The following is a 137,264-nucleotide window of genomic DNA, read 5'->3' on the forward strand; positions in this document are numbered from 1 at the left end:
GATTAAATGTTAGTGGGCACAGTCGAGGGACCACAAGTTTGTATTTAAGTATTCCATGAAAAAACATTTATCACCTATCCACTGGATCTGTAAGAATCCAAACACAGACACTCGACCAAGGGCAGTGGAAAATCTGAATTGGGCGATTTCTATAACTCCTATAGAGTTTGCAAGGAGAAATGCTTGGCCACCAATCTATTCAAACTCCAACTCCATCTGGTGGGAAGATTGGGCTCCTCTGTTGTGGAAGCAGTTGGACTCCCACCATTCTAAAACGTGTCACCTATGATAAATGTGTGACTGCAATATGACTTCAAATATATATTTAAATCTTTCCAAAGGCTCAATATTGAATTATATGATTCTTGAATGGAAACATTTATTGCAGTTTTTAAACATGACTGACAATGTGCATGGCTCAATTCTGCCTGAAAACATAGTAAACATTGTTCATTCAACTAGGATTCCCCCCCCCCCCCCCCCCAATGACTGTACTGTTACAATATATACCCATCATTATATAACAAAACAATCGCATCTAAGCCATTACAGATATGCATATTATTAACCTTATCTTCATTATTTAATTATCTATTTTTAACTGTAGATTTATAGATTTTTTTAAAATTATTTTTAAGCTGCCACTTTTTTTATTAATTTATTTTTTTTGCAAAAGCTGCAAAAATATCACATTGTGTCTGCTGCCTGGACAAGACAAAAAAAAGTTTCCTTTTTTTAAATCAAGAAAAAAAGTTGAAAAAAGGGGTTGCTCAGAATTAAAGAAAAGAGCTACAAAAAATAGGAAGTTTAAAACTTTGTAACATACTTTTTTTTTTTAAATACAGTTCTAAAGTGGAGATTGAGGACAACACTGTGTGTCATTTACTAATGCACATGCATACAGAGAGTATAGGGATACAGTTATATCCATAAAGTGCATTTTCTTCAAACTCAACTCTGGAGCCAAATTAAAAATAGAGTATAATAAAACATATGCATCCTCTGTTTTGTAGCTAGACGGCCTTGATAGAGTAACTAACAGTATTATGAATGGAATATTCTTCACTGAAGGGACTGTCCAGCCCTAGATCATCAGGGGAAATAGCAGGGTCAGGCTAAACAGCAGTCTTGCTTTCCGTCTCACTGTGTGGCTTCATTACCCTGCTATTCGCCAGCTCTGGGCATGACACTAGGGCATTGTAACAGTTGTCTTAGACTTGCATAGAAGACTTTACTTCCATTTCACACACACATCCATGCTTCAAATAGCTGGTTACAATGCAGCATGTTGGGGCCAGTGTCTGGTAAAAAGCAGGGGAACAGTTTAGCCTCACCTTGCCATTGTTCTAGAAAATAAATTAAAGTTTTAGGACTGAAAGTTTCCCCCCACAAATATTAGCCTATTCTAATAGCTGTTAGAGCAGCGGTCTTCAAACTCTCGCCCTCCAGATGTTGCAAAACTACAACTCCCAGCATGCCCGGACAGCCGTTGGCTGTCTGGGCATTGTAGTTTTGCAACATCTGGAGGACCAGAGTTTGAAGACCACTGTGTTAGAGCTTCCAATTGAAAAATTGTTACATACCTTAACACTGTTTCACACTTCTTATGGTGCTCCTGTGCTTAAAATGTCCATCTCATGTATCCACTGATGATGTGACCAATTTCCCTTCTTTATTGCTTGTGTATAAGATTATCTAGATTAGAGATGAGCGAAGTTACAGTGATTCGATTTGTCCCGAACCTCGCGGCTCGGCAGTTGCTGACTTTAGCCTGCATAAATGAGTTCAGCTTTCAGGTGCTCCGGTGGTCTGGAAAAGGTGGATACAGTCCTAGGAGAGAGTCACCAGCCCACCGGAGCACCTGAAAGCTGAACTCATTTATGCAGGCTAAAGTCAGCAACTGCCGAGCCGCGAGGTTCGTGGCAAATTGAATCACTGTAAATTCGCTCATCTCTAATCTAGATGGTAGTGAGCTACTAGGCACGAGTGGCCAACAGCACTGGGCAGAGTAGGTTGATGTTCCGAGAGGGAGCCAAGAGGCAACTGCAGGAAACTTAACAAGAATGTAGCAATATGTAAACAAATATTTTAAAAATTTCTATTGAATAATTGTAAATTTTTAGGAAATCTAATTTTTTTTAAATATTTTTGAGACAGCCCTTTACTGGACTGCAAGCTGTTAAACAGAGGGGCAAGCCTTTGTATAAGTTCAAGTAGAATGCTTTGTGACAATAGTTAAACAGAAAACAGATTTGGCGAAGAGTCATGGTGACAAGCAAATTAAGAAAGAGGATCATAAATGTAGGTTGGTAATCTTTTGTATAAATAACTTTTTTGTAAGACCATTTTCATCGGCCCCAATACCCTCATGCTAATAACTTGCACAATTAAGTAAACCCTTAACTTGAACCCTTTCAAACATGAGCAGTTGAACCCACTAACAACTAGTTTACTGCACCACATTTGACAACGGAACAAGCCCTAACACATAACTAGAGTATGGATTAATGGACTAAGAAATTGTATCAATACATGTGCCGAATTTTGGGGGTGGGGTGGTTGGCAGGACATCTACAACAGAGGGAGGCGTGGCTAATGTAAATTGCCATTGATTGGTTTAAAGTATTAACATTTCTCTCTCATAAGTAGATTTAAAGAGAAAATATGTAATAAAACAAACTCTAAAAGTAGGTCCTTTGTCAGTAAACTGTAAAATTAAAACAATAAAACATCTTGCGGATGCTAGCTACACATTGAAACTTTTCCTCTACAAGATATCTGCCACATGAAAGGTAAAACATAAAACGTGCACCCTCATTGAGAGATATATATAGTGTTAAAACCACAGGGAACAATGATAGCATATTTAAAAAAAAATAAAATAAAAATAAAAAACACAACAATGAAAACCTTTGCAAACATGTCTGGCAGTAGTTTACGTTTCATGGATGAAACTAAACAATGCCTAAAAAAAATAAAAGTATAAAAAAATAGCAACTCTGGCAGTAAATCAGCATACACCGGAAATATTGGTTACATTAGGTAACAGCCTGTGGATGTGGTACGAGGATCACCCTGTAGAATGACAAATATAACATAATTAATAAGAAACCACTTATCAGGTATTAATAACTATACTTGGTAATATCTATCCCAAAACATGTATGTTCACACGTGCATATTTTCTGCTGCATATCTGTTGAAGCGGATTTTGACCCATTGGTCAGTGGTCAGCAAAAACTGCCCATTGACCCATTGGTCAACAAAAATACGCAAATGTGGATGTACCCTTAGGGGGTAACTTACCAAAACCTGTAGAGGAATCAGACATGTCAGAAAACAACTTTTCAGTCCAGTCAGAAAACCAGATATGGGGCAAAAATGAGCCGACCGAAGTCACTGACTCCAGTCGGATCATTAAAATGAATGAGATGCGGGCCATGTTCGGCTGGGATACGGATGCGCCCGGTTTACACATTTCCCAGCCGGATCCGGTCTGTAGGGGAGATTTATCAAAACCTGTCCAGAGGAAAAGTTGCTGAGTTGCCCTTAACAACCAATCAGATTGCTTCTTTCATTTTTCAGAGGTCTTGTTAAAAATGAAAGAAGCGATTTGATTGGTTGCTATGGGCAACTCAGCAACTTTTCTTCTGGACAGGTTTTAATAAATCTCCCCCATTGTAACTACAAAACGTTATGAGACTACAGCCTAACAATGTCCCTCAAAACCTGGCCTCTAGCATAAGTCAACATTCCCTAGGTAACTCTTGCTCATGCCTCCACAGTGCTTACATGCAGAAAATTGAGGTGGTATGAAAACCCTATAATTGAAAAGTTTCTATTAACCCAAATAAGTTCTAAGGATACTGCTGGTAGAGCTTAATTTAAAGAAAAGTAAAAAATGGCTAACAAAAATACCCAGCTCTATGTACATTATTATTACATAGTACTGCACTTTGTATCCCATAAAACACATGTCCTTCCGAAGTCCGGCTTCAAAGGATGTTATACCTTCTATAGCTGAAGCAAGAGCAGTGTGCAGAGCTGGACACCGCAATATATCAGGGTTCAACTTCGGCCTTTCCTTGTTCTGCTCATTACAACGGACAAAACTATCTTTATACATGGTATGAAAGTATGTTGTATATAAAAAAACAAAAAAAAAAAACTATCAACCTTGTTTACCTGCTGGTGAAAGAGATCTTCCTCCCCAAAATCAGCTTCTTCATCCTCTCCGTCCTCTTCTACAGTGGACACGACAGTCTTTGTTACAGTTCTAACAGCTACTTCCTGATAAATTAGTATGAAAAGATGATTATAAGGAACACCACTAAAATAAAGGATATTCCAGCCCTAAGAAAAAGTGTGTCTGATCGCAGAGCTCCAACCTCTGGAAGCCCCTACTCTCCCCACGGAATGTAGCAGTGGGTCGGCACAAGCTCCATTCACTGTCTATAGAAGCGGCAGAAATGCACTCTGGTACTGCCGACACTTTCATGGACAACAAATGTAGCTCGGTTCAGTGATTTCAGGGCTTCAACCTAGAGATCATTCAGGGCCCAACCTCCGGGACACTTATCCTGTGGATAAGCTTTTTTTATTTTAGGGCTTGAAATAAAATTTTTTGCCAAAAATACTACCAGTTTTAGAATCACATTGAGCCACTTAATTGTGGCAGTAATGATTGCACAATATGCAAAAGGAGGCTGCAGTGCAGTAGGCAAGAGGGAAATGGCAGTAAAGTAACTCATTAAGGGTGCGTTCCCACCTGGCGTATACACAGCGTATTTCACACTGCTCAAAATTTGCAGCAGCAGCGGGAAATACACTGCGTATTCCTCGCTCACTATACACACTGGGCTTTCCTGCGGCAGCCCTATGTGTGCAAAGAGTTTTAGAGGTGGAGCCGCATGTCACAGTAACGCCGGCACACGGCTCCGCCTCCAAAACTCATTACACGCATAGAGCTGCTGCCGGAAAGCCCTGTGTGTATAGTGAGCGAGGAACATGCAGCGTATTTCCGTGCTGCTGCCGCAAATTTTGCGCAGCATGAAATATGCTGTGTATACGCCAGGTGGGAACGCACCCTAAAGCATGCATAACCAAGTGAATGAGATTGAGAGTGATCAAAGGCAGTTTATGCAACACTGAAAAATGTAGCGTTTATTGGCGTTAAGCATAGGAGTTTACATTTTACTAAAGTATTCCAAGTTAAATAAGCTTATTTCCAGGATAGGGGATAAGTGACAGATTGCAGGGGAGGTCCAGCAGCTGCTACCCACCATGATCTCCAGAATGGGGCCTTGACTGCTTTGTTTTGAACTTACACACGGGTGCCGCAGCTCCATTCACTGCCTATGGAGCTGCAGAAGAAAGCAGAGCGCTGTACTCTTTGGCTGCTCGATAGACAAATGGGGGTGGTGGTGTGCATATGCTAGGCATCACTCTGTTGTACACAGCAATTGGGATCCCATTTTGGAAATCACAGAGGTTAGACACCCCTAATCCCCCTGGAAATTTGGAACCTTTGGGACCTATTGTTCTACCAGTATTTTGGTGCTATAGGCGATACATAAATGTTTTTATGCAGTTTAAACGGCTGCTTAATAATTAAACAATTTTCATTATGAACTGACCTCCTCTTCACTGTTCACCAGGGAGATTTTGATACTGCTGTCTGTTCCCCAAGCACTCTGATTTTTCCAGATCAAAACAGAAGGCGGGCTATGGGCGACCCCAGCATCAGCACTGTATATCTGAGACAAAATTAGTTATTTTAGTTTCTTTTTTACAGCATTCAAAGTATAAAACTCCATTTCATCTAAATAAATAATTTTTTCTACTGATAACTGTTGTCTGTGGGCTAAGTCTTCTCTCTCTTTTTTGGTGTCAAAATGTAGTTTCACTCATCTTTAGGCAGTAACGGGAAAGGAAAAGGGCTCTCTAAATCTTACACATGGAACCTTTTTTCCCCTTTACAAAAAGGGGGTCAGGGATGGCAAATTTTATCACCCTTGTCAATCATACTGTTTTATAGATAGGCACTGCCATATAAAAAGGTTTTGTATCTATGTTTTACATCTTGACAAAACATTAACCTTTCTAATCTACCCTATTTATCGGGGTATAACGCGCACCCTTATTTTCCCAAGGAAATTTGGGTTCCATGTCCCTTCCGATCCCTGGCTTTCATATTTACCTGTCGGCGCACTCCTGCAGGTAAATATGAAAGCCAGGGATGGGAAGGAACATGAGAACCGAGCAGCGGGAGTCTGGCCCCGTAGAAGCCGCTGCAGTTACATGATTTATAAATCATTGAACCACAGTGGCTTCTGCGGGGCCAGAAAGTTTATCGGCGTATAACAAGCAGATAGACTTTTAGCTTAAAAAAATGCATATTCTATGCTGAAGTAAATACGGTACTTCATAAGAAAATGTTATTTCCTTTTTATAGAAATCATGACTTTTGCACTCCGCTGCCCTCTCTCCTGTCTGACAGGACTCCGCTGCCCTCTCTCCTGTCTGACAGGACTCCTCCGCCCTCCCGTCTGACAGGACTCCTCCGCCCTCCCTCCTGTCCGACAGGACTCCTCCGCCCTCCCTCCTGTCCGACAGGACTCCTCCGCCCTCCCTCCTGTCCGACAGGACTCCTCCGCCCTCCCTCCTGTCTGACAGGACTCCTCCGCCCTCCCTCCTGTCTGACAGGACTCCTCCGCCCTCCCTCCTGTCTGACAGGACTCCTCCGCCCTCCCTCTTGTCTGACAGGACTCCTCCACGCTCCCTCCTGTCCGACAGGACAGGAGAGAGAACAGTGCTATCAGACACAGGAGTGCTAGCCCACTCTCACTAACAGGACTTTGTCCATTCCTGTGCTTCAGCAAAGCCATGATTTTTATAAACCATGATTTTTATAAAAATGGAAATACAATTCATAAGAAAATGTTATTAGAAAAGGTTAACGTTTTGACAAGATGTACAACATATTAAGTTTTCGTATCTGACAGTGTCCATTTTACATCTATTTAAGGCCTCTTTGACCATAAACTTCTTTGCAATACTTAGCGATTAATATGTACATGTTGACAGACTCATGAATTTTGACAACTTGGATTTTTTAATTATAAGGACATTTTGTGCCTCTCCGCTGAATTTTAGGCACAAAAAAATATTTATACACCACAAAAAAGCGGCGATCATAATAAAGTCCTGGTTGGGGTTTATTTTATATTAATAAAATAATGAATTGTCAAATAAACTCACAGCTGTTTCCATGCAGTGATACAAAGACTGCTCACCTTAACAGACTGGCCTGCTTTTAGCACATATTTTGGTGTGAATTTATATACCATTTCATCTTCGTCTCCAACACTCAACTTAAGTCTCCAGCTGCCTAGAGATCGATCCTGAAAAAAAATAAATAAAAAAAAATAAAAGTTGAAATATTTATTCATGTTAATACAGCCTTTGTTCACATACTAACTAGCTTAATTCTTAAAAAAGTTTTTCCTCATGGCCTTTTAATAGCCACAATTCTTGAGCGTTTATTTTTGTGGGAGCAACTGTATCAAGCATTGACACCTTTCATTTTTCTATATAATATGGAGCGGGAAAAAAAATTTGGTTTCTTTACATTTTACTTTTTTAGTTTTTTCTTCAACTGACTACTTAAATGGGCACTGCCTGATTAAAAAACTTAAAAGGATTAGTGCAGTGAAATATAACTCCTAAGGATAGGGGATAAGTTAGTTATAGATCGCAGAGGGTCTGACCGCTGGGGCCCTCGGGATCTCCTGAATGGGGCCTCGGTAGTCTGCCGGAAGCGGCCGTTTTCGACCCCCGACGAAAGCAGTGGCAGACACGCCCCCTCCACGTATCTCTATGGGATACATGGAGGGGTCGTGTCGGCCTCCGATCCGTGCGGGGGTCGACACGCCCCCTTCTAGCAGACTGCCGGAGCCTTGTTCAGGCAATCTATAACTTATCCTTTGGAAAGGTGATAACATATTTTACTAGACAACTCCTTTAATATGTTATATATCTTGGCAAAACATTAACTATTCTAATATACTTAATTATTATATATTTTTTTCCTTTTTATAGAAATAATGGCTTATAGAAACCACTAGGGGTCCACAAACCATCCACACTATAATCCTGTCCGCCTACATCATCACCTTTGTGAAGGTGGGACGAGCACTCCTCTGTGCTTACTCCTGTCCTATCAGACAGCAGCATGAAAACAAAGGAGGGAGCATTCATAGCAGCCTGCAGTGATTGGATGAAGGGACTCGGCCCTACACAGCAGACTGAAGGAGGAGGACCAGTCTTGCAGAGTGAGGGCACACCTCCTCCAAAGAACAGAATGACAAACCAACTGAGCAACAGAAAAAAAAAGGTATTTGAGAGGAATATAGCTGCTAAAAATTATAAACACACACATTCAAGATTAGGTACTGAGTAACAACCCTGTTCTGACGGCTTTTTTTTTTTCTTTACTACCTATGGAGCTGGGTTAGGCTTTTTTTTCCAAACCAATTTGGTATAGATCAGACTTTGAACAATGTTTATTAATTTTTTTCTGGTATGTGATCAAAAAACAGCAATTCACTGAACGGAAGGTTATATTTTAATAATTAGGCCAGTTCCACATGCAAATGATACCGTTTATTTTTTGTTTTCCCCATAAAAAAAAAAAATGGGGATGAGGTTTTTATTATGGGTGTGGTTTAAAGATTTCTAATAATTCTATTTCTCCATTTGATCAGTGCAGTGCTATTGCCACAAAGCCTGAACCACCCATGATGACCAAATGCTGTTTTAATGTTGCTGTCAGCTTTGAGATTGATCTGTGCTGGCTATTAACAGTGGCTCAGCTAGTAAGTCCTCTCCATGCACCCTTAACAGAGCCATGATAGAGTCAATGAGGCAATCAGGCCATATGGCCTGCCTCTATGGAACAGAGAATGAATTACACAACCTTTCAACCATTTCAATGTGTAGCATGTAATACTATAAAACAACCTGCAGGCAACATTGTCTTTAGATATTTACAGAAGGAAGAACAATATAAGGGACATGAATACAGCTTAAATCCGAACTTTAAATAATCACCTCATCAGAATTATTTTTTAGATGAATAAACTTTCCATCCTGGTCAATCTCCTCTACAGTGATGCTGCCGGTTGCAGTAGACTGCTGTGACATATGAAACTTGCTACTACTGCTTCGTTCAACAGCACTGCTTGAACCATGTGGCAGTTTAACCCAGCTAGCAGAAGACTGAATATTGCTGGCTTCCTCATTTTCTCCAGCTTCTATGCGCTTTCTTTTGTTGCGAGACTGGCGGGTGGTAGCGGAGCTGCTACTTGAAGTGGCTCGAGATACTGTTACACGAGATTGTGGGCTTGGTGATAATTTTAACCTTTAAAGAGTTAAGTATTTAAGAAAAGTTATTCTCTGATGAATTAGAAATTTTCTTCACATCACAAATGCACAGAAAAAATAGAACCGTAATAAAGCATCATTTTCGTGACCCTATAATCTTGAGCTATTCACAGACATGTCAATTTGCAGGATTATTTCCATCTTATAAGGGATGGCATATTTCTAGGTAATGCCATCACTTACTATGAATAAATCACACTTCCTACTAAATCAGGGCAGTGTACCTTGCACATGCTTGTGATATGCAGTCAAATTATCAGATGGGACTACACCTTTACCTGGCTGAAAGATGGACAATTTTCAATATTCTTGTGGGGATATGAGAGAAATACAAATACATTTGTATTAACCCCTTAACCTCCTGAGCGGTAATCCCGAGCGTGACTCGGGGTTAATTTTCCCAGCCAGGATCGGTAACCCCGAGTCACGCTCGGGGTAGAATTACAGAGTTCCCGGCCGGGCTGCACGATATATCGCAAAAGCAATGCGATATAGCGATGCGGCCCCCGGGAAAACATGCGATTATCTGCTCTGGTCTGCTCCCGTTGCGGGGGCCGGCCAGAGCAGGTAAAGAAAAATACTAAAAAAAAGTCAGTGTTTCCCTACCAGGGGGCCTCCAGCTGTTGCAAAACTACAACTCTCAGCATGCCCAAAAACACTGAGCTAAGTGTAAAAGAAAGAAGTAGTAAAATAAAAAAAACTTTTGCTCACCTAGTCCCGGTCCCTGCAGATGCTGTTCCCCTCCGTGCAGCCCGGGGTGTCCTCTCTTCACTATTCATCTTCTAGGACCTTTCACTTTTCAGCCAATCACAGGCCGCAGTGGTGTAAAGCCTGTGATTGGCTGAAGGGGAAGGGGCTTGTTCTGCAGCAAATACACTAGGTTTGAAATCTGCCCGGCAAACCTAGTGTATTTGCTGCAGGACAAGGTGACAAGGGGGGGGGGGGGATGAATGTGACAGGGGGGGGGGGGGGGAATGTGACAGGGGGGGGGGGGGAATGTAACATGAAGGGGGAGAATGTGACAGGGGGGAGGGGAATGTAACATGAAGGGGGAGAATGTGACAAGGGGGGGGGAAATGTGACATGAAGGGGGGAAATGTGACAGGGGGGGAAATGTGACAGGGAGGGGAGGGGAATGTGACAAGGAGGGGGGAATGTGACAGGGAGGGGAGGGGAATGTAACATGAAGGGGGGAATGTGACAAGGGGGAAGAATGTGACAAGGAGGGGAATGTGACAAGGAGGGGAATGTGACAAGGAGGGGAATGTGACAAGGAGGGGAATGACAAGGAGGGGGGAGAATGTGACAAGGAGGGGAATGACAAGGAGGGGGGAGAATGTGACAAGGAGGGGGGAGAATGTGACAAGGAGGGGGGGAGAATGTGACAAGGAGGGGGGGAGAATGTGACAAGGAGGGGGGGAGAATGTGACAAGGAGGGGGGGAGAATGTGACAAGGAGGGGGGGAGAATGTGACAAGGAGGGGGGGAGAATGTGACAAGGAGGGGGGGGAGAATGTGACAAGGAGGGGGGGAGAATGTGACAAGGAGGGGGGGAGAATGTGACAAGGAGGGGGGAGAATGTGACAAGGAGGGGGGAGAATGTTTCGGGGGATGTGACAAGGGAGAGGGGGAATGTGACAAGGGAGGGGGAATGTGACGGGGGAGATGTGAAATGGACGAAGGGAGATGTGAAATTCAGTTATAAAAATTGTACTGCTTTTGGTACAAATTTCCAGACAGAATCATACCGCCAGGGAGGTTAAGGACGCACGGTTTTTCCGTTTTTGCATTTTCATTTTTTCCTCATCACCTTCTAAAAATCATAACTCTTTCAATTTTGCACATAAAATTCCATATGATGGCTTAGTCATTTTACCAAAAAAATCCACGGCAAAACAGAAAAAAAATAATCATTTTGCGACAAAATTGAAGAAAAAATTTCATTTTGTAACTTTTGGGGGCTTCAGTTTCGATGCAGTGCATTTTCAGTAAAAATGACACCTTATCTTTATTCTGTAGGTCCATACGGTTAAAATTATACCCTACTTATATAGATTGGATATTGTTGTACTTTCGGAGAAAAATCATAACTACATGCAGGAAAATTTATATGTTAAAAATTCTCATCTTCTAACCCCTATAACTTATTTTTGCGCGTACGGGCCAGTATGAGGACTCGTTTTTTGCGCCGTGTTGTGAAGTTTTCATCTGTACCATTTTTGTATTAATCAGACTTTTTGATCGCTTTTTATTCATTTTTTCATTATATAAAGAGTGACCAAAAATACGCTATTTTTGAATTTCTTTGCGCGTACGCCATTGAACGTGTGGTTTAATTAACCATATATTTTTATAGTTCAGACATTTCCGCATGCGGCGATACCACGTTTATTTTTATAGGTTTTTTTTCGAATCAGGACTCCTACTGTAGGGGTGTCCCTAACGGCACCCGCTCCGCCCCCCTATTGTGGAGGATGAGAGCTTGTGCTGGGAGTACCTGAGTGGGGGCCCCTGGAGCGGAGACAGCGGCAGAAGGCAGGATCCGACAGAGCAGCAGCAGGGGGTAAGGCTGGCCTCCTGATGTTTCTTAGCAACAACTCCCAGCATGCACAAAAGGGCATGCTGGGAGTGGTTATTAAACAGCAGTAGGCACTACTACAACTCCCAACATGCCGTTTGATAGTTTGTGCATACTGGGGGTTGTAGTTATGCAATTGCTGGACGCACACTTTTTCCATAGAAAAAAATGTGCCTCCAGCTGTTGCATAACTACAACCCCCAGCATGCACAAACTACCAAATGGCATTCTGGGAGTTGCATAACTACAAGTCCCAGCATGCCCTTTGGCTGTAAATGCATGCTGAGTGTTGCAGTTTCGCAACAGTTGAAGGCACACTGGTTGCAAAATATTGAGCTTGTTACCCAACTCAGTGTTTTGCAACCAGTGTGCCTCCAGCTGTTGCAAACTACAACTCCCAATATGCACTGATAGACCGTAGATACTGGGAGTTGTACTGAGTTAAACTGTGTTTTGCAACCAATGTGCCTCCAGCTGTTGCATAACTACAACTCCCAGCATGTATGGTCAGTGCATGCTGGGAGTTGTAGTTTTGCAACAGCTGGAGGTTGCAGCTACAGGGTACATTCACACGGGTAGGGGTTTACAGCAAGTTTTCTGCTGCAAGTATGAAATGCAGCAAATTTTCCACCACAGCTCTAACTCCCAGCGAGAAACTCACTGTAAACCCCGGCCCATGTGAATGTACCCTAAGAAAACAATAACAACGCGTTCGCGGTGATAGGACTCAGGACCCCCGGACAGGCAGGGGGAGAGAAGCGGGCGGCGGCGGGCTATGGCACCGCAAAAGCCGCTGCAGTTCATTGATTTAAAGCGCCCGCTTTAAATCAATGATCTGCAGCGGTGTCGCGGGGGGATAAATAGCCAATAACTTATACCGGAATATCGGTATTAGTTATCGGCCCTAACCTGCACCGATTATCGGTATCAGCCCTAAAAAACAGATATCAGTCGATCCCTAGTATGCACCTGGTAAAACTTTGTAAACGTGTACAAGGACAACCAGGTGGCCGCCTTACAGATTTGCAAGACCGAAGCCCTGTTGCGGCAAGCCCAGGAAGCCCAGACAGAACAAGTGAAATAAGCCGAGACCCGGAAAGGAGGAGACTTCCCTTTGCAGCGGTAAGCTTCCAAGATGGCAGAACCGACCCACCGCAAAATGGACGCCTTTGAAGCAAGAAGTCCCTTACGACGACCCTCCGTAACCACAAAGAAAGTCACACTGGCAAAAAGAAGAAGTGACCGAAAAGGTAAATCCCAACAGCCCATATGATATCAAGACCATGAAGTAAATGTTCCCTGGGATGGGACGGAGCTGGACAAAAGGATGGAAAGGATGATATCATCATTCAGGTGAAAGGAGGAGACCATCTTAGGCAAGAAGAACGGGACCGGACGGAAAACAACTTTGTCCTGGTGTAAAACCAAGAAGAGGGAATGACAGGAGACAGCCGCCAGCTCAGAAACTCCTCTAATGGAAGTGACCGCAATGAGGCCCCCTTCCAAGAAAAGATACAACGGCAGGAGAGAGCTGCCAATTCAGACACCCTCCGGATGGAGGTGATAGCAACAAGAAATGCCCCTTTCCAAGAAAGGAGGCGTAGAGACACCTCTCTAAGGGGCTCAAAAGGTGCACCCTGGAGGGCACTCAGAACCAAATTCAAGTCCCAAGGGGGAGAGGGTGACCGATAAGGAGGAACAGCATGCATCACTCCTTGACGGAAAGTCCGGACATGAGAATTAGAAACCAGGGGCCGCTGGAAAAGAACAGTAAGGGCCGAAACCTGACCTTTAAAGAGAACTGAGAGACAACCCTAGTTCAAACCCCGACTGCAAAAAGGAAAGAAGATGGGGAACCGAGAAGGTTACCGGGGAGAAGTCTTGAGCTTCACACCAACGAAAATAAGACCGCCAAGTACTGTCTTGCAGAGGAGGGCTTACGAGCCTTGAGCATGGTGTGAATGACTTGGGAAGAGAACACGCAGGCCCTCAAAACCACGGTCTCAACCGCCACGCCGTCAAATGCAGCGACTGTAAATTGGGGTGGCAAAGAGGACCCTGAGGGAGCAGGTCCGGACGGAGCGGAAGGCACAGTGGAGTGTCGTCCAGGAGCCTGACTACGTCGGCGTACCAAGACCTTCAGGGCCAATCTGGAGCTACCAGAATGGCGGGGATGTCCTCTGCCTTGAGCTTCTTCAGCACCCTGGGAAGGAGCAGAAGAGAAGGGAACAGATAGGGTTGGGCAAACCCTGCCCAAGGAATCACTAGGGCGTCCACGACCAGAGCCTGAGGGTCCCGGGACTTGGACACAAAAGTAAGGATCTTCCGATTGTGCCGGGACGCGAAGAGGTCCATGTCCGGAATGCCCCAGAGGTCGCAGAGTTGTGTGAAGACCTCTGGATGTAGAGACCACTCACCGGGGTCGGGTGAGGACCGACAGAGGAAGTCCGCTTCCCAGTTGAGCACACCCGGAATGTGAATTGCCGAAATGGCCGGAACCTTGCTCTCCACCCAGGTGAGAATCTTGGTCACCTCGGCCATGGCTGCCGAGCTGCGAGTGCCGCCCTGTCGGCCGTGGCGTTGTCCGACTGAACGCGGACAGGACGGGACTGAAGACTGGACTTCCAATAAAGAAGACAAAGAAGAATCGCCCGTAATTCTAATATGTTTATTGGAAGAAGGGTCTCCTGGGGAGACCAGAGTCCCTGAACCGTCCAGTCCCTGAACACACTGCCCCAGCCCGACAGGCTGGCATCCGTTGTAACAACCTGCCAGTGAAGGGGAAGAAATGACTGCCCTTGGAGAAGAAGGGGGGAGCGGAGCCACCAGAGCTGAGACTGACTGACCCTGCGAGGGTGAACAATCTGACAATCGAGGGACAGAGACCTGTTCCATCGGGAAAGAATCGCCAGTTGAAGGGGGCGGTAATGAAACTGGGCAAAGGGTACGGCCTCCATAGTTGCCACCATCCAACCCAGGACTTCCATACAAGTGCGGATGGAGACTGATACCCAGGATCGAAGGGAGCGGACCCCCGACCGGAGCGCCAGACGTTTGTCCGGTGGAAGACAAATCCAGGCAGAGGCTGTGTCCCAGGAATTGAAGTCCCAGGAAGGTTAGAGACTTGGTAGGGCGGAGGACTGACTTGTCCTGGTTGACCAGCCACCCGAAGCGAGTCAGAGTGTGGAGAGTGACGTCCAGATTCTCTAGAGTCTGGGCTCTGGTTGGTGCCTTGATGAGAAGGTCGCCCAGATAGGTTATCACCGAGATTCCCCTCGACCGTAACAGGCCCATCACTGGCGCAAGGAACTTTGTAAAGAACCGAGGAGCCGTGGCTAGACCGAAGGGGAGAGCTACGAATTGAAAGAGCCCCTCCGGAACCGCAAAGCGGAGGTACCGATGATGGCCTGGGAATATTGGCACATGGAGGTAGGCATCCTTGATGTCCACTGATGAAAGGAATTCCCCTTGTTCCAGGGACGCCACCACCGAATGGAGAGATTCCATTCGGAAGTATCGGATGAGAAGGTGATTGTTGAGATGCTTGAGGTCCAAAATTGGACGCACAGAACTGTCCTTCTTGGGAACCACAAAAAGATTTGAATAGAAACCCCGAAACCCCCCGAAATTGCTTCGCCAGAGGAGGAGACCGGGGGGCCCGGGAGCGAAAAAAGCGATCCCTCGGAAGGGAGGCAAATTCGATCCGGTAACCGTTGGACCCCACATCCCTGACCCAAGAGTCCTGAATGCGAGAGGTCCAAATGTCTCGAAAAAACAAGAGACGACCTCCCACCCGAGAAGAAACCGCGGGTGGGGGCCTCACTTCATGCAGAAGTGGGCTTGCGGTTACCTGATTTGGGCGCAAAGCGGCCGGACGGGTTGGAGTCCGACTTCCAAGACAGGCGTATGCCGGAACGAGGGAGCCTTCCTGTCCCACGAGGGCACCTGCCCGGACTCTTTGCTCGAGCCAGAGGTTCGTAAGGACCGAAAGGAAAAGGGCTTCCTTTGGGAAGTAGAGCGAGCCTTATTTTGAGGTAACAAGGAACTCTTACCTCCCGTTGCCTCAGAGATAATTTCATCAAGGCGTTTGCCAAAAAGACGGCCGCCCGTAAAGGGAAGCTCAGTGAGAGACCTTTTGGAAGCGGCATCCGCATTCCAAGCTTTAAGCCACATAGAGCGGCGGAGAGCCGCTAGGTGACCCACAGCAAAAGCAGAACAGGCTGCCTGCATGAAAGCTGTGCACAGGAAGTCCCCAGCTTTAGAGCATTGGAGAGCCAGAGCAGATAGCTCCTCCGCAGGGGATCCCGATAAAGATATCCTGATGGAGCTTTTGGCACCACTCCGCCAGGCCCTTGGACACCCATGTCGAGGTGAAGATGTGAAGAGAAAAGCCAGCTGCTTCAGTGGCAAACTTCGCTAAGGATTGTACCTTCTTATCCGTGGGATCCTTGAAGGCAGCGGCATATGCCAGAGGCAGTGTAGTCGCCTTAGAGATCCGGGAAATTGGTGGATCCACTGAGGGGAAACCACCTTAGTGACAAGGTCCTTGTCAAATGGATAACGTGCTTGAATTGTCTTCATTCCCGGAAACCTCTTGTCTGGATGTTTCGATGCGGTTTCCAGAATGTCGTCAAAGTCAGCGTGAGAGCTGAACCTTTGAAGTGCTGGCTTAGCACAATGAAAGGATACTCCTGGATTGACATCCGAAGATCCTGGGTCCTCTAAGTGAAAGGTGTCTCTTAGGGCTGTCACCAAAGAGTTCACCATTGCAATTGAGTCCGGGCGGTCCTCTGAGTCAGATGCTGGCTCGGAAGCCTCGTCCACCAGGGGAATGAGCATGATTAGAGCCAGCCCTGGAGGGGGGCGACCCTGACCGAGTACACGGCTCTGGCGTGGCAGAGCGGCGACTCCTAGAACTTCCTCTAGAGGAACAACGTTTGTGCCCAGATGACCAAGGGGGGGGGGGGGGGGGGGACCAACGAGGGGAACGCTCAAGTCTATCTGAAGACTCAATAGAAGAGTCAGACGAGGCACCCCTAGGACGCTTGTGAGAGCGTGAAGTATGTGGAGACGAGGAACGGGCCCTTCCAGAGGTCCTGCGCAGAGAAGACCCCCTTCAAGGCGGACACCACTTCCTGGGAGGCCTCAGCCACCGAACGGGAGACTTGGGTCAAGTCAGCCATATACTGGGACAGGGAAGAAACCCAGGCTGGTGGAGCGGCTGAACCCACTGGGACCGAAGGGACATCAGGGGGTACCAGTGGGTCTGGGGGAGCAGGCAGGGCAAGTGGGCTCAGTAGAGCCAGACATCTTGGTATTACAGAGATAGTAAGTCACGGAAGTGCCACGTTTTTGTTTAGAGGAAGGAACAGCTCTGGATACGGACATAATATGGAAAGAAAAAAGGAGATAGGAACTTTCTCACCCTAGTCTGTGTCCCCTGTCAGCTGCAGTGAGGAGAACTCGCTCTGAGCAGCTAGAAAGAGTGAACAGGCCAGCCAATAGGAAGAGAGGGGCGTGCCTGAAGCAAGGCACTCACTGAGTGACCCCTTCTAACTGAAAATCGCGCCCATGGCGCTGATTGGAGGCTGCTTCGCGCCTCTGAGAGCTCCTAGCCCTGTGAGAGGAGCTATAGACGGCCTTAGAGAACTGTCATGACGCCTGCTCCTTGTCCCGAGCGCACCTGACGGCCGTTTATGCGGCCGGGGGTAGAGAGTGGGCGGACAAAGTGCCGGCAGAGACTGCCGGTGAAAGAGAAAGTAAGCCGGCGCTGGAGCGCCCGGCATTGCCGCGGCTATCAGCCGCATATAAGGCACTGCCGACAAAAAATTAAACCGGCGCTGAGAGCATCCGGCCCGATAAAGCACACAAGCACACACCCCCACACAAGTGTAGTGCCCCATAAAAAATGCCCCCTCAGAATAAAGTACAGCCCTTGCATAGGCTAGCCCATAAAGTGTAGGTGGGCCAAAAAACAGGGGGTCTCCAGAGGTTGCGAGTTCGTACCTATGGAGAAAAAAAAAGGGGGGAAAGTACTTACCTCAGTCAGAAGAACTTACCTAATGGAGTCTTCAGTGAAGTCTTCAGTCAGCTTTAGTTACCTGCATCACGCCTGGCTGCTATGCGCGAGTGAGGCGAGAAGGTAAATAGGGGGACCCGGACCCATGAGGTACCACCCAAGCGCTGACCGTTGGCGAGGGGGGGGGGGGGGTTAACAGCGCATATACGCAATGTCTGTGCCCCCTCATTCACAATGGGGAAACGGGGAACTGCAGTCCCTGAGTCCCCGCCTGAAAACAGAAAAGAAAAGGAATAAAAAAAAAACTAACACGTCCCTAACTAGGAAAAAAAAAACTGAAGACCTGGTCTGGAGCAGTCCAGATCATGTCCACCTCCTTCTGACACTAAGCTTAAACTGATTGGCTCAGAGCCTGAAGGTGGGTATATCCTGCTGGGAGGAGCCAACTGTTTTTGTTGCCATAGTGTCACATCTCCTAGAGACAGCAGCATACACCCACGGTCTGTGTCCCCCAATGGAGCCGATAGAGAAAAATCGCCCCTATTGAGGGACTGGCGAGTCATGGGAGGAAGAATAATCCTGCGATCGAGGGATAGCAGAGATTTTATAACAAGACAAAACGCTCCTATTATGCTTTTTAAACCTCTTTTACTTACTCAGCAGCAAAAGAAATACATATATAAGATGATATGTATGATAAAAAACTTTAAACGTAAGGTATAGCGTAGCCAAACATGCTACCTTTCACATTAGCCAATAGTAACACAGGATACATAATAAAGGTGACAGTTTGTATAATATCTTCCTCTTCTTTTGCTGCTCAGCAGAGTGAATAGATGAGTGTCCCTTATATATATATATATATTGATTTAATTGATATATATAATTAATTATTGTTTCTATTTTAATTTATACTGTGTATTCACCCCTATACATATTCGTTTATCATATTCCTTGTTGACACTATTATTTTAATTTTCTTTGCCCCCCTTTTTGTTATGCTTATGTGTCTTATACTTATATTAGATGTATAATTCTGTGTATATATATATATTGACTATCCCCTTTGATATTATTAGACTTATTTAATTTAATAATATTCACTTTATTGCAGGCATATCTTCTTTTTCACATTCCATTGTGTTTTACACTGATTTCTCCCTACTATCGCATGATTTCTTATTCTTTATCCCTTAATTCGTCTCCGATTATGTTCTGACTACTTACCTTGTCCTCCGACCTCAGCTTTTGTCCATCGTTACTTCATAATCTTCACGGAACTCCGACATCTTCTTTCTTCTTTCTTGCTGCGTCACCGCCGCCATCTTGTGCACTGGATCTCGGCTCTCGCGAGATCTCGGCAGAGTGGTCATCACCTGCCGTGGGCGGGAACCTGTCTCTCAGACGGTTCCTGTCAGTCACTCAGAGAACATCCTCCCGTTCAGCCTCCTCCATTTTAGCTACTATTATACTATTTGTTACTTTACATCTAATATTTTAACAAATAATTCGTTACCTCAGCCTCTGCTACCACCTTGTGGCCAGCTTTAGGTACTCTTGTAAAGAATTTATTCAGATTTTCTCCTCATAGAAAATCTGTTTATATATTTCTATCCCTTATTATTTATCTGCAATAATTTAATATGGAAATGTCAGACAAATCCAGGGCTGTCCCAAGAGAAAATCGCCCTCAACCTACAATTACTGACAATTCCAACCTGGATAATATTCAGGCATTAGTGGATTCCTCAGTGGCACGCTCTGTCCACTCAGCCTTGCAATCCGCTGTTACGGTGTTACAAGATAGTGTATCTAGATCAATTTCTATGGCTTTAGCTCATCCCACTACATCTAATCCAAAGACTCCCTCAGACCTATACTGGTCCCCTGAGACCTCTGTTTCTAAATTGGCTAAGGGATTTAATATCCATAAAAAAGCTAAGGCCAAGAGACATCATATCTCTAGCGACGGCATCCCTTCTAAAAAACATCTAAAAAAGGGTCGCCTAGAGGATGTCCTTATTGATGCTCCTACTACTAGCCACATGACCTGTGTCCCTGAGACACATATTATACCCTCAGCCCGTGAGGAAGAACATAAATTAAGGGCTCAAAAATCCGCAAAGCGGCAAAAACCAGACTCTTTCATTGAAATTGAGTCAGATGGTTCTTCTGATCCTCAGGATGATCTCTCTGAGGAAAGTGAATATCTTTCACAAGAGAGTGGAGAAATTATTGAAGACCCTGTCTTACAGGAAGATTTTGCTCCATCCGAACAGGATGCAGCTTATTTTGATCCATCCCTGATCCGTCATCCCCGGTCAGGTGAATGGTTACCTAACTCACTAATAGCACAATTCATGACAGCCAGAATCAATAAAGCACTTGATAAGTCTACTAGAAATAAAATGAAAGCTGAGTGCCCTCGCCCCACTCTTCCCCATTGTTCTTCTGTAACACCTGAAATTGACCCAATTCTAAACAAGTTTTTAATGAAAACGGGCAAAAACCCGAAAAAAGGAATTGACAGGAGTTTTAAATCCTGCCAAGACAAACTCCTTGATCTTTTAGGCCCATTGTCAAAAATTTTGGACTTAGTTGAGGAGTCTGCTTCTACTTCTAAGCCTATTAACATTGAAGTCCTCCGGGGCTGGGCTCAACGAGCTGTATGTTTCCTTGGAAACGCTAATACGGCGCTCACTACAGAACGCAAAAGAGCGATTCTTATGAAGATTGACCCCCAACTCTCAAATTTAGCCTCTAATGAACCCTCTAATCCCACTGAAGGGATGTTATTTGGGGATGATTTCATTCAACAGATGGGGAAGTATGTTGGCATGTTCTCCTCAATTACCAAAGCTCAATCTTCCCTAAAAAAGGTATTCTCGAATAGAGTTTTTACCAGGGCCGGAAAAGGCAGGAGCCGATTTTCCGGCCGTTACATCCCGGCTAGACAGCAGAGAGGCTCCTTTCAACAATACCAACCCCCCCAACCCTTCTACCCCACTCAACCCCCGAACCCCACTCCATTTTTTCCCTATAGAGCCAGAACCTGGCGCCCCAGAAGTCAACGTGGAATCCCAAGAGCAAGACCTTCTTCAGGTAAGCCTTCCGTTTTCTTTCCACAACATTCCATTGGGCGGAAGGATCATGCATTTTTTGAACAATTGGAATACGATTACATCAGACTCCTGGATCCTGAATACAGTTTCAGGCTTCCACATAGACTTTGTATCCCCTCCTATTCAATACAACCCACCTCATCCAATCCAATTTTCAAAATCAGATCAACTTCTGATAGATACAGAGGTAAAAGACCTTATTACCAAGGCAGCTGTTATACCCGTCCAACAAACTCATTCGAGTTTTCTCAGCAACCTATTTCTAGTGAACAAAAAGGACGGAGGTCACAGACCTGTAATCAATTTACGACTACTCAACAATTTCGTTGTGTACAGACATTTCAAAATGGAAGGTATACACCTCCTAAGAGACTTATTACTAAAAAACGATTGGTTAATAAAAATCGATCTGAAAGATGCTTATCTGACTATCCCAATTCATCCTTCATCCCAACCATTTCTTCAATTTCCATGGAACAATCAAATATGGCAATTCACTTGCCTTCCATTCGGCCTATCCTCGGCCCCATGGTGCTTCACAAAACTTCTGAAACCGGTTGTAGCACTTTTAAGAAGTCGAGGGGTACGCCTCATAATTTACCTCGACGACATACTTATCATGGCACAATCTCTATCCCTTCTTCTCACACACAGAGACTGGACTTTATCTCTCCTGTCCAATTTGGGTTTTCTGATAAATTTCAAAAAATCTATATTAACTCCGTCCCAAGAATTGGAGTTTCTGGGCTTCTTAATAAACACTCAGTCAACTACTCTGAGTCTACCACCCAAGAAACTAAAAACTATCCGGAAAGAAATTCGCCAAATTCTCCGGAAAGATCTTATCTCTCTGAGATCCATTGCTCGAATAGTGGGTCTTCTATCAGCTTCAATTCAGGCTATCTTTCCAGCCCCTCTTCACTATCGAGCTCTTCAACGATTGAAGATCCAACATTTGAGGGATGGCCTGGGATACTCGGACGAGATTCGTTTATCCCAGGACGCCAAGGAAGAACTTCTTTGGTGGCTCTCCCATATCCAAACTTGGAATGGAAAAACCATTTTTCATCCAAACCCGGATATTATAATAGAATCGGACGCAAGTCTCTCAGGTTGGGGAGCTCGCTGCGGCTCCCTCTCTACTGGAGGGAAATGGTCTCCTTCCGAATCCCAATTACACATCAACTGCTTAGAACTTTTAGCTGGGTCCTTCGCTGTAAAGAGTTTTGTCAAGAATTTATCCCACTGCTGTGTCTTACTTCGCATGGACAATATATCTGCAGTCCAATATATAAATCATTTGGGCGGAACGAATTCCAAGTCCCTTGCCGATATTGCCAAAGATTTTTGGCATTTTTGTCTAGACAGGCATATCACTTTGAAAGCAGAATACCTTCCAGGAATTTCCAACTCCATTGCGGATTGGAACTCTCGCTTTCTCACGGATTTCAGCGACTGGAAACTTCATCTTTCCGTATTCCAGACAATAGATCAATTATGGGGCCCCCTCCAACTAGACATGTTCGCTTCTCGACTGAATCGTCAAATTCCTCAATTTTTCAGTTGGAGACCAGACCCGGATGCTCTAGGATCAGACGCATTCCTACAATTTTGGCCTCCAGAAACTCTCTATGCATTTCCTCCCTTCAACCTAATTCCAAGACTTCTTCTTCAAGTCTCAATTCGGAAATCTACTATGGTCACAATTCTTCCCTGGTGGCCAACTCAATCATGGTTCCCTCAACTTCTTCCACTATTAATAGATTACCCACGAATCCTTCCATCCCTTCCGGACCTACTGTTGGACCCTCTTGGCAACTCTCATCCTCTAATTCTCTCGGACCAATTAACCCTAATTGCTTGTCTGATTTCAGGCAGTCTAGATCACTCTCGCCATTTTCTCTCACAACTAGAGAACTCTTATCAGACGCTTGGGCTCCAGGCACCAAATCTGCTTACAGATCAGCCTGGAAAATTTGGCTTCATTGGTGCTCTCAATGGGACTTGGATCCCTTACAAACATCTATTTCCAACATCTTAAATTTCCTTTCCGCTTCCTTTGATTCCGGCAAAGCCTACAGGACCATAAATGTATACAGATCCGCCATCTCTGCTAAACATTCTCTCATTGACTCTATCCCTGTTGGTAAACATCCTCTTGTTTGCAGACTTTTAAAGGGTATCCGTTTTCGTCGCCCTCCTTTACCAAGATATAACTCTACTTGGGATGTTAATCTTGTATTAAATCTGTTTACTTCTTGGGAAGACAATGACCTTCTCTCTCTTAAGTTACTTTCCTTTAAACTTACAGTTCTTTTGTGCCTCATTTCTATCAAACGCATCTCTGATGTTAGAGCCCTTGATGTCTCTAGAAGACAATATTCTCCAGATGGGGTCATATTTACCGTTTATCGTCGTACCAAGACCAACTTACAGTCGGTATTTTATCCGTTTTTTCCTCATCACCCTAAACTCTGTGTGGTTCGTTGTTTACGTTCTTATGAATCTAAGACGGAATCTTTACGTTCTGCCTATTCCTCTCAGTTACTGATATCCTATTGTAAACCTCACAATGCTGTTTCTTCCACGACCTTAGCTCGTTGGGTTAAACTTACCATGACCATGGCAGGTATTGACACTTCAACATTCACGGCCCATTCTACTAGAGGTGCATCTTCCACAAAAATGTTTCAATCTGGTGCTTCCCTCTCTGATATAATCAAAGCTGCCAATTGGTCTTCGGACTCTACATTCAAAACGTTCTACTTTAAACCTGATTCTCATGTTTCTATGGTTTTATTGTAAATTTTATACTTATGTCCTTAGATGTATGTATTTATTTCTCTAGCTTTAAACAAGCATAATAGGAGCGTTTTGTCTTGTTATAAAATTGAAGATTTTCCTATCCCTGGTGAAGGAAAATATAGATTTTATTAAAGACAAAACGCGAGTATTATCCCTCCCTTATATCCCATCCCTATAACATTTCTAATTTATTTCACAGCTGTCTAAAGATGACATCTTTCCAGACGACACTTCTATTGTTGGACGAAGTTTCTTCATTATGCATGGATTCCTGCTTCGAGACCTACATTCAAGAATTCATACTATGTTAATTACTAGTCCAGTTTGACAAGCTGCCCATGTTCAAGAAAATTCTTTCCAGAAAATCCCTGTTATATTATCGGACTTGTTTTTTCTTATTATACTTCTACTACCTTCGCAGAAAAAGAAGAGGAAGATATTATACAAACTGTCACCTTTATTATGTATCCTGTGTTACTATTGGCTAATGTGAAAGGTAGCATGTTTGGCTACGCTATACCTTACGTTTAAAGTTTTTTATCATACATATCATCTTATATATGTATTTCTTTTGCTGCTGAGTAAGTAAAAGAGGTTTAAAAAGCATAATACTCGCGTTTTGTCTTTAATAAAATCTATATTTTCCTTCACCAAGGATAGGAAAATCTTCAACTTGTCCCACCGGGACAGAAGGGCCAGTTGAAGAGGACGACAATTAAACTGGGCGAAGGGGACAGCTTCCATGGCCGCCATCATCCGACCCAGGACTTCCATGCAGAACCAAATGGAAACTAAAACAGGGCGACTGAGGAGGCGAACTCCTGATGACAGAGCATGCCACTTGTCTGGCGGAAGCTGAATCCGGGCAGATGCCGTGTCAAACTGGGGTCCCAGGAAAATCAGACTGGGTGGGAACCAGGTTGGAATTGTCCCAATTGATCACCCAGCCGAAATAGGACAAGGTCTGAAGAGTGAGACAGAGACTCTCCTGATTCTGGGCCCTGGTTGGAGCCTTGACCAGGAGGTCGTCTAAGTAGGGAATCACAGACCCACCCCAGGCTCGCAGGATGGCAATCACCGCTGCCAGGACCTTGCTGAAAGCCCTTGGGGCAGTGGTAAGGCCAAAGGGAAGGGCTACAAACTGAAAATGGCCCTCTGGAACGGTGTAGTGGATATAGTGCTGATGTGCCGGCAAAATGGGGATGTGAAGGCAAGAGTCTCTGATATCCACTGAGTAAAGAAACTCCCCTTGATCCATGGATGCTACCACAGAACGGAGAGACTCCATACGGAAATTACATAGGAGTAGGTGACTGTTTAGGATCTTCAGATCCGAGAGCGGAAGGACGGAACCCACTTTCTTGGGGATGATTAACAGGTTTGAATAGAACCTGGAAACATGCTCCTTGGGAGGAACTGGGACAATCACTCTGAGCAAGGGTCTGAAGCACGACCCAAAAAGCCACTGCCAAGGAAGTATAACGAGGGGGCGGGATCGAAACAAGCAATCCCTTGGAAGGGAAGCAAACTCAGATAGCTGTCTGAAACGTCCTCTCGGACCCAAGAGTCCTGCACATGGGCAGACCAAGTGTCCCTTCAGGCAGAGGGAGGCTTACGGGTGCCCGACTTGGCTGGAACGGTTATCAGAGTTCCAGGAGGGACGAGTTGGATGTGAAAATACCCCATATGTGGATGTGCTCTGTGGGCGAACTACAATTCTCAGAAGAGAGGGAGAGCCATTGGGCTTTTGGAGAGAGAATGTGTCCAAACAGTACCAGAACAGTGGACCCCCCCATGTAACCTCATTTTGGAAACTACACGCATTATGTAGTGTAATAAGGGGTACAGTGAGCATTAACACCCCAAAGGTGTCTGACAGATTTTTTTGAACAGTGTTCCGTGAAAATTGAAAATTAAATTTTTCATTTGTACAGCCCACTGTTCTAAAGATTACAAGAACATGTTAAAAAATAAAAAAAATGGAGATTTATAATTTTCTCCTTCACTTTGCTGCTATTCCTGTGAAACACCTAAGGGTTAACAAACTTTCTGAATTGTATGTCATTTTGTATGCTTTGAGGGGTGCCGTTTTTATAATGGGGTTATTTATGTGGTATTTCAAAGGCCCCTCAAATCCACTTCAAAACTGAACTGGTCCCTGAAAAATTCAGATTTTGAAAATTTTTGGAAAAATTGGAAAATTGCTGAACTTTGAAGCCCTCTTACGTATTCCAAAAGTAAAAACATGTGAACTTTATGATTCACACATACAATATGTCTACTTTATGTTTGCATCAATTAGGGATCGACAGATATTGATTTTTTGGGGCAGGTACTGATAATCTGTGACCTTTCAGGCCAAAAGCTGATAACTTATACCGGAATATCGGTATAAGTTATCGGCTAAGCAGTCTCCTCCACATTTCCCCCCCCCCCCCCCCCCCCTGGTCAGGGGGGTTGGCATTATCGGCAAGGTAATTGCCGATACCGATAATGTCCAAAATCGTGAACATCGGCCAATAATATTGGCCAAACCGATAATCGGTCGATCCCTGGAATCAATATATAAATTTATTTGGGATGTCTATTTTCCTTACAAGCAGAGTGCTTCAAAGTTAGAAAAATAAAAAAAAATTCAAATTTCTCATGAAATTTTTAAATTTATCACCAAGAAACGATGCAAGTATCGACAAAAATTTACCACTAAGATAAAGTAGAACATGTCACGAAAAAAACCTATCTAGGAATCATATTCATAAGTGAAAGCATCTCAGACTTCCAGAGGGGTCAGATGTGCAAAAAACGCTCTGGTCCTTAAGGTGAAAATGGGCTTGGTCCTTAACCCCTTAAGGAGCAGGCCAATTTTATTTTTGCATTTTCATTTTTTTCCTCCTCGTTTTCTAAAAATCTTAACTTTAACCATATTTTCATCAACAGACCAGTATGAGGGCTTGCTTATAGCGCAACCAGTAGTCCTGCGTAATGACATCACTCATTTTACCAAAAATATTTGCATATTTGTGTGGGGAAATTAAAAAGAAAACTGCAATTTAGCAAATTTTGGAAGGATTCGTTTTCACGATGTACAATTTATGGTATAAATGACGTGTTCTTCTAATCGTATTGACCCACAAAATAAAGGATACCCATGATTAGATACTTTATTATTGTTGCGCTAAAAAAAAAGAAAAAAAAAGTTTTTTTTTTTTTTTTTACCAAGTTAGTATGTTTAACCTGTTGGGGACGAAGGGCGTATGCATACGCCCTTGCGTCCTGGTACTTCAGGACGAAGGGCGTATCCATACGCCCGTGGGAATTTCGGCCCCCGCTGCGCGCCGGGCGGGGACCGGGCCGGGGTGACTGCTGATATCTATCAGCAGGCACCCCGTGCAAATGCCCAGGGGGGTCATTAGACCCCCCCCCCCCCAACCTCCCCCCCCCCCCCCCCCGTCGGCGATCGGCGCAATTCACACTTGCGATTTGAATTCACACTTGCGATTTGCGCCGATTCCGGGTCATTACGGGTCTATGGTGACCCGGAATAGAAGGGGGATCGCGGGTGTCTAAGACACCCACGATCCCCCTAAAGCGATAGGAGTGAGGTGGCAGAGTTGCCACCCCTCCTATCTCTGCTATTGGTGGTCTAGACGTGACCACCAATAGCAGATCTGGGGCGGAGGGGTTTACTTTCGTTTTCCCCGTCCTGCTCTCCCACAATAGGCGGGGCAGAACGGGGAAAACGAAGAGGAGCAGCGCCGGAGACCACTTACCCCTCCAGAGGCAGCGGAGCGACGGGGATCAGCGGCGGCGTGCGGCAGAAGAGGACTGCTCCCGGATGCGACGGAAGCCGGTGAGTAGTTGCCTAGCAACATCTAGAGGGCTACAGTCTGAGACCACTATAGTGGTCTCTAGACTGTAGCCCTCCAGATGTTGCAAAACTACAACTCCCAGCATGCCCAGACAGCTGTTTGCTGTGTGGGCATGCTGGAATTTGTAGTTTTGCAACAGCTGGAGGTCTGCAGTTTAGAGACCACTGCACAGTGATCTCTATACTGCCCTCTAGATCTTGCAAAACTACAACTCCTAGCATGCCCACACAGGCTGTTTGCTGTCTGGGCATGCTGGGAGTTGTAGTTTTGCAACATCTGGAGGTCCAGTTTGGAGATCACTGTTCAGTGGTCTCTAAATTGTAGCACTCCAGATGTTGCAAAACTACAAATTCCAGCATGCCCACACAGAAAACAGCTGTCTCAGCATGCTGGGAGTTGTAGTTGCGTACCTCCAGCTGTTGCATAACTACATCTCCCAGCATGCCCTTCTGTGATCAGACATGCTGGGAATTGTAGTTTTGCAACAGCTGGAGGCACACTGGTTGGAAAATACTGAGTTAGGTAACAGAACCCAACTCAGTATTTTCCAACCAGTGTGCCTCCAGCTGTTTCAAAACTACAACTCCCAGCATGTACTGACAGACCGTGCATGCTGGGAGTTGTAGTTTTGCAACAGCTAGAGGCTCACTGGTTGGAAAATACTGAGTTAGGTAACAGAACCTAACTGAAGGTTTTCCAACCAGTGTGCCTCCAGCTGTTGCAAAACTACAACTCCCAGCATTTACTGACAGACCGTGCATGCTGGGAGTTGTAGTTTTGAAACAGATGGAGGTTTGCCCCCCCCCCCCCCCCCCCCATGTGAACGTACAGGGTACATTCACACGGGCGGGTTTAAAGCAAGTTTCCTGCTTCAAGTATGAGCTGCGGCAAATTTTTCGCCGCAGCGCAAATTCCTAGCGGGAAACTCACCGTAACCCGCCAGTGTGAATGTACCCTAAAAACACTACACTATACTAACACCTTATAAAGAGTAAAACACTACATAAACACCCCCTTACACTGTCCCCCCCCCCCAATAAAAATGAAAAACGTATTGTACAGCAGTGTTTCCAAAATGGAGCCTCCAGCTGTTGCAAAACAACAACTCCCAGCATTTCCGGACAGCCACTGACTGTCCAGACATGCTGGGAGTTTAGCAACAGCTGGAGGCACCCTGTTTGGGAATCACTGTAGTAGAATACCCCTATGTACACCCCTATGCAATCCCTAATTTAGTCCTCAAATGCGCATGGTGCTCTCTCACTTTGGAGCCCTGTCGTATTTCAAGGAAACAGTTTAAGGACACATATGGGGTACCTCCGTACTCGGAAGAAATTACACTACAAATTTTGGGGGGCTTTTTCTCCTTTTACCCCTTATGAAAAGGAAAAGTTGGTGTAAATTTTTTACACTAACATGCTGATGTTGCCCTTTACTTTTTATTTTCACAAGAGGTAAAAGGAAAAAAAGACCCCCAAAATTTGTAACGCAATTTCTCCTGAGTACGAACATACCCCATATATGGGCGTAAAATGCTCTGCGGGCGCACAACAAGGCTCAGGAGTGAGAGCGCACTATGTACATTTGAGGCCTAAATTGGTGATTTGCACAGGGGTGGCTGATTTTACAGCGGTTCTGACATAAATGCAAAAAAATAAATACCCACATGTGACCCCATTTTGGAAACTACACCCCTCACGGAATGTAATAAGGGGTACAGTGAGCATTTATGCCCCACAGGGGTCTGACAGATTTTTGGAACAGTGGTACGTGAAAATGAAAAATTTAATTTTTTTGTTTGCACAGCCCACTGTTCCAAAGATCTGCAAACGCCAGTGGGGTGTAAATGCTCACTGTACCCCTTATTACATCCCATGAGGGGTGTAGTTTCCAAAATGGGGTCACATGTGGGGGGGTCCACTGTTCTGGCACCTCGGGGGGCTTTGTAAATGCACATGGCCCCCGACTTCCATTCCTAACAAATTATCTCTCTAAAAGCTCAATGGCGCTCCTTCTCTTCTGAGCATTGAAGTTCGCTCGCAGTGCACTTGACGTCCAAACATGGGGTATTTCCATACTCAGAAGAAATGGGGTTACAAATTTTGGGGGGCATTTTCTCCTATTACCCTTTGTAAAAAAGTAAAATTTGGAGAAAAAAACAGCATTTTAGTGGAAAATTTCTTTTTTTTCATTTACACATCCGACTTTAACAAAAAGTTGTCAAACACCTGTGGGGTGTTAAGGCTCACCGTACCCCTTGTTACGTTCCTTGAGGGGTGTCGTTTCCATAATAGTGTTCAATGTGGGTTTTTTTTTGCTGTCCTGGCACCATAGGGGCTTCCTAAATGGGACATGCCCCCCAAAAACCATTTCAGAAAAACTCACTCTCCTAAATCCCATTGTTGCTCCTTCGCTTCTGAGCCCTCTAGTGCACCCGCCAAACACTTGACATACACATATGAGGTATTTTCTTACTCAAGAGAAATTGGGTTACACATTTTAAGAGGATTTTTTCCTTTTACCCCTTGTAAAAATTCAAAAACTGGGTCTACAAGAACATGCCAGTGTAAAAAATGAAGATTTTGAATTTTCTCCTTCACTTTGCTGCTATTCCTGTGAAACACCTAAAGGGTTAAAACGCTGACTGAATGTCATTTTGAATACTTTGAGGGGTGCAGTTTTTATAATGGGGTCATTTATGGGGTATTTCTAACCAGAAGACCCTTCAAATCCACTTCAAACCTGAACTGGCCCTGAAAAATTCAGATTTTGAAAATTTTGCGAAAAATTGGAAAATTTTTGCTGAACTTTGAAGCCCTCTGGTGTCTTCCAAAAGTAAAAACTCATCAATTTTATGATGCAAACATAAAGTAGACATATTGTATATGTGAATCAATATATAATTTATTTGGAATATCCATATTACTTATAAGCAGAGAGCTTCAAAGATAGAAAAATGCAAAATTTTCAAATTTTTCATGAAATATTTGAATTTTTCACCAAGAAAGGATGCAAGTATCGGCGAAAATTTACCACTAACATAAAGTAGAATATGTCACGAAAAAACAATCTCGGAATCAAATTTATAAGTAAAAGCATTCCAGAGTTATTAATGCTTAAAGTGACAGTGGTCAGATTTGCAAAAAATGCTCCCGTCCTTAGGGTCATAATGGGCTCCGTCCCCAAGGGGTTAAAATCCTTCTATTTTGACGACCTATAACATTTTTTTCCCGTATAAGCAGCGGTATGAGGGCTCATTTTTGCACCATGATCTGTACTTTTTTTTTTTTACAGAATAATGTTTTTATTAAGTAAATACGAATCACAACAATGACAAAGAAGCAAGAGAAAGTCTTGCCAGCAAGTAAAGGCACATACAACATTGGAGATAACTAGCCAAGCAAGAGTAATAGATATGTACTTTTTATTGATACCACATTTGTGTATATAAAACTTTTTTTTATAATTTTTTTTTAATAAAACGTGACAAAAGCAGCAAATTATTATTATAATTTTTTTTTTTTTAAACGTTCACCGTACGGGATCAATAACAATAGTTTGGACATTCACGCACGCACGCAGCGATATCAAATCTGTATTAAATTATTTTTTTCACACTTTATGGGGGTAAAATGGGGGAAAAAAAAGAGTAATTTAACATTTTTGTTGGGGGAGGGGATTTTTCACATCTTTACTTTTTTTCACTTTTATTTTTACACTTTAATAGTCCTTTGATTGCTAATACTGTTTAGTGCTCTGCATAGGGCATAGCACTGATCAGTGTTATCGGTCATCATCTGCTCTGGTCTGCTTGATCTCAGACCAGAAGACCCGTGGAAGGAGGCGAAGGTAGGTGAGGGGACCTACGTGTGCCGTTCTGAACAATCGGAATGCAGCGGCAGCGCTGCGGGCAATCAGATCATCCATATTTCTGACCGCACTCCTGCAAATGCCGTGATCTGTACTGATCACGGCATCTGATGGGTTAATGGCAGACATCCGTGCGATCGCGGATGTCGGCCATTACCGGCGGATCCCTGGCTGTGATCATCGCTCCTATGCTCGCAGTCATGTACAGGACTTAAACATCCTGATGGGCTAAGTACCGCTGGTGACCGTATTGCACAATCGTGGTGTGAATGCACCCTAAGACAATAAGCTGCTGTATTTTTTTTTTTTTTTTTTTTTTACAGAAAATGTAACAATAGCCCTTCCTTTTAAAAGTTTTGCTTCTCTTTATTTTTTTTTTCTCTTTATTTTTAACTTTCTAATAACCAAGAATGCATTTATCACGTTGGAGACGCATGATTAATATTTCTAAGTAAGTGGGCACAACTTGCATTATTTACTGAGCACAATGTATTAGTAAAGGGCATACCTACTTATTTTACAGCAGTTCAGCCTCACTTATTAACTAGCATCCCTGTTTAAGCAGTATTACATGCTCACATATAGTCTTCATTCTTACCTCTCCTCTTCTCCTTCTAACAATTTGCGGTATGCATTTATCTCCATATCAAGGGCATATTTGACATCTAGCAATTCTTGATATTCTGTCAACTGTCTTTGTATATGGTCTCTCATGGCTGCAAGTTCTTTTTCCTTGTGATCCAGAAGTTTGCGGTATTTGTCACGTTCATTGGATAGAATCTCCTCCAACTCACGAACACGATCTTCTGATGCATTTAACTGAAAAACAAAAAATGTTTTAATTCTTTTAAGGGCTTTTGTAAGATTATAGTCAGATGTATGTTTAACCAGTTATACCAAACAGGTCATAATGACCATTTTTATTTGTAGGTTGAAACACAGGCCATTAACTAACTAAAAAAAGATAGCTTTGCAGGAGGCTTAAAATTTGACGTGGAACAGCTACATTATGCTACAAAAAGGTGATATTGTGGAAGACACAAGGAAGTTATAACTGCGTCAGCCCAGGGAAAGATTTCAGAGTAGACTAGGGTTTCAACCAGTTTTTTTTTTTTTTTTTTGGGAAGAAGCAAAAAGAAACTCGCAATATTGAGTACCTCAGATTAGCGTTTAGCCATGCAAGCTTAGTAAAGCAGATGAAAGACACATGCTTACTTCCCTTCGAAACCAGAAGATGTCCAGCTGTGCCACCAGTTCAGAACTGGCAGAAACCAGTAGGACCCAGGTACATCCATCTACTGTTCAGAGGAGTCTGACCAGAAGTGTTGCCAAAAAAGTCATACCTTTATGGAATCAAAGCCAAGTCACTCAACCATACCTAGCTTGCAGAATAATGGCAGCAGGTGCTCTGGACAGCCAAGTCAATTTTTTTATTATTTGACTTTAACAGAAGGCAGTCTGTTCACTGAAGGGCTGGAGAAGGGTACAAAAGTAAGTGTCTACAGGCAAAAGTGAAATATAGCAGAGGTTCCTTGCAAGTTTTTGGTTGGTTTTTAGCAAAAGGAGTTGATTTATTCAGAGTTAAATTGTGTCTTCAGTAGGGATGTAAGAAAAAAAATCGATTCTCGCGATAATCGCGATTTTTTCATTTGCCGATACAGAATCGATTCAAAATATTTTTGAATCGATTCTTTTAGGGATGTGGAATTTTTATCTGCGGATGCCTGGAAAAGCATGTCATGTCCTGGGCATCAGGAGATAAAAGTTCCACATTTGTGTAGCCGGGCAGGCCGGATCTGACACGGCGTCGCTCTGGGTGTATGGAGCGGGCTCCGACTCGTGCCCGCTCCGTACTACGCGACCCCCGGCTGATTTCAGTAGCCGGGGGCCGCCGCTAATAGCCAGCATGCGGCAATCGCCGCGGCTGGCTATTAAAGGAGTATCCGGTGCGCACTTTTCTCATTTTATCCTATCCAGGCTGCAAAATAAAATAAAACGCACTTTATCTTACCTGCCAACGAGCCCCCGGAGCTCCGGTACAGGTGTTCGGTCCCCGGGCTGTATTCTTCTTACTTCCTGTTAGTCCGGCACGTCACATGGAGCTTCAGCCTATCACTGGCCGCAGTGATGTCCCGCCTCCGCTGGTGATAGGCTGAAGCTCCATGTGACGTGCCGGACTAACAGGAAGTAAGAAGAATACAGCCCGGGGACCGAACACCTGTACCGGAGCTCCGGGGGCTCGTTGGCAGGTAAGATAAAGTGCGTTTTATTTTATTTTGCAGCCCGGACGGGATAACATGAGAAAAGTGAGCACCGGAGTACTAGATCGCCGCTGTCAAAGCTGACAGCAGCGTCTATTGGGATCTATGAATGCTCCCAGGTGGGCGATGTATCGGGATATATCGCGATGTATCGTCACCTAGACTGTATCGCAATATATCGAATCGCCACACTGGTATCGCGATTCGAATCGAATCGCCAAATTCTTGGCGATTCACACCCCTAGTCTTCAGTGCTGAGTAATTGACGCAGATACTTCATCATGCAACACTACCAGGAAACCGTGCAATTTGCTACAAATTGCAGCAGAACAATGCTCCCAAACATACAGCCAATCATTAAGAACTATCTTCAAAAGGACAAGGATTACTGGAAGTGATGATATGGTAGGGCTGGGCTGTAAGACCAAAGGTGTGTATCACGGTATTTTTTTAACTTTTGGCGGTTCCACGGTATATAACGGTATTTCCCAAAGGGGAGGTGCCAAACCGGTATTGCGGTATGGGTTAAAATTCATAACGTGCAGCACAAACATTTCAGTATTTGGTATGAACCGGTATACTGCCCAGCCCTATGATATGGCCCCCACAGCCCTGATAGCACCATAAAATCTGTCTGGGATTACAGAGACAGGATTCTAGCAAGCATACATTCACAGATCTGTGGTTAGTCCTCCAAGATGTTTTGAACAATCTTCCCGCAGAGTTCCTTAAAAAACAGCGAGCAAGTGTATCTAGAAGAATTGATGCTGCTTTGAAGACAAAGGGTGATCACACCTAATAATAAAATAGCTTTGATACCAACACAAATTTAGCTTCTTCAGTGTTTAAAAAAAATTATAATAATTCAAGTCAGATGTTTCTATAGTATACAAAAGTTGATCAGTATATCAAGTTTTTGCAAAGATTTACTGTTTAGGGTAGGGTCACACATAGCGCATCAGCAGCGTATTTAACTCTGCGGATGCGCTACTGACCATCCCTAGAGTGGGTCTGTGTGTGTGTCCTGGGTTGTCTGCTTGTAGCAGCAGTCCGGCGCTACGAGCAGACACACAGATCTGTGAGTCAAGCGTGCATATGCAGTTTACTCAGACATCTTGTTCTAGCTTGGAGCAGGGGGTACGACCACGAGCAGCCGCTATGTCCGAGTACACTGTGCATACGCACAAAGAATGCAGGGCACACTGGCACAGGAGACGGCTCACTCAAGGGACAGTCAGTAGCGCATATGAAGTGTCAAATACGCTGCAGATGCGCTATGTGTGACTTTACCCTTAAAGTGTAACCCTTCTTAAAGACTTCAGCAATTTGCCCTGGCCTGCTGAATCTCAGTTTCTGGGCCAAATCCTGACTGAAACTCCAAGGCACTAATTAGGTAAGAATGGGTTTTCATAAATACTGTCTGTTTGCCCAACCACTTTGAGGATTGGCCACAAGTTCGCAATAGGTTTGTGATACAGGGAGTCTCTTGGCCATGGACTTAAAAAGTCAACGTTTTTCTTACCTCGCCACTAAACGATCACTTTTGCCATGTAAAATGGTGCACTATCATGCTCAAAAAAGCACTGTTCACAAAATACCAAATTGCGCCTGGAAGTTGCAGGCAAGTGTCAGAAATGTCTCCTATCTAAATATCCTCCTACAGGAACAAAACTTGGATTACATTATCTCTTTCCTCCCAGCAATTCTCTGCACACAGATGGCCTCCTGACCATCAGATTGCTATCATCAGTGATGTGTATGAAGAGGATTGTTTGAAGGGCAAAGGACAAGGCCTATCAACATGCTTTTCTTTGGGCTACATTTGCAGCCTGTGATATCATCGGAACACCATTTATCTGCATGGAACACCATTTATCTAAATGGAGTTTCCTGCTATTTTGTGGCACTGCAAAACATTGCACTCTTATTGTTTTAGCAAGTGAAAGCTTCTCTTTAAGCTTTCCCTTCAGGAAGATTCACCTGGCACAATATTAGTACGATCTCTAACGGCATTGCACTAGCACAATCCACCATTAGAGAGGATCATAAATAATCACATTCCAGTTGCATAGGCTATCAACAGCTGGAATGCAACTAACTATATATGTGGGAATACATATGCGGGAACCTAGTGTTAAAATTGTTTTGAAACATCCACCTGCATTAATATTCAATAAAACTTTCATGGAAACCATGTTACCTGTTCCAAGTTATTACTGCATATAACTAAGCACTGCTACTCAAAGAGCAAAGACGACAAGTAAATATTGTACCTGCTTCTGCAGACCCGTAAGCTGGTAAGCAAGTGACTCCACTCTCATTCGTGCCTCACTCAGCTCTTCTCGGACCGTTTCTGCAGCCTGGTCATTGTGATCAGAGGAACGTCTGATGTTGTCCAACTACAAATAAAAGACATTTGTCCATTTAAGAGTGAAGGTTTTACAGCAGTAAGTATGTGGATAAATGACAGCAACTAAACCACAAAGTCAGCCCTACTATAAACAGGAAGGTAACCGAATTCTTATGCAAAAACACTCATCAATTGAATTTCCTTATAGCAAACTTGCTTTAATACAGTGCACCAATGGGTTTCTTTTCAATGGACATTAAAAACCAAGCAGAAAAAAATAAATCCAAAACATTCCAAAAGATACTTCTGTATTACCTTTGCCTGGTAAGTCTGCTCCATTTCTTCCTTGTACAGTTTAACTTGTTCATCGTGCTGTTTCCTGAGCTCTTCAAGGGCTTGTGCCAACTTTGAGTCATATTCATACTTTTGGCCTCTATCTAGTTCTACAAAACTGCGCTCATGGCGTTTCTTTGTCTCTCTAAACTCCTGTAAATTTCAATAAAAGTTAAATTGGAACAAAGTTGTAATGAACAGTTTTTGCCAAGTATGCATAAAGGAAGCTGGCATCCTCCAGGACACCCCATACAAATGTATAGTTGTTCCTGGAAAGCATGCATGTGCTTCAAAAGAAACAGGGTAATAAGCTGCTGCCAAAAGAACAATAAATCAGGCATCAGGCAAACGAAGAGTAAGATATATGTTTTATAGAGTTGCCCTGGCTTTCCCCTGATGGGACTCTAGACTTCCCTAGTCTCATTTAACAATCAGCCAGTCCTACCGATGTTCTTTCTACCCATGATCTAATGGGTATCAGTATCTTGAATGCTTTTCACAGCATTTTTGTTTAATTTATCCTCACCTATATTTATAATGAACCATATAAAGCATTTTTTGTGGGATAGGATGAAGAAAAAGAACATATACAAAAAAGATTTGCAGCTGTGTTTTGAAGCCAAGTTATCTTTTATGCTGGTTGATAAAATTATGGCAAGCCAAAACTTTATTTTGTAAAATTAGTAAGACATAACAAAAACTAAGCCTTAAAAAAAAAAAAAAAAATATATATTTAATAAGGATAATATTGTGGCAGTCAGACCTTCGATGCAGCTGTGTGAGGTCTTATGCAGAGCAAGCTGCAGTTTTTTTATTGGTATCTTTCTGTGGTGTTAACTTTCAGATCACCTTATCTTTTTATTATATTTTTTATGGGGCAGCGAGATGGCCACAATAATTATGCACTTTTTTGCATTCACCATGCAGTATTATAATTCAGATGCAGCAATATCAGCTATGAGCCTAACAGGTGCTGAAAAAGTGCAGGGCCTCCATAACAACACAAACGCATCCCATGATTATGTTGTCAAACCTTTAGTTGTAAGTGTATGGCACATAGCACTAAAAGGGTGAAATTACCACACCTCTTCATATACATTCTTTCTGAACTCCAGCTCCTCTTGCAGACTCTGACAGCGATTCTCCAAGTCCACGCGCATCAAAGTCTCACTTTCTAATTGCCTCTTTGCAACAGAGCGAGCATCTTCAGCCTAGTGACAGAACATACTCATTATTGAAATTAACATAAATATATAAATGCAGACAGAAATTTACCTGTATCCCTATAAAGCCAATTGAACTTTAAAGAGTCAGTTACAAGACAGTTGCACTTTATTGACTGACACATTAAGGTGCCTAACATTAGTTAATAGATATACAGAGCTTTTTGTACATGCCCCCAAACTGAAATTTGTGGGTTCTGTAAGTCATTTGCCAAAACCTCCAGATTTACATACAGCCCATTAACCCCTTAAGGACTCAGCCCATTTGGGTTTTTCCTCCTCGCCTTCAAAAAACATAACTCTTTAATATTTTAATCCACAGACTAGTATGAGGGCTTGTTTTTTGCGTGACCAGTTGTCCGTTGTAATGCCATCACTCACTTTACAATAAAATGTATGGCGCCACCAAAAAAAAAAAAAATACTATTTGTGTGGGGAAATTAAAAAGAAAAAAAACAAAACGCAATTTTGTAAGGTTTCGTTTTCACACCGTACAATTTACAGTAAAAATGACGTGTTCTTTATTCTTTGGGTCAATACAATTAAAATGATACCCATAACATACTTTTCTATTACCGTTGTGCTTAAATTCGCAAACTGTTTAAATTAGTATGTTTAAAATCCCCCTTTTTTGTAGACCTATAACTTTTTTCATTTTTCCGTATAAGCGGTGGTATGAGGGCTTATTTTTTGCGCCGTGATCTGTACTTTATTGCTACCATATTTGCCTATACAAAACTTTTTAAAACCATTTTTTGATAAATTTTTGGTAAAAAAAAAGTTCTAAAAAAAGCTCTCTCTCCGGGAGGAGAAAATGGCTCGACTGGTGAGGAGGGCATCACTGAAAAGGAGTATCCCGGAATACCGGAGCAGCAGACATGCGAATTGGAGGCTCCTGAGACTCCTGTAAGGCATATACCTGAATGCTAAGGAAACCCAATGTCGGCAAAACGCTCTGGATGAAAAACTTCCGTGTAGAGACAAGAAAAAGTACGGTACAGAAAGACCGCCTCACAAAAGGGATAGTGAAGTAGTCTGGGCAGGATCACTACACATGCCCGAGACCTCAACGATCACCAAGTCCCAAAGAACCGGGAGGACTGACCTAGAAAATAAGGCACGCCACAGCATCCTATGACTGTGTCCGAGACAAGGAGACTAACTGGTCCTGGACCCCAGCGGCCTGAGCAGACCAGAGCACTCAGAAGTAACATCCTGTCAGCACGGGAACGAAGGGGGAAACAAAAAGGGAACCTAGCTAGGACTCCCAGGTTCAGGGTACAGCAAGATTACGCCAGAAGACTGTGGTATCAGAGCAGAGCAACTGACAAAGGGAAGGATGAACACACTCTTCCAGGGAGATTGTGCCGAGGAAGGAGTAGAGCACTGGAAGGACCCAAACAACAGACTGTGGCTAGACCGGCGGTCGTTGAGCCATACAAGATCGCATAAAGATCGCAGAGGAGAGTGCCAAGGCTGCATGGGAAGCCGTAAATAACCAAGAAACAGGAAGAAAGCCAGGCCGAGATAGTGGTCAATAAGCACACAAGCATGTACAGCGAAAGGCTCTTCTGAATGCTCCAGCAAAAAAAAACAAAAAAACAGAGGCCAGCAAGAAACCCCACCTATATCGTGGGAAGAGAGAGATGGCTGCATATTGGCAGTAGAAAAGCACCCAGCAAAATAGTCTCCCTAGCGGAGGGGAAAAAAACAAGGGGTAGGCAAAATGACACTCGGGCTCCCTGAAACCCGTACGCCGAGAAAAGGGGATTGTCAAAGTGTGCCAGGTACTGAAGGAGCAGGTAAATGCCGCCCTACGGCAACAGGACAAAGTACTGCGTGGAAGTAGCCCCCATGAACTCTGCGACAACAAATCGAGGTAGAAAAGGAGCCAATGTGAGTCTCCAGAGAGATCAAAATTCTGGACACTGGTGCTGGGCAAGGATGCAAGGTCATGATTACGAATGTAAGTAAGAAGCATACACACAGCAACAAACTGCGTAAAGAGGGACATCCCAACGGGGTAAAGCCCTGGACCAGATGGGTGCCAACGGAGCCCTCACGGTCGTGACTAAGGGAACAGAGCAGGCACCTGAGCCACCCTTCAAAAGGAACCAAGGAAGATACCTGGAGGCATGGGGGGGGGGGGGGGGGGGGGTGCTGAAATGAATGTGTCGCCCATCAGGCTCCATGTCAGAAAAGAGGAGGAGCTCAACCGCCGCAGACCTGTGGCAACAAAGATCACAGGAAGGCCTGAGGTACACCCATCGACAGAAGGAAAAGTGGGCTCTACATGTGCAGAGGGACCTTAGCATATGTATGGACACAGACATGCTTTCCTCATGACAGTAGTGGGGTACCAAGACTGCGGACACAAAAAAAAAAAAAAAAAAAAAAAAAGCCATCCCAAAAATCCGGCAGTATGTAAGATAGGCTCAACACTCCGTGTGTCACAAACATGCCGCTAGCAGACCAACGTGGCCCTCTCAGGAAGGGGAACAGACCTGTTCCCCAAAAAATCTTGCAAAGACTTCAATCGTCACATAAAAATTTGTATGGAAAGGGCGACGTCATAGAATCCCTTTGTCGGTTTTGGTATCACCTAAAAACTTTGGTGGTCTGGCATTCCCTGACCTCTATGAGTATTTTATGGCTACTCATTTATGTAGGACTACCTGCTTTGTGATCTTTCTCAATTTTTCACAGGTGGTGCGAAATTGAACAAAAGGGGATCTCACCCACCCCTCTCAGTTCCCATACATGGACCTGGAACCCAACTAAACCTTCCAAAGACCTACTGGGCTCTATGAAACTAACAATATCTGGGAGAAATCCTCTTTTGCATTTCTCTTGAAATCACCTAAATCCTTGTTAACCCTCTTGCTCTTCAACCCTCTTTGTTACACCCACTGATCTGGACTTAAGATTCCCACTTTCTACATGTATGAATGGGGATTTATCTGGGTAAACCCATTCCATTACAGTGTTGGCAAAAGATTTGGTCTTATGCCGCCAAATCTTCGTGTGTCTCGCATAAGGAAAATCAATTTAAAATACTCATGTTTTCGTACCACACCCTGGATGTATGTTTCCCCCCAAGTTTCTGAAACATGTTGGCGGTGTGGGACAGATAAAGGGTCTCTCCCGCATATATTTTGGGAATGTCCCTTTTTGGTCAAGAGTACATAATATTCACGAACCACTGATATCTGGTACAAATGGATCCTTCCATATTCCTCCTTACTCTCCTGCCGAATTGTCTTAACTTTCAAGTCAAACTGTGTCTCCACATCTTAAATGCGTCTAAATGCCTTAAAGCGTAGCGGTGGCAATGTACTGAGACGCCACCCTTATTGGCATTAATTGACAGGAGTAAGGAAGTTAGGCAGATGTAATCTCTCTCTGCCCTTATAGACCATACCATGTCTGAACTCTACACGACATGGCGACCCTGGGACCTATGGGAGGAAGAATCATACAGAGCCTAGTTAGTTTTTAACTCCCTCCACAGTATGAGACCGTGCAGATATAATTCTCCAATTCTCTTTTTATTCTTAATTTGTTTCTTCCCTTTTCTCTATTCTTATTTTTCCTTTTACCTTATTCCTGATTTCCTCATATATTCTTTATGTCCTCTAGGGGTATATTTCCTCTCTCAACATAATATGTAGATGGTGCAATGATTTTGGCCTATCGGGATAGACCATATATCTGGTTTACGCTGAACCACTTAATCTTTATGCATTCTAGATACTAATATTTAAATACCCCAAACCAACCACATTTTGTTTCCCTTTATGCACACATTGAGGAATATACTGCCTTCAACTTAAAAATGTCATACATATTACCATTTTGAACATATGATTCTGTTTTGTTTTCTTTAAATTTATTACATGAAGTACTTTGTTTTCTATACCACATATGTTGTATAAAAAGATTGAAAAAAAACTTCTTTAAAATAAACAATTATTTAAAGAAAGGGGAACAGAGAGCGCTGCTGTTGCTGTGAAAGGCCATGGAAACTCCCACTCCCCATCACCTAATGGTGTTACACACCAGGACTGGATGAAGGATGTATGTGGGAAAGGAAATATACAGACAGTCTGACATAAAAGGTATAAAAAGGTCCAAAGAAGCCACATAGAAACACTGTGTGGAACTTCACCTGGAAAGTGAGTCAACGGGCGGGATGCAGTCGCGGGAGCGGCAAGAATGGGGGAGATCAACTGGTGAAACCATGGCTATAATGGCATAGGGACCATGGCCACACCGGACCCAGCATCCAGAAACACACCAAAAGTGGTCCACCAGTCGACAGCGGGACCTAATAAAGTAGAGAATCTTACGAACCAGTATGCAGTGCACTGTACAAGGAAAGTGAGCAACATGGGGTAAGTGGCTGGAACCTACACCTTGGCAGTGGGTTACCTGAACGTCTGTCCACGGTGTGGGAAGTGTATGGTAGTTGACTCAATGTAGTAGTAAGCCATGCAGACAACCATCTGGCTGACTGGTATAGGATTCCTGAATGCACAGGACAACTCCTTTGAACCCTCCCACAGAAAGTGGGGTACGGTAGTGCGGGCGATCTAACGGGCGCCCTGGGGTGTAGGAGGAAGGCTGGCTGACATCAGACCCGTGTTACTGCAGGGAGCCTCATCCAGATTCCTCACACCAGCAGTGAGGTATGAGAACCTGACTATGCCTGCGGCAGCCGAAAAGGTAAGACCAACAGCGGCGGAAACTGTGCAGACAACAGTCTGGCTAAACAAGTACACTTCCAGGTGCTGGCTAAAAGGGGATGACAGCCAGATAGGAGATTACTGTACTGCTCTGTCGCATGTGGGAGAGGAGGTCTAGAAGCCATGGATAGTATCTCCACCACCCTGTATAGGGTCCAGAGGACACATTGGTTTACTTCACACCGCGCACAGCAGTGGGGAATCGGAACTCCAGCTGCAGATGCATCAGCCACGTGATGAGTGACAGGCAGCCGATAAAACCTCGCAGACCACTGTCTGGCTTACTGGTATGGGTCCATGGTATACAACAAGTCACTCCATCGGACACCTCGCACTACCAGTGGGGTACCGAAATTCAGCTGCAGAATCTATGAGATGAGCGACAGGTGAGACTACTGTCTGGATTATTGATAACAGATACAATCCCTGCCTGTGCAGGGACACTTCCACGGAGACCTCGCACTGGACTTTGGGACCTCGCACTGGCCGCAGATGCGGCAGCCTGTGGAGGAGGGATAGATTGCACGTAGAGCTGGGCGGTACGAGTATGACCAAATGTGTGTATCATGGTATTTTTTGTAACTTATGCTGGTTCCACAGTATATAACGGTATTTCACACACACACACCCCCAAAACCATGTTACCCACCAGCGCTATTCTGCTCCCCCCCCCCCAAATCATGTGACCCGCCAGCGCTGTTCTGCTACACCCCCCCCCCCCCAGCCCAGCGGGGTACTACTCACATGTCACCCGCAAGAACTGCCCTCCTCCTCTTTGTTGGAGGACTCCAGATGTTGGGAGTTGTAGTTTTGCAATAGCTGGAGGTCCGCAGGTTTGAGACCACTGCTGTACGCTGTATCCCTATGCCCGGGCTGCAAAAGATAAAGAAAATAAACTTTAACTTGCCTACGTCGGCCTCATGCTGTTCCTTGGGACTGGAACGTCGGACAGCCATCAGCTTATTACCGGCCAGAGCGATGTCCCGCCCTGGGCAGTGATAGGCTGAGCCCACTGTCAAATAAGGAGCTCTGGCCGGCTTCTTGCATGACCGTGCGTTAAACCTGTCACTTGCCGGGGAGGGACATCGCTCTGGCCGGTGATAGGCTGATGGCTGTCCGACGTTCCAGTCCCAAGGAACAGCGTGAGGCCGACGTAGGCAAGTTAAAGTTTATTTTCTTTATCTTTTGCAGCCCGGGCATAGGGATACAGCAGTGGCCGTTGGCTGTCCGGGCATGCTGGGAGTTGTTTAGCAACAACTGGAGGTCCGCAGGTTGGAGACCATTGGCGTACAGTATAGAGTTCCAGCGCCGGCAGCCCCAAACAAAGAGGAGGGCAGTGCTTGCGGGTGACATATGCGAGTAGTATCCCGCCGGGCTGGGGAGCAGAACAGCGCTGGCGGGTCACGTGATTTGGGTGGGGGGAGCAGAATAGCACTGGCGGGTAACATGATTGGGGGGGGGGAGCAGAACAGCGCTGGCGGGTCACATGATTTGGGGGGGGGGGAGCAGAACAGCGCTGGCAGGTCACATAGGGTTAGTTCCCCAATATGGGGACAGCGCAGCGCTGCGCTGGGCTGATCATTCATTCCCAAGGGGGAGGGGCCCAACCGGTATTGCGGTATGGGAAAAATTCATATCGTGCAGCCACAAAAATTTCGGTATTCGGTATGAACCGGTATACCGCCCAGCCCTAATTGCACGTACAGTACAGGCACACTCCCTTGATGGGTGACCAGTGGCCATTAGGAGAAAATGCAAAAGCATTTATTTTAGCGTCCGCCAGGAAAGACAATGCCCTTGGAAGGGCATTCGGCCAGTGTCATCCATGGTGGTGGGGGGGTGTAGAAGGGACCGGATTCGGCCATGGGCAGACATGGTATGGCACCCAGCGGTACAGTAAAACACTCACTGATGGAATCCCCAAAATCTTCCGAGGGATCGTAAGATCCCAGTGAAAGACCAGCCACGGCAGATCGCAGACACTCCCTGACAACCCAGCAGAAAATAGGTATGCCAGATGCATACCTCAAGCTACTCAATTGAATTTGTCATATCAGGTCCTGTACAGAAGCAAATAAAGGGGACCCCATATACAGTCCTTAGGCTAAGATCGCCAAAAAGCTGTAATAGCTATAGGCCACTAGAGTTAGCATGGAAGAAAACAGTGGCCACAAGAGGTTGCTAGACAGCACCCAAAAAGGACTTAAAAAAAAAATTGTATAAGGTTATTGAATAATATGGAAGTAAGCATGGGGCACAAGGCGCCCTGCAAAGTGCTGGCTGCAAGAACATATGTCCCTTATGCAGGGACACTATCATGGAGCAGAGACTGCTCATAGCAACGTGAAATAGATGCGCATACTAAACCGCCACACAGCTCCGAGGTAGGGAACGATAGTGGGCCGGGATAAAGGGCTCCCGCTGTCTACTGCCTTGGAAGCAATAAAGTATGCCTACCTAGTACTTGGCTATACTTGCCTCGGGGGTCTTCAGCTAGCTTACTGCCACACTGCGACAACCTGGCGTAACGCGAGGTAGGCCGGGGCAGTGGGGGAACGGGACCCAGGGTACAACCTTCGGTGGCGATAAGGGGTTGACGGCTCACTCTTATGCACCGTGGGAGATCAGGTAGCGCCATGCTCCTGTTGCCCCACCTAGAAAAATAAAGGAAAAATAACCTTACTAGACGTACTTAACTAGAAAACAATAAAATAAAAGACCAGGTCTGTGAGAGCTCCCAGACATGTGTCTTGCCTCCTGCTGACACATGCTAAAACTGATTACCTCACTTCCAGTGGGCGGGTATATCCTGCCAGGGAGCATTCCACTTTTTTTTCCTACTTTCAGCACCTCATAGTGGCAAGAGCATATACCCATCAGTTTAGGTGTCCCCCAATGAAGAGCGACCGAGGGAGAGAAAAAAAAAAAAGTGTTTTTTTTTTTTTTAAAGGGGGTTATTCTGCCAAAATTTATATTTTTCAATCAAAAAGTCCAGAATGCCGGAGTTTATACAAATAAAAAAAAATTGGAACTGAACTAAATTAAACCAGGACTTTCCTCCTACCACTCCCCCATTGGTTGGGGTCTCGCAGTCTTGCACCTTGGCAAATGATTGGCAGGGCTGCAGTGTTCCTTGTCGAGCCCCAGAAGCAGGAAGATAATTGCAACTAAAACAGCAATACCAGAGTCACTGGGGGAGTGGTGGAAGGTAGGCCTTTTTTTTTTTTTAAACCCCTTTAACCTCTTAGGGCTCGTTCACACAGTTGTCTGCTCCTGTTTGCAACCCGTTTGGAAAACTATCAAACGGATTGATAACGGCTGTGAAATAATCTCATTGATGTCAACGGGATTTTTTTTTTTTAACTATCCTTTATCACCCGTTTGCTTCCTGTTCCTTTTTATTTTTTTGGGGGGATGTTGCATGCAGCATTTTGTCTCCCGTCAAAAACAACAATAGAAACAGATATTATAAATTTAACTTTAAAGTCTATGGCAGACGGATGACCCTTTAAGGGCATCCATTTGCACCCGGTTTATAATATCAGTTTTTGAACATATTACTTTCGAGCATGCTCAGAAATGGGGACATCAGCAGACTCCTGCAGTGCTGAGGGACTACTACTCCTCCCATCATGGAACAGACTTGTTTCCATGATGGTAGTAGTAGTTCCTCCGGCTCTGGAAGTCTGGGGAGACTACATTAGCGCTTGTACTACTACACCCATCATGGAACAGAGTCTGTTTATCTTGGGGGTAGTAGTACAGGGGCTGAGGGATTGATCGCACCGGGTCTCACTTCTGAGACCCGATGCGAACAGAAGTTATTAAGCATGAGAGCGTGCAGTATGCTCCACTCCCCTGCGATGTAAAGAGTTTTTTGTTTTCGTTTTTACGGGAGTCCTGAAAGGCCGGTACCGAGGAGCCATTCAGGGCTCCCAGCTGGGTTTTGAAAATGAAGATTTGTGCATTTTTCATGATATACCACCGCAGCGCTATGTGAAAAGCATTCTATCAGCAGCGCATGGGGCCAGCAGCCGGACAGCAGATGTGCTGCTGATAAGATTACTTTTCACACAGCGTTGCGGGGGCATATGTATATAGATGTGCTGTGGGGGAAGGGGCAGACATATAGCATTATCTGGCCCGATGCGCTGCTGATAGAATACTTTTGACACATAGCGCTGCTGCGGTGGCATATAATTGTAAATGCGCTGCGGGGGGCACATTATAAATGCGCTGCAGGGGGAACATTATAAGTGCACTCAATCCCTCAGCCCCTGTACTACTACCCCCAACATGGAACAGACTGTTCCATGATGGGGGTAGTAGTACAAGCACTAATGTAGTCTCCCCAGCCAGGAACTACTACTCCCATCATTAAAACAAGTCTGTTCCATGATGGTGGTAGTAGTAGTAGTAGTAGTAGTCGTCCCGCCTGCAGGAGTCTGTAGGTGGCTGACTTTTCATACTAACGGATGAAAAATTGATGCAAAAGGTTGCCACAGAATGGCATCCTTTTGCATACGTTAGTAGTATGGTCTGTTAACCCCTTAAGGACCAAGGACGTACCGGTACGTCCTTGGTCCTGCTCTTCTGATATAACGCGGGGTTACACAGTAACCCCGCGTCATATCACGGCGGGCCCGGCGTCATAGTGAAGCCGGGACCCGCCTCTAATAGCGCGCAGCGCCGATCGCGGCGCCGCGCGCTATTAACCCTTTAGTGAAAGTGAAAGTTCCCGGCTAGCTCAGTCGGGCTGTTCGGGATAGTCGCGGCTAATCGCGGCATCCCGAACAGCTGACAGGACAGCGGGAGGGCCCCTTCCTGCCTCCTCGCTGTCCGATCGCCAAATGACTGCTCAGTGCCTGAGATCCAGGCATGAGCAGTCATCCGGCAGAATCGTTGATCACTGGTTTCTTATGAGAAACCAGTGATCAACATAGAAGATCAGTGTGTGCAGTGTTATAGGTCCCTATGGGACCTATAACACTGCAAAAAAAAAGTGGAAAAAAAAAGTGAATAAAGATCATTTAACTCCTCCCCTATTAAAAGTTTGAATCACCCCCCTTTTCCAATAAAAAAAAAACACACAGTGTAAATAAAAATAAAAATAAACATATGTGGTATCACCGCGTGCGGAAATGTCCGAATTATAAAAATATATCGTTAATTAAACCGCTCGGTCAATGGCATGCACGCAAAAAAATTCCAAAGTCCAAAATAGTGCATTTTTGGTCACTTTTTATATCATTTAAAAATGAATAAAAAGTGATCAATAAGTCCTATCAATGCATAAATGGTACCGTTAAAAACTTCAGATCACGGCGCAAAAAATGAGCGCTCATACCGCCCCATACACGGAAAAATAAAAAAGTTATAGGGGTCAGAAGATGACAATTTTAAACGTATTAATTTTCCTGCATGTAGTTATGATTTTTTCCAGAAGTCCGACAAAATCAAACCTATATAAGTAGGGTATCATTTTAATCGTATGGACCTACAGAATACATATCAGGTGTAATTTTTACCGAAAAATGTACTACGTAGAAACGGAAGCCCCCAAAAGTTACAAAACAGCGTTTTTTTTTTCAATTTTGTCGCACAATGATTTTTCCCGCTTCACCATAGATTTTTGGGCAAAATGACTGACGTCATTACAAAGTAGAATTGGTGGCGCAAAAAATAAGCCATCATATGGATTTTTAGGTGTAAATTTGAAAGAGTTATGATTTTTTAAAGGCAAGGAGCAAAAAACGAAAATGCAAAAACGGAAAAACCTCCGGTCCTTAAGGGGTTAAGGAAGCAGTGATGGGAGAAAAGCGTGACTGAAGTCAACAGCCGTGTGAACGTAGCATATATATGGTGCAGCCTTTTGGCAGGTCCATGAAAAGAGCTCAGGCGCAAAACTTGCTTTATACTCCTTTAGTTGCGGCTCTCAGCAGCTGGGACGCATAGCTAATACCGGACATCACTGATCAGGCTGTTGATTGTGGCATCCAAAATGGCAAAAAATCAAGTGACAGTAGCTCAGTAGAGCTGATCAGGGGGAACCTGTTGCAAAACTTTGTGTTAAAACTATATTTTTTTTATGGGACTTTTTCATCACCAAAAATATGCAATGATTAAAGAGGGATTTTTGTCTTACCGTAAAATCCTTTTCTCAGAGGATCCATTGGGGGACACAGACCTTGGGTGTATGCTGTTGTTGCTAGGATACTTGATACTAAGGAAACAAAAAAGTCGGCTCCTCCCAGCAGGAAATACCCGCCTACAGAGTCTGAGGTAATCAGTTTAGTCCCGAAGCAGTAGGAGAGGACCGAGAGGCAAAAAACCAAGACCAGTCCGAGGTAACGAGAACAAAAAACATTAACTGAATACACCCTCGGACAGGTAACCAAAACCAGAACACCAAAGAAAGGGTGGGAGCTGTGTCCCCCAATGGATCCTCTGAGAAAAGGATTTTACGGTACAGAAATCAATCAAGGGGCAGGCTGGGCCACCGCCGCCTGCAACACCTTACGGCCCAGACTAGCTTCCGCGGATGCAAAGGTATGAACCTGGTAGAATTTAGTAAAAGTGTGCAACGACGACCAGGTAGTCGCCTTGCAGACTTGAGAGGCTGAGGCTCTTATGAAGAGCCCAGGAAGCTCCAACAGAACGCATGGAGTGAGCTGAAACCATGAAAGGAGGGGTCTTCCACCTACAACGGTAAGCTTCCAAAATGGCAGACCTAATCCACCGCGAAATGGTCGCCTTAGAGGCAGGTAGACCCCTACGGTGGCAGTCAATAAGAAGAAAAAAGGAATTACACTGATGAAAAGAATATGTAACAGAGGTAGGTACGCACCGCCCGTACCACATTAAGTTTATAAAGCAAACGCTCCCCGGGATGAGATGGACAAAAGGACAGGAGTACGATATCCTCATTAAGGTGGAAAGCAGAAACCACCTTAGGCAAGAAAGAGGGAACCGGCCGAAAAACAACTTTGTCCAGATGGACAATTAGAAAGGGAGAGCGGCAAAAAAGAGCGGCCAATTCCGAAACCCATCTGATGGAGGTAATTGCCACAAGGAACGCCACCTTCCAGGAAAGGAGACGAAGGGAAACCTCCCTGAGGGGTTCGAAGGGAGCGCCCTGTAGAGCGCCAAGGACCAAATTCAGATCCCAAGGAGGTGTAGGAGACCTGTAAGGAGGTGCCGCGTGGGCCATTCCTTGAAGAAAAGTCCGAACATGAGAATCAGAGGTCGTTGGAAAAGAATGGAAAGGGTAGACACACTTGACCCTTTAATGAGCTGGGAGCTAATTGTTGATCCAGCCCTGACTGCAAAAATGAAAGAAGTCGAGGAAGGGAGAACACGACTGGAGAAAGATTGGGATTCGCACCAACAAAAATAAGACCGCCAGGTGCGGTGGTAAATCCTTGCGGAAGAGGGCTTGCGTGCCTTAAGCATGGTGCGAATCCCTTGTGTTGAGAAGCCACGGGCTCTTAGTACCGCGGTCTCATCCGCCACGCCGTCAAATGCAGCGACGGTAAATTGGGGTGGCACAGGGGACCCTGAGAGAGAAGGTCTGGACGAAGTGGAAGGCGCAGCGGAACGTCGTCCAGGAGCCAGATGACGTCGGCGTACCACGCCCTCCGAGGCCAATCTGGAGCCACGAGAATGGCAGGAATGTTCTCCGCTCTGAGCTTCCTCAGTACCCTGGGAAGGAGAGGAAGAGGAGGGAACATCTGTACCCTTGTTCATGATATTTAGAGATTCTCTGGTGTCTGGTATTGTGCCAAGGGACTGGCACAAGGCGAATGTGGTACCAATGTTCAAGAAGGGCTCTAGGTCTTCGCCAGGCAATTATAGACCGGTAAGTCTAAAGTGCATTGTGGGTAAATTGTTTGAAGGACTTATAAGGGATTACATACAGGAATACATAGGTGATAATAGTATTATAAGTGATAGCCAGCATGGGTTTACTAAGGATAGAAGTTGTCAAACCAATCTAATTTGCTTTTATGAAGAGGTGAGTAGAAGCCTTGACAGAGGAATGGCTGTGGATATAGTGTTTCTGGATTTTGCCAAAGCATTTGATACTGTCCCTCACAGACGTCTGACAGGTAAGTTAAGGTCCTTGGGCTTGGAAACTTTAGTTTGTAACTGGATTGAACACTGGCTCATGGATCGTACCCAGAGAGTTGTGGTCAATGATTCGTACTCTGATTGGTCCCCGGTTATTAGTGGTGTACCCCAAGGTTCAGTACTGGGCCCGCTGCTGTTTAATTTATTTATCAATGATAGAGGATGGTTTTAACAGCTCTGTTTCTATCTTTGCAGATGACACCAAGCTTTGTAGCACGGTACAGTCTATAGAATATGTGCATAAATTACAAGATGACTTGGATAGACTAAGTGTCTGGGCATCCACTTGGCAAATGAGGTTCAATGTGGATAAATGTAAAGTTATGCATCTGGGTACTAATAACCTGCATGCGTCGTATGTCTTAGGGGGGATTAAACTGGCAGAGTCACTGGTAGAGAAGGATCTGGGTGTATTTGTAGATCACAGAATACAGAATAGCATGCAATGTCAGGCTGCTGCTTCCAAAGCCGGCAGGATATTGTCATGTATCAAAAGAGGCATGGACTCAAGGGACAGGGACATAATACTCCCCCTTTATAAAGCATTGGTACGGCCTCACCTGGAATATGCTGTTCAGTTTTGGTCGCCTGTTCATAAAAGGGACACTGCGGAGTTGGAAAGGGTGCAGAGACGCGTGACTAAACTAATATGGGGCATGGAACATCTTAGCTATGAGGAGCGATTAAAGGAGTTACAATTGTTTAGTCTTGAGAAGAGACGTTTAAGGGGGGATATGATAAACGTATACAAGTATATAAATGGCCCATACTAAAAATATGGAGAAAAACTGTTCCAGGTTAAACCCCCCCAAAGGACGAGGGGGCACTCCCTCCGTCTGGAGAAGAAAAGGTTTAGTCTAAAGGGGCGACACGCCTTCTTTACCGTGAGGACTGTGAATTTATGGAACGGTCTACCTCAGGAACTGGTCACAGCAGGAACAATTAACAGCTTTAAAACAGGGTTAGATACATTCCTGGAACAAAATAACATTAATGCTTATGCAGAATTATAAAACTACATCCCTTTCCCTTATCCCCTTACACCCTTCCCTTCAATTCCCTGGTTGGACTTGATGGACGTATGTCTTTTTTCAACCATACTAACTATGTAACTATGTAACAGATAAGGAAGGGAAAACCCCGACCAAGGAATTACCAGTGCGTCCGCTGCTAGAGCACGGGGGTCCCATGACTTTGACACAGAAGGGAAACCTCCGTGTTGTGGCGGGATGCAAAGAGGTCCACATCTGGAGTTCCCCAGAGGCCGCAGATCTCTGCAAACACCTCCGGATGAAGGGACCACTCTCCGGGATAAGGAGAGGACCGGCTTAGGAAGTCCGCTTCTCAATTGTTTACGCCTGGAATGTGGATAGCCGAGATGGCCGGAACCCTGAGCTCCGCCCAGAGAAGGATCTTGGAAACTTCAGCCATCGCCGTCGAGCTGCGGGTGCCGCCCTGGCGATTGATGTATGCCACCGCAGTGGCGTTGTCCGACTGGACACAAACTGGGCAGCCCTGGAGAAGGTTCTCCCAATGTAACAGACAAAGATAGATTGCTCTCAGTTCCAGGATGTTGATAGAGCAGAGCGTCTCCCTGGGAGACCAAAGGCCCTGGACTGTCCGGTCTCGGAAGACACCCCCCAACCCGAAAGGCTGGCATCCGTCGTGACTACCAGTCAATGGAGGGGCAGGAAGGAGCGTCCTAGAAGGAGCAAGGGGGAGTGGAGCCACCACAGAAGGGAGCGGCGAGATGCCCGAGGAAGTACGATCTTGCGATCGAGGGACAATGGAGACCTGTCCCACCGGGATAGAATCGCAAGTTGAAGGGGACGGAAATGAAACTGAGCGAAGGGAACGGCCTTCCATGGCCGCCACCATCCGACCCAGGACTTCCATGCAAAATCGGATGGACACTGGGGAAGGGTTCCTGAGTATACAAACCCCTGACAGAAGGGTCAATCGCTTGTCCGATGGGAGGTGAACCCGGGCGGACTGGGTGTCGAACCGAAGTCCTAGAAAAACCAGGGACTGAGTGGGGGATAGGTTGGACTTGTCCCGACTGACCAACCAACCGAAGCGAGAAAGCCTGAAGGGTGAGGCTCTCTAGATTCTGGTCTCTGGACGGAGCCTTGATCAGAAGGTCGTCCAAGTAAGGGATCACTGAGACCCCCTTGTCCGAAGTAGGCCGATCACCGGTGCAAGGACCTTTGTGAATACCCTCGGAGCTGTGGCCAGGCCGAAGGGGAGAGCCACAAACTGGAAATGTCCCTCCGGGACAGCAAATCGGAGGAACCGCTGGTGTTCCCGGAAAAATCGGAACATTGAGGTAGGCGTCCCTGATGTCCACCAAGGAAAGAAACTCCCCCTGATCCATGGTCGCCACAGCCGAACGGAGAGACTCCATACGGAAGTGGCGCAGGAGGAGATGCCTGTTGAGAAGCTTTAGATCCAAGATTGGGCGTATGGAACCCCCTTTCTTGGGAACTACAAAGAGGTTGGAATAAAAACCTCGAAAGCGTTCCCTGGGAGGAACCGGGACAATGACCCCCTGAATGAGGAGGGACTGCAGTGCACCCCGAAAGGCCTTTGCCAAAGAGGGAGACTGTGGAGCTCGGGAAAGGAAAAAACGATCCTTTGGAAGAGAGGCAAACTAGATCCGGTAACCGTTGGACACCACATCTCTGACCCGGGAGTCCTGCACCTGTGTGGTCCAGACATCCCAGAAGAGTAACAAACTACCTCCCACCCGAGAAAAATCCGTGGGTGGGGGCGTCCCTTCAGGCAGAGGTGGGTTTGCAGGTACCCGCCTTGGGCGCAGAGCGGCCCGAACGGTTATCAGATTTCCAGGATGGGCGAGCCTGGAAGAAGGGAGCCTTCTTGTCCCGAGAAGGCGCCTGCCTAGTCCCCTTCGTGCCCCCGAAGGTCCGAAAGGACCGAAAAAAGGTAGAATTATGGTGGGAGGTAGTAGTACGGGCCTTATTTTGAGGTAATAAGGAACTCTTCCCTCCCGTGGTTTCCGAGATTATCTCATCTAGGCGATTACCAAAAGGCCGAGAGCCAGTAAAAGGAAGCTCAGTGAGAGACCTTTTAGAAGCTGCGTCCGCATCCGAGGCTTTAAGCCACGTGGATCTACGGAGAGCCACAAGGTTACCCATGGCAAAAGCAGCACAGCGGGCAAACTGCATGGAAGCAGAACATAGAAAGTCCCGCGCTTTAGAAAGCAGGAGAATTAAAATCGGCCAGTTCTTCCGAGGAAGCCCCCGAAGAAATGCCCTGGAGGAGTCGGGAAAACCAAATCGCCAGGGCCCTGGAAGAGGCCCAGGCAGAGGCAAAGGTAGGGAGAAGAGATGAACCCGTAGCCTCAAAGGCAAACTTAGCCAAGGTTTCCACCTTTTTGTCCGCTGGATCCTTAAAGGATGCAGCATCGGACAGAGGTAAGGTAATGGTCTTAGAAAGACGGGAGACTGGTGGGTCCAATGGGTCATAAGGTCCTTAGCAAAGGGATAACGCGCTTGAACCTTCTTTATTTCTTGAAACCTCTTGTCAGGGTGCCTCCAGGCAGACTCTAGCAAGGCTTCAAATTCAGCATGGGAGCTGAACGTTTTGGAAAGGAAACTTCTGGGACAGCGTCTGAAGTTCCTGGGTCCTCTAAGCGAAAAGTGTCTCATGGCCGAAGTAAATGAGTCCACTGTATCGGTCATGTCTGTGTGGTCTTCTGAGTCAGAAACAGAAGCAGCCTCATCAACTAGTTCACCAGGGGAGTGGGAACGGGTGGAGGCAGCCTTAGAGGAGGGAGACCCTGACCTGGCGCGGCGTTCTGGAGATTCAGAACGGTGACTCGGGGAGCATCTTCTAGAAGAAAGACACTTGCTTGGAGACGTAGCAGAGGGACTGTGCCCATGAGAGGAACGCCTACGCCTGTACCCAGACTCCGGAAAGGAGTCAGCGGAATGACCCCTATTACGCTTGTGAGAGCGTTTAAAAAAGGGCGAGGGAGAGCAAGGCTCTCTAGGGGAACGGTGTAAGGAAGACCTCTCTAAGGCAGTCACCATGGAGCGGGAGACTTGCGCCAAGTAAGAAATAGGCAGAGAGGGAAGACACCCATATTGGAGGGGCAGCAGAACCCACTGGGTCTGGGGGAGCATCCTGAATAGAAATACCAGGGGGGTCAGGAGGTGCAGTGGTGCAGGCGGAACAAGTGGGTACAGCAGACCCAGGCATTTTGGAGTTACAGCCCTTACAAGTGTAGTAGGTGACCAGGGCCCCAGGTACCTGTTTAGAGGGAGGAACAGTTCTGGGCTCGGACATGAATAAAACAAAATGAAACAGCATCACCAGCGTCCGTGTCCCCTCAGGCAGTTGCTGTGAGGAAGGGAATGAGAAGAGAGAGAACACTAGCAGGGACGGCCGGACCAATCAAAAAAGAGGGGCCGGACTAGACTGAGGCGCCTCTGATTGGCTGACCGATCCCTGCTCAGTCCCCATTGGCCAGAGAGATTCGCGCTCTTCCAAGGGGCGCAAACTCTGCTGAGAAGAAGGAGGCCGGTAAATAATGGCACCCGCTCCCGTACCTGAAGCTTATGTGAGTGAAGGGGAATGGGAGCGAGCGAGAATGTTGGCGCAGCGGTCGCTGCGAAAGTGAAAGTAAACTGCGCCCCGGCTGCGTCGCATAGGACGCGGCCAGAGCACAGAAGAAACTAAAGTAAAAAAGGCAGCCGCGGCTGCTGATAACTGTGATAGAAATCCATACACAGTCCTACACCACTGACTCCATTGGCCCCTGCATTCCCAAGTGCCCCCAATAAAAGTTAGGGAACCCTTGCCCAATAGGTATTCCCACTAGATAGAATAAAAAAGGAGTGGGACCAAAACAGGAGGTCTCCAGCAGTTGCAAGCCCCCGCACCTGAAGGGAAAAAAGGGAGGGAGAATACTCACCTCAATCTGAAGAACTTCCCTCATGAAGTCTTCAGCCATGAAGTCTTCAACCAGCTTATTCGTCACCTGCGTCATGCCGGGCTTGAAAAGCGAGACGAGCAGGGAAAAGTGGGGGACCCGGACCCATAAGGTACAACCTCAAGCGCTGACAGTTGGAGAGAAGGGGTTAACAGTACATCCACGATGCTTGTGCCCCCTCAATCGCAAATGGGGAAACCGTGAACGTTATGTTCATGAGTCCCCACCTGAAAAGAGAAAAATAAAGGGGAATAAGAAAAACTAAACATCCCTATTATATAAAAATAAAATGTTAGACCAAGTCTGGGGAGAACCCAGACTAGAGTCCATCTCCTGCGACACTAAGCTAAAACTGATTACCTCAGGCTCTGTCGGTGGGTATATCCTGCTGGGATGAGCCAACTTTTTGGTTTCCTTAGTGTCAAGTCTCCTAGCAAAAACAACATACACCCAAGGTCTGTGTCCCCCAATGGAGCCGATAAATAAATAGAGAAATATTTTATTTATTTTTATACACACACACACACACACACACACACTTGTTAATCACATAAAGGACGCAGGGCATGCCTTGCGCCCTGCGCACGGTCCTGGTATGAAAAAATGCGGGGTCACGCTGCTTCATAGCAGGTCGGTCCCAGTGGCTAATGAAAGCCGGGCACCAATCGTTGTGCCGCACTCTATTAACCCTTTAGACGTGGCGTTCAATGTTGATCGCTGCGTCTAAAATGTAAGTGAAAGCTTCCCAGCAGCTCAGTCAGGCTTATCGGGACCATCGTGGTGAAATAGCGATGTCCCGATGAGCTAGAAAGCAAGCGGAGGGTGCCTTACCTGCCTCCGTCGCATCTGATCTGCAATTTATTTCTCCAAGCCCGTGATCAGTGCTTGAGCAGTCAACCGCCGATAATCTCCATGTTAATGCATGGGCCTGATCTGTGTATGAGATCGGTATCAAAGAAACTGTAAATAAAAATAAAAACGTGGTATCGCCGGGTGCGGAAATGTCCGAACTATAAAAATATATTGTTAAACCGCACGGTCAATAGCGTACGCGCAAAAAAAATTCAAGATAGCGTATTTTTGGTCACTTTTTATATCATGAAAAAATGAATAAAAAGTGATTAAAAAGTCCGATCAATACAAAAATGGTACCGATAAAACTTCGGATCACGGTGCAAAAAATGAGCCCTCATACCGGCCCAAACACTGAAAATAAAATAAAAAAAGTTATAGGGGTCAGAAGATGACAATTTTAAACGTATAAATTTTCCTGCATGTAGTTATGATTTTTTTCATAAGCAATACAAAAATCAAACCTATATAAGTAGGGTATCATTTTAATCGTATGGACCTACAGAAGAGAAGGTGTCATTTTTACCAAAAAATGCACTGCGTAGAAACGGAAGCCCCAAAACTTTCCAAAATTGCATTTTTTCTTCAATTTTGTGGCACAGTGAATTTTTATTCCGTTTCGCCGTGGATTTTTTGTAAAATGACTAATGTCACTGCAAAGTAGAATTGGTGGCGCAAAAAATAAGCCATCACATGGAGTTTTAGGTGCAAAATTGAAAGATATGATTTTTAGAAGGTGATGAGGAAACAATTTAAACGCAAAAACAGAAATATCCTGAGTCCTTAAGGGGTTACGGCACCAGGGTCATACACTGCTTATTTGAGGCAGCGGCAGTCCAGGGGTAAGTCTCAAAACTATTTAAATATAATGTTTATGATCCCACGCGGCAATTTTTTAAATCAATCAGAAAAAAAAATAAAAAAAATAAAAAGCAATCAAAAAGACCCATCAAAACAAAAATGGCTCTGATAAAACTACAGATCACCCTTAATACAAGTCTATGGCAGGGGCGTTACGACCGCCATGCCCCCTCCCATAGACTCGTATTGAGGTGGCGGGCTGTGACATCACGAGGGGCGGAGCCGGCCGGCCCCTGTACTGCCTGTCATTACGTGCAGAGCAAACTCACTCTGTGCAGTAATAACAGTGGGGTGCCGCAGCGGCAATCCCAGGGGTCCCAGAAGCGGGACCACGGCGATCTGACATCTTATCCCCTATCCTTTGGATAGGGGATAAGATGTCTAAGGGCGGAGTACCTCTTTAAGGCCAAAATGGAGTTGGTCTTTAAGGCTTAAAAATAAAATATATGAAAGCACACAACACTTTCTTTTTAGTCTTTAGATTGCATACACTGAACAACTGTGTGCACTCCACTGCTCCAAGCTACTATGGCTTTCTAAAATATTCGAGCTCATTCCCAACAGGGACCGCAGCATCTAAAGGGTTAATTAGTTGTGGGTTTTTGCTGCCAACAGCAACCGGGATCCACTAGGTATGAAGTGTGCTCCGCTTCTGAGCATGCTTTATATAACGTGAGCAGGACTAGGGCGTACATGTACGCCTGATGTTCTTCAGGGGTTAATCTCATTTTTATTTAATGATGGTTCTTCAATAAAGATTGTATACTTTTTTGTTGGTGCCTTACTTTACCATTTATGCCAATAAGAACCAAATTATTGGTCATTGGCCGTCTTACAAATAAGGCCCCTTTCACACTACCGGTATGTTCCTGCATTCTGTCATCAGTTATTCAGCAGTAACAGGTCATGAAAAAAAATGGATGAAATATCTGAATACAACGGATGATAACTGATTTCTGTTATTTTGACAGAATGTCTGTTAAAATTGGTCATGTGCCAACCGTTATAGTCCGTTATTTTATTTCCATGTGACTTCCTGGTTGTAATTCTGTATGGAGCATGCTCAGTACAAAAAATGGATCATAAAAAACGTGCACAATAACTGATGTTTTTTGTGAACATCCGTTTCCCTATAGTTCTCAATGTTACATTTTAAAGGACGTTATTTCAACTTTATTTTTGCAGGAACAAAAGTTTGTGCATGCAGTGTCTTTTGGGTGGCAAAAATAACAGATTAGTAAAAATGGACATACCTGATGCATGAATGGAATTTTTGGACTGACGTTTTTAGGACTATTTGACGGGAGTAATGAGTGATGTTTTTACAGGATGATACCTGTAGTGTGAAAGGGGCCTAAGGAAGAACAAAAAAAAAAAAAAAAAAAAAAAAGTGCAACCAGAACCTAAGGATTTTTTTTTTTTTAAATAAAGAATAATATGAAATTAGAATACTAAGCCACCATCACACTACTGGAATGTTAGACTGTAGTGATTCAGAAAAATTTGCACCTTTTTTACATAAAGAGTTTATACAGTCATTTTATACAGTGGTCCCTCAACATACGATGGTAATTCGTTCCAAACGACCCATCGTTTGTCGAATCCATCGTATGTTGAGGGATCCGTGCAATGTAAAGTATAGGAAGTTATACTTACCTGTCCCCGCCGCGCCGCACCAGGTCCTCACCACTCCCGATCCTGTCCCAGGAGCTCCCGATGCTGTCCCGCTGCTCCGGTGTCTTCTTCGCGATCCTCCGGTGTCTTGCGCATCTTCTGCAGGGTCCGGGCCTCGATTTCTGGTGACGTTATTACGCTGCTGCGCCGACGCGGCGTGCGTAGTGACGTAATAACGACGTCGGAAAGCAAGGCCCGGACCCTGGAGAAGATGCGCAAGACACCGGAGGATCGCGAAGTGGACCCGGAGCAGCGGGAATAGGTAAGCGAACCTGCCAGGGATGCTTAAACTGCTATCCGACAGCAGCTTAAGCATTTTGCGCTGTCGGATAGCAGTTAATGCGATGGCCCCGACATATAAAAGCACCGTATGTCGATGCTGACATCGACATGTGATGGCCTCTGAGAGGCCATCGTATGTCGATTTTATCATATGTCGGGGCCATCGTAGGTCGGGGGGTTACTGTACAATGCACACAAATTGTTACAATAGTACTGTACCTTTGCAAGCTGGGCACGCAGATCAGCCAAATCAGCTTCCAAGTTCCGTTTCTCTTCAAGGGTTGCACTAAGTTCTGCCTCACTTCTGAAATGCAAGGCCTCCAGGTCTTTATTACGCTGTTGAGCTTGAAACAGATCTGCATCTTTTTTCTTGAGGCTAAGCAAGGAGAAACAAATTATTACTGCAGGACCAGGCAATCTTTTGTGACACAGTTCGTAGATAGCCAGCACGGCACTACTTCGCTATTTGAGTGTAGAACAATGATGAAATGGCAGACTTGGACTAGGAATGCTGGAGGTGGTGCTCTGATAATAGTACATGAAAACGTTTCAAAGAAGCAGGAAAATAAACTGCAAATCACTGCAACCAGCTGAATAAATCTTTTATTTCAAACTCACAAATATGTTACATGGGAAGAGGGTAGAGGGGGGACACAGGATGGCGATCAAGCTCCGTTTCGCACGGTGATCGTGCTTCTTCCGGCCATGGCGAAACGGAGCTTGGTCGCCATCCTGTGTCCCCCCTCTACCCTCTTCCCATGTAACATATTTGTGAGTATGAAATAAAAGATTTATTCAGCTGGTTGCAGTGAGTTGCCGATTATTTTCCTGCTTCTTTGAATCTTTTATAACAGAATACATTTACTGGCATATGAATACAAAGGAGTCCTTGGGTACCAAGCAGAGAATTGCAGAAGATATTTGGGGGAATGTATTGTTTGTGTGTAGGTTTTGGCTAAAAATTATTGCAAGTTATTGCAATTTTTTTTTTTACAGTTTTCTTGTGTCAAGCATTGATAAAGTCCCCCCATTGTTTACCGGGATGCTGCGTCTACAGAATAAAGAGAACATGCCACGTTTACCGTAAAGTGCTCTGTGTAAAAATGAAACGCCCATAATTGTTTTTGTTATCCTAATTCCCCTTGTACAAAGTACAATTGGTCATGCATAAAACAAGTCCTTATATGGCTCTGTGGATGGAAAAAATGAAAACGCTAAAAAAAAGGTAAAGATGGTCTCAAAAGTCCTCACGGCCAAAATAGGTGTCCCAAAGTTCAGATTAAACACTTGAAAGAAGGTTGCAGGGTACACAGATCCACAGCGTAAGGGTATGTTCACACGGTGGAATTTGGCCCAGACCTACGGCTTCAGCAGACATGTCTATTCTTTCTGTATATTTCGATCGCCAATGCATTGCCATGTATCAGATTGCACATTTCTGAGCGGTCGCCTGCCGGATCGGACAAACGTGTGGAATGTCCTGACTAGTTTTTGGGCAGATATTCCGCACATTTTACCTTGAGTGAACATACCCTAACACTAATCCGACAGCCTAAATAATTCTCTTTTTTGTCAAATGTTGCTCGTATGTGCTCCTCAGTGCAGAAGAGAGGACAGGCATTCAGCAGCATTATCAGCAAGGTAATTGCCGATACCGATAATGCCCAAAATTGAGATTATCGGCCGATAATATCGCCCAAACCTATAATTGGTCGATCCCTATAAATTACACCCCTAGAATCCCGCCCCTTCATACTCGCCCGCCGACCAAGAGCCCCACGGATGCACGCAAACACGCCCAAACCAAAACTACAACTTCCAGCATGTTGCACGGTAACCTAAACTGTAGAACTATAAAGTGTAACATGCTGGGAGTTGTAGTTTTGGTTCGGGTCAGCTGCAGAGCCATAGGCTGCATCAGGGCATGCTGGGTGTTGTAGTTACTAACTGCAATTCCCTTGTATTCCTTGACACATCTTATGGCTCTGCAGCTGACACAAACCAAAACTATAACTCCCAGCATGTTACACAATAACCTTAACTGTACTACTATACAGTGCAACATGCTGCAACACCCACACAACCAAAGACTGTATCAGGGCATGCTGGGTGTTGTAGTTATCTAGTAACTAAATTCAACTTCCAGCATTTTCTGATACAAAATGCACCACAAACTGGAGACTGGATTCCCTATGAAGACTGAAAAATAGTGATTAAGATATTTTAAAAAGTGTGTATATATGTGAATAAGCCCCTTTCCTAATAAAAGTTTCCAATTTTCTTTAAATAAAAATAATGTACAAAAATAAACATAAGTGGTATCGCTGCATGTGGAAATGTACAGACTATTAAAATATAATGTTAATTAAACCGTACGGTGAATGGTGTAAATGTAAAAAAAGAGTCCAGAATTGTTCATTTTTGGTCACTTCATATTAGAAATTTTTTATAATGTGATCAAAAAGTTATATCTAGACTTTTCTGGGCTTGTCTCGGGCTTAAAAGGAGCTACAGCTCTCCCGCCGATAATATCCTGACATGCTGCGATCACCGTGGCCGCTATTAAACCATTAGATCTCCGCTGTCTAAGTTTACAGCAGTGTCTAAAGGGATCTTATATCCATCCCTGGTGGTCTAGTGGGGGGGGGGGGGGGGGGGGAATCAGACTATTTTGGTGGAAATTATTTTATCTACCAGGACAAGTGGATTTTCTTGAGGGACAAGTAGATTATGTTCTGCTTTAGTCCCTTGGACAAGTATTTTTTTTTTAATATTATATAAATATAAAAATCAACTGGCTCCAGAAAGGCAAACAGATTTGTAAATGACATTATTACAAAATCTCAATCCTTTAAGTACTTAAGGGCTGCTGAAGTTGAGTTGTTCTTTTCTGTCTAAGTGCTCTCTGATGACACCTGTTAGAGATAAGCGATACAGTGATTCGATTAGTCACAAACTACTCGGCTCGGCAGTTGATGACTTTAGCCTGCATAAATTAGTTCAGCTTTCAGGTGCTCCAGTGGGCTGGAAAAGGTGGATACAGTCCTAGGGGTAGAAGCAAATCCCCAAAGCAAACCTCTTCTACTCTGTGCAGTTCCCGAGAAAAGTAGTGATGTCAGCAGAGAGCACTGTTGCCAGAAAGAAAAGAAAATCTCAACTTCAGCAGCTGATAATTATTGGAAGGATTTAGATTTTTTTAACTTGTTGGGGACAGAGGGCGTATGGATACAGCCTCGCGTCCCGTCACTTAAGGACGGAGGGCGTACCTGTAGGTTCTCCGCATTTCCGATCACCGCAGCTTGTCGGGCGGTGATCAGAACGGGATGCCTGCTGAAATCATTCAGCAGGCATCTCGTGCCAATGCAGTGGGCGACTATGCAGCTCCCTGGATCCTACGGAAGTCTGCGAGTTTCCTAGCAACATCTGGAGGGCCACAGTTTAGAAACCACCGCACAATCATCTCCAAACTGTAGGCCTCCAGATGTTGCAAAACTACAACTCCCAGCATGCCCCAGGGGTGTGGAAATAAAAAAAAAAAAAATAAAAAAAAAAAAAACTACTTGTCCAAGGGACTAAAGCGGAACACAAGCTACTTGTCCCTCAAGAAAATCCACTTGTCCTGGTAGATAAAATAATTTCAACCAAAATAGTCTGATCCCCCCCCCCCCCCCACTAGACCACCAGGGATGGATATAAGATTCCTTTAGACACTGCTGACAGCGATGATCTAATGGGTTAATAGGTGATCCCAGCATGCCAGGGTATTAGCGGCCGGAGAGCTGTAGCTCCTCTTACACCCGAGGGAAGCCCAGAAAAGTCTAGATATAACTTTTTGATCACCTTATAAAAAATTTCTCATATGAAGTGACCAAAAATGAGCAATTCTGGACTCTTTTTTTTTACATTTCCACCGTTCACCGTACGGTTTAATTAACATCATATTTTAATAGTCTGGACATTTCCACATGCAGAAACACCACTTATGTTTATTTTTGTACATTATTTTTATTTAAAGAAAATTGGAAACTTTTATTAGGAAAGGGGCTTATTCACATATATACACACTTTTTAAAATATCTTAATCACTATTTTTCAGTCTCAATAGGGACTTATGTGTTACTGGGGGGGGGGGGGTTCTGCTTCTCCAGTTTGTGTGCTGCATTTTATGTCAGAAAATGCTGGAAGTTGAATTTAGTTACTAGATAACTACAACTCCCAGCATGCCCTGATACAGTCTATGGTTGTGTGGGTGTTGCAGCATGTTGCACTGTATAGTATTACAGTTAAGGTTATTGTGTAACATGCTGGGAGTTGTAGTTTTGATTTGTGTCAGCTGCATAGCCATTGGATGTTTTAAGGAATACTGGGAATTGCAGTTAGTAACTACAACACCCAGCATGCCCTGATGCAGCCTATGGCTCTGCAGCTGACCCGAACCAAAACTACAACTCCCAGCATGTTACACTTTATAGTTCTACAGTTTAGGATATGGTGTAACATGCTGGGAGTTGTAGTTTTGGTTCGGGCGTGTTTGCGTGCATCCGCGGGGCTCTTGGTCGGCGGGCGAGTATGAAGGGGGCGGGATTCTGGGGGTGCAAATTATTGCGGGTGCCACTAAAAATAAATAAAATTAGATATCACAACTGCCCTAATGCCCGACGTGACAGTCCGCTCCTATACAAAACATTCATGCATACACATATCATACATGAATCAGCCACTGTCCCCATATCATACACCCCCCCCCCCGCATCATACATTACATACACACACACTCACACCATACATATGCATACATCATACATACACCCACCGCTGCCCCCCACACATCATACATTACATACACACACACAGACATACACACATCATACATTACATACACATCACACATCATACATTATATACACATCACGCACAGAGAGACATCATACACACATCACACATTACATACACATCACACAGACATCATACATACACTCACACCATACATATACACCATACATATGCACACATACATACACCCGCCACTGCCCAATCACATACATACACACATCATACATTACATACACATCACACACAGAGAGACATACATTACATACACATCATACACACATACATTACATACACATCACAGACAGACATTACATACACATCACACACAGAGAGACATACATTACATACACATCATACACACATACATTACATACACATCACAGACAGACATTACATACACATCACACAGACAGACATCATACACACATCACACATACACTCACACCATACATATACACCAGTGTTTCCCAACCAGGGAGCCTCCAGATGTTGCAAAACTACAACTCCCAGCATGCCCTGGGCATGCTGGGAGTTGTAGTTTTGCAACAGCTGGAGGCACCCTGGTTGGGAAACAGATATACACCATACATATACACACATCATACATACACCCACCGCTGCCCCCCCAGCATACATTACATACACACATCACACATACACTCACACCATACATATACAACCACCCTTCCTGCCCCCGTCTGCATTCTCGGCCTCCTCACCTGAGCCGGCCACGAGTGGACATCAGAGCTGCAGTCACCGCCGGTGTGAGATGAGATTTCCGTCCTCCCCCTCACCACCCCCTGCTCTGTGTTTTCCCCGTGCAAACTAGCAACCTCCCCGTGGTGGATTAGGTCCTGTGGAGACAGAGCAGGGGGAGGGATAGAGCTGTGCGCGGGGGATGGAGCTGTGCACGGAGCTGTCTACGTCCTTTCTCTCACCCTGCTGTGTCTTCTGAGCTGCGTCCTCCATCCTCCGGGAGGGGAGATAAGGGGACTCTGCGGTCAGCTGGAGGCCACCGCCCCCCTCCATACACTGAGTGCTGGTGTGAGGTGGAGACTTCCATCGGCTCCTGTGCCTCACACCGACATTAAAGAAAAATAAGGGGGAAGTCTGTCTGTCCCTGCTAGCCCGAAACAGGGCTAAATCTATAAACAATTCACCTGCCCGGCACCCAAAACTACTTGTCCCGGGAGTCGGGCGATAGGATTTCCACACCCCTGTGCCCAGACAGCTGTTTGGGCATTCTGGGATTTGTAGTTTTGTAACAGCTGGAGGGCTACACTTTGGAGATGATTGTGCGGTGGTTTCTAAACTGTGGCCCTTGAGATCTTGCAAAACTACAACTCCCAGCTTGCCCAAACAGCTGTCTCGGCATGCTGGGAGTTGTAGTTGCGTACCTCCAGCTGTTGCATAAGTACATCTCCCAGCATACCCTTCGGCGTACAGTACATGTGGGAGTTGTAGTTTTGCAACAGCTGGAGACACACTTATTGGAAAATACTGAATTAGGTAACAGACCCTAACTGAAGGTTTTCCAACAGCTTGCCTCCAGGTGTTGCAAAAGTACAACTCCCAGCATGTACGGTCTGTCAGTGCATGCTGGGAGTTGTAGTTTTGCAACAGCTGGAGGTTTGCCCCCCCCATTCACACGGGCGGGTTTACAGTGAGTTTCCGCCGCAGCTCAAATTTTCCGCCGCAGCTCAAACTCCTAGCCGGAAACTCCACGTAAACCTCCGCCAGTGCGAATGTACCCTAAAAACACTACACTACGCCAACACAAAATAAAGGGTAAAACACTACATACACACCCCTTTACACTGTCCCTCCCCCCAATAAAAACGAAAACGTATCTTACGGCAGTGTTTCCAAAACAGAGCCTCCAGCTGTTGCAAAACAACAACTCCCAGCATTTCCAGACAGCCACTGACTGTCCAGGCATGATGGGAGTTTAGCAGGTGGAGGCACCCTGTTTGGGAATCACTGGCATAGAATACCCCTATGCAATCCCTAATTTAGTCCTCAAATGCGCATGGCGGTCTCTCACTTCGGAGCCCTGTCGTAAAAAAAATGGTAAATTGGGGGGGGGGTGGACTGCACTTGTGTTAAAAAAAAAATAATAAATTCATTTACACATCAGACTAACGAAAAAGTCTTCAAACACCTGTGAGGAGTTAAGGCTCACTGTACCCCTTGTTACGTGCCTTGAGGGGTGTGGTCTCCAAAATAACATACCTTGTGTTTTTTTTTTTGTTTGTTTTTTGCTATTCTGGCACCATAGGGGCTTCCTAAATGTGACATGCCCCCCAAAAACCATTACAGAAAAACTCACCTCTAGAAAATCCCATTGTCGCTCCTTCCCTTCTGAGCCCTCTACTGCGCCCGCCGAACACTTCACATACACATGAGGTATTTCCTTAATCGAGAGAAATTGGGTTACAAATTTTGGGGGGCTTTTTCTCCCTTGTAAACTGGGTTTGCAAGAACATGAGAGTGTAAAAAATATTCCGATTTTGAAAATGTTGTGAAAAATTGGAAAATTGCTGCTGAACTTTGAAGCCCTCTTTCTTCCAAAAGTAAAACATGTCATCTTTATGATGCAAATATAAAGTAGACATATTGTATATGTGAATCAACATATAATATATTTGGAATATCCATTTTCCTTATAAGCAGAGAGCTTCAAAGTTAGAAAAATGCAAAATGTAAAATTTTCTCATCAAATTTTGGAATTTTTCACCAAGAAATGATGCAAGTATCGATAAATTTTTTCCACTAACATAAAGTAGAATATGTCACGAAAAAACTATCTCTGAATGAACTCTCTCTGGGTAAAAAGCATCCCAGAGTTATTAATGCTTAACCCCTTAAGGACCCAGCCAATTTTCAGTGTAGGGCCCGGCCATTTTTTGCACATCTGACCACTGTCACTTTAAGCATTAATAACTCTGGGATGCTTTTACCTTTCATTCTGATTCAGAGATTGATTTTTCGTGACATATTCTACTTTAGGTTAGTGGTAAAATTTCATCGATACTTGCATCGTTTCTTGGTGAAAAATTCTAAAGTGTTATGAAAAAAATTTAACATTTTGCATTTTTTTTTAACTTTGAAGCTCTCTGCTTATAAAGAAAATGAATATTCCAAATAAATTATATATTGATTCACATATACAATATGTCTACTTTATGTTTGCATCATACAGTTGACATGTTTTTACTTTTGGAAGACATCAGAGGGCTTCAAAGCTCAGCAGCAATTTTCCAATTATTCACAACATTTTCAAAATCGAAATTTTTCAGGGACCAGTTCAGTTCCTGTTTCATAGTAACAGCAGCAAATTGGAGGAAATTCAAAATCTTCATTTTTTACACTGGCATGTTCTTCTAGACCCAAATTTAAAATTTTTACAAGGGGTAAAAGGAGAGAAATCTTCCTAAAATTGTAACCCAATTTCTCTCGAGTAAGGAAATACCTCATATGTGTATGTGAAGTGCTCGGCGAGCGGAGTAGAGGGCTCAGAAGGGCAGGAGCGACAATGGGATTTTGCCTTACTTTAAAAACGCAAGTACCGCCGGGATGTAGCGCACGCAGGGACGTCACTGACGTCCCGTGCATGCGCCCATAGCAAGGAAGGGCGCAGGACGTACGCTGGCCAGCTTGGTAAGTGTTACCAGCAGCACGTCAGTTTAGGTGCTGCGACCAACACTTCTCCGGTCCCAGAACCTACTGCTATGGCCGGACCAGAGGAGTGGGGGTCAGAGCACTGAAGTGGGGGAGTACACTGGCATACAGCTGGAGGCTGTATGTCTGTGGGGGAAACTATTCTGCACCTAATGCGGGGGGGGGAGGGAGAACTATTCTGCACCTAATGCGGGGGGGAACCTACAACCTAATGCGGGGGGGAACCTACAACCTAATGCGGGGGGGGGGGAACCTACAACCTAATGCGGGGGGGAACCTACAACCTAATGCGGGGGGGAACCTACAACCTAATGCGGGGGGGAACCTACAACCTAATGCGGGGGGGAACCTACAACCTAATGCGGGGGGGAACCTACAACCTAATGCGGGGGGGGGGAACCTACAACCTAATGCGGGGGGGGGGGGGACCCTACAACCTAATGCGGGGGGGGGGGACCCTACAACCTAATGCGGGGGGGGGAACCTACAACCTAATGCGGGGGGGGGAACCTACAACCTAATGCGGGGGGGGGGGACCCTACAACCTAATGCGGGGGGGGGGGGGGGGGACCCTACAACCTAATGCGGGGGGGGGGAGGGGAACCTACAACCTAATGCGGGGGGGAACCTACAACCTAATGCGGGGGGGGGGACGAACCTACAACCTAATGCGGGGGGGGGGGGGACGAACCTACAACCTAATGCGGGGGGGGGGGGACGAACCTACAACCTAATGCGGGGGGGGGGACCTACAACCTAATGCGGGGGGGGGAACCTACAACCTAATGCGGGGGGGGGAACCTACAACCTAATGCGGGGGGGGGGGGGACCCTACAACCTAATGCGGGGGGGGGGGGGGGGGGGACCCTACAACCTAATGCGGGGGGGGGGGGAGGGGAACCTACAACCTAATGCGGGGGGGGGGGGGGGGAACCTACAACCTAATGCGGGGGGGGGGGACGAACCTACAACCTAATGCGGGGGGGGGGGGACGAACCTACAACCTAATGCGGGGGGGGGGGACCTACAACCTAATGCGGGGGGGGGGGACCTACAACCTAATGCGGGGGGGGGGGGAACCTACAACCTAATGCGGGGGGGGGGGGAACCTACAACCTAATGCGGGGGGGGGGGGAACCTACAACCTAATGCGGGGGGGGGGGGAACCTACAACCTAATGCGGGGGGGGGGGAACCTACAACCTAATGCGGGGGGGGGGGGGAACCTACAACCTAATGCGGGGGGGGGGAACCTACAACCTAATGCGGGGGGGGGGGAACCTACAACCTAATGCGGGGGGGGGGGGAACCTACAACCTAATGCGGGGGGGGGGGGAACCTACAACCTAATGCGGGGGGGGGGGGAACCTACAACCTAATGCGGGGGGGGGGAACCTACAACCTAATGCGGGGGGGGGAACCTACAACCTAATGCGGGGGGGGGGAACCTACAACCTAATGCGGGGGGGGGGAACCTACAACCTAATGCGGGGGGGGGGGAACCTACAACCTAATGCGGGGGGGGGGGAACCTACAACCTAATGCGGGGGGGGGAACCTACAACCTAATGCGGGGGGGGAACCTACAACCTAATGCGGGGGGGGAACCTACAACCTAATGCGGGGGGGGAACCTACAACCTAATGCGGGGGGGGAACCTACAACCTAATGCGGGGGGGGAACCTACAACCTAATGCGGGGGGGAACCTACAACCTAATGCGGGGGGGAACCTACAACCTAATGCGGGGGGGAACCTACAACCTAATGCGGGGGGGAACCTACAACCTAATGCGGGGGGGAACCTACAACCTAATGCGGGGGGGAACCTACAACCTAATGCGGGGGGGAACCTACAACCTAATGCGGGGGGGAACCTACAACCTAATGCGGGGGGGAACCTACAACCTAATGCGGGGGGGAACCTACAACCTAATGCGGGGGGGAACCTACAACCTAATGCGGGGGGGAACCTACAACCTAATGCGGGGGGGAACCTACAACCTAATGCGGGGGGGAACCTACAACCTAATGCGGGGGGGAACCTACAACCTAATGCGGGGGGGAACCTACAACCTAATGCGGGGGGGAACCTACAACCTAATGCGGGGGGGAACCTACAACCTAATGCGGGGGGGAACCTACAACCTAATGCGGGGGGGAACCTACAACCTAATGCGGGGGGGAACCTACAACCTAATGCGGGGGGGAACCTACAACCTAATGCGGGGGGGAACCTACAACCTAATGCGGGGGGGAACCTACAACCTAATGCGGGGGGGAACCTACAACCTAATGCGGGGGGGAACCTACAACCTAATGCGGGGGGGAACCTACAACCTAATGCGGGGGGGAACCTACAACCTAATGCGGGGGGGAACCTACAACCTAATGCGGGGGGGAACCTACAACCTAATGCGGGGGGGAACCTACAACCTAATGCGGGGGGGAACCTACAACCTAATGCGGGGGGGAACCTACAACCTAATGCGGGGGGGAACCTACAACCTAATGCGGGGGGGGAACCTACAACCTAATGCGGGGGGGGAACCTACAACCTAATGCGGGGGGGGAACCTACAACCTAATGCGGGGGGGGAACCTACAACCTAATGCGGGGGGGGAACCTACAACCTAATGCGGGGGGGGAACCTACAACCTAATGCGGGGGGGGAACCTACAACCTAATGCGGGGGGGGAACCTACAACCTAATGCGGGGGGGGAACCTACAACCTAATGCGGGGGGGGAACCTACAACCTAATGCGGGGGGGGAACCTACAACCTAATGCGGGGGGGGAACCTACAACCTAATGCGGGGGGGAACCTACAACCTAATGCGGGGGGGAACCTACAACCTAATGCGGGGGGGAACCTACAACCTAATGCGGGGGGGAACCTACAACCTAATGCGGGGGGGAACCTACAACCTAATGCGGGGGGGAACCTACAACCTAATGCGGGGGGGAACCTACAACCTAATGCGGGGGGGAACCTACAACCTAATGCGGGGGGGAACCTACAACCTAATGCGGGGGGGAACCTACAACCTAATGCGGGGGGGAACCTACAACCTAATGCGGGGGGGAACCTACAACCTAATGCGGGGGGGAACCTACAACCTAATGCGGGGGGGAACCTACAACCTAATGCGGGGGGGAACCTACAACCTAATGCGGGGGGGAACCTACAACCTAATGCGGGGGGGAACCTACAACCTAATGCGGGGGGGAACCTACAACCTAATGCGGGGGGGAACCTACAACCTAATGCGGGGGGAACCTACAACCTAATGCGGGGGGAACCTACAACCTAATGCGGGGGGAACCTACAACCTAATGCGGGGGGAACCTACAACCTAATGCGGGGGGAACCTACAACCTAATGCGGGGGGAACCTACAACCTAATGCGGGGGGAACCTACAACCTAATGCGGGGGGAACCTACAACCTAATGCGGGGGGAACCTACAACCTAATGCGGGGGGAACCTACAACCTAATGCGGGGGGAACCTACAACCTAATGCGGGGGGAACCTACAACCTAATGCGGGGGGAACCTACAACCTAATGCGGGGGGAACCTACAACCTAATGCGGGGGGAACCTACAACCTAATGCGGGGGGAACCTACAACCTAATGCGGGGGGAACCTACAACCTAATGCGGGGGGAACCTACAACCTAATGCGGGGGGAACCTACAACCTAATGCGGGGGGAACCTACAACCTAATGCGGGGGGCAACTACAACCTCTCACTTTCACCATGACCGCACCAACTGAGAGAAGTACCAGAGATCACACCTAGGGTGGGACTACGGCCTAGAGGACTTTCCGGCCAAAAGAAACAGAAGAGGAAGAATTGCGCACATCCACCCTGTAGTGCTCGAAAAAGGTAAGTGGAGACGACCAGGTGGCCACTGTGCAAATCTGGTCTATGAAAGCTCCTCTTCTCTCGGCCCAAGAGGAGGCCACTGATCTAGTGGAATGAGCTGAGCCCTAAGACCTGAGAGAGGGGAACTCCAGAAGCTACATAGGCTAGAGATATGGCTTGTTTAATCCACCTAGCAATAGAGCTCCTGCTAGCTTGCTTCCCCTTATTTGAACCAGAAAATTGAATAAAAAATTATATTATAATATAATATATAATATTATATAATATAATATATTCTAGAATGCACCTCCTCACATCTAGATTATGGAAAAGTTTTTCTTTTCCATCAGAAGGGTCAGAGCAGAAGGCTGGCAAAACAATATTCTTTGATACGTGGAATTTGGACACTGCTGTTAGTAGGCATGCAGGATCAGGGTCAAAACATTTTCTGTCATCTAGTATTTTAGTATAGGGCTCTACACTAGAAAGGGCTGACAGATCCAACTCTCCTGGCAGATGTTATTGCTACCAGCAAAGCTGATTTTAGCACTAGATTTTTGAGAGGTTCAGGATCTAAGGGCTCAAAGGGATCAGACATAAAAAGGCATTTAACACTAGGGAGACATCCCAAGAAGGTGGCCTAGGAAAATCCCAGATAAGTTTAACGGCCTTAAAAAAACCTGACGACCCAGGGACGATCTGCTATTTTATTTTATTTTTTTTTATCAAAAAGTGCTCCTAAAGCCTGGACTTTAACCCCTAAAGGACCCATGATGTACGCGTATGTCTTGAGTCCCAGTCCTGCGATATAACGTGGGGTCACACGGCGACCCGCATCATATCGCGGCGGGCCCGGCATCATAGTGAAGCCGAGACTAAAAGCGAAAGTGGAAGTGCCCGGCTAGATCAGGGAGCTGTTCGGGATCACCGCGGTATAATCGCAGCATCCCGAACAGCTGTAAGCACAGGAGGAGGTCTTCTTACCTTCTCCTGCGCTGTCCGATCGCCGAATGAATGCTTCAAGCCTGAGATCCAGGCTTGAGCAATCAATTGCCGAAAACACTGATTGATCCATTCCAGGAGATGCATCAGTCAGTGTTAAAGATCAGTTAATGCAATCAGTGTTAAAGATCAGTTAATGCAATGTTATAGCCCCCTAAAGGAGCTATAATATTGCATAAGAAAAGTGTAAAAAAATCATTAACCCTTTGAATTATCCCTTCCCCTAATAAAAGTTTGAATCACCCAGCATTTCCAAGAATAAAAAAAAAATTTAAAAAAGTGTAAATAAAAAAATAAAATAAACATGTGGTATCACCGCGTGCGGAAATGTCCGAATTATAAAAATATACCACACGTTCAATGGCATATGCGCCAAAAAAATTCCAAAGTCCAAAATAGCGCATTTTTGATCACTTTTTATACCACAAAAAAGTGAATAAAAAGTGATCAAAAAGTCTGATCAGAACACAGAAAAATAAAAAAGTTATAGGGGTCAGAAGATGACCATTTTAAACATATAAATTTTCCTGCATGTAGTCATGATTTTTTTCTGAAGTGCGACAAAATCAAACCTATATAAGTAGGGTATCATTTTAACCGTATGGACCTAAGGAATAAAGATAAGGTGTCATTTTTGCCGAAAAATGTACTGCGTAAAAACGGAAGCCCCCAAAACTTACAAAATGGTGTTTTCATCAATTTTGTCGCATTGATTTTTTTTCCCCGTTTCACCATAGATTTATGGGTAAAATGACTAATGTCACTGCAAAGTAGAATTAGTGATGCAAAAAATAAGCTATCATATAGAATTTTAGGTGAAAATTTTCAAGAGTTATGATTTTTTTAAAGTTGAGGAGGAAAAATTGAAAATGAAAAAACGGAAAAAGCCCGGGTCCTTAAGGGGTTAAGGGTGGCCAATTTAAGACCCTTATACAAACCCCTCTGTAAGAAACTCAAGATACTGACCATGTCTGGGGAAAACAGATGCACAAGTGGCTTGTTTAAAAAAATTTAAATAAGCCCTCCAGAGTCTAAAGTAGATGTTAGGCTAGGTTCAGACTACGGAATTTCCGAAAAATTTCTGTCAGAAATTCCGCTTGCTAAAATGTCTAGTGTAGTAAATGGTTTTCCGTTCACAAATTCACACTTCGGGATTTGTGAAGCGGAAAATCCGCTTAGTAAAATCCGCTTAGAAATTTCCGCCTGAAGAAAGGGTGTGCTCTTTCTTCAGGCGGAATTCCTTGCGGAACACATTGCAGTCTATGGGAGACTGTAGTGTCCGCGCGGTCCTAGCGCCGACTTAGTCGGCGCAGGCAGAACTCAATCTCCGGGCGGATATTTTCTGCCCGGAGATTCCGTAGTCTGAACCTAGCTTTACAGATTTCCTACTAGCTTGTAGAGTAGAGATCACTGACTCTGAGAGACCATTTTTCCTTAAGATTAGCCTTTCAAGGGCCAGGCAGTCAAATTATTTTTTTATTTATTTTTAACTTGCAGCTGGACAATCGGCCCCGGAGATAGTAAATTGTCTTTCTGGTAGCACCCATGGTTCCGTGCCTGTGACATGGACCCCGGAGCAGAGAACGAGGCCCTCTGGGGCCAGAACGGGGCTATTAAGATTACAAATATTTTCTCCTCTTTGATCTTGCTTATCCTCGGTAAGAGGTGTATTGGGGGGGGGGGGGGGGGGAATGCCTAGGCTCTGTTCCAGTCCCACCTGTGAGCTAAGGAGTCCACCGCCAAAGGCCTCTGTTGGTTCTAGGGAGCAAAAAGTTATTACTTGGCGGTCTTGTCTTGTGGCAACTCATCATAGCTGTGTAATATTTTGGAAGATATCCGAGTTCAGTCTCCAATCGTCTTTTACATTCAGACTTCCCTTTAGGTGCAAGAGGAAAAAGATGAGCTTTTTGTGGTACCCTGGCGATTTATCACTGCAACTGCTGAGGAGTTGTCTGACAGTATTTTGACATTTCTTTGGAATAGACAAGGCCTGGCCTGATCCAGCCTTTTTATTTAATTTTTTTTTTTTTTTGAATGGCCAAATTTGAAGAGAGGGAGGACTCCTCTCTTTCCCATCTTCCTTGAAAATTTGTGCCCAAAATATGTGTAAATCAGCACAACCTGCAAAGGTGAGCAGGTTCTTTACTTTAAATACTCTACTCCCCACAAATACCACGGATAACCGGCACTATAAAGCGCCATCTCTATCTTGTTTTTTCTCCTATATCACCTAGTGAGAACATAAAGCAGTCTTTTGTTAACAGATTTACAGTAAATTTTATGGTTTCCATTTAGAATTTTTGAAAAATCAGGAACTTGTTTAGAGGTTTCAGGTTTATTATTGTCTGATATGAACAGACCCCTGCCCCTTTCTTCCCTTGGGACTGGAACCAGCGCATCTTTTTGGATTAAAGAAAAAAGTTTCTGTTCAAAAGCTGATTGACCTCCTTGATCCCGATTTTTTTGTGACTACCAGGCGGGGAGGAGGCAGACTGAAGAATTCCATCCTCTTTGCTGGTACTGAGGACCCAGCTGCTGTTTGCGGAATTTCTTTCCGGAATGGGAGAAAATATCAGTCTGCCTCCTATACGCCCCGAAACATCATTATGGGTTAGGTTTTTTGGGGCTACCTGGGGATTGGTTTAACATGTAGCCTTTTGTTTTCTTGGGAAAACGCCACTTAGAGGACTCCCCTTTAGCTCGTTCATAGCTCCTAGACTTCTTATTGGGATGGAAGGACTTATTAGGCCTATAGGTCTGGGAGTAAGGGAAAGCTTTCTTTCTATCGTCCGCTTCCTCTAATATATCTGATAATACAGAACCCCCCAATTATCCCCGTCCGTACTATCAAACGGATACTTTCTCTTTAGAGTTTTAGGAAGGAACACTTTCCTATCCGGATTCTCCCACTCTTTCTTAATGAGAGCAGAAATGCTTCTGTGTACTGGGAAAATTTTACGCTTCTTACGTTCAAGCCCCTCAAACATAATATCCTGTATAGTTTTAGGCTGTTTTTCTTCAGTTATATTCATGGCAAATTTGACATGTTTTATCAAATTGTCAGTCTCTTCAGCCAAAAATAAAAGGTTTTCCTGAGGAATCATCCTCAGAAGAAGAGGAGTTTCCTTCGGATTCAGAGGAAGGTTCAATGGCGCCCTCTTCCGAGACGTACATTTACCACTTGAGATGGAACAGAATCCCCAAACATAGATACAGGCACAGATACAGGGGTTGCGACCGCACCTGGTTGTGCAATTTTGAGAGCCTCACTGATTTATTTATTTATTTTTTACCATGTTCTGCATGGACATCAAAAGAGAATCTCTCGGCTGCCATTTTGTTAGCTAAACAGGCTGGAAAGATAGACTTCTCATAATTAGGAGGCATCTTTCCTTTACAAGAGCTACATTCCTTATATTTAGACTTTTTTAGAGATTTTTTTTAGGCACATATATATATATATTATATATAATATTATATATATATATAAAGAAAAAAAGAGAAACCAGACTAAAATTAAAAACCTCAAAATGGAAAGAGTACACTCACTCCGGTATCTTGGAACTTTTTGCAGGTACCATGGATGGGATATTTGCTGAGACCTCAGCAGAGTCCCCCTTGGGGTCCTTCTTGGAGCTCATGACCTTCTCCTTCAGGAAACGCTGCACACACAGGGGGACAGGCTGGCTGACTCCTGCTTGTGGAGGACAAAGCCGGTACAGAGGGCCGCCTAAATACAGACAGACAGCCCTCCGCACCTGATCCCAGCGTCTGACGTCACCTCTGCTGTGCCAGACATCACTTCCAGGCTTCTTACTGCCGTGCCAGGCCTCCCGCCGCACCGTTCCCGGGGTCCCATGTCACATCCGGCCTCCTCCTGGAATGGCCATAGCAACCTGCAGAGGGACGCCGCAAATAGGGGGAGTTACCAGACTGCACTAGCACCGGCAGCTGGAAGACAGCCCTGGATTCTGCCCGCAGCACAAAGGCCGCGACCAGCCAGAGCCGTCCAGGTAACAGGAGCAGGCAGTGAGGTCCTCCCCAGACTAGGGGAGTCTGCTAGGGAATAGAACCCTGAGACTACAGGGTGAAGATCTATTCCCTCAGCCTCAGTATCCAACTGGGACAGCAACTGCTGCCCCACTAGGCTTCCTAAGGACAGGAAACCATTGAGGCTGGGGAGGAGGGACCTGCTTTTTATCCTCTAGGTTTCCTGTCCTTAGGGACAGAGTCCCTCTCTCAGTTGGTGCTGTCATGACGAAAGGGAAAGTGTGAGAGGCATAAAAATTATATGTATATGGCCAGAAATATGTATTGAGTAACTTTTTTGTGGGATCTGACAGGTACTCTTTAAATATACATATATTTTTCCACGTTGCTTAGCATTGCTTTATTCTGAACACTATTTGTACAATTGTCTACAGAAAAAATTAAATAATTTTGGCACTGGGAATACTTTTGGTTACAGCATTTACCATGCAGAACAAACAGTGGGGCAGATTTCTCAAAACGGTTGGTTGCCAAAAGCAACCAATCACAGCTTAGCTTTTAATTCCTACACTGCACTGAGCTCAGTTTTACTTCAGACAGCTTTGATAAGGTCATTTATAATGTAATAGCTTTGACCAATTATGTTAATTTTTTGTAGTGTACATTTAAAGTGAAAGCATCACCTAGAATTATTTTTTACTTATCAGAGCCAAATACTGAAACATGTTCTTTTCATGAACGGGAAAGGTTTCTAGCCATGCTCTTCAAACTGTGCTATGGGGGGAGGGGCGGCGGCTGAGCTGTGAATAACATCTATTTTCTTATCTACCTACTATTGTCACCTTTTACTGTACACCTTTCTGATAGCATGTCAACCACCGCACTTTGGATAGGGGATAAGTTTTTCAGTCCTGGAGAACTCCTTTTACAGCTCTGTTTCTATCTATGCAGTTGACACCAAGCTCTGTGTCAATGCTCTATGTTGCACGATTGATTTTTTACATTAGTTTTTTCAATAAAGCTTAGAATAAGGAAAAAAAAAAATCTGTTTAGTCCTGAGAAAAGATGTTTGAGGGAGGGAGGATATGATTGTCACTAAAACGGAGGAGCTGTTAAACTTAACTTAAAAATACTGAAAATTCACCAAATACAGAAAAAAAAATTAAGTGATTTCTCACAAGGTAAATACGAAATAAGGCAAAACTAACACTAACCCAAATACTGGGCCTGTCAAAGAACATTTGTCTTACTAAAACAAAGTCAAGTATATACAGGATTATGACCATAATACAAACGTAAAACAATGATGCTCTCATACATATAATAAAATGTAATATACAATGGCAGTAAATCTGCATACAGCTACTCCTCTTCCCAATGAGTTTCTATCCATAGTCTGAAAAATAGTGACACATTGACTTCCTCAGGGGGTGGAAAATGGGTATGTGCAAAGGAGAAATGAGAGCTTAGAGCAATAAAACATACAACCTAGTACTGAAACAATTAAAGTATGTTCATAAGGAGAGGCTTGAGACCACAATATCCCTCTGTGTTGTACAGTCACATGTTTTTCCAAAGGGGGGCATCTTATGGACAGCAAGTTCAGACAGACAGGGGTTCAAGGGGGCAGAGTCTTAGAATTGCATAAAAGGGAGAGGTTAACTATACTGACTTTTGTAGGTGACTTCTATTACCATCTTTTAGCAAAAATTATTAAAGTGGCCTAACCTTTAATATTAGCAATAATATTTATATTCATGAGTGGGTGCAGCTCAACTATTGAATACTCACGTTTTTGTTACTTCATCAAAGTCAGACCTATACTTCCCCAACTCGATCTGAAGCCTTGCTCTATCCTTTGCGGTTTCATCTAATACTTTTCGAGCATCAGCAAGTTCAGATTCATACAGAAGCTTGACCCCACTAACCTGCAACACAGTAAAAACAAATAAAAATGAATATGTAAGACAGTATAATAGCTAACAGACGTTAGAGTTTGGATGGATCCAAATGGTGTGAATTTTTTTGAAGCACTCCTCAACTCGGAGTTTTTCCATTTTGGCCCCATAGACTTATAATAGGGTTGTACAGTGAAGCAAGACAGATTGATCTAAGCCAGGGAATGAATTATGCTACTCTCCTCACTCATTCTAATGCATTTTCAAACAGTACTAGTTCTGAAGGCCTTGGTGCCTGAAGGGACTCATGTACTTTTACAGCATGCCATAAGCAGGCTGTACAAGCAGATCACTAATAAATCTACTCATTACATTGGCAATGCAATAAAGGGGGTTATACAGCGGCTTGTGATTTGCCCTGTCTGTGGTATATGACAAAACAAACCTTTACTCATCTCTCGAGCTCCAGTGTCTTCTTGAGCAGCATACTGAAGTATTGAGCCCAGGGAGCACCCAGCTCCAATGGGTGACACTGCCGCTCTGCAAATAGTTAGCCGCAGGGTTGTCCCGTCTCGGCCAGTGATTCGTTAAGCAGCAGTGCAACACACTGGAACTGGGTGCTTTCTGAGCCCGACACTAGTGCTTCGGCTCAGAAAGAGGATTGTTGTGGGGGACCAGAGCAGGACACCTGAGGCATCACTAAAGCGCAGGAGGGGAGCAAAGGTTTGTTTTGTTAAAATATACTAGAAAACAGGCATATACATTCTGAAAAGCTGTGGGAATGTCTAAACGGGCACTGTCATTTGGAAACACTTGACATATCAGCAGAAAGTCGGGAGAGGAGCAGGCAGCAAAGAACACTTTTTCTCAGCTTTTTCTCCTGATCGGTGGAGGTCTGATCACTCTCCCCCACCGATCAAAACTTTTAAAATGTCAAAAGTTTTTCTAAACGACAGTTCCCGTTTAGGCATTCCCACAGATGTATATACCTACAAGAGAACCATTACAAACTAGACTACATTAACAAGATGTGGTATAAAATTCCCAAATGGCTTTTTTGCATTTAAATAAGCAGCTTATGATCACTGTTGGCATTTCAACAGTGGGGTAGGCTGACTTACTCATATTTGGTGCCCTGTCCTCTATTAATGTATTTTTGGGACTAGGATTATTTGAGAATTCACCTTATTTAAGTTAAAGTGCTACTCCGGTGCTTATACATCTTTTCCCCTAGCCAAGGATAGGGGATAAGATGTCTGATCGCGGGAGTCCCGCTGCACCCCGTGACGGCACACGCCGCCGGCCCGGTGGTCGCCTGTAATCAGACCCAGAGCGAACACGCTCCGGGAACTGATTACAAACGGGGTGCCGCGTGCATGATCCCAGGGGTCCCCAGCGGCGGAACTCCCGCGATCAGGCATCTTATCCCCTATCCTTTGGATAGGGGAAAAGATGTATAAGCACCGGAGTACCCCTTTAATTCAACTTTTGACATCGTTGCTTTGAGTAGATCTTCACTCCCTACTCCAAGGTCCACCTGTTTGCGGCTGCCAAGATTCAGATTTTTTATGCCTCTAAGGCTACATTCACACTCCTATTTGTATCCAGCAGTGTGAAGCCCGTTACTTTTGGATTGCAAATAGCGGGAGAAAAAAAAAAAATAATGCTTGCACCGTTTTTTTTTCTCCCGCTATTCTCTGAAAATAGCGGTGCCCTACGGACCCCTATTGACTATAATGGGGTCCATCGGGAACAGTTACTGCCCGTTATGACCTGCCAAAATGACGGCCTTCAAATGTCAAAAAAAAAAGTTTGATGCCAGTTATTGACGGGGCATAACGATAGTGTGAAAGGGGCCTTACCCCATTAAGAAACAAGTGTTAGAAATCCTGTCAGGGAAAGGTGGGAGGTGATTGGTGCGTCTGCTCATGCAGCCTTGTCTAGGTGTCATCTCTTGTTCATGACTCATGGAGATGCCCAATGCTGCTGCAGGACTGGTGAGTATCCCAGTAGGTATAGAGACTCCTAGTGGTAGGATTTTCAGTAGCCGTTTTCTATATTAAATATTAAAAAATTATTTAACCACATTATAAAAAGGTCTTTAATTTTCAACAACATAAAAGTTTTTGGATCTGACAGTTGCCTTTTAACCTCTTAAGGACTCAGAGCGTACCTGTGCGCCCTGAGCCGGGTGTTTAAAATGGGGTCACGCCGTGCCCCCGCATCACATCGGGTGGGTCCCGGCTGCTAGTCATAGCCGGGACCCTGGACCAACAGCGATCGGTGCCGCGCGCTATTAACCCTTCAGTTGACCGCCGTGTCTGAAAGTGAAAGTAAACGCTTCCTGGCAGCTCAGTCGGGCTGATCGGGACATCACAATGTCCCTATCAGCTAGGACGCGAGCGGAGACCCCCTTACCTTGCTCCGTCGCGTCCGATCGGCGTTTCATTGCTCCAAGCCTGAGCTACAGGCTTGAGCAATCGAGACCCTACCTCACTGATCCATGCAAAGCTATGGCTTTGCAGGGATCAGGGTAAAAGATTAGTGTGTGCAGTGCTATAGGTCCCTATGGGAGCTATAGCACTGCAAAAAAAAAAACAAAAAAAAAAGTTAACAAAGGTCATTTAACCCCTTCCTTAATAAAAAGTTTAAATCGCCCCCTTTTCCCATAAAAAAAAAAACTGAAAATAAAAACAAACATGTGGTATCGCCACGTGCGTAAATGTCCGAACTATAAAAATATATTGTTAATTAAACCGCATGGTCAATGGCGTACGAGCAAAAAAAAATTCTAAAGTCCAACATTGCGTATTTTTGGTCACACATGATATATATATATATATATATATATATATATATATATATATATATATATATATATAGCGATCAAAAAGTCTGATCAATGCAAAAATGGTACCGATAAAAACTTCAGAACACGGAGCAAAATGAGCCCTCATACCACCCTGTACGTGGAAAAATAAGAAAAAAAAAAAAAGTTATAGGGGTCAGAAGATGAGAATTTTAAACGTATTAATTTTCCTGCATGTACGGTAGTTATGATTTTATTCAGAAGCACGACAAAATCAAACCTATATAAGTAGGGTATCATTTTAATCGTATGGACATACAGAATAAAGATAAGGTGTCATTTTTACCAATAAATGCATTGCGTAGAAAAGGAAGTCCCCAAATTACATTTTTTCTTCAATTTTGTCGCACAATGAATTCTTTTTCCCCTTTTGCCGTGGATATTTTGGTAAAATGACTAATGTCACTGTAAAGTAGAATTGGTGGCGCAAAAAATAAGCCATCATATGAAATTTTTATGTGCAAAATTGAAAGAGTTATGATTTTTAGAAGGTGATACGGAAAAAATGAAAAAACGCAAAAACGCTGAGTCCTTAAGGGGTTAAATGGAAGCAGACCTGTCCTTTGACTATTTCAGAATGGAAAAACAAGAAATTAGAGTGGTCTCTGAGGAAATGTCTAGCTGGACAGATAGGTCACGATTTTTATATGTTTAGAGAGCATCACTTATTTAGAAGCATCCCTTACCTGATACACATTTAAGTATTTAAACTTCCAGTTTTTTTACTCCTTTAAATTAATTGTAATTTTATTTCAAGACAGGAGGCCTCGCATTATATGAATTTTCTCAGTGCTGCACGCTATTAGCCACGGGTCCCGGCCATTGTTAGAGGCCGGGCCCGATCCACTATGATGCCACGGCGTGGCCGTGCGTTATAGAACGGGAGCGTACTCATGACGTACATGTACGTCATAGGTCCTAAAGGGGTAAACCCCCTTAAGGGTTGGTCTCAAAGGGCTATATGCCTCTTAGGAAATGCTAACAAATCCATCTCTATTGAGCGGAGACTGTCAATACTAATGAAATTCGTTCCCCAGCTAGCCCACAAGCCACTTCAGAATCCTCCACACATACTGAGGGCATCCTGTTCTGAGACAATTTCATAAAAGAAATTTTTAGATATGTTGGCCTATTTTCCTCCTTGGATAAGGCGCAGACCTCACTAAAAAGGGTCCTAAATATACATTTTTGGGAAGGCTGGGAAAAACTGGGGCCGTTTTCCCAGCAGAGCCCTGCAGTTCAAATCACAGTATCGATGCCCCCCTCAACAGGACAGAATCCTACAGTGTTCCTGTCCCTCAACCACAACCTTTCTTCCCCTACTGAGGACGGCCCTGGAGGGTAAGGGGTCAGAGAGGCGCCAACCGGTCAAGACCGTATTCAAGTAAGTCTTCATCATCCTTTCTAATTTTCAGTGGGCGGAAGGATTATTAACTTTGGGAAATGATCTCCTCCGACCAGTGGATTCTCAACACTGTACTGGGTTACCAGATGGAATTCCTATCCAGTCCCTTCCAGGATCTTTTACCAAACCCAATATATTTTTTCCAAAACAGACCAAATGTTGGTACAGTCAGAGATCTATCTGCGAAAAAAGCTATTGTTCAAATTCCTCTAAACTCTACAGGTTTTGTAAGCAATCCCTTTCTAGTAAAAGAAAGACGGTGTTAACAGATCTGTCAAACTTGAAACTTCTCAACAATTTTGTACCTTACTGTAATTTCAAGATGGAAGGTATCCATCTACTAAGATATCTTACTAAAAGAAGACAGGTTGATAAAAAAAAATAATAATAAATAATCGACCTCAAGGACGCATACCTTACAGTCCCTATTCATCCTGTCTCTCAACCTTATCTCCAATTCATCTGGAACAAACAGAAATGGCAATTTATTTGCCTTCCTTTCTGACTCTCCTCTGTCCCTTGGCGTTTAAAAAAAACGAATAAAACCTGTAGTAGCTTCTCTACGATCCAGGAGTTTGTCTAAGACTATGTTAGACGATATTCTCATCATGGCCACTTCTCAACAATTGGTCTCCCTTCATATGGAATGGACCTTGACCCTTTTATTCAATCTCTGATTCATAATCAATTACGAGTAATCTATTCTAACTCCCTCATAAGAGGTGGAGTTTCTCGGATTTTCAGTCAACACCCATACTACCCTTCTCAGTCTTCCCTCAAAGAAATTGAAGATTATCCAGAAAGAAATTTGGTCAATCCTCAACAAGGGCAAAATTTCTCTTCACTCGATAGCTCGAATTGTGAGACTCTTGTGCACTTAATTTCCAAACAATATTTCCAGCCCCATTACATTACATGGCTCTTCAACGGTTAAAAACCTGTCATCTAAGAGAAGGTCTAGGATACTCAGAGGAAGTTGGTCTTCAGAAACAAAAGAAGAACTCCTGTGGTGGCTTCAATACATTCAGGAGTGGAATGGCAGAGCCATTTTCAATTCCAATCCGGACCTAATTTTGGAATCAGATGCGAGCCTCAATGGTTGGGGAGCTCATCACGGTTCTCTTTCAACAGGGGGGAAATGGTCCCCCTCAGAATCCCAAATACATGTCAATTGTCTAGAACTATTAGCCGGCTTTTTTGCATTAAAAAGTTTTGATTTGCATGGACAACATTTCAGCGGTTCAATACATCAACCGTCTTGGTGTAACGAAATCGGAATCCCTTGCCAAAGATCGTTGGCATTTTTGCCAGGACCAAAACATTACTCTAAAAGTGGAGTATCTTCCAGGCATTTCCAATACTGTAGCAGATTGGAATTACCGTATTCAAGTCAATTCCAGCAATTGGAAGCTACATCCATCAGTTTTTCATCAAATCAACCTTCTATGGGGCCATCTTCATCTGGATGTATTTGCCTCAACTCAATCGCCAATACCTCTATTTTTCAGTTGGCGGCATTAGGAGTAGACGCGCTCCTACAAATATGGCCTCCAAGGATTCTTTGTGAATCAGAGCAAAGGGAGGAAATGCATAGAGTTCTTCTCCAAGCATACATTAAAAAAATCAACTAGTCTTGATCACTCCTTGGTGGCAGAGAGTGTCTTTGTTCCCACAAATTCTGGGAATGTTATTGGACTAATCGAGACTCCTTTCGGAAATCCCAAATCTACTTTCAGATCCATCAGGGAATCTTTACCCACTGATCAACTTCCTTTGGCTGATTTCAAGTCAATTCCTTTTGACTCAATTTTCTCAGTCAACTACAGACATTCTCTCGGAAGCCTGGGCTCTGGGTACCAGGATTGCTTACCGATCAGCCTGGCTATTTTGATTCTGGCAAGGCTTATCGTACCTTGATCGCCACTCATCAGACCCGGAGCAAACATGCTCCAGGAACTGACTGTAAAGGGGTGCTGCGTGCAAGAATACGGGGGTCCCGCCGCAGGGCATCTTTGGATAGGGGATAAGATGTCTTAGCGCCGGAGCACCCCTTTAAACGCCCTCCTTTGCCCGAGTATCAGTCTACTTGGGACGTTAAGCTTCTTAACTTATTTCTATCCTGGGATGACAATGATTTCCTTTCAATTTTAAAATTATCATCCATCAAACTCACTACTCTTTGCCTTATCTATATTAAACGAGTTTCTGATGTCAGAGCTCTAGATATATCTTAGACAAAATTCACCTCAAGGTGTTACTTTCACTGTTCAAAGACGCACTAAAACATAAGGTTTTCTATACTACTTTCCCTCACAATGGTAAACTTTGTGTAGTCCATAGTGTTAAATCCTACAAGTTTAAAACTATTCTCTTACACAGGAATGTGGAATTTCTATCACCCGACGCCCGGGACTAGCAGTTTTAGGCGCTGGGCAGGTGAATTTGTCCGGCCCTTAGCCCGGCTTCGGGCAAGCAGGGCCGGACCTGAGAAGTGCGGCGATCTGCAGTCTGTATGGAGCGGGCACCCGACTCCTGCCCACTCCATACTCTGCAGCCTGTGTCCTTGGAAGCAGAGCAGGGGAGATGAGAAGCTGTGTATGTCTTCTCTCTCCTGCTCTGCAGACGTGCGGGGGGAGATGAGGGGGCGTGGCTTCTTGCTCCCCGTGCAGACCTGCGTCCTCTGCCTTCACTCCCCGCACGTCTGCACGGGGAGACTGTATGCGGCACTCACAGGTGAGTATGGAGCGGGCTCGGGATTCCTGCCCGCTCCATACTCTGCCGCCCCCGGCTGTTCTCAGTAGCCGGGGGCCGCCGCTAATAGCCAGCATGCAGCGATCGCCGCGGCTGGCTATTAACCCTTTAGATCGCCGCTGTCAAAGCTGACAGCGGCGTCTAAAGGGACATGTGAACGCTCCCTGGTGGGCTAGTGGGGTGGATCGCCCCCCTGCAGCGCGATCGCAGGGGGGCGATCCACTATAGAGGTAGCCGGAGGACTTACCTCTGCTTCCTCCAGTCCCAGCTCTGTCATTGATAGAGCCAGGCTGGACTAGGCTCTATCAATGGATCAGAGCACACAGATTAATAGAGTTCAATAGAACTCTATTCATCTATCTGAGGAATCTAATGATTCCTCATAAGTATAATAAAAAAAAATATATATAATAAATAAAAGTTTTAATAAAAGTTGGAAAGACACATATTAACCCAGTGGTCTTCAAACTGTGCCCCTCCAGATGTTACAAAACTACAATTCCCAGCATGCCAGGACAGCCGTTGGCTGTCCGGGCATGCTGGGAGTTGTAGTTTTGCAACATCTGGAGGGCCACAGTTTGAAGACCGCTGCATTAACCCCTTCCATGTTAAAAGTTCAAATCACCCCCTTTACCTATATAAAAACATGTAAACATAATAAAAATAAACATATTTGGTATCGCTTCGTGCGTAATTGTACAACCTATTAAAATATAACATTATGTATCCCGTACGGTAAATGTAAAAAAAAAAATCCCAAACCACAGATTTGAAATTTTTATAATATCCCAGAAAAAAAAGTTAAAAAGCGATTAAAAAGTCAGATCAATACCAAGATGGCACCGATACAAAAAACAGATTATGGCGCAAAAAATGAGCCCTCATACAGCCTGGTATGCGGAAAAAAAAATAAAGCTACAGGGGTTAAAAAATGGCAATTAAAAAATTTTTGAAAAAGTCCAGAATTAGTAAAACATGACGTAAACGATACAAATCTGGTATTGCTGTAATCAGGCGGCCTAAAGTATAAAACTAACATGTTACCTCAACCACAAGGTAAATGGCGCAGAAAAGCAAACCACCAAATCTGCAAAATTATCTTTTACTATTTCAATTTCACTTCCCTTTATATTTATAATATTTTTTTGGTTCAGAGAATATGTTATTGAAAAATTAAAAGGTATCATTATAGTAGGTAGTTATGGCTATTATAGGGCGAGGAGGAAAAAACGAGAACGTAAAAGCGAAAATTGGCCGGGACAAGTGGATCGTCATGAGGGACAAGTAGATTTTGCTCCATTTTAGTCCCGTGGACAAGTAGTTTTTTTTATAAAATTTCCACACCTTACATCATTCTTCTTGTTCCCAACTTCTCCGGAATTGAAGGCCACGTGTGTTTACAAAGCCCCCATAGTGCCAGAACAAACCCCCCCCCCCCACATCTGATCCCATTTTGGAAACTAGACCCCTCATGTAATGTATTAAGGGGTGCAGTGAGCATTTACGCCCCACAGGTGTCTGACAGATTTTTGGAACAGTGGTCCGTGAAAATGAAAAATGTAATTTTTCATTTGCACAGCCCACTGTTCCAAAGATCTGTCAAACGCCAGTGGGGTGTAAATTCTCACTGCACCCCTTATTAAATTCTGTGAGGGGTGTAGTTTCCAAAATGAGGTCACATGTGGGGGGTCCACTGTTCTGGCACCACGGGGGGCTTTGTAAACGTACATGGCCCCTAACTACCATTCCAAACGAATTCGCTTTCCAAAAGCTCAATGGCACTCCTCTTCTGAGCATTGTAGTGCGCCAGCAGAGCATTTTACCTCCTAACATGGGGTATTTACATACACAGAAGAGATAGGGTTAATTTTGGGGGGCATTTTCTCCCATTACCTTTTGTAAAAATGGTAAATTTGGGGGAAAAAACGCACTTTAGTGAAAAAAAAAAAATCTCTTCTCATTTACACATCCGATTTTAACGAAAAGTCGTCAAACACCTGTGGAGTGTTAAGGCTCACTGGACCCCGTTACGTGCCTTGAGGGGTGTAGTTTCCAAAATGGTATGCCATGTGGGGTTTTTTCTGCTGTTCTGGCACCATAGGGGCTTCCTAAATGTGAAATTTTAAAACTGGGTCTACAAGAACATGCGAGTGTAAAAAATGACGATTTTTAATTTTCTCCTTCACTTTGCTGCTATTCCTGTGAAACACCTAAAGGGTTAACACACTTACTGAATGTCATTTTGAATACTTTGAGGGGTGCAGTTTTTATAATTTGGTCATTTATGAGGTATTTCTAATATGAAGACCCTTCAAATCCACTTCAAAACTGAACTGGTCCCTGAAAAATTCAGATTTTGAAAATTTTGGGAAAAATTGGAAAATTGCTGCTGAACTTTGAAGCCCTCTGGTGTCTTCCAAAAGTAAAAACTCAAATTTTATGATGCAAACATAAAGTAGACATATTGTATATGTGAATCAATATATCGTTTATTTGGAATGTCTATTTTCCTTACAAGCAGAGAGCTTCAAAGTTAGAAAAATGCAAAGTTTTCTAATTTTTCATCAAATTTTTGAATTTTTCACCAAGAAATGATGCAAGTATCGAGGAAAATTTACCACTAACATAAAGTAGAATATGTCACGAAAAAACTCTCGGAATCAAATTTATAAGTAAAAGCATCCCAGAGTTATTAATGCTTAAAGTGACAGTGGTCAGATTTCCAAAAAATGCTCCCGTCCTTAGGGTCATAATGGGCTCCGTCCCCAAGGGGTTAAATTCAGTTACTTGTTCAAAACGCATATATTTTTTTCATCCATTTTTTACTATTTTTTTCAGCAAAAACACAAGCAATTTAGATTTTTTCTCTTCTGAATTCAATTGTTCCCAAATAATATTCAACATTTACGTATAAAAACTGGTTTACTGCAGATAAATAAGGAGAAATGGTTTATTAGTCAGTTATCTAGAAGAAAATGCTCGAATAAAACATACTTCAGCCGCGTAGTATTTTTTATGATAATGTTTTCTTCTGCCCCTTAGTACTATGGATTTATTTAACTTGTTGGGGACAGAGGGCGTGAGGATACGCCCTCGCGTCCCGTCACTTAAGAAGTGACAACCAATAGCAGATCGGGGAGGGTTAATGTTCGGTTCCCCCGTTCTGTCCACCAACAGTAGGCTGGGCAGAACAGGGAAACCGAGAGGGACTGGCGCCAAAGGTCCACTTAGCTATCGGCGGCGGGAGGCGATGCGGCTCCCTGGATCCTGCAGAAGCCGGTGAGTTGCCTAGCAACAGTGGTCTCTAAATTGTAGCCCTCCAGATGATGCAAAACTACAACTACCAGCATGCCCAGACAGCCGTTTGCCGTTTTTGCATGCTGGGATTTGTAGTTTTGCAACAGCTGGAGGGCTACAGTTTTGAGATAACTGTGCAGTGGTTTCTAAACTGTGGCTCTTCAGATCTTGCAAAATTACAACTCCCAGCATGCCCAACAGCTGTTTCGGCATGCTGGGAGTTGTAGTTGCGTACCTCCAGCTGTTGCATAACTACATCTCCCAGCATACCCTTTGGCGATCAGTACATGCTGGGAGTTGTAGTTTTGCAACAGCTGGAGGCACACTGGTTGGAAAATACCGAGTTAGGTAACAGAACCTAACTGAAGGTTTTCCAACCAGTGTGCCTCCAGCTGTTGCGGTTCATACCGAATACCGAATTTTTTGGGCTGCACGATATGAATTTTCCCCCATACCGCAATACCGGTTGGGCCCCTCCCCCTCGGGAATGTATTATCAGCCCAGCGTAGCGCTGTCCCCACATTGGGGAACTAATCCTATGTTACCCGCCAGCACTGTTCTGCTCCCCACAATTAATGATCAGCCCAGCGGGGTACTACTCACATGTCACCCGCAAGCACTGCCCTCCTCTTTGTTGGGGGCCGCCGGGCGCTGGAACTCTATACTGTACGCCAGTGGTCTCCAACCTGCAGACCTCCAGATGTTGCAAAACTACAACTCCCAGCATGCTGGCAATTGTAGTTTTGCAAAAGCTGGAGGTCCACAGGTTTGAGACCACTGCTGTATGCTGTATCCCTATGCCCGGGCTGCAAAAGATAAAGAAAATAAACTGTAACTCACCTACGTCAGCCACACGCTGGGGACGGGAACGTCGGACAGCCGTCAGCCTATCACCGGCCGGAGTGATGTCCCGCCCCGGCCAGTGATAGGCTGAGCCCACTTTCATGTAAGGAGCTCTGGCCGGCTCCTAACATGACAGTGGGCTCAGACTATCACTGGCCGGGGCGGGACATCGCTGCGACCGGTGATAGGCCGACGGCTGTCCGACGTTCCAGTCCCAAGGAACAGCGTGTTGCCCATGTAGGAAAGTTAAAGTTTATTTTCTGTATCTTTTGCAGCCCAGGTATAGGTATACAGGGTACAGCAGTGGTCTCCAACCTGCGGACCTCCAGCTGTTGCAAAACTAAAACTCCCAGCATGCACGGACAGCCAATGGCTGTCCGGGCATGCTGGAGTTGTAGTTTTGCAACAACTGGAGGTCCGCAGGTTGGAGACCACTGGCGTACAGCGAGTTCCTTCGCCGGTGGCCCCCAACAAAGAGGAGGAGGGCAGTGCGTAATGGTGACATGTGAGTAGTACCCCGCTGGGCTGATCATTAATTTGGGGGGGGGCAGAACAGCGCTGGCGGGTCACATGATGGGGGGGGGGTTGAAAATACAGTTATATGCCGTGGAACCGCCGTAAGTTAAAAAAAAAAAAAATACCGTGATACATATATTTGGTCATACCGCCCAGCCCTAGTTTGAGCTGCAGCAAATTTTGCGCCTCAGCGCAAACTCTTAGCGGGAAACTCACCGTAAACCCACGCCGGTGCGAATGTACCCTAAAAACACAACACCACCACAAAATAAAGGGTAAAACACTACATATACACACCCCCTTACACTGTCGTCACCCCCCCCCCCCCCCCCAATAAAAATTAAAACGTATCGTACGGCAGTGTTTCCAAAATGGAGCCTCCAAAACAACAACAACAACAACAACAACAACTAGCATTTCCGGACAGCCACTGACTGTCCAGGCATGCTGGGAGTTTAACAACAGCTGGAGGCACCCTGTTTGGGAATCAATGGTATAGAATACCCCTATGTCCACCCCTATGCAATCCCTAATTAAGTCCTCAAATGCGCATGGCGCTCTCACTTCAGAGCCCTGTCGTATTTCAAGGAAACAGTTTAGGGCCACATATGGGGTATTTCCGTACTCGGGAGAAATTGCACTACAAGTTTTGGGGGGCGTTTTCTCCTTTTACCCCTTATGCAAAGGAAAAGTTGGGGGCTACACCAGCTTGTTAGTGTAAAAAAAAATGTAAAAAATTTACACTAACATGCTGGTGTTGCCCCACCTTTTTTATTTTCACAAGAGGTAAAAGGAAAAAAAAAAAAAAACAAAATTTGTAACGCAATTTCTCCCGAGTACGGAAATACCCCATATGTGGGCGTAAAATGCTCTGCGGACGCACAATGAGGCTCAGGAGTGAGAGCGCACTATGTACATTTGAGGCCTAAATTGGTGACTTGCACAGGGGTGGCTGATTTTACAGCGGTTCTGACAAGTCTCACAAATAAAAATACCCACATGTGACCCCATTTTGGAAACTACACCCCTCACGGAACGTAACAAGGGGTATAGTGAGCCTTAATACCCCACAGGTGTTTGATGAATTTTCGTTAACGTTGGATGGGAAAATGACTAATCACTAAAATGCTGGTGTTACCCTAAATTTTTCACAAGGGAAAATAGAAGAAATGGGGTTACAAAAACCATTTCAGAAAAACTCACTCTCCAAAATCCCTCCTTCCCTTCTGTGCCCTCTACTGCATTCGCTGAACACTTGACATACACATGAGGCATTTCCTTTCTCGGGAGAAATTGGGTTACAAATTTTGGGGGGCTTTCTCTTCTATTACTCCTTGTAAAAATTCAAAAACTGGGTTTACAAGAACATGCGAGTGTAAAAAAATGAAGATTTTGAATTTTCTCCTTCACTTTGCTGCTATTCCTGTGAAACACCTAAAGGGTTAACACTTTCTGAATGTCATTTTGGATACTTTGAGGGGTGCAGTTTTTATAATGGGGTCATTTATCGGGTATTTCTAACCAGAAGACCCTTCAAATCCACTTGAAAACTGAACTGGTCCCTGAAAAATTTCGATTTAGAAAATTTTGTGAAAAATTGGAAAATTGATGCTGAACTTTGAAGCCCTCTGATGTCTTCCAAAAGTAAAAACTCATCAATTTTATGATGCAAATATAAAGTAGACATATTGTATATGTGAATCAATATATAATTTATTTGGAATGTCTATTTTCCTTACAAGCAGAGAACTTCAAAGTTAGAAAAATGCTAAATTTTCCATTTTTTCATCAAATTTTGGAATTTTTTCACCAAGAAATGATGCAGGTAGCGACAAATTTACCACTAACAAAGTAGAATATGTCACGAAAAAACTCTCAGAATCAGAATGAGAAGTAAAAGCATCCCAGAGTTATTAATGCTTAAAGTGACAGTGGTCAGTTGTGCAAAAAATGGTCCCGTCCATAGGGACATAATGGGCTGTGTCCCCAAGGGGTTAAAGGTTGCTAAAAACGAAAGTGACTATCTGGTCACAAACTTTTTAATGTATACAAATAAATTCAAAAGATAACACAAACGCATTTGAATGCAGTGTGACACCAGGGCTATAGGGATGCACGGTAGATGACAGGATGAGGGGGAAGACACAGTCCAGCACAAACTCCCTGTCACTTGAACTCCACACCGCGCACAGAAGAGGAGCACGTGATCCTCCAGGTGGATGGCACACTTCCCAGTGACAGGGGACCTCATTGGATGATCTGTCACTGAAGTCCCCGGGCTGGCAGGAGAGAGTGGGCGGCCAGGTGTGTAGACAACAAGGGCCCCCAGCAACCCCTGTCAGGACAACAAGCACAGGGGTCAAGTGCCCCCTACGATGCCAGGCAGTGAGTAATGAGATGCCAGCTATGACAGAGCCCCGGCAGAGGACAATGGTGCTCCACACTCACCTCCCGGGTGGTGACCTCCTCCTTCTCGGAGATCTTCACCATCAAACGATCATTCTCCAGCTCCAGGGACCGCACTCGGTCTATATAGACGGCCAGGCGGTCATTGAGGTGCCGCAGCTCCTCTTTCTCCTGCAGGCGGGTAATGCGAGTCGGTGAGAGAGGCGTGGAGGCTCCACGTGCCGGGGACTGCAGACCCGGGGGTGCCGAGCGACTAGGGGTGGAGGTAGCCATGATACAATTCGGGGGTCCCGCTAAAGGACTAGTCAGCGCCTCAAGACTCCGCCGCCGTACAGCTCCTTTCTCCTCAGGCAACGGTCACTTTTCATTGAATGGCGGGAGTAGAGGATTCCAACCAATCGCAGGAGAGGCTGTCTGTTACGTCACCAGTTTAGGATTCCGGCGCGGCCATGTCTAGTAGGGTAAGCGCGTATCCGAGACAGTAAACTCCCTGCGCCGCGCCGATACAATATTCCAAGATGGTTGCCGAACCAGTGGAGAGACCTGGGAAATGTAGTCCCGAAACTATGGAGCGCGGCCATTTTAGACCGCAAGCTGTCACTAGCGTCATTCACACTTTCCATATGAAATACGCTTTAAATACGGACCCACAATATAGTTTTTCTTTGGTTTTGTAACTTCCATTTTAGGTTCCATATTGTAAACCGTGTTATCAACTTTTCATCCATATTTAGCTTTTTTTTGTTATAGGATTAACTATAAAGGGTATGTTCACACTTACACATTTTATGCCACACATTGGGGGAGATTTATCAAAACCAGTGCCAAGGAAATGTTGTCCAGCTGCCCATAGCAACCAATCATATTGCTTCTTTCATTTTTCAGAGGCCTTGTTAAAAATGAGGTAATCTGATTGGTTGTTATGGGCAACTGTACCTCTCTTACTACACTGATTTGGATAAATCTCCCCCAGTGTATTTGACGCTGCGTATTTCTGTGCTAGCATAGTCTATGGGAATAATAGTAAACGCCCATATACTTTGCCTGCAACAGAAAATATGCAGCATTAAAAATATGCAGCATATACACTATGTTTACTAATAAACATATTATGGAAAAAAAGATATATATGCCTGTCCTAGAACAAGATTCCATACAAGGTTTTAGCAGAAGACTTCTGGATGGTATCAAAGAAAGGACCATCTCTGGGTCCAATTTTATCACAAAGTGTACAGGGTGGGCCATTTCTATGGATACACCTAAATAAAATGGGAATGGTTGGTGATATTAACTTCCTGTTTGTGGCACATTAGTATATGTGAGGGGGGAAACTTTTCAAGATGGGTGGTGACCATTTTGAAGTCGGCCATTTTGAATCCAACTTTTGTTTTTTCAATAGGAAGAGCTTCATGTGACACATCAAACTTATTGGGAATTTCACAAGAAAAACAATGAATGTGTTCAATGTGCTGCCCATTGTGTTGGATTGTCAATACAACCCTCTTCTCCCACTCTTCACACACTGATAGCAACACCGCAGGAGAAATGCTAGCACAGGCTTCCAGTATCCGTAGTTTCAGGTGCTGCACATCTCGTATCTTCACAGCATAGACAATTGCCTTCAGATGACCCCAAAGATAAAAGTCTAAGGGGGTCAGATCGGGAGACCTTGGGGGCCATTCAACTGGCCCACGACGACCAATCCACTTTTCAGGAAACTGTTCATCTAGGAATGCTCGGACCTGACACCCATAATGTGGTGGTGCACCATCTTGCTGGAAAAACTCAGGGAACGTGCCAGCTTCAGTGCATAAAGAGGGAAACACATCATCATGTAGCAATTTCACATATCCAGTGGCCTTGAGGTTTCCATTGATGAAGAATGACCCCACTATCTTTGTACCCCATATACCACACCATACCATCTATTTTTGTGTTCCAACAGTCTTGGAGGGATCTATCCAATGTGGGTTAGTGTCAGACCAATAGCTGTGGTTTTGTTTGTTAACTTCACCATTCACATAAAAGTTTGCCTCATCACTGAACAAAATCTTCTGCGTAAACTGAGGGTCCTGTCCCAATTTTGGTTTTGCCCATTCTGCAGCACCTGAAACTACGGATACTGGAAGCCTGTGCTAGCATTTCTCCTGCGGTGTTGCTATCAGTGTGTGAAGAGTGGGAGAAGAGGGTTGCATTGACAATCCAACACAATGGGCAGAACATTAAACACATTTTATAAGTGGTCAGAAACTTGTAAATAACTCATGAAAGAATAAAGTTACATTAAAACCAAGCACATCATTGTTTTTCTTGTGCAATTCCCAATAGGTTTGATGTGTCACATGACCCTCTTCCTATTGAAAAAACAAAAGTTGGATTCAAAATGTCCGACTTCAAAATGGCCCCCATGGTCACCACCCATCTTGAAAAGTTTCCACCCTCACATATACTAATGTGCCACAAACAGGAAGTTAATATCACCAACCATTCCCATTTTATTAAGGTGTATCCATATACCTTCCTTCATATAAGAAAGGGCCAGGGACTATTCAGATCATTGGGCAGACTAGATGGGCCAAATGGTTCTTATCTGCCTACACATTCTATGTTTCTATGTTAAATGGCCCACCCTGTATTTGAAACAAAAAACAAACACAATTGAAGTTTACAACAAAAAACAGATGTATCAACTGTAAATATGTGGAGGTCATGACATCTTTTAGTTCACTTGACACAGGCAGGTCGTACAGTCTTAAGAGATGTATTATCTGGCAGACTCTTCAGCGTGTAAGTGTCAGCACGTATGATACACATCTCGGATGCTGAAATCCAGGATAAGGCAACATACAGTATCTCAGATGTAAGGAACACACCGTCTAACATCTTAGTGCTCTCAAAGCATTTCAGAGATGTGTAAGCAGGAGACATATACACATTACAGGTGAGAGGGATAGAGAAGGTTGTACGGCACACAAGGGGTGGAGATCTTAGAAGAAGGTTGTTAAATAGAAAGTCTTACTAGATGTTTATCCTTTACAAGAGGCAAGATCAAACCTAGTCTTAGATTTAGGCCTGTAGGTTAACTTATTGACTGTACGGTGTCCACATTAGGACATCATCAGGCGTCAGACAAACCTACCTCAGGCAAACCTCCGTCTTGCCTCAAACAAACCTCAGTCACACCTCAGACAAACCTCAGTCATGCCTCAGACGTCAGTTGGACAGCCCTTAAAGTTTTCCAGCCTCCCTACGCGAACTGCGTAGTAGAGGAAAGCAGAGCATGCGCTCTGAGTGATACAGACAACTGCGCATGTGCAGGGCTGCGCTCCCAACACTGCTTAGTTTAGCCCTACGCTGTCAGCGCATGCGCTCTGTTTTCTATGAATCGAGGAAAACTTTACATCAACGGCTGTTCGGCTGACGGAGGTTTGTCTGAGGCCTGACGGAGGTTTGTCTGACGCCTGACGGAGGTTTGTCTGACGCCTGATGATGTCCTAATATGAACACCGTATGACTGCATATATGTCATCTAAGTTTAATGTATAAGCTTTATGACATTTTCTTGCATCGGCCCATACTTTGCCAAGAGGGTGTTTATTATAGTATGTGGGGTTTTATCCAGGTTCTTCACTTCTTACTCATTTCAGAAATGGAAAGATAGCCCATTCTGTACAGTACTACATAGGGATTTTCCATATATTACCTTTGCATTATAGCAATTTTGGACTTTTGGACTTAAGGATTTCTTCTTAAAGATGTTGAAAAAACCCCCACAGAAAACACAACACAGTTGGCATCCCACCAAAAACAGGATGCCGACATATACTGTAACGTAGGGGAAAAGATGCCAGTCATTTCAATGTCCCGAACTGAGTCACCTAGGGGGAGATTTATCAAAACCTGTGCAGGGGAAACTTGCCCAGTTGCTCATAGCAACCAACCAGAACACTTACATTTTTAAGATGACCAGTGAAAAATGAAATAAGGAAGGTTTCCTCTGCACAGGCTATGATCAATCTCCCAGCTAGTGACTACATTTGGGACGTGTGCACTATTTTCAGCAGAGTCACAAGCTGAAAATAGTGCATATGGCTCAAACGATGATGCTTTTAGGCCATTGAAATTAATAGTATCTGTTGCCCTCCACTACAGTATATGTTGGCATCTCATTTTTGGCAGCATGCCCACCAATATATCTGACAAATGCACAAACACAGTGTAGACCTAACTCAAGGATAGGTTTTACGCATAGAGTATTTTGTGGCATTTTTTCTAACATGTCTAGCATGTTTTTTTTTTCTCTTCACAAAAAATGCTGCATCCAGATGTTTTCCAAATGTTAAACATATAATAAACCTGCTTTTCTCTTTCATTTGTGGCTTTTTTCTGTCCCCCAAAACACAGCATGCACTAAGTATGTAAGGCCCCTGGAGCCTAATTAGTATAGGGGGCACACGGGAGAGCACCCACTACCCCTTACAATGTTATTTCATGTATTAGGCCCCCCCCCAACCCTTCCTGTTTTCCCCCCCTTTACATTCTATGGTGCCGTTCTTGGCTTTGGTCCAAACTCCTCCTGCCAGTTGATGGAGACAAAACCAAAAACAGAACCATAGAATCCAAACACATCGTAGTGGTTGGTCTCATAGGTCTAGAATTTTACAGATAACTGGGCAGAAAAATGTCCTTGCCATTTCAATTGGATACCAGACATCTGGAGCTGGGAGCTTTGGAATATATAAGGACAATTTGCATTGAAGTTAATAAATCTTGGTTTGCAGTATTCTGGATTGTTTATATATTCAGTTATCGGTTATTATTGCTGGTAATATTGTATAATTTAATATTTGTGTGTTTTTTGCATTTTACTCCTTGCCTTCTAAGAGCCATAACTCTTTCAATTTTTCACCTATAGGACCATGTGAGGGCTTGTTTTATGGAGTACCAATTATACTGTGTAATGACAGTATTCATTTTACCACAAAATCTATGCCAAAACCATTAAAAAATTCTGGGCTGAAATCTAAATAAAAATGCAGTTTTTCATGTAGAGTTTTTGTCAAGAGTAGAGTTTCATCTCTACAGAATACACTTTATGGTAAAAATTACATCTTTTGTTTATTTTGTAGGTCAATAAGATTACAAAAATACCCAATTTATATAGGTTTTGTTTTATTTTTTTAAGAAAATAAGTACTGTATACTTAAAATTTCCCTAATATAACTTTATTTTTTATTTTTTCTGTATTCGGGGGATGTATGAGGGCTCATTATTTGTGCCTGAGCTATAGTTTTTATTGGTACTATCTTTGGTCTTAATGGGACTTTGATCTTTTAATTTTTTTTTCTAATATACATGAAGGGACCAAAAATAAGCAATTCTGATTCACCATGGGGCTTCATTAACGTTACATTTAAATAGTTTGCACCAATTATGTTAGAGGACTATTATAAGCAATCATTCTATTGCTTGTACTGTTCAGTGCTAACCCATAGCACAGCACTAATAAGTAATATAAGCACTGTGCTTGTACCGCCTACCTAAAGTAGACTGTTTCAGTACATTGAAAATCAGTGGCACACATGGAAGGAGAAGCCCTCCCACCACCATATTTGCTGATCGTGACCGTCACACAGTTCAGAAGAGGTCCTGATAGGTCCCCTAAACCCACTGGCAATGGAATTCAAATTTTTAGATGCTGTGACAGGTATTGATCGTAGGATCAAAAAGGGGGAAAGGCAGCATAATCGCTGATGTTTGTCATTAGCAATGGCAGCCGGTACTCACTGGGTATGAAATACGTCCATCATGCGAGTGCACAGAGGACATAAATTTACATCCTTTGTTGCAAGGGGGTTAATAAAATGCCACAGCCATTATATCTAAAGTGTGTATGTGGGGGGGGGGGGATTTATCAAAACCTGTTTAGAGGAAAAGTGGACCAGTTGTCTATAGCACAATGCCACAATGGGGGAAATACATTTTTTTTTCATGAACATAATTTCTTATTTATTGTTTGCGACTTTAAAAAGTGGAAAAAATAGTTTTAGTTTTTTTGGAAAATTGCCACTGCAGTTTTTGAGCCAAAGTCAGAAGTGGTCCTTCTTTTATATTTCCCATTTCTTTTGAATACACTTCTGGATTTGGCTCAAAAACTTCAGTGCCTGTATTCCAAAAAAGAAAACCTGTGTGAAAACCTAACCTGAATATGTTGTGGTTCTAGCGCCGGCAGATTCTGCCGGTGTCCACTGTCTGCATAATGCATGCCTGAAAATTTTCCGGCCGGACATTTTGCCGTCTAAATATAGCCTTAGGGTACGTTCACACGTACAGGATCCTGCGCAGGATTGTAACTGCCGATTAGAAGCTGTGCTCAGTCATTTAGTTTACATTGAAAGCTGCAGCAGAAAATCCTGCACATCAAATCCTGTGCATCAAATCTGTGCAGGATCCTGTACGTGTGAACGTACCCTTAGGCTTCCCACAGACAAGTGTATTTAATGTGTATTTTTATATTATGGATGCAAAGTCCTGGTCTAACCACAGTTCTAATGGCCTGAACTGACACATGTAGGTTCAGATTATAAACCAAGTGTTCAGGCTAGGACTTGTAACCCTACCCTTAACCTCTTAAGGACCCAGGGCGTATGGATACTCCCTCACACCCTGGGCCTTAAGGACCCAGGGCGTATCCATACGCCCTGGCGTTTTCCGGTCTCTGCCGCACGCCGGGTAGAGATCGGAACCGGATGCTAACGTATAGGAGCAAGGTGGCAAGCCTGCCACCTCCTCCGATCCCCTGCGATCCGTCGGTTAGTTAACCGGTTACTTCCTCCCGTCCTGCCCGGCCCCTGGAAATCCGGAGAGGACGTGAGGAAGACCGGAGGACGCTGCGGGGTGGACGGGGGAGTGCTGGGGACCGGCCCCGGTACTTACCTCGTCTCTGAAGACCGGGATCCCGGCGATGAAGATGGCGGCGGCGGCGACAGGTGAGTTGATCTTCAGATGCGGTCGGGCCCTTTACAGCAATGCACGTCGCCGTAAAGCGACATGCATTGCTGTAATGGGACCCTGTAAACTACAACTCCCAGCATGCCCAGACAGCCCTTGGCGTCTGGGCATGCTGGGAGTTGCAGTTTTGCAACATCTGGAGGTCCACAGTTTTGGGACCACTGTGCCCTTCCAGATGTTGCAAAACTACACATCCTCAGCATGCCCTTACTGTCCAGGCATGCTGGGAGTTGTAGTTCTGTTACATCTGGCCCTTCAGATGTTGCAGAACTACAACTCCCAGCATGCCTGGACAGTAAGGGCATACTGGGAGTTGTAGTTTTGCAACATCTGGAAGGGCACAGATTGGGAACCACTGTATTAGTGGCCTGCAAACTGTAGTCCTTCAGGTGTTGCAAAACTACAACTCCAAACATGCTGGGAGTTGTAGTTCGGCAACATCTGGCTCTAAAGATGTTACCGAACTACTACTTCCAGCATGCCTGAGAATGTTTGGGAGTAGTGGTTTTGCAGCAACTGGAGGCACACTGGTTGGGAAACATTGTCTGTTTCCTAACTCAGTGTTTCCCAACCCGTGTGCCTCCAGCTGTTGCAAAACTATAACTACCAGCATGCACCGATAGACTGTGCATGCTGGGAGTTGTAGTTTTGCAACAGCTGGAGGTCTCCCCCCCCCCCCCCTGTGAATGTACAGGGTACATTCACATGGGCAGGGGGCTTACAGTGAGTATCAGGCTGCAAGTTTGCGATGCAGCAAATTTTGCGCGGCAGCTCAAGCTCACAGCGGGAAACTGGCTGTAATCCCCCGCCCATGTGACTGTACCCTAAAAACAATACACTACACTAACACAAAATAAAATAAAAAGTAAAAAACACTACATATACACGTACCCCTACACAGCCCCCCTCCCCAATAAAAATGAAAAACGTCTGGTACGACACTGTTTCCAAAATAGAGCCTCCAGCTGTTGCAAAACAACAACTCCCAGTATTGCTGGGCAGCCGTTGACTGTCCAGGCATGCTGGGAGTTTTGCAACAGCTGGAGGCACCCTGTTTGGGAATCACTGGCGTAGAATACCCCTATGTCCACCCCTATGCAAATCCCTAATTCAGGCCTCAAATGCGCATGGCGCTCTCACTTTGGAGCCCTGTCGTATTTCAAGGCAACAGTTTAGGGCCACATATGGGGTATCGCCAAACTCGGGAGAAATTGCCTAACAAATTTTGGGGGGCTTTTTCTCCTTTCACCCCTTATGAAAATGTGAAGTTGGGGTCTACACCAGCATGTTAGTGTAAAAAAATTAAATGTCTACACTAACATGCCTGTGTTGCCCTATACTTTTCATTTTGACAAGAGGTAAAAAGGGAAAAAAGCCCCCAAAATTTGTAATGCAATTTCTCCCGACTACGGAGATACCCCATATGTGGGCGCAAAGTGCTCTGGGGGCGCACAACAAGGCCCAGAAGGGAGAGTGCACCATGTACATTTGAGGTGATTTGCACAGGGGTGGCTGATTGTTACAGCGGTTTTGACAAACGCAAAACAAACGCAAAAAAAAAAAAACCCCACGTGACCCCATTTCGGAAACTACACCCCTCACGGAATGTAATGAGGGGTGCAGTGAGAATTTACACCCCACTGGTGTCTGACAGATCTTTGGAACAGTGGGCTGTGCAAATTAAAAATTTCATACAGCCCACTGTTCCAAAGATCTGACACACCAGTGGGGGTAAATGCTCACTGTACCCTTTGTTACGTTTCTCAAGGGGTCTAGTTTCCAAAATGGTATGCCATGCAGGGTTTTTTTGCTGTTCTGGCCCCATAGGGGCTTCCTAAATGCGACATGCCCCCCGAGCAAAATTTGCTCTCAAAAAGCCAAATATGACTCCTTCTCTTCTGAAGCATTGTAGTTCGCCCGTAGTGCACTTCAGGTTAACTTATGGGGTACCTCCATACTCAGAAGAGATGGGGTTTCAAATTTTGGGGGGTATTTTTTGCTATTAACCCTTGCAAAAATGTTAAATTTGGGGGGAAACAAATTTTAGTGAATTTTTTTCTTCTTTTTTACGTATGCAAAAGTCGTGGAACCCCTGTGGGGTATTAAGGCTCACTTTATTCCTTGTTACATTCCTCAAGGGGTCTAGTTTCCAAAATGGTATGCCATGTGTTTTTTTTTTTTGCTGTTCTGGCACCATAGGGGCTTCCTAAATGCAACATGCCCCCAAAAACCATTTCAGAAAAACGTACTCTCCAAAATCCCCTTGTCGCTCCTTCGGTTTTGAGCCCTCTACTGCGCCCGCCGAACACTTTACATAGACATATGAGGTATGTGCTTACTCGAGAGAAATTGGGCTACAAATACAAGTATACATTTTCTCCTTTTCTCCTCATAAAAATTCAAAAATTGGGTCTGCAAGAACATGAGAGTGTAAAAAATGAAGATTGTTAATTTTCTCCTTCACTTTCCTGCTATTCCTGTGAAACACCTAAAGGGTTAAAAGGCTGACCGAATATCATTTTGAATACTTTGGGCAGTGCAGTTTTTATAATGGGGTCATTTGTGGGGTATTTCTAAGATGAAGACCCTTCAAATCCACTTCAAACCTGAACTGGTCCCTGAAAAATTGTGAGTTTGAAAATTTTGAGAAAAATTGGAAAATTGCTGCTGACCGTTGAAGCCCTCTGGTGTCTTCCAAAAGTAAAAACATGTCAATTTTATGATGCAAACATAAAGTAGACATATTGTATATGTGAATAAAAAATATATTTTGAATATCCATTTTCCTTTCAAGCAGAGAGCTTCAAAGTTAGAAAAATGCTAAATTTTTCATAAAATTTTCACATTTTTCACCAAGAAAGGATGCAAGTTACAATTTTTTTTACCACTATGTTAAAGTAGAATATGTCACGAAAAAACTCTCGGAATCAGAATGATAACTAAAAGCATTCCAGAGTTATTAATGTTTAAAGTGACAGTGGTCAGATGTTCAAAAAATGGCCGGGTCCTAAGGTGTAAAATGGCTGGGTCCTTAAGAGGTTAAAGGGGTTCGCCGGTGCTTAAACATCTTATCCCCTATCCAAAGGATAGGGATAAGATGCCTGATAGCGGGAGTCCCGCCGCTGGGGACCCCCGGGATCATGCACGCGGCACCCCGTTTGTAATCAGTCCCCGGAGCGTGTTCGCTCCGGGACTGATTACGGCGACTACAGGGCGGGCGGCGTGTGACGTCACGCCTCCGCCCATGTGTGATGTCACGCTCCGCCCCTCAATGCAAGCCTATGGGAGGGGGCGTGATAGTTGTCACGCCCCCTCCCGTAGGCTTGCATTGCGGGGTGGTCATTGCGAGGTCACACGCCGCCCTGTTGTTGTTGCTGTTAATCAGACCCGGAGCGAACACGCTTTGGGGACTGATTACAAACGGGGTGCCGCGTGCATGATCCCGGGGGTCCCCAGCGGCGGGACTCCCGCGATCAGGCATCTTATCCCCTATCTTTTGGATAGGGGATAGGATGTTTAAACACCGGAGAACCCCTTTAAATGTGCATTTTGCCATCTGTATTATGGATGCAAGTGCCATATTTGCTGCTGTGTATTTTCCTACCCATTGACTTCAATGGGTGGGAAAATACACAACAATATATGCCCTGTGTAACCCTACCTTAAAGGGGGACTCCACTGGAAAAAATTTTCTTTTAAATCAACTTGTGCCAAAAAGTAAAACAGATTTTTTTTTTTCAACTTTCGTTTTTATTAAGTACTGTGCAAAGTTTGACAAGAAGGAGAGCGCGGCAACCCACTCGCACGTGGGGCAGCAATAAAAAAAAGTACTTTGGTTTCACAATTTATGAACAAGTAACGTAAGACAAAAAAGTTAAATAATTGCATATATAAACGGCAGGTGGTACTTGACAACACACACCTCAAAGTTGAGGAGTAAGGCTCAATAAATTGGCATAGGATGGTGGTGAGAATTTTCAATACAGAGAAAGGAGGTGGTGGGAAGAGGGGAGGGGAAGGAGGGAGACCCTAAGGTGAGGCATCCTGGAGAGTTAAGGGAGAAGGGGTTGTACAAGGTAGGCTAGAGGGGTTGTTGCGGGGCTTAGATTGCTCAGGGAAAAAAGGGGGGGGGGAATGGAGGTGGTGGGAAGGGGGAGGGGGCCAGGGGGAGGGTGGAGAGGAAAAAGTAAAAACAGATTTGTAAATTACTTCTATTAAAAAATCCCAATCCTTCCAGTACTTATCAGCTGCTGCATAATACAGAGGAAGTTCTTTTCTTTTTGGATTTATTTTCTGTCTGACCACAGTGCTCTCTGCTGACACCTCCGTCCATGTCAGGAACTGTTCTGAGTAGGAGCAAACCCCCATAGCAAACCTCTTTTGCTCTGGACAGTTCCTGACGTGGACAGAGGTGTCAGCAGAGAGCACTGTGGTCAGACAGAAAGGAAATCCAAAAAGAAAAGAACTTCCTGTGTATTATACAGCAGCTGAAAAGTACTGGAAGGATTGGGATTCTTTTGAGAGAAGTAATTTACAAATCTGTTACTTTCTGGCACCAGTTGATTTAAAAGAAAAATGTTTTCTAGTGGAGTTCCCCTTTACAGGGGTATTCCACTCCCCAGCATTCGGAACATTTAGTTCCGAACGCTGGTGCGGGCTTTAGGGGTTGCCAGCTGTTACACCCCCCCCAATAGACTTACATTGAGGGGACGGGGGCGTGATGTCACGAGGGGGCATGGTACCCCTGAAGCCCGCACCAACATTCAGAACTAAATGTTCCGAACGCTGGGTAGTGGAGTACCCCTTTAAAGGGGTACTCCGGCACTTAGACATCTTATCCCCTATCCAAAGGATAGGGGATAAGATGCCTGATCGCGGGGGTCCCGCCGCTGTCACGCCCCCTACCATAGGCTTGCATTGAGGGCGGAGCGGGACGTCACACGCCGCCTGCCCCGTGGTCGCCGGTAATCAGACCCGGAGCGAACATGCTCCGGGGACTGATTTTAACTGGGGTGCTGCGTGCAAGATCACGTGGGTTCCCAGCGGCGGGACCCCCGCGATCAGGTATCTTATCCCCTATCCTTTGGATAGGGGATAAGATGTCTAAGCGCCGAAGTACCCCTTTAAGGATACGTTCACACATGCATATTTTTTCTGCAGATTTTTGTGCCCATTGACTTTAATGGGTAGCAAATCTGCAGCAAAAAAAAATACACGTGTGAACATACCCTTAGAGCAGGGTCACATGGGGGAAGATTTATCAAAACCTGTGCAGAGGAAAGCTGGCCAGTTGCCCATAGCAACTAATCAGATCGCTTCTTTCATTTTTAACAAGGCCTCTGCAAAATGAAAGAAGCAATCTGATTGGTTGCTATGGGCAACTAGGCAAGCTTTCCTCTGCACATGTTTTGATAAATCTCCCCCATGGTGAGCATGCGCCAATGGCAGTTTCAGAGGGACTGCAGAGCATGCTCACGGCTGCATCCGGGTAGCTCTGAGTGTCTGCTCGTAGCGGCAGATTTTTACAGCGGGAGCTCACTCTGCAGCCCCTCTGTGTGAGTGTGAAATACGAAGAGGATGCGCCCCATGTGACCCTTCCCTTAGGGTGTATTTAGACGTACAGTATCCTCATTAAAATCTGCAGCTTCAAATTTGCACAGGATACTGTACGTGTGAATACCCCCTAAATACACTTGTCTGTGGGGAGGCTAGGTCTAGATACTTCTAGAAATGTATCCCTCTGATGTAGTGTACCCACCCTTAGGTGCATCTGTGGATAACAGGTAGCACACTTTCTCCTATAGTGAATACTGAGTTGCATGTGACTTGATGTGAGGCATATTTGGTTTCAAGGTGTTATGACCTACAGAAAACCAGTATCAACAATGCCCAGGATGATCAAAGCCTTGCAGTCTAGTCTACAATTCTTACCGAGAGTCATTCCATAAAATTGCTATTGTATAACTAAGCAGCCTAGCTGCTGCATGTGTCTGGGGATGAACTCCACTCCCTGGATTTTATATGAAGGCGTTTACATTTGAAATCCTTGGAGCGCTGCCCAGTTTTTGGATGCGTTTGTCATTCAGGATATTTGTGTTTGAATCTTGGCGCCCTTCAGTACACAGGCACAGGAGCAGACCAGCCAGCTTCATGATGGGAGGTGTGGCATGGCAGTCAGCACTAAGGGGCGGGTGTGACCCATTTTATAGCCAGACAGTCCGCTCACATTTGTTACTGGCAGATGAGTCACTGCATGGGGAAACACAATAACATGCTGTTCAGTGAAGCCTTCTGTGCACATAGCTGGCATTGCTGGGGTTACAAGTTTACACACAAGTCACTTCAGATACTAGCACATGCATACAGCAGATGCCACCCTCCATGCCTGTTTTAGCCAGTATCTCCAGCTTGTGACAACCCTCACTAGGCAAGAGATTTATCATTGCCTTCCTGACATTTTATTGGCTGAAATTTGGTGCAAAACTTTAGCGCAGTTAATTTTTGGCCAAAAATTTGCCCAATTTTAAAACAGACAACTTTAGCAAAAGTGACTGGCATGCAATTCTTCACGCTTGACTATACAGTGGACAAGAGTTATTAAATGCATCTTTTTTAAAAACACCCAAAAATATTGCGCAAACGTTCAGAAAAAACTGCAAATTCCTACTACCTCTGACTAGACTTAGAAAAATTACACCCTACAGCAAGTTCTGAAGTGATTTCTCATTTGTGCAAAATTTATCAAAGCCTTGCACAGATTTGGTAAATTTGGCGCACATTAAGCCAAAGACGCAGCAAAAAAAAAAAAAAAAGGCTGTGAAGTGGCTGCACACAGACACATAGGGGGAGATTTATCAAAAACTGTGCAGAGAAAAGTTGCCCATAGCAACCAATCAGATTACTTCTTTCATTTTTAAAGAGATCTCTGAAAAGTGAAAGAAGCAATCTGATTGGTTGCTATGGGCAACTAGGCATTTTTTTCCTCTGCACAGTTTTTGATCAATCTCCCCCTATGTCTGTGCAAAGGAAAAGTTGCCCATAGCAACCAATCAGATTGCTTCTTTCAGTTTGCAGAGGCCTTGTTAAAAATTAAAGACGCAAGCTGTTTGGTTGCTATGGGAAACTTGGCAACTTTTCCTCTGGACAGGCTTTGATAAATCTCCCCCTAGGAGTCCACAGAAGTCAAATGAATTAAATGCAATTGTCTGCAGTGTTTAAGGGTGCGTTCCCACACGGCATATATGCAGCGTATTTCATGCTGAGCAAAATTTACGGCAGCAGCAGCAGCCCTATGCGTGTAGTGAGTTTTAGAGGCAGGGCCGTGTGCTGGCATTACTGACGCGCGGCTCCGCCTCCAAAACTCACTGCACGCATAGGGCTGCCGCCGGAAAGCCCTGTGTGTATAGTGAGCAAGGAATACGCAGAGTATTTCCCGCTGCTGCTGTAAATTTTGCACAGCATGAAATACGCTGTGTATACGCCGTGTGGGAACGCAACCTAAGGGTGCGTTCACACGGCCGTCTGTCCCTGTTTTTTTCCCCCCCGTTTAGGTTCTGTTGTTGCAAAATAATCCCATTGATGTCAATGGGATTTTAATTTTTTTTTACAATCCTTTTACATCTGTTTGCACCCATCTGCGCTCATTTCCGTTTTTTTTTTTTTTTTTTTTTACGTTTTTTTACGGAGGAAAAAACAGATACAGTAAATTTAACATTGAAGTCTATGGAAAAACGGATACGCCTTTAATGTCATCCGTTTGCATCTATGTTTTCAATCTGTTTTTTGATCTGTTTTTACTTCTGAGCATGCTCAGAAAATAATTTTTAGTTTTTTTAACTGAACAATAACGGATCCAAATGGATAACATCCCTTTGTATCTGTTATTGTCAGTTTTTTTTTTTTTTAAAGTCTGTTTTTATTTTTGACAGGAGAAGAACGGGACGGGTCTAGGCCGTGTGAACGCAGCCTCAGCTGAAAATCTGAGGTCACATTGGATCAAAAGGGCTGCATACTGTTTTCCCTGAAGGAAATGTTAGGCTTTCAAAAGGAGAATGTAAACTCCCCATAACACAAAGGGAGCACTTCACAGCTCTGAACAGTAATATAGTGAAGTGATTAAAGTGGGGCGCCTTTCACACCTGTGTAATAAGGACCTATCCATATTGTAAGTCTTGGCCTGACTGGGGGTCTAGAGACCCAAAACTGAAAGCGTCCATATACAGACAAACACAGGTCTGTATTTGTAACTTGTGAGACTATCTTGAATGGGTTATCCAGGATTAGAAAAACACAGCTGTTCTTCCAAAAACAGCATCACATTTGTCTGCAGGTTGTGTGTGGTATTGCAACTCTGCTACATTTGCTTCAATAGAACTGAGCTGCAATATCACATATTGCTGTTTTTTTTTGCTGTACTCAGTAGCGTGGCATGCTATTAAAGGGGCTATCCGGCCAAAGAAATGTTATTACCTATCGAAAGGATAGGGATAAGATGTCTGATTGTGGGGGCCCGCCGCAATCTCCGTGCAGCACCCACACTCTATGCGGGGCTGCGTCTCCAGTCTCGGAAAGCTCTTTGTTTCCAAGACTGGAGACGCAGCCTATAAGGCGGGTTCTGCACTTTGGCCGGATAACCCCTTCCCCTGGCATGCCTTTGGGGCCTTGGTACTCAAGCCATTTCTTTTGTTTTTCTTATGGTCGCCTTCCAATTGCTGCAACTTTTTATCCATCGACAAAGCTGGTTGAATGCAAAAAAAAAATAGATTTAGTCATTCATTCCCTTACATTTAAAAATTTACACCATTTACCATATTTTCCAAATAACATTATGGGGGACATTTAATAAAACTTGTGCAGAAGATAAGTTGCTGAGTTGCCCATTGCAACCAATCAGATCACTTCTTTGATTTTTCAGAGGCCTTTTTAAAATGAAAGAAGCGATCTAATTGGTTGCTATGGGCAACTGGTCAGCTTGTCCTATGCTCAGTTTTTGATAAATCTTCCTTCATATCTTTATTCTCTGGATTAGTACGATTACAGTGATACCAAAACTATATACCGTAGTTTTTATTTATTATTATTTTGCCATAATAGAAACATAAAATATGTATATATTATTTTATTAAGAATACAAGACCCCTGGCGTCCACAGAAATGGGCAGAGGATTGCCAGGGCTGCTGCAGGTAAGCGGCACGCTTTACATGCTGCAGTCATGATTTGACCGTGGCATATGAAGGGTTAGTCTACCTGAAGCAGAGGTTTCTCCGCTCCTGGTAGTTACAGCGAGAGTCCGGCTATCATACTGATGGCTGAGCTCCCACGATCCCTGCATGGGAGAGCCACTAAAGCGAATACTAGCCCCAGCGGCAGTCATTAAGAGGTGAAGTACAACTAAATAAATGTGTACGCATAGAAAGTAGCCCAAATGTAGTCACCAGCTGACTCCATTGGGGCAATTAAAGTGAATGGACCTAATGCTGTGCACGGTATATATTGGCATCCCCTTTTTGATGCGAGGTTGATGTATACCTTGGAGGTAAACAAAGACACTGTGTGAACCCAACCTTAGCCCTATTTAGTGCTGCCGATCCAATTAAGTGAACCCACCACACTTGAAACTGCTTAACCTTGGCAGAAATCTACAAGTAGCGTTTCCAAGTGTGGTTAGGACTGTGCGGAAATATATGGCTGCGCCACGGATTCCACCTAAAGAATTCTTTTGGTGACAGAATACCCACTGCTGAAATGGGATTTTGCTGCATCGGAATTTCCAATCAAAATTCATAAACAAAATTCTAGTTGGAAATTCTGTAGTGTGAACCTTGCCTAAGCCTCAGAGGTCTGCCAAAGATCTTGAAAAATGTGGGATTTGTAATATGTAAATCTGATACATGTGAACATATCCTGAAACAGACCAGTGTTATCTCCATTGATTGCCATAGAGGAACATATAGGCAGCTCATTGTTGGGGATCCCACCAGCACTGGGTCAGTTTATCACAGAGGAGTACAATATGTTTAGCGATAATAAAAACTCAGGCTGGTGTATGCTCAGAATGTATTCATGAGGTGGAAGGCTTAGATATATGCCATTGTATAGGCAAACAATCGCTTGTGTCATCCATAGGGTCCCATTGTAAAAACAAAGATTTATAAAAATAAAAAAAATTGTTCGGAGAAAGAGTTACCCATAGCAACCAGTCAGATATCTAAAGTATCCGCTTCCTCTCTCCAGTTTCTTACCCTGTTGCTGTAGCTCCTGGTCTGCCCTCTAGAAGAGGCCACTTATGTGCACTGGCTGAAATTTAAGGGATCAGTGTGTGCTTCTCTAATGTGTCCTCTACCTATCCCTGTTTAGCATTATCTGTTAAAGGCTGCTTCAACTAGTCACAGGTGCCCGAGCAATATTGTGGTTTTGTTATAGTAAAAGGTATTTTATCCTGATCTGCTTTGCTGTTTCTGACCTGTGCCTGACGTCTCTGCCTTGACTTCTTTTGTTCCTTGCCAGTGCATGACTGGAACTGTTGACAGTGAGTTTGTATCTAATCAGTGATTTTTCCTGTTCCTACATTTTCAGCTCTGCTACATCTACCTCTTTAGTCTGCTTAACCATTGCTGAGCTGAATTTTCTCATGTTGACCTTCTACTGGAGCTCCCTTCTGCTACTCACTGTTTAACCCACAATAGATTGTGCTGTCTCCGCTATTAGCACCTGTTGCATTAGTCTCAGTTCTGCCTGTATCCCTGAGGCCTAGCATTGGGATTTCTGGCCAGCTGTTACCTATACCAGGACCACTCCTGGGGCAGCGACCTAGTATCCTCTAATAGCATGAGCCGACCGGAGTGAACCGCAGCCTCCGGTCGGCTTAGTTTTCGGCCGTATGCGGTTTCCCGACCGTAGGCAAAAACGCGGTCGACCATGTTTTTGCCTGCGGTCGGGAAACCGCATACGGCCGAAAACGAAGCCGACCGGAGGCTGCGGTTCACTCCGGTCGGCTCATAGACATACATTAAATACGGTTCCCGAATACGGCTGAGTGCGGTGTCCGCGATTAAGCCCCGCCCCCCTGCTCCCAGCCGTATACGGGAACCGTATTTAACAAAACGTGGTGTGAACCCAGCCTAAGTTAGGTAGCCTTGTTACCTTATGGACCTACAGAATAAACATAAGGTGTAATTTTTACCGAAAAGTGCACTGCGTAGAATCGGAAGCCATCAAAAGTTACAAAAGTTTTTTTTTTTTTTTAAGTTTTGGCCCACAAATATTTTTTTCTGGTTTCCCCATAGACTTTGTGGTGAAATGATTGATGTCATTACAAAGTAAAATTGGTGGTGCAAAAAACAAGCCCTCATAGGCTTGTAGGGGGGAAATTGAAAGCTTTATGATTTTTAGAAGGTGAGGAGGAAAAAACAAAAGTACAAAAATGAAAAATGGTCCGGTCCTTAAGGGGTTAAACATCGGTTTCAGAAGCAATGTGCACTGAGCCTTAGTATGACTGTTCTATGCAGCAGTTCCCATTTGTCTAGGGACAGCCTTGCAGATTCCTCTCTTAAGCCTTTACTGCAGGAAATGGGAATCTGTTTGGCAGTTTCCCTAGAAGGGCCTCTAGATTCCTGCACATTTTTCTTCTGTTTAGCATCTTAGTTCATATACAGAACCTGTTCAGGTTCCGGTACTTTTTCAGTATTTATGGGAACCTTCTCTTGGTAAAACAATATTACAGTTAAATTCAAATAAACAGCATTTCTTGACCCACTGAATAAATTCAGCTCTGATCTCACAAAGGCCTCCTCTAGCCATACTTTGTTTCAGAAAAATATGCAAGTACACTGAAATTCTTGTTAAACCACCATGTGGCAATACCTTCACAACACCATAGATCATAGACCCTCATAAAGTAAATACAGTATACACGCGAGTATAAGCCGACCCGAATATAAGCCGAGGCCCCTAATTTCACCCCAAAAACCCAGGAAAAGTTATTGACTCGACTACAAGCCTAGGGTGGGAAATACATCATCCCCCCATGTCATCATCCAGACCCCTGTCATCATCCCCCCCCCCCCTTCATCATCACCGCCTGTCAATCCCTTCAGTAATCAGCTGTCCGGGCATGCTGGGAGTTGTAGTTTTGAAACCTCTGGAGGTCCACAGGTTGAAGACTACTGCGGCCTTCGTCATCATCCAGACCCCCCCCTCCCTTTAGTTTTCTACACACCTCCCCTCCTTGGGAAGGAAGGGTGAGCTGGTCCAGGCCATCTATGCTGCAGGGACCATCCGGTGGGGAGGGTTAGTCATTCCAGGCTGTCCATTTTCACCGGGGGGCCCTCTTCTCTGCGCTCCGGGCCTGCTCCGGACTAGTGACGTTGCCTTGATGACGACGCACAGGGACGTTCATGCACGTCCCTGTGCGTTGTCGTCAAGGCAACGTCGCTAGTCCGGGGCAGGCCCGGAGCGCGGAGAAGAGGGGCCCCCCAGTGAAAATGGACAGCCCGGAACGACTAACCGTCCCCACCGGATGGTCCCTGCAGCATAGATGGCCCAGACCAGCTAACCCTTCCTTCCCACCGAGGGGAGGTGAGTAGAAAACTAAAGGGGGGGTCTGGATGATGACGAAGGCCGAAGTGGTCTTCAACCTGCGGACCTCTAGAGGTTTCAAAACTACAACTCTCAGCATGCCCGGACAGCCGATGGCTGTCCGGGCTTGCTGGGAATTGTAGTTTTGCAACATCTGGAGGTCCGCAGTTTGAAGACCACTGAGAAGGGATTGACAGGCGGAGAGTTCACTCGAGTATAAGCCGAGGGGGGCGTTTTCAGCATGATTAATCGTGCTGAAAAACTCGGCTTATACTCGAGTATATATGGTAGCATATTCCACACTTTTAATCTTATAAAAGTGTGAGAAACATACCAGTGTGCATTAATCAGAGAGCATCAATATCCAATTTATATAGCTTTAGTTTTTTTTAACTACGTTATAACATTTTATTATTTTTTTATTCCAATAAGTATACTTTAAATCCACTGCCGATAGCTGCCTGGACCCACTGTCTATGAAGCAAGCACTGCTCCTGTGCTTGCTTCATAGTCTGGACGGGACTCAGGGCGTACATGTACATCCTGGAGTACCAGACAGCCAAGGCATACAGGTAAAAGGGATCAAAGCGATGGCATATCTAACTAATATGGCATTACATTATTACATACGCCTTAAATTGGTCTTTTTAGCCTATTTTGCAATGATGGCACAATTTCTTGTTATTGGAGTGTTTGAAACCTATTAGTCATTGTCATAGTAATGAAGCATATGAATTTAACAACAAACATTTTCTGCACTGGTGTAACATTTGTTGGTGGTTGCTTTTTTTCAGAAGGGGAATCCGCTGTAACGTCAAGAATTAATCATTTCGTTGTCACAAACCACAAACAGTAAAACTGATACTTTTGTGGTTGAAGTTTCTCTTGCAAGTCTTGTGGTTTGAGATGTCATGCTTTAGAAATCTTCCCTATCTACCTTCAGAAACTATCAGTTCTTTAGTTGCTAAGCAATAACATACACATATATAAACTTCCGTATTGTTAAAACTTCCTAAATCTTCCTGTAGTAAATGATAATTGACAGTAGACCATTTTAAAACACAACATCATAATATCAAAGCTTGTGTTATCCTAATCCTCAAATACTACATTGTAGGTTTATTATTTACGTAAATATAGTGCACATATTAATGTAAAAAAAATGTAAATGTTGAATGTAGAAAGGCAGAAACACCATATTGTATCCTAGAAACACTGTATTATATTTACACCTTACATGTTTGTTCTCTTTTTTGCCAATGGTATATCTGTGACTGTCTGGCAGGTGCTGGCACTCATATAGTCATATAGTCACATAGGGGGAGATTTATGAAAACCTGTCCAGAGGAAAAGTTGCTGAGTTGCCCATAGCAACCAATCAGATTACTTCTTTCACTTTTCACAGGCCTTTTCAAAAATGAAAGAACCAATCTGATTGGTTGCTATGGGCAACTCAGCAACTTTTCCTCTGGGCAGGTTTTGATAAATCTCCCCATAGTCTTTCACATTCCCACCTGTGACAGTTTTGGAGCTTTAAATTGGGCTCACATTATGGAATCTCTGGAAATATTTTCCCTGGAAACTCTGAGGCATACCAGCTCAGTTGAGTTGACGCTGGGACTGCGCATACATTGCTAGTCCCTTTACACAGCAATGTATTCCTGGAGTTCACTTTTTGGGTGGATACATTTTAGCGCCAGAAAGCTCTGCCGCTAAGATTACATTGTGTGCTACGGAATCCCATTGACAGCAATGGGACTGCTGCATCAGAATTTCAGATCGGAATTTAACAGCAGAATATAAAAGCGTAATTATGCATGGAAATTCCACAGTCTGAATACGCTATAAGGGGCCCATTCACACTGGAATCTCTATCTGGAGAATTTCCTTGGGCAGTTGGCACCGGTGCTAGGACCGTGGTCAAGGCACAATTCTGCCAAAGGAATGAATCTGGAATTCCAGTGAAATGTCCACAGCAGAAATTTTGCAGTCTAAGGGTACGTTCCCACGCGGCGTATTTGCTGCTGCGTATTTTATTTTCCCTGTTGAAGTCAATGGGTAGGAAAATACGCAGCACCAAATACACAGCAAATACGCAGCAAAATACGCCACGTGGGAATGCACCCTAACTGTGCGTTTCCACAGGGCGTATACGCAGCGTATTTGACGCTGCGCAAAATTTACGGCAGCAGCGGGAAATACGATGCGTATTCCTCACTCACTATACACACAGGGCTTTCCGGCAGCAGCCCAATGTGTATAGTGAGTTTTGGAGGCGGAGCCACGTGTCAAAGTCATGCCGGCACACGGCCCCGCCTCCAAAACTCTCTATACACATAGGGCTGCCGCCAGAAAGCCCTGTGTGTATAGTGAGCAAGAAATACGCAGCGTATTTCCCGCTGCTGCCATAAATTTTGAACAGCATCAAATACGCTGCGTATACGCCCTGTGGGAACGCACCCTTAACGTGCAGCAAAATCCCAATGAAAACAATGGGAGGCTACTGCACCGAAATTTTGCATTATATAATGTGAATGGGCCCTTAACCCCTTAAGGACTCAGCATTTTTCAGTTTTTGCATTTTCGTTTTTCCCTCCTTACCTTTTAAAAATCATAACCCTTTCAATTTTCCACCAAAAAATCCACTTTATGGGTTATTTTTTGCGCCACCACTTCTACTTTGTCATTTTACCCAAAAATCCACGGCAAAACGAAAAAAAAAATCATTGTGCGACAAAATTGAAGAAAAAAAAAACATTTTGTAAATTTTGGAGGCTTCCGTTTCTAGGCAGTACATTTTTCGGTAAAAATGACACCTTATCTTTATTCTGTAGGTCCATACGATTAAAATGATACCCTACATATATAGGTTTGATTTTGTTGTACTTCTTTAAATAATCATAACTACATGCAGGAAAATGTATACGTTTAAAATTGTCATCTTCTGACCCCTATAAAAAATTTCCGCGTACAGGGCAGTTTGATGACTCATTTTTTGCGCCGTGATCAGAAGTTTTTATCGGTAACGTTTTTGTTTTGATCGGACTTTTTGATCTCTTTTTATTAATTTTTTAATGGTATAAAAAGTGACCAAAAATACGTTTTTTTTTTACATGCACGCCATTGACCATACGGTTTAATTAATGATATATTTTTATAGTCCGGACATTTACACACGCGGTGATACCACATGTTTATTTTTATTTACACAGTTGTTTTTTTATGGGAAAAGGGGTGTGATTCAAACTTTTATTAGGGAAGGGGTTAAATCCCATTTATTAACACTTTTTTGTAACTTTTTTTTTTTTTTGCAGTGTTATAGCTCCCATAGGGGGCTATAACACTACGCACACTAATCTTTTACACTGATCACTGGCATGTTGTCACGATGCCGGCTGGCAGGAGGTGGATCCTCTGTGCCAGAGAGGGATTGGCGTGGACCGTGCTAGTGGACCGGTTCTAAGTCACTACTGGTGTTCACCAGAGCCCGCAGCAAAGCGGGATGGTCTTGCTGCGGCGGTAGTGACCAGGTCGTATCCACTAGCAACGGCTCAACCTCTCTGACTGCTGAAGATAGGCACGGTACAAGGGAGTAGACAGAAGCAAGGTCGGACGTAGCAGAAGGTCGGGGCAGGCAGCAAGGATCGTAGTCAATAAGGTAATAGCAGGAGGTCAAGTACACAGTATGGACAAACACAGTAACGCTTTCACTAGGCTCTAAGGCAACAAGATCCGGCAGGGGAGTGCAGGGGCAGAGATCAGATATAGTCTGGGAGCAGGTGGAAGCCAATTAAGCTAATTGGGCCAGGCACCAATCATTGGTGCACTGGCCCTTTAAGTCTCAGGGAGCTGGCGCGCGCGCGCCCTAGAGAGCGGAGCCGCGCGCGCCAGCACATGACAGCAGGGGACGGGAACGGGTAAGTGACCTGGGATGCGATTCGCGAGCGGGCGCGTCCCGCTGTGCGAATCGCATCCCCGACGGCCATGACAGTGCAGCGCTCCCGGTCAGCGGGACCGACCGGGGCGCTGCGGAGAGAGAGACGCCGTAAGCGCTCCGGGGAGGAGCGGGGACCCGGAGCGCTAGGCGTAACACATGTATTAACATGCCATTGATCAGTGTTATCGGCGCTTGACTGCTCCTGCCTGGATCTCAGGCACAGAGTCGTCATTCGTCGATTGGACACTGAGGAGGCAGTGACCCCATGTTATATCGTGGGAGCTGGCGCAGGACGTAATTATACATCCTGCTTCGTTAAGGAGTTAAATTACTCTGTACAAGAGATGAGGATCATGGACACCTGACCTTCCCTTTAAGGAGGCTCACTCCCACTAACCTGAATATATAGGATTATAGTGCGAGTGACCCTATTTCCAAAAATCTTTACCTGACCAAAGTCTGTTCATCCATTCTGGAGACACGACTATAAATGCATTATGCTAATTTGCAGAAAATAGCAATGTGTGTCTTATCATTGCTATTTTAGGAATGATGTGGGAGATTTATTAAAAACCTGTCCAGAGGAAAACTTGCTGAGTTGTCCAAAGTAACCAATCAGATTGCTTCTTTCCTTTTTCAGCGGCCTTTTCAGAAAGGTTGCTATGGGCAACTCAGCAACTTTTCCTCTAGACAGGTTTTGATAAATCTCCCCCGATAACACCGCAATCTCCCTCTAGTCAAACACGCCTCTTCATCAATATTCACCTTCTCCTGCTGCTGCTGTCATGCGATGATGCGGCTCAGGACTCGGCTCTTCATACAGACAGTAGGAAGAGGTGAATATTGATAAAGGGGTGGGTTGGACAGAAGGAAGAGAGATAAAACAGCAATAATAAGGCCCCCATTGCTATTTTCTGCAAATCAGCATACATTCATATATAGCCATATCTCCAGAACGGCTAAACAGATTTTTGGTCAGGTAAAGATTGTTAGAAAGAGGGTCACCTGCAATCCTATATATTTAGGTAAGTGCGGGTGATCCTCCTGTCAGTTTTTATGTAAGGGTACCTTGTCATCAACTATACCATCCCTTAAAGCGTATCTCTAATTTAAAATATCATGTCACACAGACATTGCAAAAGTTTTGATCGCCTGGGATTCAGTGCTGGGTCACCCACCGATCCCTAGATATAACCAGGCGAAGGATGCAGCTGTGTGCTTCACATCTCGGTGCTCAATCCATCTCACTGCAGGAAAAGGATTCCATAGACTTATAATAGAGCCCATCTCCTGCAATGAGATGGAATAAGTGCCAAACCAGGCAATGGAGAGCACAGCTATGTTTTTCACCTTTTGATATCTAGGGAATGGCATTCAGACCCATCTGTGTGACATGTTAAAAGTATTTTAACCACTGCCACAATGTTAAGCAATATAATAATAGGTTTCTAAAAAATAATTGTAATAAATTAAATTAAAATAAAGTAGGACTGTGAAGGGTCATGTCCTAGTTGCCTGCAGAGTTATGCGGTCATATTTCACTGCTCTGAATGCAGCTTAATGGGGAACTCCGGTACTTAAATGGCCACTGTCATTAAAATAAATTTTATGTATTTCATTCCTTTATTAAAAATATTAAAGAGTGCCTGTCATGACCTTGTTCAATTTTATAATCCTCCCAGTTCACTGCCCCAATCATGATAAATCACCCCCTGCTTTTATTTTTGATCATTTTTTAGTTTTCTACCTTGATATTGCTCTGTAATTTTTGGTCAGTCTCAGTCAGATTCACAGACTGGGAATGGGCGTTCCCTAGCAGGCGTGACATCATCTGAAGCCATACAGGGGAGAACTTCCTCCCTAACTCTGCTACACACAGCCCAGAGCATTCCAGTGTGAGATGAGCTAAGGCTGAACACACCCCTCAGCACTCCTGACTGCATTTACTGATTTTGGACTTCAAAGTCTGTGCAAGAGATAGAGGAGATTTGCTCATAACAACATCTTGTTATGTCCAGTGCTCTGGCCAGACATGCTGGCCATGAGCGCTTTCCTACCCTCTCTTCCTCAGTCGACAGGGCCGGGATTCTTATTGTGGTACGCGCCTGCATGCGAATCCCAGCCAGACAGTCACCTTTGCACTCTGTTGTCCCTCCAGCCCTATTGCAGCCCCGGTGCGCGTGCCTCCACTCCCCTAGGGCACGCGCGCACCAGAGCTTTAAGATTTAAAGGACCAGTGCGCCTGTAATTAGGATCCACACCTGCACCTATCCTATAAGTATCTGCACCTCCCACTAACCCCTGCCGGATCTTTGTTGCCTTTGTGCCCTAGAGAAAGCTATCCTGTGTCTTGCCTTGATGTGTTCCTGACCCCTTAGTTCCGTGAGCTGACCTTGCTCCTTTGCCGCCTGCCTATAGACCTCCTGCTCTGTTCCTGACTCCACACCTGTGCCGCCAGCCCGGACCTTCTACTATCCAGACCACCACTTGCCATATCCCTCCTGTGCATCATACCTCCCCAGCCACCTGTGTGGTCAAGTCATGCCATGGGTAGCGACGTGGTTGCCGCCAGCTGCAGCAAGACCATCCCGCTTTGCGGCAGGCACTGGTGAAAACCAGCGGCACCTTAGACTCCGCTTCCTGGCACGGCCCATGTCATCTACCACACAGGTCCAGTGGATCCACTACTTCCCTGAGTGCTACAGTCTACTGCAGTGAGTTTTACACACCTAGTGGCAGCTTTTTTTTAAACACAAATAAACAGAAAACTTCATTTTTTTTAAACAAAGTACATTAGAATTAGTTTTAATGGCAATGCCCATTTAATATTTCTAATATACTAGTTTTAAAAATGTTTACTTTTGATAAATTTTTTATAACTTTGAAAATCCAGCCACTAGGGGTCTCCCTCCAGTGCCTTCATCTGCGCCTTCATTCTGTGTCTTCACCTGAGCTTGGTCTCATTCTGACCGAGCATGAGACCAAAGTAAGGAAGTACGGGCGGGACCTCAGCTGTATACTGTGTTCGCTCTCTGCTGTATCAATCATGCAGGGCAGAGCGTACGTTGTGTGCAGCCAATTGCTGCAGGTCTGCGCTCATCCTCCCTCCTCTCTGAGATACAAGTGCAGAGAGGAGGGGAAACAGAAAAGCCTATGGCCATTGGCGGTCTCTTCTATGTCGGGCTCCCAGTGTGAGCGTAGCATAGAAGAGTGAGGGTGGATGTTCTCCCTAGAACAGCTTCAGATGATGTTGCGCATGCCGGGGACAGAGCTGGCTCAGTGTGACACAGCTCCATGCGTAGGGAGAGGTCAGACCCCATCACCCCCACCCCCCAACCCTGCTGCAATCAGACTGTCATGCTTCGGGGGGGGGGGGGGGGGGGGGAACAGAGCAGGGAGTTAGTGAGCCCTAAAGCTGTCCCTAATACCACTCTCCCTGCCTACTTGCCTAGACACCCTAGCGGGGAATCACAACTGGGCGCCAGTCCCTATCTGCAATCAAACAAACCAAGCCAAACTGTACATGTTGGGAAACAAGTCAGAAACATAATGTGAATACTTCAAAACAACAAACAAGTATATCAAGACAGGATATAGCAAACTAACATACAGTTCAGAAACCATGATCCAGATTAACGGCAGATATGATAATTTGAACAAGACTAGATATGAGGATAAGTATACAGCAGACAAAACCAGGAGATGCAGGGGATGAACAGGTTAACTGAATGTCAGAATACTAAACAGGTCCGGAAATCAAGAGCACTGTTCACACTAGACTCAGAACAAAGAACACATAGGACACCCCATTCCAATTATGGAGGGACAACAATACTAAAGCCAAATAGGTTCCTAGCTAGTGGGCACACTCCACAGTGAACAGGATACTAGCCTAGGAGGAACAAAAATCCAAAATACAAGCAAACACTGGTACAGACACAAAACTAACTCACTCCTAGATAGACTGATTAGCTAAAAGCTCAGAACAGGATCAAACAAGGTCAAAACAGGACTGACAAACACACAGTGTTAACATGGACTAAGACAGCACAAAGCAGAACGAACAGTACAAGAATACTAAAACTCGACAAACGTACTAAAACAAGGCAAGCTAAAATCTATTTCAAACAGGACAGAAAACCATGGTTAAAACAAAGGACATGTGCCCAGACAGACATAGTGAACATAATGCAAACATGGTCAGAGAAACAGGTGTAATTACCAGCCCAGAGCTGAAAAGGCCTTATATACACTCCCAGGGCTGGAGGGTTAACTCTTCCCAAACCAGGGAGAATAAACATAGAATATGTTGAGACACAAACCTAATGTCTGACCAGGTCCCAAAGCAGAAAAATGCAAAACACAGACAAACTGACATCATACAGATCCTTTGGATAAGGGATACATTTTCCTAAATTTGACTAATCCCTTAAATACTAGAGTTCCCCTTTAAGCTGGATATTAAATCCTTTCCCTCTTTTGGCATACATATAAGGGTAGGTTAACACTGTTTTAGTGCTCCCGTTAGTCGTATCCGTCATCATCCCACCAAAAACAGGATGCTGACATATACTGTTAAAAGGTGAAGCAGACTCAGTTGCTTAAATTGCATGAAAAGACTAACCTAGTTCTGCATGTTTATTAAAGATGAGCGAACTTACAGTAAATTTGATTCGTCACAAACTTCTCGGCTCGGCATTTGATGACTTTTCCTGCATAAATTAGTTCAACTTTCCGGTGCTCCGGTGGGCTGGAAAAGGTGGATACAGTCCTAGGAGACTCTTTCCTAGGAATGTATCCACCTTTTCCAGCCCACCGGAGCACCCAGTGCACGTTATGGTAAAAATGTATACATTATCTTTATTCTAATTCATACATACACAGCAACTAAGTAAAGAAACCACGGCTGGTCCGCTATAACATAACACTACCAACAAAATAGAACCAGATCATGTAAAATGACTTTTATTAACACATATGCAAAAAATACATACAATAAAAATAATAAAAAGAGGATAAAATAAGGCACTACAATAGCAGTCACAGAAGATGGGAGCAGGCAAGTGGTGTAGCCCTACATGGAGTACAGGGAATAACTGGTGTACCATAGAAAGTACAAATGTAAACATGGAAGAGGTCACTGGATATTATTGAAAAATGTCTATAAACATATGGGTAACAAATAATGTAACAGTGACACATCAAAGAATGTCCTAAATGGGAAAGAGTACAATAAACAGAGAGTAGCCAAGGGAGAAATGAATGAGACACCATAAAGTCCTCCTGCCATGCAGCCACACACCTACCTCCTCCTACCCCTAGCATTAACAGGTTAATTGTAATATAAAAAAAAAGTTTTTAAAAACATTAAAACATTTTTCCCATATTAAAACTAAAATAAAACTAAAATTTGTGGCATGAAAAGTGTTTTTCTTTATTTTATTCTACAAATATGTATAAATTTTTTTGCAGTGCATTTTACAGCAAAATTTAGGACATGAAATTAAAAAGACAGTTTGGAAGATTATTCATGGTTTTGGAGATCTGCAGCTGCATATAACTTATCCCCTACCTGCAGGATAGAGGATAAGTGTTTGATCATGGGGATCCGACTGCTGGGACCCCCCGTGATCTCCTCTACGGGGCGCTGGCTCTGCCACGGCTCTCCCTGCGCAGGAGGCGTGTTGGCCACAGTGTCATGCTCCATGTATCTCCAGTGTTCGTGCATCCCCGTCTCTCTCATAGAGCGGAATGGAGGAGTCGTGTCGGTTGACCTCAGTGAGGTCAATGACACGAGCACTAGCCGCTGCAGTGCCGGGTCCCGGTATGGAAGACCGCGGGGGTCCCAGCGGTTGGACCCCCCGTGATCAAACACTTATTCCTTATCCTGCAGATAGGGGATAAGTTATACATGGCTGCAGTACTCCTTTGAGTGAAAATGCCATGCCAGGAATATATTGGCCACCGCCATAACTTATCACTGTAAATTTGTCACCGAAAAAGAAAAGGGCCTAGTGTATGTAAATAGGTTTGTACAGATAATATTTCGGATTATTTTGGCACATAGGGGGTATTTATGAAGCACTTTACCCTTGTTTTTTGCGGTTAATTTGGCGGAAAAAATTTGGCAGTGTGTTTTTTGTGCCTTTTGTTGTGCCTTTTCATTTACGCACATTCCTTTCCTTGGTGGCAGTATGTGTGTTTTCAGTCGGGTATTTGAAGTGGTCAGGAATTTATGAAATTGCGACTTTTTAAAAAGGCTCAAAATTTGGCACAAACCCTTTAAAAAGGAACAAATCATCTCCATAAAAAAGTGGCATAGAATACACACATTACAAAAAATTGTTGAAGTTACTCATTAATATAAGCAGAACACCTTGTTATTGATATATTTCCTATAAAAAAAATTTTTTTTTAAATTACTTTACATTTTTTTTCAATATGGTTAGGAAGAACATGTTTAAAAATATGGATATTTGGTACAATCATATATATTACCATCAACTCCCACAACAGCTACATTCACTATACTCTAGCACCATGTGACACATCTGTTCACTTCACTAACATCTGTGCAAAGTTTATCTACTCACACTGCATCACCCCCAGCCTTAGCTGATTGCAGAGATGTGCATTCAATTGTTTTACCTTGTCTATTTCCCTCCATGTGTTCTCTTAATTGCAATGACAAATCATAGCCTTTCAGTCTGGTGGACAGGATAGTAACAGCATATTCTGTCCGGCAGGGCCAGATTAAGGCTGCCTGGAAGATGGAGCACTTCATCATGATGCCCCCCGTTCCCCCACATTAGGTGCAGTATAGTTCCCCCACATTAGGTGCAGTATAGTTCCCCCACATTAGGTGCAGTATAGTTCCCCCACATTAGGTGCAGTATAGTTCCACATTAGGTGCAGTATAGTTCCCCCACATTAGGTGCAGTATAGTTCCCCCGCATTAGGTTGGCAGTATAGTTCCCCCGCATTAGGTTGGCAGTATAGTTCCCCAGCATTAGGTTGGCAGTATAGATCCCCCGCATTAGGTTGTAGTTCCCCCACATTAGGTTGGCAGTATAAGTCCCGGCACATTAGGTTGGCAGTACAGTTCCCCCACATTAGGTTGGCAGTACAGTTCCCCCACATTTGGTTGGCAGTACAGTTCCCCCACATTAGGTGCAGTACAGTTCCCCCACATTAGGTGCAGTACAGTTCCCCCACATTAGGTGCAGTACAGTTCCCCCACATTAGGTGCAGTACAGTTCCCCCACATTAGGTGCAGTATAGTTCCCCCACATTAGGTGCAGTATAGTTCCCCCACATTAGGTTCAGTACAGTTCTCCCACATTAGGTGCAGTATAGTTCCCCCACATTAGGTGCAGTATAGTTCCCCCACATTAGGTGCAGTATAGTTCTCCACATTAGGTGCAGTACAGTTCCCCCACATTAGGTGCAGTACAGTTCCCCCACATTAGGTGCAGTACAGTTCCCCCACATTAGGTTCAGTACAGTTCCCCCACATTAGGTGCAGTATAGTTCCCCCACATTAGGTGCAGTATAGTTCTCCACATTAGGTGCAGTATAGTTCCCCCACATTAGGTGCAGTAGTTTCCCCACATTAGGTGCAGTATAGTTTCCCCACATTAGGTGCAGTATAGTTCCCCCACATTAGGTGCAGTATAGTTCCTCCGCATTAGGTTGACAGTATAGTTCCCCGCATTAGGTTGGCAGTATAGATCCCCTGCATTAGGTTGCAGTTCCCCCACATCAGGTTGGCAGTATAAGTCCCCGCACATTAGGTTGGCAGTACAGTTCCCCCACATTTGGTTGGCAGTACAGTTCCCCCACATTAGGTTGGCAGTACAGTTTCCCCACATTTGGTTGGCAGTATAGTTTCCCCACATTAGGTGCAGTATAGTTTCCCCACATTAGGTGCAGTACAGTTCCCCCACATTAGGTGCAGTACAGTTTCCCTACATTAGGTGCAGTACAGTTCCCCCACATTAGGTGCAGTACAGTTTCCCCACATTAGGTGCAGTATAGTTCCCCCACATTAGGTTGCAGTTCCCCCACATTAGGTTGGCAGTATAAGTCCCCGCACATTAGGTTGGCAGTACAGTTCCCCCACATTTGGTTGGCAGTACAGTTCCCCCACATTTGGTTGGCAGTACAGTTCCCCCACATTAGGTGCAGTACAGTTCCCCCACATTAGGTGCAGTACAGTTCCCCCACATTAGGTGCAGTATAGTTCCCCCACATTAGGTGCAGTATAGTTCTCCACATTAGGTGCAGTATAGTTCCCCCCACATTAGGTGCAGTAGTTCCCCCCACATTAAGTGCAGTAGTTCCCCCACATTAGGTGCAGTACTGTTTCCCCACATTAGGTGCAGTACAGTCCCCCCACATTAGGTGCAGTATAGTTCCCCCACATTAGGTGCAGTATAGTTTCCCCATATTAGGTGCAGTATAGTTCTCCACATTAGGTGCAGTATAGTTCTCCACATTAGGTGCAGTATAGTTCCCCCACATTAGGTGCAGTAGTTTCCCCACATTAGGTGCAGTAGTTTCCCCACATTAGGTGCAGTACAGTTCCCTCACATTAGGTGCAGTACAGTTCCCTCACATTAGGTGCAGTATAGTTCCCCACCATTAGGTGCAGTACAATTCCCCCACATTAGGTGCAGTATAGTTCCTCCACATTAGGTGCAGTATAGTTCCCCACATTAGGTGCAGGCCCTCCTTCACTGCTCCGCTTTGCTTTTTTCTTATGAGCGCATGCACAGGACATCAGTGACGTCCCTGCGTGCGCTTTCTCCTGGCGGCCCGTGCGTTTCTAAAGTTAACGCGGGGGCCACCGCAGAAAGGTAACTGCCGGGACATCCTTGTGTCCTGAAAAGATTTTTCGGGACACAGGGATGTCCCGAATGTGACGGGGGCCCCCTACGAGCCCGGGGCCCGAAGCAGGCGCTCCATGAGCGCCAATGATGATCTGGCCCTGTTGTCTGGCCAGGAACTAAAGGTTTGTCATTAAGTTCCCCCCCTGCTATTTGTAGTACTATGGCATTCACGCTTTAAACACTCTGCTGCCATCTACTGGCGATTTAGTAGAATTGCAATGGATTTATATTTCCTATTATGACAGCTGTAACTGTAATAAATATGTATTAAGTTTACTTTTATGGGGTGCCTGTTTTGGACATACCTTACATCTGCGACAGTCTGCGCCAGGAAAATCAGACAAACCCGACATTGCATTGTGAAAAGCCAAAAAGGAGCTTGGTTGTCACAAAGTGACAAGATCATCCGAAAAGGGCATGGTTTTACAACTCAACCTGTTTACTATTGAATTCACAGAAAATCCTGTGAATAAATGGCTGGAAATTTCCACCTAGAAAAAGCTATTCAGAAAAAATTACTGACTTGTAAGGCTGGAATTCCACGGAGGATTTTTTGGCAAAAACGCCAAAAAACGCTGTGTCCAGATGTTAGCTGCAAGTCAATAGTAAACTGCAAAATGCCAGATATACTTGGCGTTTTTCAGTTTGGCTTTTTTTTTTTTAAATCCTTTTGGCGTTTTTCAGCAATTTTGGGCTCAGATGCTGTTTTTTCAAAACGCCCAACAAAACCTAGTTTGGCCTTTTTTGCACCAAAATCGTGGCGTTTTCCTCCCATAGAAGTCTATAGGAAAGCAAAAACACCAAGAAAAATGCCATGTTGGTTTTAACTTTGGCGTTTTTGCTGGCCGTTTTTATTCTTTTTTGGACTTTAGTGATCCAAAAAAGTGATGGAGATACCTTTTTTATTAAAATTTCGAAGGGTGCCAGAAAAAAAAAAATTATCAAAAAGATATTGTAGTGATGGAAAAAATTGTATTTAACGAGATCTATCTTTTTTTTTTTATTACGAAATATTTATTAATTTTTTAAACAGGGATCAATTTATGTGGGTGGGCAGGGCAATAGAAATGTAGCCGACAATAATAAAAATGAAGTGTGTGTGTGTGTGTGTTTTTCACTTATTTTCAAACATTTTTAGGTAGTTCTACTACTCCCAGCATGGAACACACTGTTCCATGATGGGAGTAGTAGTACCTGTACTACTAATTGACAAATTAAGGAGCCATCTGGGTGTCATTTTCTGCAGAGAGAAGATTTAGCTGACAAAGTCACAGCGGTATGTACCATCGAAGCTGTCACCTGTAGTCACTGATATCATTGTGTATTCGCCTCATTATAGAGAAGCTGTCACCTGTAGTCACTGATATCATTGTGTATTCGCCTCACTATGTCCCATCAGAGCTGTAATCACTTGTAAGTTTTGCAGTTTTTATGGGTGAAACAACAACTCCCAGCATATCCTTACCACTACTTAGGTCATACTGGGAACTGTAGTTTTAAATGGTAAAAACTTCTTTAGCACTCTCCCATTCTTTGACAATTGGTATATTTGATTATTATACTGGAAATTATTTTCTGCAACCTGCTACACTGCGGGCATCACAACTATACTCACAACTATACTGCCAACCTAATGTGGGGGAACTACAACCTAATGTGGGGGAACTATACTGCCAACCTAATGTAGGAGGACTATACTGCCAACCTAATGGGGGGGGGGGGGGCTACAAGCTAATGTGGGGGAACTATACTGCCAACCTAATTTGGGGGAACTACAACCTAATGTGGGGGAACTATACTGCCAACCTAATGTGGGGAAACTACAACCTAATGTGGGGGAACTATACTGCCTACCTAATGTGGGGGAACTATACTGCCAACCTAATGGGGGGGACTACAACCTAATGTGGGGGAACTATGCTGTCTACCTAGTGTGGGGGAACTGGAAACTATGCTGCCTACCTAGTGTGGGGGCACTATGCTGCATACTTAACCCCTTAAGGACCAAGGACGTACCACTACGTCCTTGGTCCTGCTCTTCTGATATAACGCGGGGTTACACAGTATCATATCACGGCGGGCCCGGCGTCATAGTGAAGCCGGGACCCGCCTCTAATAGCGCGCAGCGCCGATCGCAACGCCGCGCGCTATTAACCCTTTAGCCGCGCGCTCAGAGCTGAGCGGCTAAAAGTGAAAGTGAAAGTTCCCGGCTAGCTCAGTCGGGCTGTTCGGGATAGCCGCGGCTAATCGCGGCATCCCGAACAGCTGACAGGACAGCGGGAGGGCCCCTTCCTGCCTCCTCGCTGTCCGATCGCCGAATGACTGCTCAGTGCCTGAGATCCAGGCATGAGCAGTCATGCGGCAGAATCGTTGATCACTGGTTTCTTATGAGAAACCAGTGATCAACATAGGAGATCAGTGTGTGCAGTGTTATAGGGCCCTATGGGACCTATAACACTGCAAAAAAAAAGTGAAAAAAAAAGTGAATAAAGATCATTTAACTCCTCCCCTATTAAAAGTTTGAATCACCCCCCTTTTCCAATAAAAAAAAACTGTGTAAATAAAAATAAAAATAAACATATATGGTATCACCGCGTGCGGAAATGTCCGAATTATAAAAATATATCATTAATTAAACCGCTCGGTCAATGGCGTGCGCGCAAAAAAATTCCAAAGTCCAAAATAGTGCATTTTTGGTCACTTTTTATATCATTTAAAAATGAATAAAAAGCGATCAATAAGTCCTATCAATGCAAAAATGGTACCGTTAAAAACTTCAGATCACGGCGCAAAAAATTAGCCCTCATACCGCCCCATATACGGAAAAATAAAAAAGTTATAGGGGTCAGAAGATGACAATTTTAAACGTGTTAATTTTCCTGCATGTAGTTATGATTTTTTCCAGAAGTCCGACAAAATCAAACCTATATAAGTAGGGTATCATTTTAATTGTATGGACCTACAGAATAAATATCAGGTGTCATTTTTACCGAAAAATGTACTACGTAGAAACGGAAGCCCCCAAAAGTTACAAAACAGCGTTATTTTTTCAATTTTGTCGCACAATGATTTTTTTCCCCGTTTCACCGTAGATTTTTGGGCAAAATGACTGACGTCATTACAAAGTAGAATTGGTGGCGCAAAAAATAAGCCATCATATGGATTTTTAGGTGCATAATTGAAAGAGTTATGATTTTTTAAAGGCAAGGAGCAAAAAACGAAAATGCAAAAACGGAAAAACCCCCGGTCCTTAAGGGGTTAAAGGGGTGCTCCACTGCCCCAGCGTTCTGAACATTTTGTTCCAAACCCTGGGTGCAGGCTGCGGGGGTTGTGATGTCATAGCCACGCCCCTTGTGATGTCACACCACACCCCCTCAATGCAAGTCTATGGGAGGGGGCTTGTCGACCAGCGCCTGATAATCTAATAGTGCCCCTCCCGAGACTAGACTCTGGATCCGCCCCTGTACTGTGCCTGGGCAAATAGGTGGTTCCCTTACATGGCAGGGGTGCTCTGTCCTCATCCAACCATTCCTTTACTAGACATATTTTTTTTTTTTTACTGGAAAATACTTATTCTTATGCTTTTGTTATGAAAAGTTTTCATGCACATGATCTGGCTTCACATGAGGCAGGCTGCTCACATTCTCACATATTCCTGCTCATGTGACCACTAGAGGCCGCAGCTGTAGCCTATCTCTCTGCTGGAATGCAAACAGCGCTCCAGTAATGTACTTCCGATCCGGCGATTCCCCAGTCTGAGCCGCCACCAACACAGCCATCTCTCCAGATGTGGCTCTGAGGAAGGTCCATTTTGACTGAAATGTCTCCCTTTATTTGTGATCTCTTGCTCCAATAAACAAAACAATTTTCACTACAGTGGGGTGCCTCTTTACTGTAGGAATATGGTTAGTAGCACGACTGATGCAGAAGTAAAAGGAAAACATATATATATATATATATATTTTAACCATAAAAACTATCCTTATTGTTCAATAGCTTATAATAGTCTAATGAAAAATAGCAAGTTTTTTGGCTACTTAGGAAATACACTGCTCAAAGAATAAAGGGAGCACTTAAATGGGCATTCTCATTAAAACACATTAATGCTATTGCACTCCTTTTGGTAAATAAAAAATATTTCTAATATACTTTGTTTAAAAAAATGAAGTTATCTATGTTTTTTATTTGTGCTTAAGAAAGCTCAAGAGCACATTCCCCCCCCCCCCCATCTCATACACAGACTTTGGACCGAAGTCCAAACACAGGAAGTGCAGCCTGGAGTGCTGAGGGGGGGGGGGGGGGTCCAACCAACAGCATACGGCAGTTAAGTGTGAGAGGAGCTATGATTGGATGAGGCTGGACACACCCCCTCAGCACTCCAGGCTGCACTTTCTGTGTTTGGACTTCGGTCCAAAGTCTGTGTATAAGATAGGGGAAAATGTGCTCTTGAGCTTTTTTAAGCACAAATAAAACATAGAAAACTTCATTTTTTTAAAACAAAGTATATTAGAAATATTTTTATTTACCATAAAGAGTGCAATAGCAAAAATTTGTTTTAATGAGAGTTACCCTTTAAACAACACACTATAACACAGTCAATCACACTTCTGGAAAATCACACTGTCCACTCATGAAGCAACACTGATTGACAATAAATTTCACATGCTGTTGTGCAAATGGAACCGAGAACAGGTGGAAATTATAGATAATTAGCAAGACACCTCCAATAAAGGAGTGGTTCTGCAAGTGGTAACTACAGACCACTTCTCAGTTCCTATGCTTCCTGGCTGATGTTTTGATCACTTTTGAATGTTGGCAGTGATTTCACTCTAGTGGCAGCATGAGACGGAGTCTACAACCCACACAAATGGCTCAGATAGTGCAGCTCATCCGGGATGGCACATCAATGCGAGCTGTGGCAAGAAGGTTTGCTGTGTCTGTCAGCATAGTGTCCAGAGCATGGAGGCACTACCAGGAGACAGGCCAGTACATCAGGAGACATGGAGCAGGATGTAGGAAGGCAACAACCCAGCAGCAGGACCGCTACCTCCGCCTTTGTGCAAGGAGGAGCAGGAGAAGCACTGCCAGAGCCCTGCAAAATGACGTCCAGCAGGCCACAAATGTGCATGTGTCCACTCAAACGGTCAGAAACAGGCTCCATGAGGGTGGTATGAGGGCCCAACGTCCACAGGTGGGGGTTGTGTTTACAGCCCAACACCATGCAGGACATTTGGCATTTGCCAGAGAACACCAAGATTGGTAAATTCACCACTAGCTCCCAGTGCTCTTCACTGATGAAAGCAGGTTCACACTGAGCACATGTGACAGAGTCTGGAGACGCCGTGGAGAACGTTCTGCTGCCTGCAACATCCTCCAGCATGACCAGTTTGGTGGTGGGTCAGTAATGGTGTGTGGTGGCATTTCTTTGGGGGGCCGCACAGTCCTCCATGTGCTTGCCAGAGGTAGCTTGACTGCCATTAGGTACCGAGATAAGATCCTCAGACCCCTTGTGAGACCATATGCTGGTGCGGTTGGCCCTGGGTTCCTCCTAATGCAAGACAATGCTAGACCTCATGTGGCTGGATTGTGTCAGCAGTTCCTGCAAGAGGAAGGCATTGATGCTATGGACTGGCCCGCCCATTCCTCAGAACTGAATCCGATTGAGCACATCTGGGACAGCATGTCTCGCTCCATCCACCAACGCCACGTTGCACCACAGACTGTACAAGAGTTGGAGGATGCTTTAGTCCAGGTCTGGGAAGACATCCCTCAAGAGCCACCTCATCTGGAGCATGCCAGGCATTGTAGGGAGGTGATACTTGCACGAGGAGGCCACACACACTACTGAGCCTTATTTTGACTTGTTTAAGAGACATTACATCAAAGTTGGATCAGCCTGTAGTATGGTTTTCCACTTTGATTTTGAGTGTGACTCCATATCCAGACTTCCATGGGTTGATAAATTTGATTTCCATTGATAATTTTTATGTGATTTTGTTGTCCGCACATTCAACTATGTAAAGACAAAAGTATTTCATACGATTAGTTCATTCATTCCGATCTAGGATGTGTTATCTTAGTGTTTATATTTTTGAGCAGTGTAGATACACATGGAAGATTTGTTGCCAAAAGCACTTCCGTTAGGCTAGGCTTTTACTTTTTTTTTCTTTTTTTTTGGAGGGGTTTCTTTTGGCCTGAAAAAAAAATGTGGATTTTAGTACTGGCATTTTTTCCCCTTGATTTTTCTTACAACAAGTCAGGTGATTCTTTCATCAGGTGACTCAAGGATTTCTATTAAAGAATTGGCATTTGTGATGCCAATTGTGTTTTTTGGCACCCATAAACTTATAGCGGAGAGAAACACCAAGATTTCTTAATAAAAAAAGATGCCATAGCCTCAACATGGTGGGATTTTGGAAAACTGCCACTGAGCCTAAAAAACACCCAAGAAGAGTGAAAAAATGGCAAGTAGGCTTGGCATTTCATAATTCCCTATTAACTTCTAGCTAACATCTGACAATGTACAGCGACTGTGGCATTTCGGTGCCCGTTTTGTTGGAGTTTATCATTGGTTTATCTATTTTGCAATGATAAGTGATATATCAACTGCAACTTTTTAAAATTGCTGCAAAAATTTTTGAACAAATTCATGCCACCCCGGACCACAGTTAGACTATGTTCACATGATGGAATTTCCCTGCAGAATTCCGCATTGGAATTCCACGCAGAGAGTCCTATTGATTTGCACTCTTCACATAGCAGAATTTTTGTGCCGGAAACATTTGGCATGGAAATTCAAATTCTGGTGTCCTCAGAAAAAATAGACTATTTTCTATTCTTTCTCCGTATTACGCACAGAATGCATTGCCTTCCATGAGCGCATTCCCGAGCAGTCCTAGCGCCAGTATGTTATGCTGGCACACCGCGTCCGGGGAAATTTCAGCACAGAAATTTTCCGTGCAGACATTTCCCCACGTGAACATATCCTTAGAAACATATCTTTTGCAATTTTTGAACAACGTGCACCTCTTTGGTAAATATGGGGGAAGTACACATGACATACACCTAGGCAAAGGGTGCTTTCACCCCACGATTTGTACTTACGGTTCCCGAATACGGCTGGGAGGAGGGGGGGGGGGCTTAATCGCGGCGCCCGCACTCAGCCGTATTCGGGAACCGTATTTAATGCATGTCTATGCGCCGACCGGAGTGAACCGCAGCCTCCGGTCGGCTGCGGTTTCGGCCGTATGCGGTTTCCCGACCGCAGGCAAAAACGTGGTCAACCGTGCCTACGGTCGGGAAACCGCATACGACCGAAAACGCAGCCGACCAGAGGCTGCGGTTCACTCCGGTCGGCTCATAGACATGCATTAAATACGGTTCCCGAATACGGCTGAGTGCGGGCGCCGCGATTAAGCCCCGCCCCCTCCTCCCAACCGTGTTCGGGAACCGTAAGTACAAAACGTGGTGTGAAAGCACCCAAACCGAGGTGAAAAGAATTAAATTCACACAGACACTGATAAATTCCCCCCCCCCCCCCCGTGTGTATTAGTATAGGTATTTTTTTTCTTGGGAGTTTTATCCCATGCAATTTTTTTCATGTGTCTGCAATAAGGTTTGGAGGACGGTCGCACGCACCGGCACCGCTGTGTATCTGCCCAGTGTGACCCTACCCTTAAGCTGTAAACACTTAGGGCATCTTTTTGACAAAATGGACACAAAAAATGCCATATTAGCCACATGGCATCCATAAAGCCCTATGTTTCCCTAATATGTAAAACAACAACAACAACAAAAAAAGAAGAGATTTCAACCCTGAAGCCAAGTACTGTAAGACACCAGCGCTAACCACTGAGCCTCCATGCTTCTGTCATAACCATTTAGTAACAACTAACATATTTAAAGGGAAACTGACAGCAGGGTCCCCTGCACTAACCTGAGGTAGATAGTGCGGGTGACCCTGTTTTTAAGGTTTGTTAATGGGCAAAAGTTGGTGCAGCCATTCAGAAGATATTTATATTGTTGCTAGTATGGCATCTTCTTCTTAAAGGGCTTCAACATTTTTTTCTAAATCAACTGGTGCCAAAAAGTTAAACAGATTTGTAAATTACTTCTATTTAAAAGTCTTAATCCTTTCAGTACTTATCAGCTGTTATATGCTCCACAGGAAGTTTTTTTCTTTTTGAATTTCCTTTCTGTCTGACCACAGTGCTCTCTGCTGACACCTCTGTCCATTTTAGGAACTGTCCAGAGTAGAAGCAAATTCCCATAGCAAACCTCTCCTGCTCTGGACATTTCCTGATATGGACAGAGGTGTCAGCAGAGAGCACTGTAGTCAGACAGAAAAGAAATTCAAAAAGAAAATAACTTCCTGTGAGAAGTACTCTCTAGCTGATAAGTACTGGAAGGATTAAGATTTTTTAAATAGAAGTCATTTACAAATCTGTTTAACTTTCTGACACCAGTTGATTTAAAATGTTTTTTTTTCCAGTGGAGTACCCCTTTAAAGGGGTACTCCAAAGAACTAAACCCTAAGCCCATCCTTTCCCTCTCACCAACCTATTTATTTGACTAAATATAATTTATTAGCTATATAGAGCAGTTTCTCTCTTTCAGCTGTCACTTACATGCAGGGAGTGAGAGATGTAACGCTCCGGCGTGACTGGTAGTGGATCCTCTGGACCAGAGAGGCGATGACGCGGGTTGTACTAGAGGACCGGTTCTAAGTGGTTACTGGTTTTCACCAGAGCCCACCGCAAAGCGGGATGGACTTGCTGCGGCGGTAACTACCAGGTCGTATCCTCCAGTAGCAACTCGACCTCACTGGTAGCTGATATGGCGTGGTACACAGGGAGCAGGCAGGAGCGTAGTCGGACGTAGCAGAGGTCAGGGCAGGCGGCAAGGGTTCAAAGGCAAGTAGACAGTAGCAAGGGTACGGCAACAGGCAGGGCAGTATACACAGTATGGAACGCTTTCTCAAAGGCACTAGGGCACAAAGATCTGGCAAGGGCAGGAAGGGGCAGGAGACTTTTATTAGGGAAGGAGGCAGGGATAATTAGCCAGCACACCAAATTTACAGAAGGTGGCGCGCGCGCGCCCTAGAGAGTGGGGCCGCGCGCACCAGAAGGCAGAGCCAGTCTGCGCCGGGAACGAGGAGCCAGGTAAGTCAGACAGGGACGCGGCGCGTGAGTGGGGACCAGCCGCCACGGCAGCCACGTCCCTGACACAAGGGATCCCGTGCTCCCGGTCAGTGTGACTGTGCGGGAGGCACCGGGATCCCGGGAAGGGGGAGCGGAGAAGCGAACGCTCCGGTCCGGAGGCGGGGACCGGAGCGCTGGCTGTAACAGTACCCCCCTTTGGTCTCCCCCTCTTTTTGGTACCCAGAAAACTACGGATGAGGTTGCAGTCCAGGATATTCTCTTCAGGCTCCCAGGATCTCTCCTCAGGACCGCAACCCTCCCAGTCAACCAGAAAAAATCTTTTCCCCCGAGAGACCTTGGTAGCTAAGATTTCTTTAACCGAAAAAATATCTGAGGTACCAGTGACAGGGGTGGGAGAAAGAAGTTTAGGAGAGAAGCGATTAAAGATGGCAGGTTTGAGAAGGGAGACATGGAAAGAGTTATGAATTCTGAGGGAGGGAGGAAGATGGAGATGGTAGGACACCGGATTAATGCGGCTCTTAACTCTGAAGGGACCCAAGTAACGAGGGCCCAGCTTGTAACTTGGTACCTTAAATCTGATGTATTTTGAGGTAAGCCACACCTTGTTACCAGTATTGAATTACGGAGGAGCTCTACGACTTTTATCGGCCTGGAATTTCATACGGGTCGAGGCCTTGAGGAGAGCTGAGTGGGTCTCTCGCCAAATGGAAGAGAAGTCTTGAAGAAGGTCCTCTACAGCTGGTACAGAAGAGGGAGCGGAGGTCCGAGGTAGCGGTGGCAGAGGGTGATGACCATAAACCACAAAAAATGGAGACTTATTGGTGGCGGAAGATTGTTTGAAATTATAAGAGAACTCTGCCCAAGGGAGTAAGTCTGACAAATCATCTTGGCGGGAGGACACATAATGGAGTAGATAATCTCCCAGAATCTGGTTCACCCGTTCTACTTGGCCATTAGACTGAGGGTGATACGAGGAAGAAAAGTCCAGCTTGACCCCGAGCTGTCCACAAAGAGCCCTCCAAAATCTGGAAATGAACTGCACCCCACGGTCAGAGACGATGTCTCTGGGAAGACCATGGAGGTGGAAGATGTGTAGAAAAAACTGTTTGGCCAACTGAGGCGCGGACGGGAGACCAGGCAGAGCCACAAAGTGAGCCATCTTAGAGAATCGGTCCACCACGACCCAAATAACCGTCATACCATGAGAGGAAGGGAGATCAGTTATGAAGTCCATGGCGATGTGCGACCAAGGGGTCTCCGGAACTGGAAGGGGAAGACCCGCCGGTTTTAGATGAGGAGTCTTGTCACGGGCGCAGATCGCACAGGACTGGACGAACTTAGTGACGTCTTTCTCCAGCGAGGACCACCAATATCTTTGGGAGATTAAATGAAGAGACTTCTTAATCCCAGGATGACCGGCAAAGAGGGAAGCGTGACCCCACTTGAGAACCTGTAACCGCTGACGAGGAGGAACATAGGTTTTAGCCGGGGGAAGAAGTCTCAAGTCCACAGGTGCAACTGAGATGAGACATTCAGGTGGAATAATGTGTTGAGGAGTAGGTACGTCACCCACCACATCTGAAGAGCGAGAAAGGGCATCTGCTCTGACGTTCTTGGCAGCAGGACGGAAATGTATTTGGAAATTGAAGCGGGCGAGGAAGATGGACCAACGGGCTTGGCGGGGATTGAGTCTCTGAGCTGACTGGAGGTAGGCTAGGTTCTTATGGTGCGAGAAAATGGTCACAGGGTGAGGAGCACCCTCAAGAAGATGTCTCCACTCCTCCAAAGCCAATTTAATTGCCAACAGTTCTCTGTCCCCAATATTGTAATACTTCTCGGCGGGAGAAAAGGTTTTAGAAAAGAAGCCACAAGTTATGGTCTTGCCTCTGGAAGACTTCTGAGTAAGCACAGCTCCTGCTCCCACCAAGGATGCATCCACTTCAAGATAGAATGGCTTGGAAGGATCAGGCCGGGAAAGAACAGATGCTGAAGCAAAGGAGGCTTTCAGGGACTGGAAGGCTTCTCAGCTTGAGGAGGCCAGGTTTTGGGATTAGCACCCTTCTTAGTCAAAGCCACAAGGGGGGCCACCAGGGTGGAGTAATGAGGAATAAATTGTCTGTAATAGTTGGCAAAACCCAGGAACCTTTGTATGGCTCAGAGACCAGAGGGGCGTGGCCAGTCCAGGACCGCAGAGAGCTTGGCCGGATCCATTTGGAGTCCTTGGGCTGAGATGATATACCCCAGGAAGGGCAAAGAGGAACGCTCGAACATGCATTTCTCAATCTTGGCATAGAGGGGGTGGAGCAGGCTTGAGACAACGGTCTGAACAGGAGGTACCCCAACACAGGATCTCACTGGAGGACCAGTTCAGGACAGGACTATGATGTTGTAGCCACGGCAGGCCCAGGAGGAGTTTGGAGGAGCAGAAGGGAAGGACAAGGAACTCTAAAGTCTCTGTATGAAAAATTCCAATGTCCATCTGCAGTGGCAGGGTACAGAACTGCACAGTGGCAGAGAGTCTCTCACCATTAACCGTAGAAATTATGAGGGGCTTGGTTAGATGGACAACCGGAATGCGGTACTTGTCGACCAAGGAGGCGTGAATGAAGTTGCCAGCTGAACCGGAATCCAATAAGGCTGCGGCGGTGAAGAAGGACTTGGAAGGGAGGAACAACTGCACGGATATGATGAGACGTGGAGAGGAGGAATCCACACCAAGCAACGCCTCTCCCGCGTTTACTAGGTGCGAGCGTTTCCCAAACGCGGTGGACGGAGAGGACAATCACGTAGGAAGTGCTCAGTACTGGCGCAGTACAGACACAGGTTCTCGTCTCTGCGACGGCTTCATTCTTGCGGAGTCAGGCGTGACCGGTCCACCTACATGGCTTCCACGGCGGCAGGCCCAGAAAGGGGTTGAGGTGGACGTTGAGAAACGGGAGCCAGACGAGGGTAGCGTCTAG

The 137,264-nt window shown here is 44.9% G+C and overlaps 1 protein-coding gene across 1 annotated transcript; it reads right to left on the reverse strand.

The window, feature by feature from the left end:
• Nucleotides 1–1,879: 1,879 nt before the first annotated feature.
• Nucleotides 1,880–93,970, reverse strand: LMNB2 (lamin B2). Its single transcript, XM_056569909.1, has 12 exons — nt 92,770–93,970; nt 78,534–78,670; nt 59,591–59,747; nt 37,736–37,861; nt 36,633–36,803; nt 36,241–36,366; nt 32,305–32,525; nt 9,112–9,421; nt 7,296–7,403; nt 5,637–5,756; nt 4,186–4,290; nt 1,880–3,075 (listed from the first exon to the last, which is right to left on the reverse strand). The coding sequence occupies exons 1-12, from the start codon at nt 92,998–93,000 to the stop codon at nt 3,034–3,036; spliced, it is 1,854 nt and encodes a 617-aa protein (XP_056425884.1). The 5' UTR covers nt 93,001–93,970; the 3' UTR covers nt 1,880–3,033.
• Nucleotides 93,971–137,264: the final 43,294 nt, after the last annotated feature.

Source organism: Hyla sarda, chromosome 1, assembly GCF_029499605.1.
Source record: "Hyla sarda isolate aHylSar1 chromosome 1, aHylSar1.hap1, whole genome shotgun sequence".
NCBI classification, from domain to species: domain Eukaryota; kingdom Metazoa; phylum Chordata; class Amphibia; order Anura; family Hylidae; genus Hyla; species Hyla sarda.

Bases quoted from the DNA above. Each gene is read 5' to 3' on its own strand.
- LMNB2 (XM_056569909.1), bottom strand. From the start codon at position 93,000: ATGGCTACCTCCACCCCTAGTCGCTCGGCACCCCCGGGTCTGCAGTCC. The intron at 5,757-7,295 runs GTGAGCAGTCTT...ATTTTGTCTCAG, and splicing joins AAGCAGGCCAGTCTGTTAAG to ATATACAGTGCTGATGCTGG. The intron at 3,076-4,185 runs GTAAACAAGGTT...GTCATTCTACAG, and splicing joins AAGATCTCTTTCACCAGCAG to GGTGATCCTCGTACCACATC.